This window comes from Myotis daubentonii, chromosome 1 (assembly GCF_963259705.1).
Source record: "Myotis daubentonii chromosome 1, mMyoDau2.1, whole genome shotgun sequence".
NCBI lineage: Eukaryota > Metazoa > Chordata > Mammalia > Chiroptera > Vespertilionidae > Myotis > Myotis daubentonii.
This window is the reverse complement of record NC_081840.1, coordinates 79,392,337-79,514,232: the sequence shown is the minus strand read 5'-3', so window position 1 is coordinate 79,514,232 and position 121,896 is coordinate 79,392,337. Positions and strand designations below refer to the sequence as shown.

Below are 121,896 nucleotides of genomic sequence, written 5' to 3'. Positions count from 1 at the left end.
GTAGCCATGTTGACACATGTAAGTATAGTTCATTCATTATAATGGATGCACAATATTCCAATATTTGAAAATAACACAGTTTATTTATCCATTCTCAAGAAATTTAGGTTATTTCCAATTTTTTATAATAAAAAACAATTGAAGGGGAAAGGAAGATGGTGGCACAGGTAAATGCCTCTACTCGCCACCTCCCACAACCACTTCAAAATTACAACTAAAATATAGAACAACCATCATCCAGAACCACTGGAAAGCTGGCTGAATGGGAGTCCTACAACTAGAGAAGTAAAGATGAGAGCACACTGAGACTAGTAGGAGGTGCGAAGGCATGAAATGGGCTGGTCCAGCACCCATGTGTGCCACTTTTTTAATCAGGAAGGGAGATTGTCTCTGTGGAGGCCTCCTGGAGGAGCAAGGTGTCACAGCCCCACACCAGACACCCAGCCCAGGATCCCAGAGCTGAGAAAAGAAGTCCCTATGGGCAGTAAGAACTATGGGCTGTAAGAACCAGTGTGGATTGGGGCTCAGTGACACAAAGGCTGCTGGAGATCCAGCTGTTCCTCCTAAAAGGCCAGCACCATGAACTGAACTTACAAGGTCCCACTTCCTCTGAGTTCCAGTGCCAGGGTGAGGCTTAGGGAACACTGACACAAAAGAGGAAGAACTAGATTGTCTGGCATTGGAACAGGAACTCAAGGGCAGCTTTCTCCCAGACAGAGGTGCTCTCAGGGATCATTGTTGCTATGCTGTGACCTCCGCAGTTGCAGGGCTGACTGGCAGCCAGCCATTTCTGTTTGCTCCACCCTGGTGATTCCCTAAGACCCCACCTCATCCAATTTACAACCCCACCCAAGCTGAATTTGGCAGCTTTTTCATATGAATGGCCTGTCCTTGATCAGGCTAAAATCTCTCAAACAAGCTGCAGCTGGGTCAGTGAGCCCCATATCTATCTCTAAAAGGTCCAAGACCTGGCACCAGCATCAGCCTGCCTTTTTTCATAGCTGGGCCTCATCTGGGCACTTCCAAGCCCTATACAAAGAGGAGGAATCTGCAGATCTCTCTGTAGCTCCTGCTGGGTGGCCACAGGCAGTGGCTGACTTTTCACATCCCTGGAGACGCAAGAGCCAGTGTACCCAGTGGTCAGTGTCAGACCATGCCAGATTATAACTCTACACATCCATAAGTGACACACTCAAGGGGCAGACTCAGTGAGAACCAAAGCCCCACTGAAGCAAGTCCTGCTCCATAAGGGTGTCTCCTGCACAGCTGCTCTCACACTGTACTCACAGCTGGTCTTCACAGCCAATGGGCCGGGAGGTTAATTCCTCCCAGTGACACCAACAGCAATCAAGTCTCAACTACAACAAGACTATGCTCAAAGCTCACAAAGTTGTGCACCTAGAGTTCCCAACTCAGATGACTTGGGAAGCTGAGCAACTGGGCCCTATAGAACACTACACAAGGCTACTCTACCAACTCAAGGAGACATAGCAGCTCTACCTAATACATAGAGTAAAAGCAAATATAGGGAAGCAGCCAAAATGCAGAGACAATGAAACATGTCACAAATTAAAGAAATGGAAGAAAGCAAACTACTGGATATAGAGTTCAAATCCACAGTTATAAGGTTACTCAAGAATCTTCTAGAAACCTTCAAAAACATGGAAAAGGGCCAGTTAGAAATTATGCATACACTCACTGAAATAAAGAATAATATACAGGAATTCAATAGTAGAGTAGAGAATTCTTATAATCAAATCAATGGATTGAAATATGAGGAAGCAAAAAACACTCAACCAGAAGAGCAAAAAGAAGAAAGAATCCAAAAAGATGAGATAGTGTAAGGAGCCTCTGGGACATCTTCAAGTGTACCAACATTCACATTATGGGGGTGCCAGAAAAAAAAGAGAGCAAGATATTAAAAACCAACTTGAAGAAATAATGACAGAAAACTTCCCTTACCTGATGACAGAAATAGACATAGAAGTCCAGGATGCACAGAGAGCCCCAAACAAGAGGAACCCAAAAAAGACCACACCAGATTACAAGACCACACTAAGACACATCATAATTAAAATGTCAGGGGCTAAAGATAAAGAGAGAATCTTAAAAGCAGCAAGAGAAAAGCAGTTAGTTACCAAAAGGGAATGCCCATATGACTGTCAGCTGATTTCTCAACAGGAACTATGCAAGTCAAAGGGAGTGGAAAGAAATATTCAAAGTGATAACTAGTAAGGACCTACAATCAAGATTACTCTGCCCAGCAAAGCTATCATTTAGAATTGAAGGTCAGATAAAGAGCTTCACAGACAAGAAAAAGCTAAAGGAATTCATCACCACCAAGCCAGTATTATATGAAATGTTGAAGGGTATTCTTTAAGAAGAGGAAGAAGAAGAAAAAGATCAAAAATATGACAACAAACTTACTCACCACCAAAGGCCTGCCTTGCCGCCTGCATGCCCTGCCACTGCCCTGCAGAAATGCTTCGATTACACACAGTCCACCAGATTAGGCCCATGTCCAGGGCACTGGATCCTCATATAACTTGAGCTTATGCCAAAGATGTAAAATTTGGTGCAGAGGCTCGAGCCTTAATGCTTCAAGGTGTAGACCTTTTAGCCGATGCTGTACCCATTACAATGGGGCCAAAGAGAAGAACAGTGATTATTGAACAGAGCTGGGGAAGTCCCAAAGTAAAAAAGATGGTGTGACCATTGCAGTCCATTGACTTAAAAGATAAATATAAAAATATTGGTGCTAAACTTGTTCAAGATGTTGCCAATAATACAAATGAAGAGGGTGGGGATGACACCATCACTGCTACTGTGCTGGCATGCTCCATTGCCAAGGAAGGCTTTGAGAAGATCAGTAAAGGTGCTAATCCAGTGGAAATCAGGAGAGGTGTGATGTTAGCTGTTGATGCTGTAATTTCTGAACTTAAGAAGCAGTCTAAACCTGTGATAACCCCTGAAGAAATAGCTAAGGTTGTTACAATTCCTGCAAATGGAGACAAAGAAATTGGCAACATAATTTCTGACGCAATGAAAAGGGTTGGAAGGAAAGGCTTCATCACTGTAAAGGATGGAAAAACACTGAATGGTGACTTAGAAATGGTTGAAGGCATGAAGTTTGATCGAGGTTATATTTCTCCATACTTTATTAATACAGCAACATGTCAGTAATGTGATTTCCAAGATGCATACATTCTGTTGAGTGAAGAGAACATTTCTAGTGTTCAATCCATCGTACCAGCTCTTGAAATTGCCAATGCTCACCGTAAGCCCCTGGTCATAATTGCTGAAGATGTTGATGGAGAAGCTCTAACTACACTTGTTGTGAATAGGCTAAAAGCTGGCCTTCAGGTTGTAGCAGTCAAAGCTCCAGGTTTTGAGGACAATAGAAGAACCAGCTTAAAGACATGGGTATTGCTACTGGTGGTGCCGTGTTTGGGGAAGAAGGATTGACGCTCAATCTAGAAGATGTTCAGCCCCACGAATTAGGAAAAGTTGGAGAGGTCATTGTGACCAAAGACGATGCCATGCTCTTGAAAGGAAAAGGTGACAAGGTTCAAATTAAAAAAGCATATTCAAGAAATCATCGAGCACTTAGATATCACAGCTAGTGAATATGAAAAGGAAAAACTAAATGAACGCCTGGCCACACTCTCAGATGGGGTAGCTGTGCTGAAGGCTGGTGGGACCAGTGATGTGGAAGGGAATGAAAAGAAAGACAGAGTCACAGATGCCCTCAATGCTACCTGAGCTGCTGTGGAGGAAGGCATTGTTCTGGGAGGGGGCTGTGCCCTGCTTTGGTGCATTCCAGCCTTGGGCTCATTAACTCCAACTAATGAAGATCAAAAAATTGGTATAGAAATTATTAAGAAAGCACTGAAAATTCCTGCAATGACCATTGCTAATAATGCAGGTGTTGAGGGGTCATTGATAGTTGAGGAAATTATGAAAAGTTCCTCAGAAATTGGTTATGACGCCATGCTTGGAGATTTTGTGAGTAAGGTGGAAAAAGGAATCATTGGTCCAAATAAGGTTGTAAGAACTGCTTTACTGGATGCTGCTGACATGGCCTCTGTTAACAACAGCAGAAGTCGTGGTCACAGAAATTCCTAAAGAGGAGGACCCTGGGATGGGTGGGGTGGGTGGGATGGGAGGAGGGATGGGAGGCGGCATGTTCTAGCCCTGCAATCGTGCTTTACCATCATTAGTGAGAACTGAGAGGATGCTCAGGTCATCTCCTCACCTATAACTTCAGAGAAGTCAGTTGAAGGAAATGACTGAAGAAAAGGCTGGCTGATGTTCAAGAAAATCACTCTAATCGCCAGTTACTGGTTTCAGTTGACAACACACAATGGTTTACTGCTGCCATTGTCCATGCCTACAGATAATTTATTTTGTATTTTTGAATAAAAATACATTTGTACATTCCTGATAAGTGCAAGAACCATATACCAATGTACTGCTTTCAACTTAAATGACTGAGGCACTTTTACTACTATTCTGTTAAAATCAGGATTTTAGTGCTTGCCATCACCTGATGAGAAGTGAAGATGCAGCCTTTCTGTGGAGAGTAAGAATAATTGTGTACAAAGTAGAGAAATATCCAATTATGTGACCTTTGTGTAATAAAAATTTGTTTTAAGTTAAAAAAATATGAACAACAAAATGGCAACAAATACATACCTATCAACAATTGAAACTAAAAATCAAAATAAACAAATGAGAAACCTAATGAATGGAATAAACTGGTGAATAAAATAGAATCAGAGGCATGAAAATGGAACAGACTGACAATTCTCAGAGGGAAGGGGGGGCAGGAAGAGATTAAACAAAATTCTTGTACCCATATATGCATTACCTATGAACAAAGACAATAGGGTGGCAAAGGCCTGGGGTGGGGCAGAAACCGGGTGAAGGGGGAAAAAAGAGGGACTTCTGTAATAATCTCAACAATAGAGATTTAAAACACACACAATTGCAGTGAGCATTCTTTATCATGCTTCTATGTGTCCATGTGCAGGAATGTCTGTTGGGTATATCCTTAAAGTGGAATGTCCAGGTTATAGAATATACATGCCTTCAGTTGTCTTTGGTATTGTCTAATTGCTTCACAAAGTTATTGTTCTAATTAATACTTAGTATTGTAAAGCTTAATAATTTTTTGCATTCTACTTGGTTTGAAGTGGTAAATCTTAGTGGTTTCTATTACCACTTCCCTGACTACTGGTGAGGTTCTTTATCTTTTCAGAAATTTATTAGCCATTTGATTTTGCTCTTCTGAGAATGTCGAGCATATCCTTTGTACATTTACATTTGACTTATTTACCTTAAGGGTTTTAAAGACTTCTTTACATATCTTAGAAACCAATTTTTGAACAGGTTATTGGAAATAACATCCCCCAATCCAAGGTTTTTGCATTACTATGATGGTTTGGTTAATAGAAGCTTTAAATTTTCAGACTTTAATTTATTCACTTATGCCTATTGTCTAGGAATTCCTCATATTTTCTGAAAAATAGAAGAAATTATTTTTGGCAAAATTTCTCATTATTTCCCATAATGCTAAGAGGCACTCCAGAACCTCCAGGTGTGTGATTACCTTAAGATAAATACCTGAACATATCAGGGAACATCTCCACCTTCAACTGCATGTTGGCATGACTGGCAGTTGTTACCTCTTCAGCACAATCTTTCCCAACCTCGATAAAAGGTCAGGTTAACCAGTCATAATCTTCACAATTTTTTCTTCCAGAGTACTTGACATCATTCATAATCATATACATGTGTGTTTATTTGGCTACTGTATGTTTCACTCCTCAAGATTAGAAACTAAATCTGTCATTGCTCACCATATTTTTGGTAGAATGCCACACACAAAGAAAGTACTTAATACATCCTTTCTGAATGAAACAATTGCCCAGGCATGGACATTCCATCTCCATCTGTGTTATGTAAAAACCCTTCCCTGGCAGAATCTCTCTAGTGTTCCTATGATTTGGCTCCCTAATGTCAATTCAAACAATGAAGAGTCTCAGAATTTGCAGAAAATAGCATGTCTGACTTTGATCTCAAGTGCACAGTCATCTCTGAATGAGGTTCTCACGTGGCTAAAGTGACTAAGTGACAGTTCTTGAGAAACAGTGAACCGTGGAAAGCTGGTTTGTGGTGACAGCAGTTAATTGAAGTCTGTGGTTATTGATTAATCGAAATGAGTTCTCAACCTTAACTCATCCTCAAGCATTTTGCTTTTTTTTCTATAAGACTATTTTTTTATTCAACTTAAGGCAATGAAAGGTTATACTGTGACTAAGTCAAGTTGGAATGTCTACTTCCCATCAGGAAGCCATGGCACAGGGTTATCACATTGGACCCACCCCTAGTGCTCCCACTGCTCACCGGTCCCAGGTTCCCTGAGTACATCGTGTGTACCCTCCTCCTCTCAGTCTGGCTGCAGTTTGGGTTCGAGGTGAGATGTCAGATGATAATATTGGTGTGCAGCATCAGGTACGTGGTAAAATTCCTAAAGATGAAATTCATTCTTCATACAGACAGGCAATACTGAAAATACTCCGTCGTTGTCCACTTTTAGAATGTCATGTTCCTAGAAAGGAAACTTAATGGGGGGAAGGTAGTGATGTGCAGGAATGGGGGTGCACATAACACCACTTGAAAGTAATGTTAAATAGGCAAAGGATATATCGAAGGCCAGAAATGAAATACAGAGACAGAAAAAGGAAGAGATAAAGCTTTTCTTTGTATTGACAAAAAATGTACTTGGTGACAACTGATCAGTGCTAAAACATTCCTCCAAACCCCATTCCCTGGGGATACCAAGAAGCTCCTGAAAAGCCAGTCTCTTTACTATGCTTGATTCTTTAAAAGTCTCCTATTGAAGCATAGTAATCCCTCCTTTTGAAAAACTGCTGTTTGAAAGAACTACTCTGTTATTTTTAGTCTCTTATTCTATAAAATATAACTTTGTTTTTTGCTTGAATAGAAAAGATAAACTTAATTGTCTGACCTTGCACGCTAGCCATCTAAAGGGGCTGATACATTATATTAATTCACATATTTTTCCAAGTGTTTGTTCATCCAAGGTTACAGGTGTTTAATTAGATATAATGTGCACTCAAAGTTACAAGTTGTCTGTACAGATATTACAGGTGTTTGATTAGATGTGATATGTATTCAAGGTTACAAGCTGTCTTACACAAAGAACTAGAAGGATATAAAAAGGAAATACTCCCTCTGGTGTTTGTTCAGAATTTGACAGAGGTAATCTGTTCTGAACCTGCACACAATAAAGATGACTCTTAACTAATTGGCTCATTAGGTGTCTTGTCCAGCTTGCCGATTTGCGATACAACACTATCTACTAAGGAATTTACGAACTATCAGTTTATGTCTTACTAGGCTTCTCCTTATACCTCCACACTCATCCTTGCCCTAAAGGCCACACTTCTTCTATTTTACACCATGTCTCGTCATCCCCATCAGTCCCTGATGGCATTAAATGAAGCTCTGTGTGTGCATTGTCCCCAAGACTGTCATTGAGCACAGGATAGTGCACATTCAACTCTTCTGTGGCTGTGTCACTGTCTGGTTAGATCACCACACAACTGTAAAACAGGAAGGATGACGTATGTGGGAGAGTGAAGGAAAATACCACCTCTTCTGAGGCCAGCAGTTTTTCCTGGGGACTGTGTAGGGCTGAGCCCCAGCTCTTCCTTTGTTACTAAAGTATCTGCCATGTGCACATCCCTTTTTCCCCCATGAGATGCTTTATGTGGCATTCTCCCATTTTTATTTTGCTAAGTACACATATTTGCATATGAAAAAGTTCTTATTAAAATATACACCAGCCCAAGCCTGTTTGACTCAGTGGATAGAGCATCAGCCTGTGGACTGAAGGGTCCTTGGTTCAATTTCTGGTCAAGGGCATGTACCTTGTTCGCAGGCTTGATCCCAGGCCCTGATGCTGGAGGCAACCGATCAATGTGTCTCTCTTACATCCATGTTTCTTTCTCTGTCTCTCCCCCTCCCTTCCATTCTCTCTAAAAATCAATGAAAAAGTGTCTTTGGGTGAGGATTAGCAATATATATATATATATATACCAAATCATTGGTTGTAACTAGGTGGTGAATATCAGGTGATATTAATTTTTGCCTGTTATCTTGGTTTATTTGTATTTTTTTTCATTATATTCTTTTATATTTTGAAGATGGAGGAAGGGGCCATGAGCCAAGGAATGTAGTTCCTGAAGCTGGAAGAGGTAAGAAACAGATACCACATTAGAACCTCCAGAGGGGAGACGACCGGCTGACACCTTGATTTTAGTCCCATGAAACTGAGGTCAGACTTCTGGCCTCTGGAACTGTGAGAGGACAAATTTCTGTTTCTTTAAGTCATCAAGTTGGTGATTATTTGTTACAGTGGCCACAGGAAACTGACACACCACCTTATCTGGAAGTTATATTGTGTCCCCTGAGGTAGCTGCCTCAGAAAAAACCACATCCTCTGAGAGGACTAAATAGAGATATGCAGCCTCTATCACTAGTGTGGCTACTGATTATTGAACTAAGCTTTGGTGTCAAGAAAACTGGGCCAACCCTCAGGGCTTTGCAGTCCCTAGCCTGGATTCACAGGGAGAGCCAAGTTCAAGCCCACACCTGTGTGAGACCAGGGCCTGCACAAGCCCAGGCAAGCACCTCCACACACAAGCTCTGTGGACAGGGCCTCGGCCACTTGGAGCTGGGAGAACACTCAAGGCCAGGACCCCAGGGCTACCCCTGATCCCCATACAGCCCCCTAAAGGAGGCACCCAGTTGGGGAGTTGGGGAGAGCAGGACCACGAGCAGGCCAGCTCAGGCTTGCCTCTCTCTGCCTACAGGAGGCCCCGAGGCCCCTTGCTTCTACCAACATGGCCCAGGCATGGTCTTCTTTGGATGAAAAGTGGAACAGCTCCTGGTCTTCACCAAGACCTGAGCTTCCTGCCCTGGAGAAAGAGATCAATGAGAGCAGTGACTCCCCCTGTGGCTGGCCATTTTCCTTCAGGGAAGAGTGTAGACCGCCCTATGTGGAGGCTGCCATGGCTGTAATAAATATCCATTTCTATATAGAAACCACTGATTTCTCCCCTTTATTTATTAAACAACACTCACTGGGTACCAGCTGTGGGTCAGGCCTGCCTCTGTTCTCTCTTCTCACATTCCTCCCATTTTTTATTTTCTGCTCACCGCCACCTCCTACCCTCTCCTCACACAACCTTGCTGTGTTATGACCCAGCTTAACCCTTCTCCACACCTCCTGTGACTGAGCCTCTCACATCCAGCCCCACGTCCACCGGGGGCTTGGAGTCTCCTGATAGGCCTTTCACTCCCAGCCATAGCCCGTTTCAGCCAGTCCCTTGGTCATCCATGGCCACCTGGCTTCTAGTCAGAGATCTGTGCTGCCCACCTGGGCTACAGCTACCAACAGAGTTAGGAAAGGAATCTCTGCAGCAGGACTGGATGGCACTACTTTGCAAACAACTAGTTATTGAACACCCACTATGTGCCAGGCACTGGACGCTCAGAAGTGAACATGGCAGGCACCATCCTTGCCCTCATGAAACTCCCATTCTAAAGGCCTTCCATCAGAATTTCCCCAAGTCACTGATGCCGAACTCATTTTCATATGGGCTGGTCCGAATGGCCCAGATCTGGGTGGGAAATCCACGCCATAAAAATCATCCTGTGAGAGGGTACGTTCTTCTGCGTTACGACTTCCGGTTTCCATGTGCATTGTTACATTTACCTTCAGAACAGCGATGTTTGGGATTGAAAATAACTTTCCCGTTCTGTGGTCAGTGGAGCCCCACCTCTGGATGAAGGGGAGACACCGGGAATTAAAACACAACCAGGGCAGCCATTTCTTTATGGTTTACAGACAAGGGAGCCTATGGGGATAAACTTCACTATAAACTCTGACATGGAAGAGATGCCGCATTTCCTCATCATCACGTCAGATCAGGCCGCCTCATGTGCTGCCAGAAAAAAATGAAAAACAGCCTCTAACCGCAGGCTATCGTGGTACTGCTACATCCTTAGATTCCAAGCCCACAGTGATCCTCGAAGTCATCCAGCTCTTAGGTTGAAAGCCTCATGTGTGGCATGAGATTCTTTGTTGACACTGGTCCCCCTGTGCCTGGGTCAGTCTAGCCAGGTTTGCCCAGCAGCCATACCTTCTCGGGTCTTGATGCCAGTCTGGGTGCTGCTTTGGAGTTAAGTTCAGTGACAGTTATAGATGAATACTCCCCAATCAAAAGCACACACACTGATAGCAAACTCATTTTCATACGTGAGAAATGTCTCTTTATGGGTTCCCATCACCCTCAAGGGTGTGTCTTCTCACGTCTTGTTGCCCACAACGACCTCTGTTGCAGAATATCTTAATGATCTTGACCACTTTTGTAATGAGGAGAGAACAGATGGCTTCACACAGCTTCTGTTTGGGTGCTGAAAGTCCTGAAACAAAGATGTGCCAAGATCATGCTCAGAAAAGGAAAATGAAGGGATCAAAGCAAACAAAAATATGCAACTATGCACACTAGCACACATGAATATACATACGTGTGCATGTATTCATATAAAATGGCACATATATAAATATATAAATATGTCTGCCTGTGCCCATGTACATGGCTATAGATATAGGTATAAATATAGATATATGATTTCATAAAGCTACCTTGACCCAACAATAATCCATTCAAGGAAAGGTTTCTACGGTTAGCAATGTTTTGAAAGCCTCTGCATAGCCCAATCTCCTTCTGTTAGATGAGGACAATGAGGCCCAAAAATTAGCAATTGAGCCACGTAACGGAACTGGAGCCCAGGACTCCTAATCCCCAGGTCAGGTCTCTTCTAACAGGCTCAGAACTGCAAGGTGTCTTAAAAGTCATTTTATGCCCACACCCATGAGAAACTTTCAGGCCCCTAAGAGGTTCTCCAGCCTCTGTTGCAACAGGTGTCTGGGGAGAAAGCTCCTGGGCTACCTGAGCAGCCATTCCAAGAAACACACTTTTTGCTGAGCTAAAATCTGCCAGCTATGGCTCCACCACTTCTTAGAGTGGCATAAGGGACTGTTTGCGTTTGGCAGGCATGTGTTCTGTGTGTGTGTGTGCATGTGTGTGTGCGTGCGTGCACAATGTATGTGTGTGCATGCATGTGCATGTGTGTGCACTTTCTGTAACCATGTGACCTTGAGCACATGACAATATCTCTGAGTCTGTTTCATTTAAAAATATGATTAGTAGAGAACCAAGATGGCGGCATAGGTTAACGCCGGAGTTTGCTGCTTTGAACAACTACTTCAAAAGTGAAACCAAAAAACGGAAGGGACATCACCCAGAACCACAGGAACGCTGGCTGAGTGGAAGTCCTACAACTAGGAGGAAAGAGAAACGCATACGGACACTCAGAGGAGGCGCAGTGCTGAAGTCAAATTCTGAGGTGTGGAGTGCGCGGAGCGGGCTGGCGGCGGAGGGCGCGGTTGTTGTTTTCAATCGGGAGGGAGTCGCAGACTCTGAGCACCAGATCCGGGCGAGTCTTTAGGGACCCAGACTCAAACGGGAGAAGCGGGACTGTCTGGCTTCGGTCAGAGCGAGTGCAGCTTTCTCTCCGAGCTTTGCAGCGGGTGCTGGGACCCAGAGAGGCAGAGCCCCTGGGGACAGGACTGAGAGCCGCCATAACTGCTCTCTCCGGCCCACCCTGTTGATCCTGTGCTGCTCTCTCCGGCCCACCCTGTTGATCCTGTGCGACCCGCCCCGCCCAAGCCCTGCACAGAGGCATTTGCCGGATAGCCTCAGGCAAAGGCTAGATTAGCACCTCCCTAGAGGACAGAAGTTCTCTCACTGCTGACACAGCTGATTCTCATAGCCACTTGGCCTGGAGGTCAAACCCTCCCTGGAATTAGCTACAACAATCAAGATTTAACGATAAGACTGCGAACAAAGACCACTAGGGGGTGCACCAAGGAAGCATAACAAAATGCGGAGACAAAGAAACAGGACAAAATTGTCAATGGAAGAAATAGAGTTCAGAACCACACTTTTAAGGTCTCTCAAGAACTGTTTAGAAGCTGCCGATAAACTTAATGAGATCTACACGAAAACTAATAAGACCCTCGATCTTATATTGGGGAACCAACGAGAAATTAAGCACACACGGACTGAAATAACGAATATTATACAGACGCCCGACAGCAGACCAGAGGAGCGCAAGAATCAAGTCAATGATTTGAAATGCGAGGAAGCAAAAAACATCCAATGGGAAAACACCCAATGGGAAAAGCAAAATGAAAAAAGAATCCAAAAATGCGAGGATAGTGTAAGGAGCCTCTGGGACAGCTTCAAGCGTACCAAGATCAGAATTATAGGGGTGCCAGAAGATGAGAGAGACCAAGATATTGAAAACCTATTTGAAGAAATAATGACAGAAAACTTCCCCCACCTGGTGAAAGAAATGGACTTACAGGTCCAAGAAGCGCGGAGAACCCCAAACAAAAGGAATCCAAAGAGGACCACACCAAGACACATCATAATTAAAATGCCAAGAGCAAAAGATAAAGAGAGAATCTTAAAAACAGCAAGAGAAAGAAACTCAGTTACCTACAAGGGAATACCCATACGACTGTCAGCTGATTTCTCAACAGAAACTTTGCAGGCCAGAAGGGAGTGGCAAGAAATATTCAAAGTGATGAATACCAAGAACCTACAACCAAGATTACTTTATCCAGCAAAGCTATCATTCAGAACGGAAGGTCAGATAAAGAGCTTCACAGATAAGGAAAAGCTAAAGGAGTTCATCACCACCAAACCAGTATTATATGAAATGCTGAAAGGTATCCTTTAAGAAGAGGAAGAGGAAGAAAAAGGTAAAGATACAAATTATGAACAACAAATATGCATCTATCAACAAGTGAATCTAAGAATCAAGTGAATAAATAATCTGATGATCAGAATGAACTGTTGATTATAATAGCATAAGGGACATAGAAAGGGAATGGACTGACTATTCCTGGGGGGGAAAGGGGTGTGGGAGATGTGGGAAGAGACTGGACAAAAATCGTGCACCTATGGATGAGGACAGTGGGTGGGGAGTGAGGGCGGAGGGTGGGGCGGGAACTGGGAGGAGGGGAGTTATGGGGGGGGGGGGAAAGGAACAAATGTAATAATCTGAACAATAAAGATTTAATTAAAAAAAAATATGATTAGTGATGATGCCCATGCAGAAGGTGGAGAATTCAATGAGATAACATATAAATTACATATGTTCTGGAACATAGTAAGGTACAGATTCACATTCATGCCCTTCGAGTTCCCTTGTTCCCCCACACTGTACTTGTGTTAATACACACACACACACACACACACACACACACACACACACACACACACATACACATACAAGAACAGCTCCCAAATGATAGACTCAAATTACTTAAATATAGCTAGGTCATCTCCCTACATGAGTCAGCAGGGAGCTAATTTGTCAGTTGAAACCCTCTCCTCTGGGACACTCAGCAGAGCCCAGGGTGGACTCTCTTGAGACAAGACTTTTCTCCCTCTATCTATTATATTCTCTATGCGGTCAAGAAAAAAGCCTGACCTTCTGCTCCTGTGACACTGTGACAAAGATGACATTTCTGGGAGAAAGGGGCCAAGTCATAGACAAAAACCAATGCTAATCTCACTGATTCTGGTCCCCATTAACTCCTCAGGAGTTAAAGTACCACTTATGAGTCAGTACTGATGTGTAGGTATTTAAAATGCTTGTAATTGTACAGCCTAAGTATTAGCATATGATGCCAAAGGGGCCAGAAAACTGACATGTTCCAGTAACAGGTCCAGTCTTCCAGGCTTAGGAACCTGAGACAAGGGAACATAAAAAATGTCTACTTTTGCAATCACATACTAGAGTGTTGAATGTGTTTCCTTCCACATCCCACGTGGAGTAGGGTTCGGTATCTGAAAGAGGAGCCGCACAACAAATGAGAGAAAAAGACACGAGATAATTTTGCAATATTGGAGGACCAGGCGGGCAAGTCCAACTCAAGGAGAGGGACTGCCACCCATGCTCAGGCTGCTCCAATCTTTTATTGATCTGGAGTAGCCCTTAGGGTAAGGAAGTTTCAATGACACACAGATCAGACAATTTCCAGGAATAGACAAAGTATCTGATTAACTCATCAATAGATTTCCAAGTGTAGGCAGAGTATCTGATTAGCTCATCAATAGATTTCCGGGAATATCTGATTAATAATCAACAAGGATCTACATAAGTATCTAAGGAATTAAGGGAACTAAGGTGGGGATGCTTCAACTATTATTACCTAAATTAACTGAGTGGTTCCTAGATTAACTGGGTGGTGCACAGCCCTGACCTTTGCTAGGACTTTCAAGCCCTGACCTTTACTAGGACTTTCAAGGGCTACTAGCTTTTGGGGGGTCTCTGTCTAAACTCAGCTAGTGAAGACAATGAATGGACTCCAGCACTAGAGGTGCTGGCAAAGGATTGAGCATAGAGAATACAGAGAGAATAGTATAGTCATTGGTATCACAGTCAATCCTCTTGCCACAGTTCCACTGGTACACGGCTCTCAGAGACCCAGCAGGTTACTGCAATACCTTAGTTCTGGGCAGACTCTGAAGGGCTGGCTGGGATGCTCCAGATCTTCTGCTTTGTTCATTTAAGGCTCGTGTTACTTCCTAGTATTTGGTCAGAAACAGAGGAACTTAACAGCAGGGGAACATCTACAACTAAGAGATGTCATGCCAAGACTGGGGGACAGATGGGGATGTGACACAAGCATCCTTAGGTGTGAATTAGATTTTCCAAACATGACACTTTGTTACATCTGCCCTGAACTGAGAAATAGAGATAATGACCCACCAGTTTTTCAGTTATATACTAGAGATTCTGGTAAATGATTCAGTAGCATCCCTCTTACCTAGCCCAAACCAAACCATTGGCCACATCCCGTACAGATGTGGTAAGAAAGTACACACCTTGAGTAAGATGGGAAGAGAAAGAACCCATTCAATTTGTAATACCTTAACTAATAAAGAATTAAAAAAAAAATTAAAAGGAAGAAAAGAGAAAGAACCCATTCAATCCAGAAGAGTGTGGTGTGACCTTTCAGCCTTAAAGGAACTACCGTAAATGTTTTGGGGAAAAGAAATGGCCTTGGTGGGCAAAGTTCCTAGGTAGATAAAGGTCTTCATGTGAGGAATGGGGAATAGGGGACAAGATTATCCAAGATCACTTCATAGGCAACATCACAACCCAGAACATGGCTGCATTCCAACTCTCTCTAACCCAGAAGTACAATCAACACCAATTGATTGGATGGGTCTCTATTGTTACACGTACTCCAGTTTGGTGAGGATGAGCACACTGTCTTCACCCAAGCTTACTTATCCTCCCCTTTTCTCTGTAGTCCCTTCTCTACTCATAATCCCAGACATTTGTTCACTCCAGAGTTTTATTGAATTATCCCCAACCCAACATTCCAACCTTGCTCTTTGTTGCTGGCTGGGCCATAGATAAAATTAAAGAGTGTTCTAGTGGATGCCCAAACTCTGGAAATCTCATAGATGTGCGTCTGTCCTGTAGACATGTTTCCCTCACCATCCCTGCCCTCTCTCCCCATCCTTACTACTACAGAGGCCAAATAGAACGTTAACGTAAAAAAACCATTGAAACCTGTAAAGAATTTTTGTGAGTTTATTTGAGCCAAACTGTCGACATATGCCGGGAAGCAGAACCTCAACGAATTGAGATAGTGCTCCAGAGAATGGCAGGGTTACATCCATATTTATACATGAAATTCATTGGTGACAGATTTAAGGAGGCGGGATTAAGCAAAGTGGGGAAACCTCTGTGATAGGATAAAAAGTAAAATGATGGACACATACTTAGGTGGGTGCAGGAACAATTAACATGACAAATGAAAGAATCTGCTGCATCTGTCCTGGGCCCAGCACACCTGGCCCTGCCCCAGGGGCTCCAGATACAGGGAAATCACAAGTGACCCAGACATTTCAAGGGTATGTTATCATAGATGCAAAAAGACAGATAGGCTCAGTTACAGTAACGATTGACCTTATCAGTAAAGATATCAGCTTAGGACGTAACTGCCCACCATAACTGCTTTTAGTTAAGGTTTAATTTCAGACCATCCTTTGTGGTTACTTTAGGTCTCCGAGTCTCCAAAACTGCCATGAAGGCCTCTCCTGAGCTTGTCAGGTCAGCATGTGGCCCCTTTCGTCCACACATCCCCCTTTTGGTCATAAATCAATCCAAAGGATGCATTTGATGACCAACCTTTTGGTTGGATAATGGAGTCCCACATTGCTAGGAAGGCTCATTCCTAGGATGTCTCAGTGTCAGCATGTCTTGCTGAACAGGTGGACCACTGGGGATGGGGCAAGACCATAACCTTGGATGGCATTTAAGCTCGAATTATTATTATTTTTTTAAAAAGGGCAGGTAAATGGGAGGCAGTCAGGTCCTATACGTCCTTGTTAAAAAGTATTCTGGATCATTTCTGATTTTTGAGCCATCATGATCTGAGTCTTTTTGCTGTTTGTCTTAAGTTTTGCTTTTCTGCATCTACTATAACATTTACATATTATGAACACAAAAATCACCAAAGTTTGGATTATATATCAGGGTTTGGAATGAGGAACCTGGTTCGAAAAAAAAACACACAGTTTACAGAAGCAGAATTATAGTTCTGGGTCTCGGGGTCACTGAATTGACAGAAACACCTTTTCCAGAGCCCTCGGGTCTCGAGACCACTGAGTTGCCAGGAATTTATTAAATTTAGAGTAATTGCGCTGCCCTGGCCTTGGGACCACTGAGTCAACTGGAATGCATTATCTGTGGTCACTAAAATGACCTAGGATAATTGCGCTGTCCTGTTTCCCAGGTACAGAAGAATGTGCTTTCCAAAACCAGTAAGATAACAATCAATGGGATGGTCATTCAATTGAATGGGATGATGTATACAATTCAGAAAATCAAAATAACTTTTCCACTGTTAAGCAAAGCAAATAGGTACCATACTTCATTCCCCACTGGTTTTATGTACATGAGTCAAATCATGGACTCATCTTTACTAGTTAGGGGATGGTACTGCCCCCTAACTACAAGTAGTTTGACCGAATTAATTTTTCTAAACTGCCAGTTTGGCACATTTAATTTTCATTTACTCACCCCACTTATTTTAGGGGCATTCTCTATTCTGCTCCTGCTCTCCTGTCCCCTTATGCATCTAGCCCCACTTGTCCCTGGACTTTCTCACTGGCTAGAAAAAAAAAAATGTTCTTACAGTTACCAAGTGCCCTAGTGCCACGGTCCCCATTAGTACTGTCCTCACTGAAGTCCAGTTCTACTCTTGCGGACGTCGAGCCTCCTCCTGGCTCTCACGGGTGAGGCCGCTGGCTGCCGGGATCAAGGCCGTTTCCTGGTGCAGGAGCGGGGAGTGGTGTAGCCAGGTCTGGATGCGTCAGCAGGGCGACAGTGTATAGTCCTTTCCAAGTTGGGGCGAGTCCTTGGGTAGTGAGCTTCTTTACCCACACCGAGTTAGTCCCCAGGCCGGAGAGGATGTACAGAGTTCGAGGTGGCATTCGCAGGGCGTCTCGAACAAGCTTATGGGTGGCTTGTAATTTCCGTAAGAGATCACGTCCAAGAAAGGGGTACAGGCATTCTGGCAAATACAGGAATTCATGAACCACCTGGTGGCCGCCTAACTGACATCAGCGGGGGCGGCAGAACAGTCTGCAGCTGTGTTTCCCTGTAGCTGCAATAATGGTGACTTCCTGTCCTGAGAGGGGAGCTACCTTCTGAGTAACTACCGAGTGCTCTGCTCCTGTATCAACCATAAAGTTCACAGTCTGGCCTCCGATTTTCATTTCGACCATCGGCTCATGGGGGCCCTTTTGGAAAGAGCCCAGTCTGTCCTAGTCAGAGTCAGCTGTTGCCAGTCCGAGGCGGCTCTGGCCAATAGCGGATGGGTGGTTTGGATGGCCTTGCCGGCTTCTTCTGGCCTGCTCCTGCCCTGCCTGCCTCTTCACTCCTGCTGCTAAACCTTACTCTGTCCCTTCTTACACACACAGAACCGGACCCAAGGCAGCAAGTTTTGAGCAATTTTAAAATTCCTTAACATACATTCTAAAAGAACTAATCAAAATAAGGCTTATTTTCTAACTTCATTTGTCCTTGGGTGTGGGCGGCAAATGACACTAATCAGATTGACATAAACGACTTAACCTTTGTTTAGGGAGGTAAATGCAAATTATTTACTCCCAAGTGTCCTTGGTTTAAGGAAGATAGGATTTCTGCTCAGTTTCCCTATTCTACTTGTTCCAGCTTACTGGCCTATCATGCATTCAACTTTCTTTTACCATTTTTCTTTTCCTTCTCATCACATACAAAACCTTCACAAATATCATACTTTCAAATTAGCCTTCAAACCTTCTTTCTATGTCCTTCAAAAATGCATAACCATGCCTCAGACCTTCCATTAAGTATTTCTCTTTACCTTCCTCCATCACACCTAAGCCATACTTTCCAGCTAGTTAGAACTCTTAGCCTTAATTTTTAGGTGACATGTAAATAATTAACATTTCTCAGATTAGCAATACATTCATGTTTTTGTTTTGTTTTTTTTAAGAGACACAGAAATTTTTTGTTTTTTAATTAAATCTTTATTGTTCAGATTATTACATTTGTTCCTCTTTTTTTTCCCCCCCATAACTCCCCTCCTCCCAGTTCCCGCCCCACCCTCCGCCCTCACTCCCCACCCACTGTCCTCATCCATAGGTGCACGATTTTTGTCCAGTCTCTTCCCACATCTCCCACACCCCTTTCCCCCCCAAGAATGGTCAGTCCATTCCCTTTCTATGTCCCTGATTCTATTATAATCAACAGTTCATTCTGTTCATCAGATTATTAATTCACTTGATTCTTACATTCACTTGTTGATAGATGCATATTTGTTGTTCATAATGTGTATCTTTACCTTTTTCTTCCTCTTCCTCTTCTTAAAGGATACTTTTCAGCATTTCATATAATACTGGTTTGGTGGTGATGAACTCCTTTAGCTTTTCCTTATCTGTGAAGCTCTTTATCTGACCTTCCGTTCTGAATGATAGCTTTGCTGGATAAAGTAATCTTGGTTGTAGGTTCTTGGTATTCATCACTTTGAATATTTCTTGCCACTCCCTTCTGGCCTGCAAAGTTTCTGTTGAGAAATCAGCTGACAGTCGTATGGGTATTCCCTTGTAGGTAACTGAGTTTCTTTCTCTTGCTGTTTTTAAGATTCTCTCTTTATCTTTTGCTCTTGGCATTTTAATTATGATGTGTCTTGGTGTGGTCCTCTTTGGATTCCTTTTGTTTGGGGTTCTCCGCGCTTCTTGGACCTGTAAGTCCATTTCTTTCACCAGGTGGGGGAAGTTTTCTGTCATTATTTCTTCAAATAGGTTTTCAATATCTTGGTCTCTCTCATCTTCTGGCACCCCTATAATTCTGATCTTGGTACGCTTGAAGCTGTCCCAGAGGCTCCTTACACTATCCTCGCATTTTTGGATTCTTTTTTCATTTTGCTTTTCCCATTGGGTGTTTTCCCATTGGATGTTTTTTGCTTCCTCGCATTTCAAATCATTGACTTGATTCTTGCGCTCCTCTGGTCTGCTGTCGGGCGTCTGTATAATATTCGTTATTTCAGTCCGTGTATGCTTAATTTCTCGTTGGTTCCCCAATATAAGATCGAGGGTCTTATTAGTTTTCGTGTAGATTTCATTAAGTTTATTGACAGCTTCTAAACAGTTCTTGAGAGACCTTAAAAGTGTGGTTCTGAACTCTATATCTTCCATTGACAATTTTGTCCTGTTTCTTTGTCTCCGCATTTTGTTATGCTTCCTTGGTGTACCCCCTAGTGGTCTTTGTTCGAAGTCTTATAGTTAAATCTTGATTGTTGTAGCTAATTCCAGGGAGGGTTTGACCTCCAGGCCAAGTGGCTATGAGAATCAGCTGAAGAGACACAGAAATTTTACTAGCTAAATAATTTTAAACAAAGACACATACTTAAACAATAAAGACAGATAACATTCCCCATCAAAAACTTTGAATCTCCACAGCTAGTAATATCAGTTTGTGAGTATACAGGCTTTGTTGACATGTCTTGGGATAGCTGTCTGCCTCCGTGGTCAGCGACTTCTCGTCCTCGAAAGGCCTCAGCTGTTTCTCATCCTTGAAAAGTCTCTTATCTCCGTTGCAGATGGAGATGGGTGTCGCAGATGGGAGTAGATGTCCATTCACAGTCAGGTGCCTTTTTCAAATGAGAAATGTGAATCCAGAGCTAACTCCTTTAAGTTTAGCTGCACATGGGTTAGTTAGTAATACCTGGTAAGGTCGTCTCCAACGAGGTTTTTTATTTGATGTCTTTTCCAACACACCAAATCTCCTGGTTGTAAGCCATGATCTTTGAAATCTTCGTCACCCAGGAGTGCACTGTGAAATGAATCTGTTACCAATTTTGTTAGTTCCTACAATGCAGAATGTCTGCTCTTTACTTTTCCTTATATTTGGGAAACAAAAGATTTAAAAGTCAACAATATTTTAAACAGTCATAAGAATAATTATCCTCAATTCATTTAGTCCCATAGTTATTTTTGTTTATCCTGATTATTTGCCAGTAGGTTTTGAATTCAGTTATTCCTTGAAGTTCTATAAATCTTCATCCAGTTAAAAAATATGACTTGCTTACAAGCCTGCAATTTAGATTAAGTCAGAGTCCTTTGGATTTTTTTCCAAACATATAATATACCTACAAATGCATCAGAATAAAGCTGTCCACGAATGGCAAAATTTAAGTGGCATGGTTATAGATTTGATAAAAACTTTGCTTTTAACATTCCAAGACAACAATTTTTTGGTAAGTAATAATCTCTGTAAAATGACATAGAGAGTATAAAATTTGTATACCTTTAGACTCCATTATAATTAATAAATAATATGTAGGATTTTAAAGTGAAGCACATGGCTTATTGCAAGCAGTGTTTTCAGCATTGAAAATAATTCGTAAACTCCCAATCTGTGAAAAGCAAACACCAGAGCATCACTGGCAGATGCCCCCACGGGGATCCTGACTCTTGGCTGTCCAGTCCCTGACGGACAGGTGCTACCCTACCCCATTGAGAGCCTCCTGTCTGAACCTGGCTCTGCGAGTTCTTTCTGATGCAGATGCCTTAACAACCCAGTGACCATCCCTTACTCCTGACTGGAGCTCAGACGCATGGTCTCTCCCGATTGGCTAATTCAAAGGGAGGAGTTGGCCTTTGCTGTTTCAAGATGGTGGCCCCCAGGGGAAGGGCAAACCATGTGGCCATCATGGCTGCTCACGCAGCCCAAAGTGGTGGCTGTCTACACTGTTCTTTGCAATTAAATTTAAACTGGTTTTTGTATTAAAAATTTCAGTTGAGATCACAGAGTTAATCCTTTTTTTAATCAGACCAATAAGCAGCATATTTTGAATTCCTAATTATTTCAGAGAAAGCCAAAGTTATTTTTTTTTTCAAAAATACCACAACTACACAATTTCTCCCAATTTAATCCAAACCTTAAACTTTTAGCTGGCAAGTCAAATATTTAGCATTTCTTAATCAGTAACATTTTTAAGAATAAACTTCAAAAATATAAGACACAATCAACCAACAGATTCAATTCTACCCTCTAGATTTCGTACGAGGCACACTCAGATCAATATTATGTATTATGTCACTTCAAAATACCTAGACATAAGTTTTTATCGTTTGATTCAGTAAACTTTAAGGTCTCAAGTTCCCAGCAGCTCTGGAAAACCATACCTGAGGCTGGCAACAGGCCTGGCCCAGCCCTTGACTTTAAAACGACCATTTTTCTCTGGGGAAAGTCAAGAAGCAAATTTGTAGCTACATAATTTTTTGAGATTCAAATCCAATTATTATTATTAAGGCATTTACTTTGGCAAATATTTGTAACAGAGACAATTTTACTGAATTTTCTTTTGGAGGTCTTAGAGTTAACTTTGGAACAGGCTTCATTAACATTTCAAAAATCACTTTATTATGGAAAAATATCAATCTTGTTGCTAGAACCAGCCTGTATTCCTTCCTTGGGTAAAATTCGCCATTTTTTTAAGGAAATAATCAGTCTTGGGTTTTATTCTGTACATGTGTGAAGAGACTCCAATTTAAAACTCTATCTAAATGTCCAAAAACAGGACAATTGCGCGCATTAGTTTTAAACCAGCTTTTCTCTTTACATGTGAACAGAAGTACCAGACGCATTTTTTTTTTGAATTTTATAAAACTTTCAATTACAAGGAGACTTTAAATTAGAATACCTGGGGAGGAGGCGTCCATATTGGATCGCCATGTGTTCCCTTCTTCCCTTCCCCACATCCTGCTTTGGGGAAGTTTCAGCAAATGACTCAAATGGCGTATTTTTCCCAAAGTCATGATTAATAGAAAGACATTTTAAATTTTTTCCTATTTCACTACAACAAAGACACAAAAACATCAAGGCGCACAGAACACACTAAAAGTTTACAGCAGAGAATGTCCAGCATTAGAAACTACCAAAGCAGTGTCTTTTGTCCCCAGTTCAGGAACTTCCCCTCTCTAGAATTTCAGTATATTCCCAATGGACTATTCAAAAAACAAACAAACAATGGGCTAAAGAAAAACAGGGTGTAGACATTAATTAACTTCAAAATAGTTCTGAGACAGTCTCTAAAATTTTATTAATTTCCATATTATTAGAAAAAAATTTTCCTATGCTTTTCTCTAGAAGCTTCTAATTTCCAAATTAAGATATGCTTCCCATGTACTCATTCAGTTTAATTTCAGAGCCGGCATTTTCTAATTTCTGCATGCAAAATATTAACATAGGTACCACAAACAAACTGCCTTTTAGCCATTTCTCAGTTAATATTTTAAAGTACTTGCAAGTAAAGGCTTCCTATCAGGAGTATTAAATGAGGGCTGGTGTCTCGGGAGCTTCTAGCCTTGGAGGCACAATTTCCCATGTTAATTTTTTTATTATTATTGAATATCTGTAGTCTGAGCAAACTTTCTAGACATGTTATGCTGTGGGTCAAATATGGCCTCAGTTTCTCTCCCGGCTGTCTAAAATCACAGGAAAGGTTTAGGGCCCGGGCAGACCAAGCCTTAAGGTGGCCCCCTAGATAAGCCATTTATACAGCGAAGGTTTTCTTTTTTTTTGCTCAGACTCTCAGAAAGCCGTTTTAATTAAAAAGCCAAAATCAAACCCAGCCTCCCATTTTTTTCCTCTAATCCTGCCTTACCCTGGGTTCCTCTGTGAACCCTTAACCTGGGGTCTTAGCAACCCTGGTTCCACCTCGAGGATTTTAAAACAGCTCAAAAAAAGTCCGACCTTCGACCAAAGGAAGGGAAGGTTCTGGATCCAAGAGAAAACCCACGTTCACCCAATGGGCGGAGAACCGGCGGACTCAATGGGCCCTTTGCTGGATCCTAGCACCGAGTCAAAGTCCAAGGGATGGTCCTAGGTGAGCTTCTTAGGAATCCTGCCACTACTACGCCAATTAATGTTAACGTAAAAAAAACCATTGAAACCTGTAAAGAATTTTTGTGAGTTTATTTGAGCCAAACTGTCGACATATGCCGGGAAGCAGAACCTCAACGAATTGAGATAGTGCTCCAGAGAATGGCAGGGTTACATCCATATTTATACATGAAATTCATTGGTGACAGATTTAAGGAGGTGGGATTAAGCAAAGTGGGGAAACCTCTGTGATAGGATAAAAAGTAAAATGATGGACACATACTTAGGTGGGTGCAGGAACAATTAACATGACAAATGAAAGAATCTGCTGCATCTATCTTGGGCCCAGCACACCCGGCCGTGCCCCAGGGGCTCCAGATACAGGGAAATCACAAGTTACCCAGACATTTCAAGGGTATGTTATCATAGATGCAAAAAGACAGATAGGCTCAGTTACAGTAAAGATTGACCTTATCAGTGAAGATATCAGCTTAGGACGTAACTGCCCACCATAACTGCTTTTAGTTAAGGTTTAATTTCAGACCATCCTTTGTGGTTACTTTAGGTCTCCGAGTCTGCAAAACTGCCATGCAGGCCTCTCCTGAGCTTGTCAGGTCAGCATGTGGCCCCTTTCATCCACAAGAAGCACAATCTTCCCAACACTATCACATAACCCAGGTTCTCCTTCACTGACAGGTCTCTCCCTTAAAACTGTTTTTGATGTCATGTAAACACTCCAGAAACTCTGAATGTCACTCCACCCTCCTAATAGGAATGTAGAGCTAACCCTAACTGAGGGAGGAATCTCTTCTCAACAACACAGTGGAGTCTCAAGGACAGATCAGTTCAGGCAAGTTCTGGCCCATTATACCAGAAGGTTCTAATTGTAGCATAACTTGAGAATGATCAGGCTCAGGGAAATTGGCTTATAGCAGGAGCCTCAAATGCCATGTGTGAGTGTGGGAATGTCATGTCATTGTGCCATTGTCATTGCCTACAAGGAATGGCCCTGACCACTTGCAATAGGAACTAGATGTGATTTGGTGAGAGGCTAAGGCCCAGGGGGATTTATGGCCCATCATGGGTCAGGCATGACATTCTCCTGCATGTTGAGGAAGAACATCAGGGATGCATGCATGTCAAACTTGCGGCCTAAACCAGGCATGCGGCCCACTAGCCACAAGTTTGGCATGCTTGGAAAGGATAAGAGCAAAGAGAACCTCAACGAATTGTGATCTAAATGAACTTTTCCATCACAATATGGTAGCCACTGAGATACCTTCCACTTCTAAGAGAACAAGAGTCCCACACTAGACATATAGACAGAAACTTTTATACTTCACACACTTTATTTCCCCCCAGATTCCTGGAACAATATAAGAAATGATGATGTTTATAAAGTTGTGGATAAGATCTCAGACTATGGAACCACATCACTGCATTCTAATCACTGTTCCCCTCCACTCTTATGAGCTGAGTGATATAGAGCATGCCCCCTACTTTCTAGCGGTCTTAGGTTTCTCATTTGTAAAATGGAAGAAATATCAGTAGCTCACTCAAAGGGTGAAGTGAGGATCCATGGTCAGAGATCAATCAATATTAGCCACCATTAAGTTGTTAGATATTATTTTCATATCTTCTTTTACAGATATATGATTATTATGAAATTATACTTAGACTCGGTTCTTAAGATTAAAAATCACAGATGAATTTTGCCATCTTTTAGTTTGATTCAACTTTAGACACATCTAGAAAGAAATAGTCTCTCCAGTGAGGCTTTTCCCAGGTGGGGTTCTTTCTATTTCACACTCTTTTCCATGTGTCTGCCACCTCAGTAAGCTTTCCCCTCCCCTAACTTGGTATCTTTACTTCTAGATTTGGGAGAACTTTCCTACACAGCCTTTGCCATTTGACTACCCATTGAAATTAAAAGAAAAGTTTCCCTGAACTCCCCACCCTTTCATTTTCGGCCTAATCAGCATAGCATGTCAAGGTGGCTGTGTTCAAGATTCCAGACCAACTCTTGAAAAACCAACCCAAATAGTAAGAGACACAGGAATGAGGATGGTTAGAAAGGTCAACATTTATCCAAAGAACATACTGAAATGACCAGCAAACCCTGGGAAAGATGCCAAACCTCATTAGTTATTAATAATATATAAACCAAAACCACAATACCTTTCCATACCCAGTAAGATGGCTATAATAAAAATAATCTCTATACAGCATCGGCCTGCGGACTGAAAGGTCCCAGGTTCGATTCCGGTCAAGGGCATGTACCTGGGTTGCGGGCACATCCCCAGTGGGAGATGTGCAGGAGGCAGCTGATCGATGATCGATGTTTCTAACTCTCTATCTCTCTCCCTTCCTCTCTGTAAAAAAATCAATAAAATATATTTTAAAAAAAATAATAATAATCTCTATATATAAAAGCCTAAGTGACCATCCAACCATCCAACTGGTAGATATGCTGCATACTGATCACCAGGGGGCAGATGTTCAATGCAAAAGCTGCTGAGCAACAGCAACATTGCAGAGTGCCCTCTCGCACTCCAGGGCCCCTTGGGGGGATGTCGGACTGCCGGTTTTGAGCCGAGGGACCTCCCCTACCAAAGGGACCCCCACACACCCCGCAGATCCCTTTCGAGACCTGGTGATGCCCCGGGTGCGTCTGACTGGGGAGGGATTGAGGGAGGTTGGCTTGAGGGCATGTCTGGCCCATCTTGCCGAGTCCCACCCTGCCAGCCACCTTCTAATTAATTTCCTTTCAATGTGCACCAATCCGTGCACTGGGCCTCTAGTGATAATAATAATAACCAGTGTTGCTGCAATTTGAAAAAATGGAAGTATTTGTATCTTGCTGGTGGGAATGTAAAATGATGCAACCACTGCAATAAACAGTTTAGCAATTCCTTGAAAACTTAAAGCTAGGATTACCATATGACCCAGCAATTCTACTCCTAAGCATATAGCCAAGAAAAATGAAAACATAACATCCACACTGAAGTATTTTTGGTTTCTTTGCAGGAAGGGGAGGGTGTTTATTTTTTAAGTACTCACCTGAGGATATTTTTTCCATTGATTCTCACACAAATAGAAAGGGAAGAAGGAGGGGGAAGAGAAAGATAGAAACATTGATGTGAGAGAGACATATGGATTGGTTGCCTCCAACACACACCTCAACTTGTGCTGGGCATTGAACCACACCTGGGGTACATGCACCTGACTGGGAATCGAACCTGAGACCCCTTGATCCAAGTACCGATGCTCTAACCACTGAGAAAACTGGCCAGGGCCACATGGAAGTTTTACACAAATATTTATAGCAGCATTTGTTATAGTAGCCAAAAGGTGGAAACAACCCAAATGTCTATTAACAGATAAAGGGATAAATTGGGACACACACACACACACAAAAGGAAAATTATTAGCCATAAAAAATACTGATATATGCTATAACTTGGATGAACCTCAAAATCATTATCCTAAGTGATAGAAGCCAAACACAAAAGCTCACATATTTCATGATTCCTTTAATATGAAATATACAGAATATGCAAATTCATAGAGACAGGAATAAGATTAGTGGTTGCCAATGGCCAGGGTGGGGTGTTGCTAGAAGAGGGAGAATGGAAAGTGATTAAGTACCCATTACTTTGTGGATACACACAACTTAATGGTTAACAACTTAATGGGTTTGGATAAAATGTTCTTCTGGCATGAGTAAGTTTGGAAACTAGAGAGAACTGGTGGTTGCACAACATTTTGAATACACTAAATGCCACTGAATTGTACACTTTAAAATAATTAATGTTATGTTATGTGAATTTCACCTCAATATTTAATAAAGGTTATAATATAATCTTAAGTTTAACATAACCCTCAGTTTTTAAAAATGGAGATATACATAAGAGTAAAATATGTTAGTTCATACCTTAATACAGTAAAGATGATTATCAATGAACAATGTAAAATCAGGTCATTTTAGTTGTTCCTCTTAAATTGCTTTTAAAATTTTCCAGTGATTACAGAAATTAGTTGCATGACAAATTTTTAATAACTAGGAAAGAAAGGTTACAGTGGTATTGAATAATAGATTTTTAGGAATATTGGGGAAATTCTTATGCTATAGGGTTAAGTGAAGATAAAAGAATATTGTATTGTATGTATAGCATGATCCCAAGTATTTAAAACGCACTTCTTATGGTAACACTGTCTGTGGGACAGTGCAAATGAATGAATGCGTAAATCAGTGACATTTTTCCTTTCTACTTTCCAAATTTGCTTTCTTTTTTAAATCAAAGTACTGGCATTTCACTACTAAATGAGTCATTTTATACAATATGAACATCAATGTAATTATAATTATAATTATAAAAAGATTTATGACAAGAATGGACTGATTTTCATATTTCCAAATTAGAGTCAACTGTCCATTTACACAGAACTGTCTTTGCATGAAGCCCAAAAGGTCACAGCATCAAAATGAGTGATCCTGTAGCCCCTTTATTTTTGCTGATTAGCAGTTTTGTAGAAAAGCAGTTGTGGTATGTCAATTAAGGTCTGAGACAGTAGAAGCAGAAGATTCAGTCTCAGCAGAAAATGCCAAAATGGGAGCTGGACAAAAGAAGAAACAAGGACATGACCAGAGGCTGCTGCCTAAGCTGCCTTAACAGACACTGTGCTCTCTGCAGGACGCAAGGCCAACTTTCCTCAATGAGCATATTTACCACTGTTATCAGGAAGGTTCTTTATTTTGTAAATGTCTACTACGAGGCAGGCTGACTTAAACAAGGAGAGGTTTCGAGTGTATGTGCTATGACAAGGAAGATGTTTACACTGAAATTATATATTCCTCTTAGAAAAATTGTAAAAAAGAGAAAATGTAAAGGTGGACATTTAAATTACCAGACTCTAACCTCTCAGAGAAACTTAGTCGAACTTTGAACAGAATTGGGCCAAGGCTGTTTAGAAGCAACCGTCCTTCACAGTGTAGTGAGATCATCTGCATAATTTGCTTAGCAAATGTGAGCTTACTGTGTGCCAAGCCTGCTCTAGCAGAAGTGTGGCTCTCTGCACAGAGCACAGAGGACACTGAAAGGACAATTATTGGTCTTTGGTTGACCAGCATGCTTTCTCACTTCACTGGATATTGACAATTTAGTAACCTGAACTTCCTTTGGGGAAACAGCCCTTTCCACTCCTAGTTCATGTGGTTTGGATGGGACTAAACCCAACCATCCCAAAGTAAGGATGACCTAGAGGCTAAGCCAATCAGTGGGTTCAACTGCAAGGGCGATAATGATTCCTTACGCTAGGCTACTACATGTCAAGGACAGTACTTTGGTTAAAAATGTTGACAAGACAGATGGATTCTATCACTGAGCATTTGTAAATAAAAAGAAATGCTCAGTGATAGAAGCTGTGATGATGAATTGGTTGTTATATCGGTTTATGGTGGCCATGCTCTGTTCCTTCCCTGTGCCTCACTCAATCATGGCCCTTCCCACTCAGTACTCTGCTCCCTGATGTTTCTGTCTCCCCTATCAGATGGTCGGCTCTTTCTAAAGCAGCGATTTTCAACCAGTTTCCCACAAGAACTTTTAAAACATTCAATACCAGACTATTTAGACAGGGTCACTAACCTACTTGCCCTTAGGTCAACAAATAAAAGATGACAATAGCCAACACAATAACAGTCATCTGGTGTAAATGTCCTGTCTTAAACTACAAACATAGAGGTCATATAATATAGTTGCATCTTATTGGTCCCCTTGAATAACATGGTTGTGTCTGATTGGTAAATTCTTGGTACCAGCAATTCTTATACAGAAGTGTAGGAACCTGATCATTTTGGAGCAAAAAGGGTAGGCAATTATATATTTTTTTTATCAATCAAAGTTTTACCTCTCTTTTTTGTTAGATAGGCAAAAAGTATATTTTTAGTGTACCACAAAATTTTAGTGATTAGTTTATGTGTGCCATGAGATGAAAAAGGTTAAAATGCTGCTCTAAAGGAACAAGATACATCTCTGCTATGTGTGCAATTGGACAGAGAAGGGCCTAAATACACATGTGCAAAGGAAATTATCCTGATGGGCTTAGTAGCATGGAGATGAGGCATTGGTTGTTCTCTCACTGGGGACTCAAGTTTTCTGGGCTCCAGTACCTCCACTGGTTGATATCACATCACAAAGGCCCCATCTTGCACCCTTGGGTTCCTGCTCAGGGCTGGATGTACTCTAATATCTGCTCTGAGTCATCAGCTGTGGGTACTGATGTGGTCACTGCATACTCACACAACCACACAGAGACCATCATCAGGCAGGAGGTGTGGGGGCAGAGATGCTTCATAGAAAGCCTTCTGGGATGAAGCACTATAAAACCAGAGGGGGACTCAGGCCACAGAGCCCACACACACCTCCTTCCTCTCCTGGGCGTGAAAACAGAGCACAGAGAACCACCAGCAGCTCCGACCTGATCAGCCTTCCTGGGAAAATGCAGCCACCCCTGCTCGTGCTCCTGCTGGCCTTTATTCTGCTCCCCTCGGCAGAGGCAGGTGAGTGACCATCCCCACCCTCACAGGCCCAACCCATCCCACATTAGCACAGACCTCCTGGCCCTCTGCACATCCCTGACCCAGCTCTCCAACAGCAATGCTCTGACCCGCAGCTCCCATCCCATCTCAGACCCACACACATGATGCTGGATGAGCTACAGGCAGAAATGACAGGACAGAAGCCTATTCTCAAGAAAAGCCAAGGGCACAATGCCCTCCCAGGCCCTACCTGTGCCAGGTGGAGAGTGGAACTTCCTAGAAGTGCATGGCAGAGGCTGGGAAACTGCAGAGGGCAAAGCAGTCCAGGCTTCCATATCTGTGATGAGACAGGTGCTGTCCTCAGGGCCTGCTTAGGAGAGAAGCCCAGAGCTCAGCAGACCCCACAGTGGGTGGGGTCACTCTCCCCAGAAGATTTCTGTTTGCTCTGCTCCATCTCAGTCCCTTTCTCCAGCTCTGCTTTTCTTCCCAGGCCTTTAGCAAGTCCTCTCCTTAAAGGATGAGCCAGTGAGGTTGGCAGCCCCAAACTTCTCTGCTTTCCAGAATCCCACAGCACTGGCCTTACCGACACAACTCCAGAGTCCCATTGGGGGCCAACCCTTCCAGGCAGCTAACAAACACTTACCGGGAACTCCTCATGTGTCAGCATCTAGATCCCTTAGCTTAAGTCCTAGACACTGCAAAGTGCACTACCCTGGATGACACAGCACCACGGGGGCCTCAGAAGCTCACCCAACACCAAGCAAAGTCAGGAGAGGAATTTTCAGGAGCCTCCAGGCCTTCCCTGTTCCTGAGACCTGTATTCTCACCTGCAACTATGTGCCAGGCAAAGTCACAGGCCCAGCCCTTTGCTATTCCCTTTCCAGATGAGAAAGTTGAGGGCCCTCCCCACCCCCTGACAACTCCAGGCCAGTCCAGCCTCCCAAATGCCCATGTGCCTGAGTCATCAAGCCAGTGCCTGCCTGGGGGAGTCAGTGGGAACACAGAAGTGCAACACACTTTTCCTTCAGGGGAAATCATCGGGGGACATGAAGCCAAGCCCCACTCCCGCCCCTACATGGCCTTTCTTAACATTACAAATGAGAAGGAGTTCAGATGTGGTGGTGTCCTTGTGCGAAAGAACTATGTTCTGACAGCTGCTCACTGCAAAGGAAGGTAAGGGGCCGCAGCCAGGCTACACCTCCTGAGACCCCTACAGGGACCCTGTCCTCCATCCCAGGAGCTGCAGCCCAGGGCAGCTCCCCAGCCTCCTGGTAACTCAAGCCCATGAGACTTCATCAGAGGAGCCATCAGAGATCATGACGGAGCAATGAGAGGCTGGGAAATAGGACAGGTTATCTCTGGGCTCAGAGGGTCAGAGGTGACAGCAAGTTACACAGGAAGAGGCGGACCACACTCGGCAAATAAAGCAGCGGTGGACCATGAACACATGCATTAGGGTCAAAATGAAAATGAAAGCAATTAATGGCATTTCCTGAGGGCCAGAAAGCTCCCAGCTCCCTAACCTCAGTGTCATTGAGAAGTAGAGTCACTCAGCCCCTTTCCCCTGTTGCCTTGATTTCCCCAGTCTGCAGCCCTGCCCTGCCCCAGCTGTCACCTGCCCTTCATAGCTCCTGGGCTATATATCCTGTGACTCCACCTCCCCACCATTCACCCAATCTGCTCTCTGTGCAGGTTAATCAATGTCACCCTAGGGGCCCACAACATTGAAAAGAAGGAGAAGACCCAGCAGGTCATTCCGGTAAAAAGAGCCATCCCGCACCCAGACTATAATCCAGAGAATTTCTCCAACGACATCATGTTACTACAGGTAAGGAAGCATGCTGCTGCTCTTACTCTCATGAGTCCACATTGTTCCCCTCCAACCAAATGAAGCACTTCCCTTCCGTCCTTCCATCCCGGCCACCTGACCAGTCCCTGAGACTCAGGTGTCCCTCAATGTCCCGGCCCAGAGACCACTGGCTGACCTGGGCTCCCTTGCCTCTTCCCCATCAGCTGGAGAGAAACATCAAGCAAACTAATGCTGTGAAGCCCCTCCCACTGCCCAGGAGCAAGAACAGGTTGAGACCTGGACAGAAGTGCACTGTGGCCGGCTGGGGGAAGGTCACCCGATGGGGCAGATACTCAGACACTCTGCAGGAGGTTCAGCTGACCTTGCAGAAGGATGAGGAGTGTGAAGGCTACTTACGCCGTTATTACAACAGGACCATTCAACTTTGTGGGGGGGACCCATCAGAAGATAAGGCTTCCTTCAAGGTGATACTGAGCATCTGACTACTTTGGCTCTGGGAGAGGGGTATTTGGGTAGGAACTGGGAACCGGGGACCCAGGCAGCAGGAGACTCCTTCACCCTCTAGTCTATGATCTTTCTCACAAGGAAGAAAAGAGGGGAGCCCCCAGAGCTGGGAGAAATGGGGTCTCTGAGAGCCTACAAGGGCCTGTAGTCACTCCAAACACAGTGATCCTCCACAGGGTGAATGTGCAACACTGGCCAAGGCCAGGGCACAGCCCTTAGATAACCATTTCCTGGGTGAGCAGTAGTTGTATCTGAGGGTTCTCAGAGCTGGTTAATGGGCTCCTTCTGCATGCTAGGTGTCAGCCCCACCTGCCTGCTCTCGGGTCCTTACACAGTAGCTGCAGCCACAGTTCTGCAGCACCTTCATAGCCAGTGGATCAGGGACCTGGGGGGCAGAAGGAGTTTCCATCTGGGGTGAAGTGAAGCAGTGACAATGTCCAGGCTGAGGGGCCCATGGGGACTGCCTTCCCGCTTATCTCCCAAGTGAACACCATGCAAGGCAGCCTTCCCCGAGAGGGGGGCATGGGTGGCAAGGAGGGCAGGGCCAGGAGAAGTGGCACAGTCCTTCCCTCTCTCTGTCCACAGGGGGACTCTGGGGGGCCTCTCCTGTGTAAAAATGAGATCCAGGGCATTGTCTCCTATGGACACAAAGATGGGACACCACCACGAGCCTTCACCAAAGTCGCCAGCTACCTTCCCTGGATAAAGAAAACCATGAAAAGCCTCCAACTGCAGGAATCAGACCATCTTCTCTGGAGCTAATCCAGGATCACACTGCGGGGAGGGAGGTGGTGCCAGCAACCAAATAAATGACTCTTAGCTGATGGGAAGAGCTGGGTTTTTGTTTATTCTTTGTCCCTCATGTGCTCAGAAGGCAATGGCACAATTCTGCTGTGTCCTGCTTCCCCATCTTCCCCTTCCCCCATCACCTCCTCAAACCCATGCTAAGCTGTTACCAGCTCCTTCTTGGCCACACCTGCCGCCCTTCTGCCAGGGCAGAGAGGAGCACCATTAGGAGAAAACATGAATCTCTCAGATCCTGGGCTCAGTGTGAAGGTCTTACTTCTTCCTCTGTGTTACGAGCTGAGAGGAAAGGACTAGCACGTGGGTGCTGGGCACCAAGCAGGCACAGCCTGGGCTGCAGCTCAGGAGGCCCCACCGCACAGGGGAGAGGAGGGCCCTCCTGAGCAGGACATTGTTCTCCAGCAACCAGGGGGTGGCAGGGTGGGGGGCTGGGGGCTGATGAGGAGAGACAGGGGTGGAGGAGGGAGGGAAGTCCTGAGAAGCTCCTCATTCCCTCCTGGGCTGAATTTCTCTCCCTGCCCTTTTCTGCCCTCCTCTGAGCTCAGGGCCTAGCTTGGCCTCCAGTCTCCTGTCTGCCCCTATTTCTCATCCCTGCTGACCACTGAGCATCTTCAGAGTCCACCAACCCTGCGCCCCACAGACCACACTGGTCTGAGCTCCCACTTCTGCATATCCCTCCCACCGAGGACACCCAGAGTGCCCAGGTTCCAGCAGGGCCTGGTCACTGAGTTGCCACCCAGCTTATGTCTGGCACAGGGTGACTGGGGGACCAGGACTGTGTTGGCCCCATGCAGGGCCCTGGAGGACAGGGTGTCAGGGTGTCTGCAGAACACCTGGCCCCATCTCTCACTGGGCAGAGCCAGCTCCACCCTCACATCCAGCCCAGTGTCCCCACCATGTGCTCAGAGTCCACTGACTGCTGGTCACTCTGGAGCCTTAGTACCCTGCGGCCTGTTCCTCACTGCTGGCCTCAAGGCTCAGGCTGCATGCTGGCCACCATGGGCTCTACCTGCCTTTTCAGTTAGAAAGGGCTGCTCTCTGCAGTAGGACTGGAAAGCAATTTTTCTATCAATCAATGAACAAATGCTTATTGTACACCTACTAAGTGCCAGGCATTGGGAATGTACAGTGAACATAATACAGGTTCTGACATCTGAACACAAGTGAAACTGACAGTGTTGACTTTTATCTGAATGTAATTTCCTCTTCCTCCTTCACATGAACCCACATTGCCCAAAAACTTGACAACACCGTGGTGTGACGCACTCAGAGAGGGCCGTGGGTGATAAAGGCCAGAGAACCCTGGGCTCAGAAGACCAGGAGGAAGCACCGGCAGCTCTGACCTGGGCAGCTTCCTGAGGAGATGCAGCCATTTCTGCTCCTGCTGGCCTTTCTTCTGGCTCCCAAGGGGCAAGCAGGTGAGTGACTGACCCCCAGCAGAAGCCCAGTGCCATTCGGTACTGGCACAGCCCTGCTCATATGCTACACTCAGACACGTCTGGCCCTGGACCATCCCCAGGTGCTTTTTCAACTCTAGATCCCACCTCCCTCAAAGACCAGCAAGACTAATGCTGAGCGACAGCAGCAGGGATGGCAGGGCACAGGGCTGCTTCTGAGGAGGGCCTATGGGTGCTCTCCCCGTTCCTTGCCATCTAGAAAATGGGCTCTTTTGCAAAGGCATCTGGAAGATGGTTGGATGCTCAAAATGAGAAATAATTCCACAGGAAATCATAGCTTGGCAAAGGGGATAGGCTTCCGTAATCAAAGCAAGGCCCATAACATTCTAACTCAATGTCTTAAAATCTATCCTCAATCTCTACCCTCTTCTCCAAGCTTTGTAAAGGAGCAGGAGATCCAGTTGATCCCAGAGTTGGTGGCTTCCTGGTCCCCTGAGGCTGGATTAGTCTCTAGTTCTCTCAGGTAATTTTTTAGTCCCAATGTTCTGAATAGTACAAACCAGCTGGAGCTCCATGAGTCTGGGAACAAAAAGGGAGAGAGAACCAGGGATCCTGAGGGTAAGAATTTTCCAGGATCTACAGGCACTAAACTGCTTGTTCCAGACACAAAGCCCATTGCCCACATGCATGGCTGCAACAGGAATGAAGGTATCAGAACTGCTGTTCTCTTTGTCAGAGGGAGTATCTCAGTCTCGTGGGTCAAGTCACGTAGCAAGCCAGGAATGTTGCCCAAGGAACCTGCAGGACGTCTCCTTGTTTATGGCTGATGACTGCAGACATCACTATCTGCCACCCAAGTCCTCCCCGCCTGCCCCTGTCCTTCCCAGTCTTCCCCTCTCCAGCCTCTGGCTCCATGGGCACAGCAGGCACAGTAGAATTTTTCTTGCAGGGGAAAATCATCGGGGGTCATGAGGTCAAGCCTCACTCTCGTCCCTACATGGCATTTCTTCAGATCAGTATTCCTGGCAGAAAAAGATGTGGGGGTTTCCTTGTGCGTGAGGACTTTGTGCTGACAGCAGCTCACTGCTGGGGAAGGTGAGGAGCGCAGCCTGGGCCCCACCCTTCTGCAGGCACCTCACAGGGAACCCTCTTCTCAGGGGCTGCAGACCTAGGGGCACAGAGGAGCACTTCAGAGGACAGGTCAGCTTTGGAAAGACAGGGACAGGTCAATGCAAGTGGCCTGTTGAAGACTGGAGAGACTGATCACAGGGGCTTAGGAAGGAGGCCAAGGTTGTGCCACAGAGGCCAGAAATTCACAGTTTTGCTTAGAGAACGGCAAGCTCAGGGTGTGACTGAGCACCCAAGATCTGCTCCAGGAAATGACACCTAGCCTGAGCTGCCACCAGCACAGGGCACAGGCATGCTTAGTGCCCAGCCCCAGCCCCTAGAATTCCTCCCCACTCCAATCCTGCACTGCCCCCAGCTGTCCTCTTTCCTTCCTGGCCCCTGGGATGTATCTGCTGACTCTCCACGTCCCTGGCTGTCTCTGTGCAGATCCATCACAGTCATCCTGGGCGCCCACAACATCATCAAGAACGAGAGGACCCAACAGGTCATCCCGGTGAAAAGAGCCATCCGCCACCCAAACTATCATCCCAAAGTCAATGACATTATGTTGCAGCAGGTAGGACTCATCCTTCCACTGGCTCTTGCACACCTTAAGCCTGGGGTTTCTCATCTCCTGTGACCTCCTTCCTGTCATTCCCCCAGGTGTGACCCCTTTCCTTGTCCAGGGCTATGACTGTCCTGGAGTCCCTGAGCCCTTGCTCGATGAGAACTCCTGTCCTCTGCCTTCAGATGCAGAGGAAGGCCACCCTGACTGCCTCCGTGAGCCTCCTCAGGCTGCCCAGGAGGGGAGAGCAGGTGAAGCCAGGGATGGTGTGCAGAGTGGCCGGCTGGGGGCGACTCGACCTGAGCACCAGCACAGACACTCTGCATGAGGTAGAGCTGGAAATCCAACAGGATGAGCAGTGCATCTCTTGCTACAGACGCGGTTACAACAGAGCCACAGAGATCTGTGTGGGGGACCCAGAAAGGAATCAGTCTACTTTTAAGGTGAGATCTCCAGCATCATCCATGCCCAGCCCTAGGCACACCCAAGCTTGCAGGCAACCTGGCGCAGTGGGAACCAGCCATAGCCCTATGTCCAATCTCTGGTCCTGTCTCTCCGGTGAGCAGAGAGGCTGTCCCACAGCCACTGGTGGGCAAAGGCTTCCGAGAGGGGGAGAAAGACCACCAGAGTCAAATGGAAAACCCCAGGCCTAGGGAGGAGACAAGGCCTGCCCTGACCCTGATCTCCCATGCAGCTCCTAACAGGGACCACACACCCCAGAGCAGCAAGGAGGGCAGGGCAGGGCAAGGCCCAGCTGAATGTCTTCTCTCTCTGCCCACAGGGCGACTCTGGGGGTCCCCTCATGTGTGACAACATGGCTCAGGGCATTGTCTCCTTTGGGAAAAAATATGGGAAAACTCCTCGTATTGAAATGAAGGTTTCCAGCTTTCTGCCTTCGATAGAAAGAACAATGAGACATTTCCAACTGCAAGGACCAGACTGAGGCACCAGGAATTGATCTATTCAGCTCCTCTTGGGTGCAGCCCAAAACTGCTCTGTGCAGAGAGGTTGATGGGAGGCTGCCAGTCTCCAAATAAACTTGCATCTCTAGAGTGGAAGTCACTGATTCCTCCTGTGTTCACCAAAACATGTGTTAGTTACCTGCTGTGTGTGCGGCAACCATCTGTTCATATCTCCTATCTGTTGGAGCTTCCCCTTCATGGACCGCACCTTCCATGTCTAGAATAAAATTCATGCTGCCTTGCTACCCACTCCTTCCCAATACTCCTCCCAGTGCCAACTCCCCTGTGAGGCCTAATGACAGCTCCATCAGGAAAATGGGAGACATCTGCCCCCCAAAAGTGACCCGCTTCTAGGGGACCCTCTTAACTCATCCACATTGCCCTCCTACTTCAAGCCACACTTACACCCTACCCCACGCAGCCCCAATGCCAATATGCAGCATAAAAGAATCCAGAAATTGGATGGAGGGTCCTGTAAGAAGCTCTCAGGTAAGGGGCCACTTCTCCACCCAAAGATAAATTGGTGGGAAGATCATGGAAAGGTATAGCTCACCCCATGCAGCACTCCCCCCACCAATCAGAGCAGATTGAGAAGGTCAGGAAGACTTTGATTACTCCCAGGCCCAGCTCGAGTGCCTGGCACAGCCCTGTCTTGAGCCCAGAGCCCAGTGCAGCCCCTGGTGTCCTGGCAGCCCACCCACCAGCAGCCAACACTGACCTTGATGGTGCTCTTTCATCTCGGTCTCAGCCAGCCTCTCTCCACCTCCCAGCGTGTGTGTGTGTGTGTGTGTGTGTGTGTGTGTGTGTGTGTGTGTGTGTGTGACGGTCTGTCTGTCTCTCTGTATCAAAAGGCAACCCAAATCTTTATTATATGACTAGGTTAAGAACAGGAATCTCATGTTAAAACATACAACTTCAGAAGGGCAGGCTAAAAAGAAGTACTTTACTAAACATCTGCCATTGATAGGTGTGCTTCCACTTTGGGAAAATGTCTTTTGGGTATAAAAAGTAGTACATATTCATCCAGAAAAATAGTTAAATGTGGAACATGTAGATAAGAAAATGAAAATTACCAAGGCCTCCACCACGCACAAATCATCATCACTGATCCTTCGGCATGTTCTCCCACACTTCCTCTATGTGTTCATTAGGTGCTGCTCCTTGCACAGAACTGGGGTTGGGCTGTTGAGAACTCATAATGCCTCCCTTTCCATTGCTCTACCTTCCGTGGTCACACTGGTGAGAGTGTTGGGATAATGTGTTTGCAAATGTATGAAACTGCTAGGCCAGGGACCTCAGAGACAGGGTTCTCTGGACACTGGAGCCAATGAACAAAAGTCTAGGACTTCTCTTCAAAATGGTGGGGTAAGAGAAGCCCCCTGTGTCATATAATATTAACATTTACAAAGGAGATTCTAAATATTCCAAAAATAAGAAATTGGAGTGGTGGTAAAAGAAGAAAGGGAGCTACCATTTGGGGTATTTGGGTGTGTGCAGGCCACCAGGTCCTCAGGCGAGTCCACCCTCTACCTCACACCACCGAGCACACCCTTCCCCATAGCTCTTCCCTTCTCATACCCCAGCCACAGATTCTCACTGCAGCCGATGTCAGCTTCTCAAGGGCAGGAGCCACGTCTCTCATATGCCTGGACCTGGCCTGTTAAATGATCATTCGTGATTTCATCTGAATGGAAAAGAGCCAGGAGCCCAGACAGGGAAACAGGCTTGGTGTAGTCGCTGAGGGACTCCTGAGGTTCTAGCCCCTGCTGGCTGCAGCCAAGGCCCTCATGTTCTTATTCCTTCTTCTTGCACCTTGTGGCTTAGCAGTGGGAGTGCAAATGTGGTGACAGTGCCATTGTCACCAAATCAAGCTTGAGAACTTCCACAAACACCTGGTGTGATGACACCCAGCAAAACTAGAGGGGCACAGTCAAGAGGTGCGGGAAGTCACTGAGCCACACTCACTGCTCCCCTCAGGGGTTTGTGTCTAGACACAAGAAACACCAGCAGCTCCGACCTGGGCAGGCCTTTGAGGAAGATGCAGCCACTCCTGCTCTTGTTGGTCTTTCTTCTGCCTCCCTCCCTCCTCTAGGCTGGGACTGGTAAGTGACCATCCCCATTCCAGAAACCTGAGACACTCCCCCACCCCATCAACCCCCTGTCCTTCTGACCCTTCTGCCCTGCACAGGCAGGGACTTGTCCTCCATTTGCACCCAGGAATTCTGAATGCCTGGTCCCATCCCACCCCAGACTAACAAGTCTGATGCTGGACAGACACTCAACAAGGATGGCCAGGAGGAAGGTGTGCACTAAAAGCTTCAGCAGCTATTAGCCTCTCTCTTATCACCTAGAAAATGAGTTTTGTGGAGAAAAGCGTTTGACAAAAGATGTGAAGCTACAAAAGACATTAATAAAACCCCTCACTCACCCTAACTGGTTTGGCTCTGTGGATAGAGCATCAGCCTGCAGACTATAGGGTCCCGAGTTTCATTCTGGACAAGGGCACATGCCTGGGTAGGGCTCGATCCCCAGTGGGGGCTGTGCAGGAGGCAGCCAATCAATGATTGTCTCTCATCATTGATGTTTATATCTCTCTCTTCCTCTCCCTTCCTCTCTGATAATCAATAAAAATATATTTAAATAAATAAATTAATTAGTTAATTAAATAAATAAATAAAACCCCTCACTCCAACCCAGAAAAGGGCACCTCAGACAAACCAGCTACTGTCATGGAAGCTGGACCCTGCTTAAGAACCAGTTCAATTTCTCAGGAGGTGTAAGTTGGCTGCAGTCTCTCACCTTCCACTGCAGTGAGCAGGTGTCACAACAAAGTTCTCTGGCACAAGAACACACCACACCTGGTCTCCCCCTCATCTTGAAAGTGAATGCAGGCCATGCCCAGGAGAGGAGCCAGGTGTGACTGATCTGAGATGTGGCTGGATGACTGCACAGAAGCTCCCTGGCTGCCTTGGCTCCGCCCCAGCCTGCGCTGCCCATGTTCAGCCCCACCTGCCCTGCTTCCCAGGCCCTCGGCTGCTCCACTCTCTCTGGCTGTGCCCTCTCCCATCCCTGTGGCCTTGAATCCCATCAGACATCAGTCAAAAGCTAATTGGAGTCCATCATTCATGCAGCCAACAAACGTTTACTGAGAACCTAGGATGTATTAGGCACATGGAGTAGATTACTAAAAACAGCACCAACACAGGCTCAGGGTATCAGAAGACACACTGAGATCTGTTCCATCCGTTGGGGCTGCACTATCTGCAAAACAGGCCATGTCTCCTCCATACGTGTGTCTGAGGAGGACTTGGAGAGCAAGCACTGTGCCCCTGTTCTTAGAGGGGGATTCTGAGGCCTGAGGTTCAGAGAAGGTTACTGGGCCACCGCTGGACCTAAGAGACCCACCCTCCATTGTCTTTAGGGCACCTGGACCACCCACCTCAATAGCCTCCTACCTAAGCCTTTCCTCCTGACCACAGACACTGCCAGTCACCCACCTTCAAGCCTTAACCTTCAGAGGGGACATGAAGCCATGCCCCACTCCAGCTCCTACATGGCCTACATTCAAATTCAAGATGAGGAGACCAGTTGTGGTGTATCCTTGTGAGCGTGAACTTGGTCTGGACAGCTGTTCACTTCAGTGGAAGGTGAGAGGCTACAGCCAGGCTACAACTCCTGAGACCCCTACAGGGACCCTGTCTTTCATCCTGGGAGCTGCAGCCCAGGGCAGCTCCCCAGGATCCTGGTATCAAGCCCATGAGGCTTAATCAGAGGAGCCCTCTGAGATCATGACGGAGCAACAAGAGGCTGAGAAATAGGACAGGTAAGCTTTGGGCTCAGAGGGTCAGAGGTGACAGCAAGTGATGTAGTTGAGAAGAGAGGGAGGGACCACACTGGGCAAATAAAGCTGCAGTGGATGATGAACGATGCATTAGAGTCAAAATGTAAGCACAAGCGATTTTGTGATATTTCTTGAGTGTACGAGAGAGCTCCCAGCTCCTTAACCTCAGTGTCATTAAAAAGCAGAGTCACTCAGCCCCCTGGTTCCTGTGGCCTCGATTTCCCCTACCCTGCCCCAGCTGTCACCTGCCCTTTACCACTCCTAGGCTGTATCTCCTGTGACTCTACCCCCACCCCCATCCCCCAGACCCCACTCTGCTCTCAGTGCACGTCAGGCAGTGTCACCTGGGGGCCCACACCATCAAGGAGCAGGGGAAGACCCAGCAGGTCATCCTGGTGAAAAGAGCCATTCACACCCAAACCATAATGCTAAGAGCTTCTCCAAAGACATCATGTTACTGCAGGTGAGGAAACCTCCTGCTGCCCTTGCAGTTCTGGGTCCTCATTCTTCCTCCTCTCACTGTGATGTGTTTCTTTATTTCTTCCTTTCCCGGCTGTCTGACCTGTCCCAGTGGTTCAGGGGTGAAGGAAGACACTGCAGCTTCATCTCAGTGTCCAGGCCCAGAGGCCATGGGCAGACCTGGACTCTCTTGCCTCTTCCCCATCAGCTGGGGAGAAACATCAAATTGTCTAAAGCTGTGAAGCCCCTACAACTGCCCAAAGGACAGGATGGGTGAGGCCAGGACAGGAGGGCCCTGTGGCTGGCTGAGGGCCCATGGAGATGGCACTCTACCAACCACTCTGCAGGAGGTGGCCTTTCAGAAAAATTAGGAATGCAAACTCCACTTCCCCAGATACCACGGCAAGGTCACCAGATTGGGGAAGGACAGGAGAGGAAGACTGGCTTTGGAGTCAACTTTCAGCATTTACCTTCACAGGTCCCAGGAGATAGAACTTGGGAAGCTCTGGGGTATGGGAGTGGTCATCTCTTCATGCCTCGTCCTGAGAGTTTGGACAGTCTGGTCCACAAACCCAGTCTTTGGTGTTTTCCCCTGGGTGGATCAGGGCTGGAGGTGAGGAAGAATCAGTCATCTCACAGCAGTGTTATCCCCAGAGTGCTGTTATAAATATTTCTTTTTCTTTCTTTTTTTTTTTCATTTGATTTACATATTACCATTTTATTATATGGGATAAGCCATTGACATAGGTTTAACAGTGAAGATTATAGTGTTTTTGTTTTGTTCTGTTTTTTTTTTATTTTTTTTTATTGCTTAAAGTATTACAAAGGGTATTACATATGTATCCATTTTATCCCCCCGCCCTAGACAGTCCCCTAGCCTCCCCTATCACCCAGTGTCTTATGTCCATTGGTTATGCTTATATGCATGCATACAAGTCCTTTAGTTGATCTCTTACCCCCCTACCTCCTGCCCCCCAACCCTCCCCGGCCTTCCCGCTGCAGTTTGACAATCTGTTTGAGGCAGCTCTGCCTCTGTATCTATTATTGTTCAAAAGTTTATAATGGTCTCTATTGTCCATGAATGAGTGAGATCATGTGGTATTTTTCCTTTATTGACTGGCTTATTTCACTTAGCATAATGCTCTCCAGTTCCATCCATGATGTTGCAAATGGTAAGAGTTCCTTCCTTTTTACAGCAGCATAGTATTCCATCGTGTAGATGTACCACAGTTTTCTAATCCATTCATCTACTGATGGGCACTTAGGCTGTTTCCAGATCTTAGCTATGGTGAATTGTGCTGCTATGAACATAGGGGTGCATATATCCTTTCTGATTGGTGTTTCTGGTTTCTTGGGATACATTCCTAGAAGTGGGATCACAGGGTCAAATGGGAGTTCCATTTTCAGTTTTTTAAGGAAACTCCATACTGTCTTCCATAGTGGCTGTACCAGTCTGCATTCCCACCAGCAGTGCACAAGCGTTCCTTTTTCTCCACATCCTCTCCAGCACTTGTCGTTTGTTGATTTGTTGATGATAGCCAGTCTGACAGGTGTGAGATGGTACCTCATTGCTGTTTTGATTTGCATCTCTCGGATGATTAGTGACTTTGAGCATGTTTTCATATGTCTCTCGGCTTTCTGAATGTCCTCTTTTGAAAGGTGTCTATTTAGGTCCTTTGCCCATTTTTTGATTGGATTGTTTATCTTCCTTTTGTTAAGTTGTATGAGTTCCCTATAAATTTTGGAGATTAGGCCCTTATCAGATATGTCATTGGCAAATATGTTTTCCCACACAGTGGGTTTTCTCGTTGTTTTGTTGATGGTTTCTTTTGCTGTGCAGAAGCTTTTTATTTTGATGTAGTCCCATTTGTTCATTTTTTCTTTAGTTTCAAGTGCCCTAGGAGTTGTATCAGTGAAGAAATTGCTTCGGCATATGTCTGAGATTTTCTTGCCTTTGGATTCTTCTAGAATTTTTATGGTATCCTGTCGTACATTTAAGTCCTTTATCCATTTTGAGTTTATTTTTGTGTATGGTGTAAGTTGGTGGTCTAGTTTCATTTTCTTGCATATATCTGTCCAATTTTCCCAACACCATTTGTTGAAGAGACTATCTTGGCTCCATTGTATGTTCTTGCCTCCTTTGTCAAATATTAATTGAGCATATTGGTTCAGGCCGATTTCTGGGCTCTCTATTCTATTCCATTGATCTATATGCCTATTCTTGTGCCAGTACCAGGCAGTTTTGAGAACAGTGGCTTTGTAATACAACTTGATATCTGGTATTGAGATCCCACCTACTTTGTTCTTTTTCAGGATTGCTGCAGCTATTCGGGGTCTTCTTTTATTCCAGATGAATTTTTGGAAAGTTCGTTCTAGATCTCTGAAGTATGCCATTGGTATTTTAATGGGAAGTGCGTTGAATTTATAGATTGCTTTGGGTAGTATGGACATTTTAATGATGTTGATTCTACCAATCCATGAACACGGTATGTTCTTCCATCTGTTTATGTCTTCCTCTATGTCTTTTTTCAACGTCCTGTAGTTTTCTGAGTAGAGGTCTTCTACCTCTTTAGTTAAGTTTATTCCTAGGTAGCTTACTTTTTTTGGTGCAATGGTAAACGGGATTGTTTTTATAATCTCTCTTTCTGAAAGTTCACTATTGGTGTATAGAAATGCCTCAGATTTCTTGGGGTTAATTTTGTATCCTGCTACATTGCCAAATTCATGTATTAAGTCTAGTAGCTTTTTGATGGAATCTCTAGGGTTTTGTATGTATAATATCATGTTGTCTGCAAATAAGGACAGTTTTACTTCCTCTTTTCCAATTTGGATGCCTTTTATTTCTTCTTCTTGCCGAATTGCAATGGCTAACACTTCCAGTACTATGTTGAACAGGAGTGGTGAGAGGGGGCATCCCTGTCTTGTTCCTGTTCTTAGGGGAAATGGTGTTAGTTTTTGTCCGTTGAGTATGATGTTGGCTGTGGGCCTGTCATATATGGCTTTTATTATGTTGAGGTATGATCCTTCTACTCCCACATTGCTGAGAGTTTTTATCAAAAATGGGTGTTGAATTTTGTCAAATGCTTTTTCTGCATCAATTGATATGACCATGTGGTTTTCTTCTTTCAATTTGTTTATGTGATGTATCACATTTATTGATTTGCGGATATTGTACCATCCTTGCATCCCTGGGATAAATCCTACTTGGTCATGGTGTATGATCTTTCTGATGTACTGCTGGATCCGATTTGCTAAGATTTTGTTGAGGATTTTGGCATCTATGTTCATGAGGGATACTGGCCTGTAATTCTCTTTCATTGTGTTGTCTTTACCTGGTTTTGGTATTAGGGTGATGCTGGCTTCATAGAATGAGCTTGGAAGTGTTCCTTCCTCTTGAATTTTTTGTAGTAGTCTGAGGAGGATAGGTTTTAGTTCTTCCTTGAATGTTTGGTAAAACTCCCCTGTGAAGCCGTCTGGTCCTGGGCTTTTGTTTGATGGAAGCTTTTTGATGACTGCTTCAATTTCTTCCATAGTTATTGACCTGTTGAGATTTTTAGATTCTTCCTGATTGAGTTTTGGAATGTTGTATTTTTCTAGGAATTTGTCCATTTCCTCCAGGTTGTCTAGTTTGTTGGAGTAAAGCTGTCCATAGTATTTTTTAACAATCATTTGTATTTCTGTGGGGTCTGTTGTTATTTCGCCTCTATCATTTCTGATTTTATTTATTTGGGTCCTCTCTCTCTGCTTCTTGGTGAGTCTGGCTAGAGGTTTATCAATCTTGTTTATCCTTTCAAAGAACCAGCTCTTGGTTTCATTGATTTTCTGTATTGTTTTTTTGGTCTCTATGTCATTTATTTCTGCTCTAATCTTTATTATCTCCTTCCTTCTGCTCACTCTGGGGTTTTCTTGTTGCTCTCTTTCTAATTCTTTGAGTTGTAGAGTTAGATGATTTACTACCATTTTTTCTTGTTTTTTGAGATAGGCCTGTAGAGCTATAAACTTCCCTCTCAGGACTGCTTTCAATGTGTCCCATAGGTTTTGGATTGTTGTGTTTTCATTGTCATTAGTTTCCAGGATGTTTTTAATTTCTTCTTTGATCTCATTGGTAACCCAATCAATATTTAATAGCATGCTATTCAGCTTCCAGGTGTTTGAGTATTTTGGGTTGTTTTTATTGTAGTTTATTTCTAATATTATGCCATCGTGGTCTGCAAAGACGCTTTTTATGATTTCAATCTTCTTGAATTTGGGGATACTTTGCTTGTGACCCAATATATGGTCTATTTTTGAATATGTCTTATGAGCATTTGAGTAGAATGTGTATTCCCTGGCTTTGGGGTGAAGTGTTCTGAAGATGTCTATTAAGTCCATCTGATCTAGTGAGTCATTTAGGATTGCTGTATCTTTGCTGATTGTTTGTTTAGAGGGCTTATCCAGTGCTGTCAATGGTGTATTAAAGTCTCCTACTATGATTGTATTGTTGTCGATCTCTCCTTTGATATCTTCCAGGAGTTTTTTTATGAATTTGGGTGCTCCTACATTGGGTGCATATATGTTTACCAGGGTTATATCTTCTTGTTGTATTGATCCCTTTAGTATTATGAAGTGGCCTTCCTTATCTCTTGTTAAGGCCTTCACTTTGAGGTCTATTTTGTCCGATATAAGTATTGCTACCCCAGCTTTCTTTTCCTTTCCATTTGCCTGAAAGATATTTTTCCATCCTTTCACTTTCAGTCTGTGTGAGTCCCTTCTAATTAGGTGGGTTTCTTGTAGACAGCAGATGTATGGGTCATGTTTTTTTATCCATTCAGCCACTCGATGTCTTTTGGTTGGAGCATTTAGTCCGTTTACATTTAAAGTTATTATTGAAAGGTACTTGTTTGTAGCCATTTCTTTTTTTGTGTGGCTGTTTTCTTTCTGAGCTTTTTATTTCTTATTTTTATACCAGTCCCTTTAGCATTCCTTGCATTGCTGGCTTGGTGGTGACAAACTCCCTTAGCCTTTTTTTGTCTGTGAAGCTTCTTATTTCCCCTTCAAGTTTGAATGATAGCCTTGCTGGATAGAGTATTCTTGGATTCAGTCCTTTGCTTTGCATCACTTTGTAAATTTCAGTCCATTCTTTTCTGGGCTGATGTGTTTCTGTTGAGAAGTCATTTGACAATCTAATGGGAGATCCCTTGTATGTAACTTTCCGTCTCTCTCTTGCAGCCTGTAAGATTCTCTCTTTGTCCTGAACATTTGCCATGGTGATTATGATGTGTCTTGGTGTGGGTCTTTTCGGGTTCACCTTGTTTGGGACTCTCTGGGCTTGTGTGACTTTTTTCTTCCCCACCTCAGGAAAGTTTTCTGATATTATTTCTTCGAGTAGGTTTTCTAATCCTTGTTCATCCTTCTGTTGTTCTGGTACTCCTATTATTCGTATGTTGTTTCGTTTCATGTTGTCCCAAAGCTCCCTTAGGCTCTCCTCCTGTCTTTTAATTTTTTTCTCCAATTGCAGTACATTTTGGGTGTGTTTTGCTTCCTTGTCTTCTAATTCACTAATTCGGTCCTCCGCTTCTCCTAGTCTACTGTTGATACTTTCAATGGAGTTTTTCATTGCAGCTAATATCACTCTTCATTTCTTCTTGGGTCTTACTTAGGTTGTTGATTTTTTCATCTGTTTCTTCTAGCTTCTTCCATATGTTATCGATTTTTTCATCTGTTTCTTCTTGCTTCTTGCAGAGGTTGTCGATTTTTTCCTCCATCCGGTTTATGCACTCTAGGATCCTTATTCTGAATTCTTTATCTGTCATGTTGCATGCCTCTGTATTACTTAGCTGCTTTTCTGGAGAGTCCTCCTTCTCTTTCCTTTGGGGGTTTCTTTGTCTACCCATGTTTGATCTCACTGACATATCTAGACGTTGAGTTGTTCAGTGGTTGCTCCCTTGGTGGCAGTGACTCCTTGGTCTGTGGTTGCTCTTCGGGCGGTTGCGGTGGCAGCTGCTCTTCAGTTGTCAGCAGCTCCTCTGGTGGGTGCTGTTCACAGCTGTGGTGGCTCTTCTGGCTGGTGGGGCGAGGTTTCACGTACAGCTGCTGTTCCTCAGCAGGGGATGTGGTGCTCAGGAGGTTGCTGTTGCTTGGATCTGCTGCGTTGATTTAAAGGCACAAAATACAACACAACAAGGCACCACGTACCAGGCACTATACACAAATATATTCACGATATTAATAACCCCAATTAAAGGTGACCACCTGAATTAAGAGAATTAGGGGATAAGGAAGAAGGAAGAGAAAAAGGAAAAGAAAAGTAGGGACCAAAATGGGAGTGCAAAAATGAAATTGGGAAAAAGGAAGGGGGAAAATAAAAGCGAGAAGAGAAAAGAAGAAAAAAAAAAGAGCGAAAAGAGAGAATGAAGTGGAAGAGGGGAAGAGACTTTTTATATGAGGAGAATACTCCTATAGAACAGCCATTAATCCCAACAAATTCCAGCAACAGCTCCCTGGATATGAATGCAAACTAGAAACAACCAATAATATAACGATGAAAATAGAATGGTGAACACTGATCCCAAAATAAAATAAAGAGAAAATAAAATGGCACTTTAAAAAATGGTAAAATGGTAGCAGTAATAATACTGGTTAAAAATAAGAAGGTAGTAATTAAAAGGGTAAAATCAGGTGATGGAAAAAGAAGAAAAGAAAGAAAAAAAAAAGAACAGAAAAAAAGAATGAAAAAAAAATTTGGTTTCTTAGTTAAAAAGTGAAAAAAGAAAAAAAAATTGCAGTAGTGAAGGTCCTTCGTTTCTTCTATTCTTCAGTGTGGCTCGCCTTAGACCTTCTAGGTATTCAGGAGAGTGTTGAGTTTCCCTGCGATATACTGTTCCTCTGTGTTGTAAACCACAGTCCTTATTTTAAAGCATGCCGCATTTATTTCCCAGACTGCCTTATTTTGTGTTTAGCAAAGAGTCAGTTTGTGGGTCAGCCTCTGGGTGGCAGTGTTCTGGGGTTGGCCTCTGAGGCTATAGGGCCTCTCTGTCCAGTGGAAGTTCACTGCCCAGAGCTGACTGCGTAATAGTTAGTTACCGGCGCTATGTTCCAGTTTCAGGTTTTCAACTAAGGTCTGAGACAGTAGAAGCAGAAGAGTCAGTCTCAGCAGAAAAATGCCAAAATTGGAGCTGGACAAAAGAAGAAACAAGGACATGACCAGAGGCTGATGCCTAAGCTGCCTTAACAGACACCTGTGCTCTCTGCAGGATGCAAGGCCAACTTTTCTTAATGAGCATATTTACCACTGTCATCAGAAAGGTTCTTTATTTTGTAAATGCCTACTACAAGGCAGGCTGACTTAAACAAGGAGAGGTTTGGAGTGTAGGTGGTATGACAAGGAAGACGTTTACACTGAAATTATATATTTTGATACATAATATTCCTCATAGAAAAATTGTAAAAAACAGAAAACGTAAAGGTGGACGTTTAAATTACCAGACACTAACCACTCAGAGGTCAGCTTAGTTGACCTATGAACAGAATTGGGCCAAGGCTGTTTAGAAGCAACAGTCCTTCACTGTGTAGTGAGCTCATCAGCATAATTTGCTTAGCAAGTGTGAGCCTATTGTGTGCCAAGCCTGCTCTAGCAGAAGTGTGGCTCTGAACAGAGCACAGAGGATACTGAAAGGACAATTATTGCTCTTTGGTTGACAAGCACGCTTTCTCACTTCATTTGATATGGACAATTTAGTAACCTGAACTTCCCTCGGGGAAACAGCCCTTTCCACTCCTAGTTCATGTGGTTTGGGTGGGACTGAACCCAGCCAATGCAAAGTAAGGTTGACCTAGGCTAAGCCAATCAGTGGTTCAATTACAATGGCGACAATGATTCCCTAGGCCAATACATGTCAAGGACAGTACTTTTGTTTAAAATGTTGACAAGACAGATGGAGCATTTGTAAATAAAACCCCTCAGGAGGAAACTGTGATGATGAATGGATTGCTATGTCAGTGTAGTAGATGGTGGTGATACTCTATTCCTCCCCTTGCATCACTCTACCATGGCCTTTCCCACTCAGTACTCTGCTCTCTTATGTTTCTGTCTCCCCCATCAGATGCTCAGCTCTTTCTAAAGCAGCGATTTTCAACCAGTATCCCACAAGAACTTTTAAAACATGCAATACCAGGCTACTTAGTCAGGGTCACTAACCTATATTCTCTTAAGTCATCAAATAAAAAGATGTCAACAGACTAGATGGCATGGCTCAGTGGTTGAGTGTTGACCTATGAACCAGGTCATGGCTCAATTCCTGGTAAGGGTACATGCCCAGTTTGCAAGCTCAATCCCTAGGGTGGGGCCTGCAAGAGGCAGCTGATCAATGATTCTCTCTCATCATTGATGATTCATTTCTCTCTTCCTTTTTCTTCCTCTCTGAAATCAATAAAAAATATATATTTTAAAAAATGACAACAGTCAACACAATAGTTATCTGGTGTGAATGCCCTGTCTTGCCCTATAAACATATGGGCCATATAATAAAGTTTCATTTTATTGGTCACATTGCTAATATGGTTGTGTGTGATTAGTTAATTTTTGGTACCAGAAATTCTTATATACAAGGATAGGCACCTGATATATTTTTTTTAAGTCACGTTGGAGCAAAAAGGATATTTAATTACTTTTTTTAAATCAATCAAAAGTAAAACTATTTTTTTGTGAACTCTGCAAAAAATATATATTTGGTGTGCCACAGAATGTTAGTAATTAGTTCATGTGCCATGAGATGAAAAAAGTTGAAAATCGCTGCTATAAAGGAAGGAGACACATCTCCACTATGTTTGGCCATTGGACAGAGAAGGGCCTAAACACATGTGCGAAAGAAATTACCCTTATGGACTTAGTAGCATGGAGATGAGGCACTGGGAATTCTATGAATAGGGACTCAGGTTTCTGGGCTCCAGTACCTCCACTGATCAATACCACATGCCACAGGCCCCACCTTGAACCCTTGGGTTCCTGTTTGGGGCTGGAGTCTGCTTAGGGTCTGCTCTGAGTCATCAGCTGTGGGTACTGATGTGGTCACTGCATACTTCTCACACAACCACACAGAGACCATCATCAGGCAGGAGGTGTGAGGGCGGGGATGCTTCATAGAAAACCTTCTCAGATGAAGCACTATAAAACCAGAGGGGGACTCAGGTAACAGAGCCCACCGACACTTCCTTCCTCTTCTGGGCGTGCAAACAGAGCACAGAGAACCACCAGCAGCTCCGACCTGAGCAGTCTTCCTGGGAAGATGCAGCCACCCCTGCTCGTGCTCCTGCTGGCCTTTTTCCTACACCCCTCGGCAGAGGCAGGTGAGTGACCATCCCCACCCTCACAGGCCCAACCCATCCCACATTAGCACAGACCTCCTGGCCCTCTGCACATCCCTGACCCAGCTCTCCACCAGGAATGCTCTGAAGCCCAGCTCCCATCCCATCTCAGACCCACACACATGATGCTGGATGAGCTACAGGCAGACATTACAAGACAGAAGCCTATTCTCAAGAAAAGCTGGGGGGCACAATGCCCTCCCCAGACCTTACCTGTGCCAGGTGGAGAGTGGAACTTCCTAGAAGTGCATGGCAGAGGCTGGGAAACTGCAGAGGACAGAGCATCCTGGCTTCCATGTCTGTGATGAGACAGGTGCTGTCCTCAGGGCCTGCTTAGGAGAGAAGCCCAGAGCTCAGCAGACCCCACAGTTGGTGGGGTCACTGTCCCCAGAAGACTGCTGTTTCCTCTGCTCCATCTCAGTCCCTTTCTCCAGCTCTGTTTTTATCCCCAGGCCTTTAGCAGGTCCTCTCCTTAAAGGATGAGCCAGTGAGGTTGGCAGCCCCAAACTTCTCTGCTTTCCAGAATCCCACAGCACTGGCCTTACCAACCCAACTCCAGAGGCCCATTGGGGGCCAACCCTGCCAGGCAGCTAACAAACACTTACCGGGAACTCCTCATGTGTCAGCATCTAGATCCCTTAGCTTAAGTCCTAGACACTGCAAAGCACACTGCCCTGGACATCACAGCACCACAGGGGCCTCAGAAGCTCACCCAACACCAAGCGAAGTCAGGAGAGGAATTTTCAGGAGCCTCCAGGCCTTCCCTGTTCCTGAGTCCTGTATTCTCACCTGCAACTATGTGCCAGGCAAAGTCACAGACCCAGCCTGCTGCTGTTCCCTTTTCCAGATGAGAAAGTGGAGGCCCCTCACTACCTACTCACTACCTACTCCCAACTCTATGCCACCCTAGGCTCCCAAGTGGCCAGCCATATAAGTCATCAAGCCAATGCCTGCCTGGTGCACTGGGGGGGGGGGGGGGGGAGTAGGGGGTACCACAAAAGTACAACAGAATTTTCCTTCAGGGGAGATCATCGGGGGACATGAAGCCAAGCCCCACTCCAGACCCTACATGGCCTTCCTTCACATTCGAGATAAGGGGGAAAAGTCCAGGTGTGGCGGTGTCCTTGTGGGAGACAACTTTGTTCTGACAGCTGCTCACTGCAATGGACGGTAAGGGACTGCAGCCAGGCTACACCTCCTGAGACCCCTAGAGGGACCCTGTCCTTCATCCCAGGAGCTGCAGCCCAGGGCAGCTCCCCAGGCTCCTGGTAACTCAAGCCCATGAGACCTCATCAGAGGAGCCGTCAGAGAACATGACCGGGCAATGAGAGCCTGAGAAATAGGACAGGTAATCTTTGGGCTCACAGGGTCAGAGGTGACAGCAAGGAACACAATTGAGAATAGAACAACCACACTGGCCAAATAAAGCAGCGGTGGACTATGAACACATGCATTAGGGTCAAAATGCAAATGCAAGCAATTTCATGACATTTCCTGAGGGCAACAGAGAGCTCCCAGCTCCCTGACCTCAGTGTCATTGAGAAGCAGAACCACCAAGTCCCTGGCCCTATGCCCTGCACCATAATCCCTGGGATCGATCTCTCTCCAAACTCACCCACTCTGTTCTCTGTGCAGCTCAATCACAGTCACCCTGGGTGCCCACAACATCAAAAAGCGGGAGAAGAACAAGCAGAAGATCCCAGTGAAAACAGCCATCCCACACCCAGACTATGATAAGCGTAAAATCACCAATGACATCATGTTACTGCAGGTGAGGAAACCTGCTGCATTTGCAGTTCTGAGATCTCATTGTTTCTCTTCTGACTGTGACCTGTCCCTTCCTCTCCTTCCACTGCAGTCACCTGACTAGTTACAGTAACTCAGGGGTCCCATCATGGTTTCCAGGCCCAGAGGCACTGGCTGACCTGGGCTCCCTTGCCTCTTCCCCACCAGCTAAAGAGAAACATCAAGCAAACTGATGCTGTGAAGCCCCACCAACTGCCCAGGGGCAAGGACCTGCCGAGGCCAGGACAGAGGTGCACTGTGGCCGGCTGGGGGCGGGTCACACTAAGCGGCCCTGGCTCAAACACTCTGCAGGAGGTAGAGCTGACCCTGCAGAAGGATGAGGAGTGTGAACACTCAAGGCGTAATTACAACAGGACCATTCAACTCTGTGTGGGGGACCCAAAAGAAAAGAAGTCTTCCTTTAAGGTGATACTGAACAGCTGCTCAGCTTGGCTATGGGAAGAGGGATGTCTGGATACAGACTGGGACCTGAGGAAGGGGCGGAATCCTTCACCCTCTAGGCTATGATCTTTCTCCCCAAGAGGAAAAGAGGAGAGCCACCAGAGCTGAGAGGAATAGGCCCTATGAGAGGCTACAAGGGCCTCTGGTCACTCTAAACATGGTGCTCCTCCAGATGGTGAATCTGTAATACTGGCCCACGCCGGGACACAGCAGTTAGATAACTATTCCCAGGGTGTGCAGTAGTTATACTTGGTGGCTTCCAAGGTAAGGGGCTCCTTCTTGGTTAATGGGCTCCTTCTCCATGCCAAGTGTCAGCCCTACCTACCTGCTCTCGGGTCCTTACACAGTAGGCTGCAGCCACAGTCCTGCAGCACCTTCATAGTCAGAGGATCAAGGACATGGGGGAGCAGAGGGAACTGCCATCTCAGGTGAAGTGAAGCAGTAACAATATCCAGGCTCAGGGGATCACAGGGACCTGACTGTCTGCTTATCTCCAAGGTGGAAACCATGCAAGGCAGCCTTCTCTGAGAGGGGCTTGGGATGAGGGGTCGAGGGCAGGACCAGGAGAAGTTACTCAGTTCTTCCCTCTCTCTGTCCACAGGGGGACTCCGGGGGGCCTCTCCTGTGTAGAAATGAGATCCAGGGCATTGTCTCCCATGGACCCAAAGATGGGACACCACCGGGAGTCTACACCAAAGTCGCCAGTTTCCTTCCCTGGATAAAGGAAACCATGGAAAGCCTCCAACTGCAGAACACAGACCATCTTCTCTGGAGCTAATCCAGGATCACACTGCGGGGAGGGAGGTGGTGCCAGCAACCAAATAAATGTCTCTCAGATGATTTGTTTATTCTTTGACCCTCATTCAGAGGCTCAGAAGGCCAATAGCACAATTCTTCTCTGTTCTATTTCCTCCTCTTCCCCTTCCCCCACCACCCCCCAAACCTCATGCAAAGCTGTTCCCAGCTCCTTCTGGGCCACACCTGCACCCACAGGGCCGGCCCTTCTGCCAGGGCAGAGAGGAGCACCATTAGGAGAAAACATGAATCTCTCAGGTCCTGGGCTCAGTGTGAAGGTCTTACTTCTTCCTCTGTGTTACGAGCTGAGAGGAAAGGACTAGCACGTGGGTGCTGGGCACCAAGCAGGCACAGCCTGGGCTGCAGCTCAGGAGGCCCCACCGCACAGGGGAGAGGAGGGCCCTCCTGAGCGGGTCATTGTTCTCCAGCAACCAGGGGGTGGCAGGGTGGGGGGCTGGGGGCTGGTGAGGAGAGACAGGGGTGGAGGAGGGAGGGAAGTCCTGAGAAGCTCCTCATTCCCTCCTGGGCTGAATTTCTCTCCCTGCCCTTTTCTGCCCTCCTTTGAGCTCAGGGCCGAGCTTCGCTTCAGGTCTCCTGGCTGCCCCTTCTTCACATCCCTGCTGACCACTGAGCATCCTCAGAGTCCACCAACCCTGCGCCCCACAGACCACACTGGTCTGAGCTCCCACTTCTGCATATCCCTCCCACCGAGGACACCCAGAGTGCCCAGGTTCCAGCAGGGCCTGGTCACTGAGTTGCCACCCAGCTTATGTCTGGCACAGGGTGACTGGGGGACCAGGACTGTGTTGGCCCCATGCAGGGCCCTGGAGGACAGGGCGGCAGGGTGTCTGCAGAACACCTGGCCCCATCTCTCACTGGGCAGAGCCAGCTCCACCCTCACATCCAGCCCAGTGTCCCCACCATGTGCTCAGAGTCCACTGACTGCTGGTCACTCAGGAGCCTTTGTCCCCTCAGCCTGTTCCTCACTGCTGGCCTCAAGGCTCAGACTGCATGCTGACCACCATGGGCTCTGCCTGCCTTTTCAGTTAGAAAGGGCTGCTCTCTGCAGTAGGACTGGAAAGCACAGTTTTTCCATCAATCAGTGAACAAATGCTGATTGTGCACGTACTAAGTGCCAGGTATTGGGAATAATACAGGTTCTGGCACCTGAACACAAGTGAAACTGACAGTGTTGACTTTTATCTGAATGGAATATCCACACCCTCCTTCACATGAACCCACAAAGCCCAGATTTCAGATTTTGCCAAAGTATTTGTGTTTTATTTCTACTGCTGGTTACACTCTGTTTGAATTGTATCACTTGGGTCTCTAGAACAGCATTGTGTGGAATTTGGAAATGACTTTAGTTCTTTTGTTTCTAGAAGTGCAGCCCCCAAACTCTTCACTGGCTCATGCTCTTCTCCTCGGGGAGAGGGCAGCAGGTGGGGTGCAGACAGGGAGGCAGCCTCATTTCCATGAGCCATAAAAGTAGCAGATATAATTGGTGACAGCATGGATGGACCCACAGGGTATTATGCTCAGGGAAATAAGTCAGACTGAGGAAGACCAATACCATATGATTTCACCTGTTTGTAGTATCTAAAGAACAAGTTAATGAGCAAACAAAATTGAAACGGACTCAAATAAGAAGACTTATAGTTGCCAAAGTGGAAGGGGTTTGTGGGACTGGGTAAAAAAAGGCGAAAATACAAATTGGTAGTTAGAAAATAGTGACTAAGATGCAAAGTACAGCATAGGGAACACAGTCAATAATATTGTCATAACTATGCATGGTGCCAGGAGGGTACTGGAAATATTGGGGGCAACAATTTGTAAAGTGTATGATTTTCTAATCACTATGCTATACACCTGACAGTAATACAAACTAATATTGAAAGTGGACAGTAATAGGAAAATACAATTTAAAACACAGTAAACGTAGCAGGCATGAATGTCACTGTGATACTGTTATAATTACCCCAGTGGTTAATTAATTGACAGGAATGGAGCAAAGGGAAGGCCTGATAATATAGGCATGACATTTATGCCAGACTGGAGTTCCACACACTCCAGGTCTGTTCCCCACAGATCCTGGGGGAAGGGAATGGACAAAGAAAGAATAGAAGCATGCCCAGTAAGTCTGAATGCCATAGGAGAGGTGGGTACTTGTCAGTCACACCTGAGAGCAGGTCATTGGCCAGAATAGACGTGGCCCTGAAATGGCACCAAATCTGAGCTACATAAGCTCCCGGAAAAAGAGTTCCCTCTCTCGCCCTCTAGCGCTCCTGGCTCTCTTGGGTAGAGGGCCTGCTCCCCTGCATTGGCCCACATGGCCCACACTCAGGGAACTAATGGATTACAACCAGCCTGATGCTCTGCAGGACTTACTCCACCGTGGAATGGAAACTCCGGGCACTGGCTTTGCTTCTGGCTCTGCTGAATCCCCAGCTGCACCTTTTCCAGGTCCAGTTTAAAGGACATGGGACTTTTGTACCTGAGGGACATAACTCCATGCAAATAAAATTCAATCATTCTCCTGTACAAGTCTTAGAAAATTCATTTTCTAAAGCTATCATAAGAACCCTACCCCCAGGGCCGTGTGGAAAAGGTATTCCCCACTTCCACTAGTGGACACCCCACTTCCACTAATAACAATTGCACAGAATCAAATGGTAGGAAAACCTATAAAATGTATCTGGTAGCAGGGGTCCTCAAACTATGGCCCGTGGGCCACATGCGGCCCACCGAAAACATTTATCTGGCCCGCCGGGTGTTTTTGCCGCCACCGCCTGTCCTGCTTAGCAGCAGACTCTTCCCGGGCCCGCAGTGAGCATGTGTGGAATGTCTGAGGGACAGTGAACTGGCCCCCTGTTTAAAAAGTTTGAGGACCTCTGTGCTAGAGGGTAAAGTCTGACCTTCGGACAGGTCACAGCATGGTCCCTCTCATTATCAAAAGCTCCTGCCTGTGCACAATCAAACTCAAATCAGGGAGGGTCATGTGGTCAGGAAAGTCCAGAAACACCTCTTCTCTTTAGGCCATCATGGGTGCTGTTCCATTCATAGTTTCTAATATGACCTAGACTTTTCAACAGTAGGAAATCCTTGCCACACATAGAGAATGTGATGTTTTTGCTAAGATCTCCCTGTGGTGGGTTCACCTCACCAGACACTCCCAGCAGCAATCCCTCCACATCTTGCCACTAATATGGGTACTTATCTGGGAGCAGAGCATAAGCTCCAGGTCTGGCCTAACACCCTCCTGACACTAATATACACAACACTCTCTTCTGACATGGGACAAATGCTCTGGGCTCACGTAACCTTCAATGGCCTGGTTTTGCCATCAAGTTGCACACTATTCATGCAGCAACACAATGTCTCAATGATTTTGAGCACATTTACCTGGAAAGAGCAGTCTTGTCACACAGCTACTGATTTGCAACTGAAAAAAAAGACAAAAATCTCAGCATAAGAAAAAGATGGCAACCAATAAGAAGGTAGGAGGAAGAGAGTGTGAGAGAGTGAGGGAGCAATAAAGGAGTGTGTGGATGAATGTGGTATGTGTGTGAGAGAGAGAGAGTTCCAGCAGCTGGTCCATCCTTGCTGCTTGACACAGTCACTGCAGGAAAGAAACATCTGCACAGCATATGTTTCAAGGGACCTGGCATATATAGCATACTGTTCTTAATATGTTTGCTCCCCTTAGCACTGTGTTTTAACCAAGGTCACCTCTCCGAGAAAGGTTGTCTCCCCAGGTAGGGATTTTTCCCTGAAGTTAGGGAGGGGATAAAACCCCTTAACTAAGTGCCAGGCAGGTAGTTAATCACTTTAACTATAAACAATCATGCTTAAGCTACATAATCTTTACTCCCTGGAATGGAGATAAGAAACCCCCTAACCTTTGCAATAGAAATTGACAGGATTAAAATCAACTGGTATAAATACAGATGTAACAAGACAATATGGGAGCATGAGTTTGTGTGTGGGGGGGGGGGAGGTTGGGGGTTAATGGGGGGGATGAGGACACATTTGTAATACCTTAACTAATAATAAAAACAAAACAAAACAAACAAAAAAAACAACAAGACAATAAACACCAGAACTTGGCTAGAGATCCTGGCTAGGCTGCTGATCAGCTGAAGGCTGTCTCCATGTCATTCCTTCTTCGCCGACTCTGTCCACCCCTTTGGGAACCCCTGGACCTGCTGGGGTTGGACCCCAGCATTTGGCACCCGAACAGGCAGCAATAATACAGGTAATAAAAGAAATATGTACTGCTACTCTTGTGGCTTATCTTGGCACTTTCGCAGAGAATGCCCAAATAAAAATAATAATACTCAAGCCAGATGGCAAGCTCGTCGACAGCCTGGAAATACATCAGGGACCCATACTAATCCTCCAAAAACTGTTTGTCCCCGACATCGGAAAGGATTCCATTGGGCAAAGGAATGTAGATCAAAAGAATCCAGTTCAAGGCCAAAACATGAAGAAATAATGGAGAGTATTTTATTTAAGTGTTCAGACTTCGTTGTGGTACAGTTTAAAGATATGGACTCCAGTTATGCAAGAAGAGATGCTTTTACTGACTCAGCTATCAGTGCTAAAGTGAACGGTGAACACAAAGAGAAAGACCTGGAGCCCTGGGATGCAGGGGAACTCACTACCAGTGAGGAGCTAGAGGCTTTGGAAAATGACGTCTCTAATGGATGGGATCCCAATGATATGTTTCGATATAATGAAGAACATCATGGTGTAGTGTCTACATATGATAGCAGTTTATCTTCATATACGGTGCCCTTGGAAAGGGATAATTCAGAAGAATTTTTAAAACGAGAAGCAAGAGCAAACCAATTAGCAGAAGAAATTGAATCAAGTGCCCAGTACAAAGCCCGGGTAGCCCTGGAAAATGATGATAGGAGTGAAGAAGAAAAATACACAGCAGTTCAGAGAAATTCCAGTAAATGTGAGACTCACAGCATAAACACTAGGGAAAAATAAATATATTCCTCCTGGACAAAGAAATAGAGAAGTCATGTCCTGGGGAAGTGGGCGACAGAATTCACTGCATATGGGCCAGCCTGGATTGGGCTCCATGACATCAAGATCCACTTCTCACACATCTAATTTCAACCCAAATTCTGGTTCAGACTAAAGAGTAGTTAATGGAGGTGTTCCCTGGCCATCGCCTTGCCCATCACCTTCCTCTCGCCCACCTTCTCGCTACCAGTCAGGTCCCAACTCTCTTCCACCTCAGGCAGCCACCCCTACACGGCCGCCCTCCAGGCCCCTCCTCGTAGCCATCCAGACCCCCGTCTCACCCCTCTGCTCATGGTTCTCCATTTCTTTTATTACCTGTATTATAAACCTAAAGCCCTCGTCAAATGGAGAGACTTGCTTATAGGAGCCTGGAAGGGACCTGATGCACTTTTAACCTGGGGGAGAGAATATGCTTGTATATTTCCACAGGACGCAGACTCACCTGTGTGGATTCCAGACCATCTAGTCCGACCTTATGTCTCACCGCCCTCCATCTCTGCCTCACCCTAGCACACATGACCAGTGCCCAACTGGAGCAGATGTGCAGCCCTGAGTTGGAACAACCTGTCCATTGGGAGGATCACATGTGCCTCTTTTTTGTCTGTCTATATGAGACCCTGATTCTCCACATGAGAGGCAGAACTGAGCACCACTGACTTAACTCTGTTTCTTTCTGTTTTTCATTTTTATTATTATTTTTTTAATTTAATTGTTTAAAGTATTACAGATAGTGGTACATATGTCTCCTTTTTTTGCCCCCATTGACTTTCCCCCGACCTCCCCTTCTCCCCAGCACATGCCCTCACCCCACCCCCGACCCCCGCTCCCAGTGTCTTGTGTCCATTGGTTATGCTTATATGCATGCACACAAGTCCTCAGTTAATCTCTTACCTCCCATCCCTGCTTGACTCTGTTTCTTATCACGCGTGTCTGAGATCCCTGATTCCCAGTGCATGCATACTAAGAGCCAGTGACTCCAAATCTCGGTGCATGCATACACAGGGACCCTGATTCTTGGCGTGAGGCCTCACCAAGCAACAGAGACTCTGATACTCAATTCTCAGCATGGGCACAGGGGTCTCTAACTCCTGGCATGCACTGGGAGACACACCAACAGGGTCTCTTTTTCAGCATGGCGCAGGCAAGGTCCCTGATTCTAGGTGCGTGCACGAGGCCATATGAGTGCCAGTGACTCTGATCCTGGGCGAGCGTGGTTCCCACCAACCCACAGTAGCCACATGTCTTGGTGTTGGATCTCTTCAGTGACACACGGGTGACACAAAATTCCCACTGCACATGGCCCAGGCCCCTGCAACTCAGTGTTTGAACTTTCTGGTGATAGTTAGAATGGGGAGACAACAAAACAGTCCCCAGGGTAAAGAAAAATAGGAATCGCCAAGAAAGAAAATAAGTGAAACAGAGGCATGCAGCATGACAGAAAAAAAATTCACAGTAATGGTTGTGCTGTTCATACAATGGATGGATGAAAAAGTCAACAACCTATGCAAAAATCAGGAAGAAATCAAAAGTGATATAGCTACAATCAAAAACACCATGGAAGGTTTCAACAGTAGACTAGAAGAACCAGAGGACCAAATTAGTGAGTTAGAAGATAAGGTGAAGAAACAAGCCCAATCTGAACAGCAACCGGAGAAAACAACTAAAAAGCAGGAGTAGAGCCTAAGGGAGATTTGGCACAACACAACATATACGATTTGTAGGGCTGCCAGAAGGATAAAAAGAGCAGCAAGGATTAGAAAATCTATTTGAAGAAATAATGACAGAAAAATTCCCTAATATGGAGAAGAAAAAAGTTACACAAGTACAGAGAGTCCTAAGCAAGATGAATCCCAAAAGACCCACACCAAGACACGTCATAATTACAATGGCAAATCTTCACGACAAAGAGAACCTTAAAGGCTGCAAGAGAAAGACAGAGAGTTACCTACAAAGGATCCCCCATCAGATTATCAAATGATTTCTCAACAGAAACACATCAAGCTAGAAGATAATGGGAGGAAGTAATGCAAAGTGATGCAAAGCAAAGAACTGAATCCAAGAATACTCTATCCAGCAAGACTATCAATCAAAATTGAAGGCGAAATCAGGAGAATTTCTGACAAAAAAAAAACGGCTAAGGGAGTTTATCACTACCAAGCCAGTGATGCAAGAAATGCTAAAGGGAATGCTGTAAAAAGAAGAAATAGAAAGGGAGGAAAGAACACAGGCATAAAGTACATAAATGGCTACAAACAAGTACCTATCAATGATAACATTAAATGTAAATGGATTACATGCTCACAACAAAAGAAATTGAGTGACTGAATGGATAAGAAAACATGACCTATATATGCTGTCTATAGGAGACCCACCTCAGAACAAGGGACTCACACAGACTGAAAGTGACAGGACGGAAAAGTATCAATCAGGCAAACGGAAATGGAAAAAAAGCTGGGGTAGCAATACTTATATCTGACAAAATAGACCTCAAAGTGAGGACCATAAAAGTCATGAGAAAGGCAACTTCATAATTCTAAAGGTATTGATACAAAAGGATGTAACTCTGGTAAACATTTATGCACCTAATACAGGAGCACCCAAATGCATTAAAAAAAACTTCTGGAAGGTATCAGGGGAGAGATTGACAGCAACACAATCATAGTAGGAGACTTTAATACCCCATCAACATCACTGGATAAATCATCTAGACAAAAAAAATTAGCAAAGAAACATCAATCCTAAACAACTCACTAGATCAGATGGACTTAATCAACATCTTTAGAACATTCCACCCCAAAACTACAGAATATGCATTCTTCTCAAGTGCATATGGGACATTTTCAAAGAGACACAGGAAAAGTCTCTCCAAATTCAAGAGGATTGAAATCATACCAAGCATCTTCTCAGATCACAATGGCATAAAATTAGAAATCAAGTACAGTAACAACAATCAAAAAAATTCAAACACTTGGAGGCTGAATAGCATACTATTATACAATGAGTGGTTTCCCAAAGACAACAAATAATAAATAAAAAAAAATCCTGTAAATAAATGACAATGAAAACACAACAATCCAAAATCTTTGGGTCAGAGTGTATACAATCCTGAGAGGGAATTTCATAGCATTACAGGCCTAACTCAAAAAAAAAATGATAATAAACCATCTAACTCTGCAACTTGAAGAATTAGAAAGAGAGCAACAAGAAAATCCCAGTATGAGCAGAAGGAAAGAAATAATAAAGATCAGAGCAGAAATAAACGAAACAGAAAAAAAAAAAAACAATAAAAAAGATCTCAAAAACCAAGAACTGGTTCTTTGAAAACATAAAAAAGATTGAAGAACCTCTATCCAGGCTCACCAAGAAGCAAAGAGAGAGGACCCAAATAAACAAAATCAAAAATGAAAGAGGTGAAGTAAAAACCCATCCAACAGAAATACAAAGGATTATGAAAAAAATACTATGAACAACTCTATTCCAACAAAACAGACAACTAAGACAAAATAGACATATTTTTAGAAAAATACAAGCTCCCAAAACTCAGTCAGGAAGAATCAAAAAACCTGAATAAGTCAATAACCACCGAAGAAATTGAAGCAGTGATCAAAAATCTTCCAGCAAACAAAGGCCCTGGTCTAGACAGCTTTTCAGGGCAGTTATACCAAGCATTCAAATAATAACTAAAACCTATCCTCCTTAGACTATTCTAAAAAATTCAAGAGGAAGGCACACTTCCAAGCTCTCTCTGTGAAGCCAGAATTACCCTAATCCCAAAACCAGATAAAGACACCACAAAAAAAGAGAACTACAGGCCAATATCCTCGATAAATGTAGATGCTAAAATCCTCAACAAAATCCTAGCAGATTGGATCTAGCATTACATTATAAAGATCATACACCATGACTAAATGGGATTTATTCTGGTGAGACAAGGATTGTACAATATCTGCAAATCAATAAATTTGATACATCACATAAACAAATTGAGAGACAAAAATCACATAATCATATCAATGGATGGAGAAAAAACATTTTACAAAATCTAACACCCTTTCTTAATAAAAACTCTCAGCAAAATTGGAATAAAGGGATCATACCTCAACATAATAAAAGCCTTACTTGACACACCTACAGCAAACAAAATACTCAATGGGCAAAAAATAAACTCATTTCCCCGAAAACAGGAAAAAGACAGAGATGCGCACTTTCACCACTTCTGTTCAACATAGTACTGGAAGTGCTAGCCATAGCGATTAGACAAGAAGAAGAAATAAAAGGCATCCAAACAGAAAAGAAGAAGTAAAACTGTCCTTATTCACAGATGACATGATACTGTACATAGAAAACCCCAAATACTCCATCAAAAAATGACTAGATCTAATAAATTAATTCAGCAATGTAGCAGGATACAAAATTAACACCCAGAAATCTATGTCCTTTTTATACACCAATAATGAATTCACGGAAAGAGAAATGAAAAGAAAAAAAAACAGTCCCATTTACCATTGCACCAAAAAAAATTAAGATACCTAGGAATAAGCTTAACTAAGGAGATAAAAGACCTGTACTCAGAAAACTACAGGACATTGAAAAAAGTGATAGAGGAAGACATAAAAAAATGGAAGAACATACCATGTTCATGGATTGGTAGAATCAACATCATTAAAATGTCCATACTACCCAAAGCAATTCGTAGATTCAATACAATCCCCATTAAAATACCAACGGCATATTTCAAATATCTAAAACAACCTCCCCAAAATTTCATCTGGAATTTAAAAAGACCCCAAATAGCCACAGCAATCCTGAGAAAGAAGAACAACATTGGAGGGATCACAATACCAGATATCGAGCTATATTACCAAGCCACAGTTCCCAAAACTTCCTGGTACTGGCACAAGAACAGTCATATAGACCAATGGAACAGAACACAGAATACAGAAATCGACCTAAGCATTATGCTCAATTATTACTTGACAAAGGAGGCAAGAGCATACAATGGAGTCAAGACAATCTCTTTAATAAATGGTGTTGCAAAATTTGGACAGATACATGCAAAAAACAATGAAACTAGATCACCAACTTAAACCATACAGAAAAACAAACTCAAAATGGATAAAAAAAAAACTTAAATGTAAGCTGGGAAACAATAAAAATCCTACAAGACTCCATATGCAGCAAAATATCAGACATATGTCATAGCAATACCTTTACTGACAGAGCTCCTAGGGCAATGGAGACTAAGGAGAAAATAAACAAATGGGAATACATCAAAATAAAAAGCTTCTGCACAGCAAAAGAAATCATCAACAAAACAACAAAAATGCCCACTGCATGGGAGAACATATTTGCCAATGCTATTTCAGATAAGGGTTTAATCTCCAAAATTTACAGAGAACTCATACAACTTAATAAAAGGAAAGATTGGGGGAGAAACCAAGATGGCGGCATAGGTAAATGCCAGAGATTGCTGCCTCGAACAACCAATCAAAAATACATCTAAAAGACGGAATGGACATCATCCAGAACCACAAGAAGGCTGGCTGAGTGGAAATTCTACAACTAGGATGAAAGAGAATATCATACCCAGAGTCAGAGGAGGTGCAGTGCTGAAGTGAAATACTCAGGTGCGGAGTACACGCAGAGCAGGCTGGCGGCGCAGGGCACGGTTGTTGTTTTCAATCGGGAGGGAGTTTCAGACTCTGAGCTCCAGATCCGGGCGAGTCTCTAGGGACCCAGACTCAAACGGGAGAAGAGGGACTGTCTGGTTTCGGTCGGAACTCGAAGGCAGCTTTCTCTCCGAGGTTTGCAGCGGTTGCTGGGACTCTGAGAGGCAGAGCCCCTAGGGACGGAACTGAGAGCAGCCATAACTGCTCGCTCTGGCCCGCCCTGTAGATCCCCAGGGACCCGCCCTGCCCAAGCCCTGCGCAGAGCCATTTGCCGGATAGCCTCAGGCAAACGCTAGATTAGCACCACCCTAGAGATCCAGGACAGAAGCTCTCCCACTGCAGACACAGCTGACTCTCATAGCCAGTTAGCCTGGAGGTCAAATCACCCCCAGTAGTAACTACAACAATCAAGGCTTAACTACAACAAGACTGCACACAAAGACCACTAGGGGGTGCACCAAGAAAAGATAAAAAAATGTGGAGACAAAGAAACAGGACGCAAATGTCAGAAATGGAAGATATAGAGCTCAAAACCACACTTTTAAGGTCTCTCAAGAACTGTCTAGAAGCTGCCGATAAACTTAGTAAGGCCCTCGAAAAGACTGGTGAGACTGCCGATAAATGTAGTGAGATCCTCAAGAAATCTAATGAGACCCTCGATGTTGTGATAAAGAACCAACTAGAAATTAAGAATACACTGACTGAAATAAAGAATATTATACAGACACCCAACAACAGACCAGAGGAGCGCAAGAATCAAGTCAAAGATTCCAAATGCGAAGAAGCAAAAAACACCCAACTGGAAAAGCAAAATGAAAAAAGAATCCGAAAATACGAAGATAGTGTAAGGAGCCTCTGGGACAGCTTCAAGCGTACCAACATCAGAATTATAGGGGTGCCAGAAGAAGAGAGAGAGAGCAAGATATTAAAAACCTATTTGAAGAAATAATGACAGAAAACTTCCCCCACCTGGTGAAAGAAATAGACTTACAGGTCCAGGAAGCACATAGAACCCCAAACAAAAGGAATCCAAAGAGGACCACACCAAGACACATCATAATTTAAATGCCAAGAGCAAAAGACAAAGAGAGAATCTTAAAAGCAGCAAGAGAAAGAAACTCAGTTACCTACAAGGGAATACCCATAAGACTGTCAGCTGATTTCTCAACAGAAACTTTGCAGGCCAGAAGGGAATGGCAAGAAATATTTAAAGTGATGAATACCAAGAACCTACAACCAAGATTACTTTATCTGGCAAAGCTATCATTCAGATCTGAAGGTCAGATAAAGAGCTTCACAGATAAGGAAAAGCTAAAGGAGTTCATCACCACCAAACCAGTATTATATGAAATGCTGAAAGGTATCCTTTAAGAAGAGGAAGAAGAAGAAAAAGGTAAAGATACAAATTATGAACAACAAACATGCATCTATCAACAAGTGAATCTAAGAATCAAGTGAACAAATAATCTGGTGATCATAAAAGAATAAGGGACATAGAAAGGGAATGGACTGACTATTCTTGGGGGGCGGGAAAGGGGTGTGGGTGATGCGGGAAGAGACTGGACAAAAATCGTGCACCTATGGATGAGGACAGTGGGTGGGGAGTGAGGGCGGAGGGTGGGGCGGGAACTGGGAGGAGGGGAGTTATGGGGGGGAAAAAGAGGAACAAATGTAATAATCTGAACAATAAAGATTTAATTAATAAAAAAATAAATTAAAAAATAAAAGGAAAGATAAACGATCCAATCAAAAAATGGGCAAAGGACCTAAGTAGACACTTTTCAAAAGAGGACATACAGAAAGCTGAGAGACATATGAAAACATTTTCAAAGTCATTAATTATCCAAGAGATACAAATCAAAACAACAATGAGGTACCATCTCACACCTGTCAGAATGGCTATCATCAACAAATCAACAAACAAGTGCTGGAGAGGATGAGGAGAAAAAGGAACCCTCCTGCACTGCTGGTGGGAATGCAGACTGGTGCAGCCATTGTGGAAGACAGTATGGCATTTCCTCGAAAAGTTAAAAATGTAACTCAAATTTGATGCAGTAATCCCACTTGTAGGACTATATTACAAGAAACCAGAAACACCAATCAGAAAGGATATATGCACCCCTATGTTCATAACAGCACAATTTACAATAACTAAGATTTGGAAACAACCTAAGTGCCCATCAGCAGATGACTTGATTAAAAAACTATGGTACATCTACACAATGGAATACTACGCTGCTATAAAAAAGAAGGAACTCTTACCATTTGCAACAGCATGGATGGTACTGGAAAGCACTATGCTAATCAAAATAAGATAAATATCACATGATCTCACTCATATGTGGGATATAATGATCAACATAATTTGATAACCAAAAATGGAACCAGAGACAAATGACAGGGGAGGGGTGAAAGGGGGGATTAGAGAGCAACCAAAGGACTTGTATGCATCCACATTAGCATAATCAATGGACACAGACAGTGAAGCAGTAGGGGCTTTCCTGGGGTGGGACTGGTTGCAGGGGTGATGCTCAATTGGGGGGAAAAGAGACATATGTAAAAATCCTATATAATAAAAGGGTAATATGCAAATTGACCCTAACAGCAGAACAACTGGGAATGACTGGTCACTACGACACACACTGACCACCAGGGGACAGATGCTCAATGCAAGAGCTGACCCTAGTGGTCAGTGAGCTTCAACAGGTGGAGCTCTGCTCAGCCACAAGCCAGGCTGACAGTTGCGAGCACAGCAGTGGTGGTGAGAGCCTCTCCTGCCTCTTCAGCAGCACTAAGGATGTCCGAATGCAGCTTAGGCCTGCTCCCCGCTGGCAAGTGGACATCCTCCGAGGGCTCTTGGGCTGCCAGAGGGATGTCTGACTGCCAGCTTAGGCCCGATCCCCCAGGGAGTGGGCCTAAGCCAGCAGGAGGACATCCCCTGAGGGGTCCCAGACTGCGAGAGGGCACAGGTTGGGCTGAGGGACCCCCCACATGCACAAATTATTGTGCACCGGGCCTCTAGTTATACAATAAAAAGTATAAGATGTGACTAAATAGAAATGATCGTGAGAGGATACATAGAAATGCATGATTACACTGTTCCTATATGAAGTGGTATAACATGAATTCATAGTAGATGGTGGTATGTGAAGGAGGCATATTGTAATCCTAGAGTAACCACAAAAGTAATACACAGAGATATAATTAGAAGCCAATAAAAAAGACAAAATGAGATAAAACCAAAGAAGTCATGATGAGAAGGACAAAGAAACAAAGAATAAATCACACTAATAGATATCAAATAGCAATGTGATATTCTTCAACCCAATCCTAGCAGTGATTACATTAAGTGTAAGCAGATTAAACACTCCAATAAACAGGTAGATATTGTTGGTCTGTATTAAAAAAATGTAAGACCCAATTTGGGAAGGAGGAAAGTAAAACTATTTAAAGAAAAGGATGTCCTGCAACACCCATAAAATCTGTTTTAAAAAGCAGCCAGCCCTGACCGGTTTGGCTCAGTGGATAGAGCGTCGGCCTGCGGACTGGGTGGTCCCAGGTTCAATTCCAGTCAAGGGCATGTACCTTGGTTGTGGGCACATCCCTGGTGGGAGGTGTGTAGGAGGCAGCTGATCGATGTTTCTCTCTCATCGATGTTTCTAGCTCTCTATCTCTCTCACTTCCTCTCTGTGGAAAATCAATAAAATATATTTTTTAAAAAACACACACACAAAAAAAAAAACACGCAGCCATGCCCATGGAGTGTGCTGTTTAACTTTTGATTTTTTGGTCACCTATGAGATGAGATAACATGCCTCAGTAAAATTTCTATTTACTTTTTTCTTTTCATTAATGTGAGTGAAGTGGAGGAACTTCATTATTTTTAAAATACATTTTACTGAGATTTGTGCAGGTCTTTTTCCAGTCTTCTATCAGTTTTTGGTCTTTTTCTTCTGCATTTTCAGAGTTCTTTACATAGTAGATAGATTCATTTCTCCACTGAATTTATTTCCAAGTTTAATGTCTGTATTTTGAATTTGCTTGTGTTGATTTCTGACATAAAGACTTATAAAAATTATTTTTACATATCAAAATTTATTTATCAATATTTTAATGGGTTTTTTTTACTTAGAGCCATTGCTAGGAGGGCTTTACCCCTTCTAAATTAATAAAGAAATTCATCCATGTTTATACCTAGTGCATGTATGGTTTTATTTTATATGTTTAAAATTTTAAATATATTTTATATATTTAATTGCTGTTCATTCTGGTGGTTTATATGAAATATTACTCCAACTTAATACCTTTTAAAAATCATTTTGTCTACCTTAGTAAACCAAGCAAAGAAAAAAATTATTCTTTAGTTGTCCCCACATTATTTATTAGAAAGTCTATCTTTTTTCCCAATAATTTGAAATGCTACCTTATTATAAATTACACATCCTTATGTACTTGGGAACATTTCTGGATTTTCTATTCTGATTTCATGTGTTTATCTATTCATGAATCAGCATCACACTATTCTCAGGAAAGACGTTTTCTAGAATGTTTTCAACATCTGATAAAGCTTATTCTCTCCCTTACTGTTCTATTGTCAAAATTCTCAGAGCTATTCTTGCATGCTTACTTTCCATATATATTTTCAAAATTGTCTAGATATTGTGTAGCACTTGGAGAAAAAAAATGCTATTTTTATTGCAATCAAATTAAATGCATATATTAGCTTGGTACAAAGATTTCCAAAATACAGTTCTCTGGACAGTGCTGTAAGAATATATTTGGTTTCCTGGCACTCATTACCACTTCACAAGAGAGTAACTGTCCAAAGGCAGTGACCGTGGCTTGCAGGGATCCGTGGTTTCAACTCCTCTGACCAACTCTACATGCACCTAAGTTAGGGCGGCAGAGTGTGCGCTGCTTTGACTGCCACCATGTATCACCCATCCCACACCACAGTCTCCATTACATGATTGCAATGCTCTTTCCTTTTTAAATCTGGATCAGGACTTTTGATTGCCTAGGAAGTGGAATAAGGTGGGATGGATACCATATGACTTCGAAGCTGAAGAAAAAAAAAGAATGTGTCTGCCAGGGTCGTTTTGGAAGAGAGGCTTACTCTGCAGAAGCCACCATCATGCTGCAAAGAAGACTGAACAATCCCATGCAGAGACTATACGACAGACCCTCACAGAGGGGAATGGACATGCCCACAGACATCTGGCACCAACCACTGGGCAGGTGGGATTCAGCCACAAGCTGATCCCAGACTCCAGGCTTCAAACCACCCCTGCCATCAAGGGGAGGGGAGAGAAAATATCCACACTAAACCCAGTCCAAATGCAGATTCCTGAGAAAAATAAATGTTTTTGTTAGTTTTGCTAAGCCATCAGGTCTTCTGTCACTAGAACAAGCCTTCTTTGGCATCACTGCCACACCCTTCTGTCCATTCGTCCACCTACACTGCTCACATTTTTAAAAAATGTTCTTTATATTTCAAAGTATTACAGATGCCCCCTAATTTTCCTCCATTGACTCCCTCCACCCTGCTCTGGCCCCCACTGCAGGCCTTCAACTCACCATTGTGTGTGTCCATGGGTGATGCATATATGCATATACTAGTGGAGTAGTGCATGAAGTTCGTGCATGGGGGAGGGGGAAGGTTATCCCTCAGCCTGGCCTGTGCCTTCTCCAATCTGGGACCCCTTGGGGGACATCCCTGTCACAATCTGGAGCCACTGGCTTCTAACCGCTCACCTGCCTGCTTGCCTGATAGCCCCTAAACAATCTGCCTGTCGGCCTACTGGCCCCCAACTGCCCCCCCTGCTGGCCTGATCACCCCCAACTGACCTTCCCTCTGGCCTGATTGCCCCTAACCAACTCTGCCTTGGCCCCACTACCATGGCTTTGTCCAGAAGGATGTCCAGAAGGTCTACCAGAAGGTCTCCCAGTCTAATTAGCATATTACCCTTTTATTAGTATAGATAGTCTTGGTGAATCTCTTTCGGCCCCCTTCCCTACTTCTCTCGGAAATATGTTATTCTGTTGCATACTTCAATGTCTCTGGGTCTATTTTGTTTGTCAGTTTGTTTTGTTCATTAGATTCCACATATAAGTGAGATCATAAGGAGGAAATATACAAACGGGACTTCATGAAAATAAAAAGCTTCTGAACAGCAAAAGAAACCATCATCAAAATAACAAGAGAGTCCACTGCATCGGAAAACATATTTACATCTGATAAAGAGTTAACCTCCAAAATATATAGGGAACTCATACAACTTAACAAAAGGAAGACAGTCCAATTTAAAAATAGGCAAATAGACACATTTCCAATGTGGACATGCAAAAGGCCAAGAAATATATGAAAAAATTATCAGTCACTAATCATCTTAGAGATGCAAAACAAAACCACAGTGAGATATCACCTCATACCTGTCAGAATGGCTATCATTAACAAATCAATCAATGACAAGTGTTGGTGAGGTTCTGGAGAAATGGGAACCCTAGCACACTGCTGGTGGTGATGCAGACTGGTGCAGCCACTATGCAAAACAGTATGGAGTTTCCTCAAAAATTTTAAAAGGAACTCCCATTTGACCCAGTGACCCCACTTCTAGGAATATATTCGAAGAAACCTGAAACACTCATCAGAAAGAATATGTGCACCCCTATGTTCATAGCAGCACAATTTACAATAGCTAAGACTTGGAAACAGCCTAAGTGCTCATCAGCAGTTGAGTGGATAAAATAGCTATGGTACATTTGCACAATGGAATACTACATGGCACTAAAATGACAGAACTCTTAACATGTTTAACAGCATGGATGGAACTGGAGAGTATTATGCTGAGCAAAATAAGCCAGTCAGAGAAAGACAAGTATCACATGATCTCACTCATATATGGAATCTATGAACCAAATAAACTGATGATAAAAAATAGCCCCAAAGTCATAGAAGCATGAACAGACTTTTGAAACTCAGAGGGCAGCCAGGGGAAGGTGGGTGGGAAGAGAGCAACCAATGAACTTTTGTATGCATATATGCATAATCCGTGGACACAGATAACGGGGTGGTGAGGACCTAGATGGGGGAGAGGACAGGAGCAGGCTGGAAGAGGTTAATGGGGAGAAAGGAGAATCTATGTAATACTTTCAACAATAAAGATTTTATAAATTGCAAAAATAAAGCCATCAATTTCTGGGTGTTAATTTTGTATACTGCTACAATGCCAAACTTATTTATTAAATCAAAGGTTTTTTGATGAGTTATTAAGGTTTTCTATGTGCAAAATCATGACATCTGAAAATAATGAGAGTTTTACTTCCTCCTTTCCAATTTGGATGCCTTTATTTTTTTCCTCTTGTCTAATCACTGTTGCTAAGACTTCCAGAACTATTTGAATAAGAGTGGTGAAAGGCGCCATCCCTATCCTGTTCCTATTCTTACGGGGAAAGATTTTAGGTTTTGTCCATTGGGTATGATATTGACTGTAGATTTGTCATATATGGCCTTTTATGTTGAGTTATGATCCCTCTATTCCCACTTTTCTAAGAGTTCTTATGAAAAATGGATGTTGGATTTTGTCTAATGCTTTTTCTGCATCTATTAATATGATCATGTGATTTTTGTCATTCAGTTTGCTTCTGTGATGTATCATATTTATTGATTTGCAAGTATTGGAACAGCCTTGCATCCATGAAATTAATCCTACTTGGTCATAGTGCATGATCTTTTTAATATATTGCTGGATGCATTTGTGAATATTTTGTTGAGGATTTTAGCATCTATGTCCATCAAGTGTATTGACCTATAATTCACTTTCTTTGTAATGTCTTTATCTGGTTTTGGGTTTAGGATAATAGAGCCCTCACAATTTTTATCTGATCACTGACTATTTTGTCAAGAGAGTTCTGAGGACATGAGGGGTCCTTGCATGTGTTAAGACACTCAAGTTTCTGGGGCTCAGCACCTCCTACTGGCTGATGCACCATCATGAACCACCATATCAATAACCTGTGGTTCCTGTTTTCAGTTGGCATAATCACCACTGAGTCAAGAGCTGCCTGTGCTGACATGATTAAGCCCTTAGTGCACTGAGACCTAAGTTCTTGATCACACAGCTGTGTGACACACTCAGAGAGAGCCCTATATGATAACGGCCACATCATCAGAGAACCCTGGGCTCAGAAGACCAGGAGGAAGCACCAACAGCTCTGAGATGCAGCTACTTCAGCCCCCGATGGCCTTTCTTCTGGTTCCCAAGGCACAGGCAGGTGTGTGACTGACCCCCACCAGAAGCCCAATGCCATGCAACACTGGCAGCGCCCTGCTCACATGCTACATATGCTCAGACACATTCTGGCTCTGGTCAATCCCCAAGCGCTTTCTCAACTCTACATCCCACCTCCCTCAAAGACCAGCAAGTCTGAAACTGAGTGAAAGCAGCAGGATAGCAGGGCAGAGGGCTGCTCCTGAGGAGGGCCCGTGGGTGCTCTCCCCATCCCTTGCCATCTAGAAAGTGGGCTCTTTTGCAAAAGCACCTGGGAGAAGGTTGAACACTGGAAATGAGAAATAATTCCACAGGAAATGGCAGCTTGGCAAAGGGGACAGGCTTCCAAAATCAAAGCAAGGCCCACTAACGTTCTAACTCAATGTCTTAAAATCTATCCTCAATCTCCACCCTCTTCTCAAGCTTTGTAAAGAAGCTGAGGATCCAGTTGATCTCAGAGTTGGTGGCATCCTTGTCCCCGCAGGCTGGTTTGATCTCAAGTTCTCTCTGGTAATTTTTCAGTCCCAATGTTCTGAATAGTACAAACCAGCAATCGCTTCAGTGTGGTCAAAAGAAGGGAGAGGACCAAGGAGCATGGGGGAGGAAGGATTTTCCATGTTCTACAGGCACTAAACTGCTTGTTCCAGACACAAATCCCATTGCCCACATGCATGGCTGCAACATGAATGGAGGGATTAGGACTGCTCTTCTCTTTGTCAGACTGAGTATCTCAGTCTCAAGGGTCAGGAATGTTGGATAGTAAGCCAGGAATGTTGCCCAAGGAACCTGCAGGACGTCTTCTTGGTTATGGCTGATGACTGCAGACATCACTATCTGCCACCCAAGTCCTCCCCGCCTGCCCCTGTCCTTCCCAGTCTTCCCCTCTCCAGCCTCTGGCTCCATGGGCACAGCAGGCACAGTAGAATTTTTCTTGCAGTGAAAATCATCGGGGGTCATGAGGTCAAGCCTCACTCTCGTCCCTACATGGCATTTCTTCAGATCAGTATTCCTGGCAGAAAAAGATGTGGGGGTTTCCTTGTGCGTGAGGACTTTGTGCTGACAGCAGCTCACTGCTGGGGAAGGTGAGGAGTGCAGCCTGGGCCCCACCCTTCTGAAGGCACCTCACAGGGGACCCTCTTCTCAGGGGCTTCAGACCTAGGGGCACAGAGGAGCACTTCAGAGGACAGGTCAGCTTTGGAAAGACGGGGACAGGTCGATGTAAGTGGCCTGTTGAAGACTGGAGGGACTGATCAAAGGGGCTTAGGAAGGAGGTCAAAGTTGTGCCTTGGAGACCAGGGTACAAATATGAGATATTTATGGTTTTGCTTAGACACAGGCAAGCTCAGGGTGTGACTGAGCACCCAAGATCTGCTCCAGGAAATGACACCTAGCCTGAGCTGCCAACAGCACAGGGCACAGGCATGCTCCATTACCAGCCCCATCCCCTACAATTCCTCTCCACTACAATCCTGCACTGCCCACAGTTTTCCCTTTCCTTTCAAGCCCCTGGGCTGTATCTGCTGAGCCTCCACGTCCCTGGCTGTCTCTGTGCAGGTCCATCACAGTCATCCTGGGCGCCCACAACATCAAGAAGCGTGAACGGAGGTCATCCCTGTGAAAACAGCCATCCGCCACTCAAACTATCATCCCAAAGTCAATGACATCATGTTGCTGCAGGTAGGGCTCATTGCTCCACTGGCTCTTGCACACCTTAAGCCTGGGGTTTCTCATCTCCTGAGTCCTTCCTTCCCCGTGTGACCCCTTTCCTTGTCCCAGGGCTATGACTGTCCTGGAGTCCCTGGGCCCTTGCTCAATGAGAGCTCCTGCCCTCTGCCTTCAGCTGCAGAGGAAGGCCACCCTGACTGCGTCTGTGAGCCTCCTCAGGCTGCCCAGGAGGGGAGAGCAGGTGAAGCCAGGGATGGTGTGCAGAGTGGCCGGCTGGGGGCGACTCGACCTGAACACCAGCACAGCCACACTGCATGAGGTAGAGCTGGAAATCCAACAGGATGAGCAGTGCATCTCTTGCTACAGACGCGGTTACAACAGAGCCACAGAGATCTGTGTGGGGGACCCAGAAAGGAATCAGTCTACTTTTAAGGTGAGATCACCAGCATCATCCATGCCCAGCCCTAGGCACACCCAAGCTTGCAGGCAACCTGGCGCAGTGGAAACCAGCCATAGCCCTATGTCCAATCTCTGGTCCTGTCTCTCCGGTGAGCAGAGAGGCTGTCCCACAGCCACTGGTGGGCAAAGGCTTCCGAGAGGGGGAGAAAGACCATCAGAGTCAAATGGAAAACCCCAGACCTAGGGAGGAGACAAGGCCTGCCCTGACCCTGATCTCCCATGCAGCTCCTAACAGGGACCAAACACCCCAGGGCAGCAAGGAGGGCAGGCCAGGGGAAGGCCCAGCTCAATGTCTTCTCTCTCTGCCCACAGGGCGAATCTGGGGGCCCCCTCATGTGTGACCACATGGCCCAGGGCATTGTCTCTTTTGGGGGAAAAAATGGGAAAACTCCTCGTATTGAAATGAAGATTTCCAGCTTTCTGCCCTGGATAGAAAGAACAATGAGACGTTTTCAACTGCAGAGACCAGACTGAGGCACCCGGAACTGATCTATTCGTCTCCTCTGGGGCGCAGCCCAGAACTGCTCTGTGCAGAGGGGTTGACGGGAGGCTGCCAGTCTCCTAATAAACTTGCATCTCTAGAGTGGAAGTCACTGATTCCTCCTGTGTTCACCAAAACATGTGTTAGTTACCTGCTGTGTGTGCGGCAACCATCTGTTCATATCTCCTATCTGTTGGAGCTTCCCCTTCATGGACCGCACCTTCCATGTCTAGAATAAAATTCATGCTGCCTTGCTACCCACTCCTTCCCAATACTCCACCCAGGGCCAACTCCCCTGTGAGGCCTAATGACAGCTCCATCAGGAAAAGGGGAGACATCTGCCCCGCAAAGTGACCCTCTTCTAGGGGACCCTCTTAACTCATCCACATTGCCCTCCTACTTCAAGCCACACTTACACCCTACCCCACGCAGCCGCAATGCCAGTATGCAGCATAAAAGAATCTGGAAATTGGATGGAGGGTCCTATAAGAAGCTCTCGGGTAAGGGGAGACTTCTCCACCCAAAGATTAATTGGTGGGAAGATCATGGAAAGGTATAGCTCACCCCATGCAGCCCTCCACCCACCAATCAGAGCAGATTCAGAAGGTAATAAAAGGAAGCCTTTTATTACTCCCAGGTCCAGCTTGAGTGCCTGGCACAGCCCTGTCTTGAGCCCAGAGCCCAGTGCAGCCCATGGTGTCCTGACAGCCCACCCACCAGCAGCCAACATTGACCTTGAGGGTGCTCTTTCATCTCAGTCTCAACCAGCCTCTCTCCACCTGCCTGTGTGTGTGTGTGTGTGTGTGTGTGTGTGTGTGTGTGTGTGTGTGACTGTCTGTCTGTCTCTCTGTATCAAAAGGCAACCCAAATCTTTATTATATGACTAGGTTAAGAACAGGAATCTCATGTTAAAACATACAACTTCAGAAGGGCAGGCTAAAAAGAAGTACTTTACTAAACATCTGCCATTGATAGGTGTACTTCCACTTTGGGAAAATGTCTTTTGGGTATAAAAAGTAGTACATATTCATCACAGAAAAATAGTTAAATGTGGAACATGTAGATAAGAAAATGAAAATTACCAAGGCCTCCACCACGCACAAATCATCATCACTGATCCTTCGGCATGTTCTCCCACACTTCCTCTATGTTTCATTAGGTGCTGCTCCTTGCACAGAATTGGGGTTCGGCTGTTGAGAACTCATAATGCCTCCCTTTCCATTGATCTTCCTTTCGTGGTCACACTGGTGAGAGTGTTGGGATAATGTGTTTGCAAATGGATGTAACTGCTAGGCCAGGGACCTCAGAGACAGGGTTCTCTGGACACTGGAGCCAATGAACAAAAGTCTAGGACTTCTCTTCAAAATGGTGGGGTAAGAGAAGCCCCCTGTGTCATACAATATTAACATTTACAAAGGAGATTCTAAATATTCCAAAAATAAGAAATTGGAGTGGTGGTAAAAGAGGAAAGGGAGCTACCATTTGGGATATTTGGGTGTGTGCAGGCCACCAGGTCCTCAGGCGAGTCCACCCTCTACCTCACACCACCGAGCACACCCTTCCCCATAGCTCTTCCCTTCTCATACCCCAGCCACAGATTCTCACTGCAGCCGATGTCAGCTTCTCAAGGGCAGAAGCCACATCTCTCATATGGCTGGACCTGGCCTATTAAATGATCATTCATGATTTCATCTGAATGGAAAAGAGCCAGGAGCCCAGACAGGGAAACAGGCTTGGTGTAGTCGCTGAGGGACTCCTGAGGTTCCAGCCCCTGCTGGCTGCAGCCCAGGCCCTCATGTTCTTATTCCTTCTTCTTGCACCTTGTGGCTTAGCAGTGGGAGTGCAAATGTGGTGACAGTGCCATTTTCACCAAACCAAGCTTGAGAACTTCCACAAACACCTGGTGTGATGACACCCAGCAAAACTAGAGGGGCACAGTCAAGGAGGTGCGGGAAGTCACTGAGCCACACTCACTGCTCCCCTCAGGGGTTTGTGTCTAGACACAAGAAACACCAGCAGCTCCGACCTGGGCAGGCCTTTGAGGAAGATGCAGCCACTCCTGCTCTTGTTGGTCTTTCTTCTGCCTCCCTCCCTCCTCTAGGCTGGGACTGGTAAGTGACCATCCCCATTCCAGAAACCTGAGACACTCCCCCACCCCATCAACCCCCTGTCCTTCTGACCCTTCTGCCCTGCACAGGCAGGGACTTGTCCTCCATTTGCGCCCAGGAATTCTGAATGCCTGGTCCCATCCCACCCCAGGCTAACAAGTCTGATGCTGGACAGACACTCAACAAGGATGGCCAGGAGGAAGGTGTGCACTAAAAGCTTCAGCAGCTATTAGCCTCTCTCTTATCACCTAGAAAATGGGTTTTGTGGAGAAAAGCGTTTGACAAAAGATGTGAAGCTAGAAAAGACATTAATAAAACCCCTCACTCACCCTAACTGGTTTGGCTCTGTGGATAGAGCATCAGCCTGCAGACTGTAGGGTCCCGAGTTTCATTCTGGACAAGGGCACATGCCTGGGTAGGGCTCGATCCCCAGTGGGGGCTGTGCAGGAGGCAGCCAATCAATGATTGTCTCTCATCATTGATGTTTATATCTCTCTCTTCCTCTCCCTTCCTCTCTGATAATCAATAAAAATATATTTAAATAAATTAATTAATTAGTTAATTAAATAAATAAATAAAACCCCTCACTCCAACCCAGAAAAGGGCACCTCAGACAAACCAGCTACTGTCATGGAAGCTGGACCCTGCTTAAGAACCAGTTCAATTTCTCAGGAGGTGTAAGTTGGCTGCAGTCTCTCACCTTCCACTACAGTGAGCAGGTGTCACAAAAAAGTTCTCTGGCACAAGAACACACCACACCTGGTCTCCCCCTCATCTTGAAAGTGAATGCAGGCCATGCCCAGGAGAGGAGCCAGGTGTGACTGATCTGAGATGTGGCTGGATGACTGCACAGAAGCTCCCTGGCTGCCTTGGCTCCGCCCCAGCCTGTGCTGCCCATGTTCAGCCCCACCTGCCCTGCTTCCCAGGCCCTCGGCTGCTCCACTCTCTCTGGCTGTGCCCTCTCCCATGCCTGTGGCCTTGAATCCTATCAGACATCAGTCAAAAGCTAATTGGAGTCCATCATTCATGCAGCCAACAAACGTTTACTGAGAACCTAGGATGTATTAGGCACATGGAGTAGATTACTAAAAACAGCACCAACACAGGCTCAGGGTATCAGAAGACACACTGAGATCTGTTCCATCCGTTGGGGCTGCACTATCTGCAAAACAGGCCATGTCTCCTCCATACGTGTGTCTGAGGAGGACTTGGAGAGCAAGCACTGTGCCCCTGTTCTTAGAGGGGGATTCTGAGGCCTGAGGTTCAGAGAAGGTTACTGGGCCACCGCTGGACCTAAGAGACCCACCCTCCATTGTCTTTAGGGCACCTTGACCACCCACCTCAATAGCCTCCTACCTAAGCCTTTCCTCCTGACCACAGACACTGCCAGTCACCCACCTTCAAGCCTTAACCTTCAGAGGGGACATGAAGCCATGCTCCACTCCAGCTCCTACATGGCCTACATTCAAATTCAAGATGAGGAGACCAGTTGTGGTGTATCCTTGTGAGCGTGAACTTGGTCTGGACAGCTGTTCACTTCAGTGGAAGGTGAGAGGCTACAGCCAGGCTACAACTCCTGAGACCCCTACAGGGACCCTGTCTTTCATCCTGGGAGCTGCAGCCCAGGGCAGCTCCCCAGGATCCTGGTATCAAGCCCATGAGGCTTAATCAGAGGAGCCCTCTGAGATCATGACAGAGCAACAAGAGGCTGAGAAATAGGACAGGTAAGCTTTGGGCTCAGAGGGTCAGAGGTGACAGCAAGTGATGTAGTTGAGACGAGAGGGAGGGACCACACTGGGCAAATAAAGCTGCAGTGGATGATGAATGATGCATTAGAGTCAAAATGTAAGCACAAGCGATTTTGTGATATTTCTTGAGTGTACGAAGAGATCTCCCAGCTCCTTAACCTCAGTGTCATTAAAAAGCAGAGTCACTCAGCCCCCTGGTTCCTGTGGCCTCGATTTCCCCTACCCTGCCCCAGCTGTCACCTGCCCTTTACCACTCCTAGGCTGTATCTCCTGTGACTCTACCCCCACCCCCATCCCCCAGACCCCACTCTGCTCTCAGTGCACGTCAGGCAGTGTCACCTGGGGGCCCACACCATCAAGGAGCAGGGGAAGACCCAGCAGGTCATCCTGGTGAAAAGAGCCATTCACACCCAAACCATAATGCTAAGAGCTTCTCCAAAGACATCATGTTACTGCAGGTGAGGAAACCTCCTCTGCTCTTGCAGTTCTGGGTCCTCATTCTTCCTCCTCTCACTGTGATGTGTTTCTTTATTTCTTCCTTTCCCGGCTGTCTGACCTGTCCCAGTGGTTCAGGGGTGAAGGAAGACACTGCAGCTTCATCTCAGTGTCCAGGCCCAGAGGCCATGGACAGACCTTGACTCTCTTGCTTCTTCCCCATCAGCTGGGGAGAAACATCAAATTGTCTAAAGCTGTGAAGCCCCTACAACTGCCCAAAGGCCAGGATGGGTGAGGCCAGGACAGGAGGGCCCTGTGGCTGGCTGAGGGCCCATGGAGATGGCACTCTACCAACCACTCTGCAGGAGGTGGCCTTTCAGAAAAATTAGGAATGCAAACTCCACTTCCCCAGATACCACGGCAAGGTCACCAGATTGGGGAAGGACAGGAGAGGAAGACTGGCTTTGGAGTCAACTTTCAGCATTTACCTTCACAGGTCCCAGGAGATAGAACTTGGGAAGCTCTGGGGTATGGGAGTGGTCATCTCTTCATGCTTCGTCCTGAGAGTTTGGACAGTCTGGTCCACAAACCCAGTCTTTGGTGTTTTCCCCTGGGTGGATCAGGGCTGGAGGTGAGGAAGAATCAGTCATCTCACAGCAGTGTTATCCCCAGAGTGTCCCTGGGTATTGGAGAGAAAGGCTTAGCATGAGTCAAGCTGGAAGGGACAGTCAAAGCCAGGCTGGAGCTGGGGACCAAGGGAGGCAACAAGACCAGCCCTGACCCTGATCCTCCCACAGCCCCCAACACAGACCACCTGCCCCTGGGAAGCCGGGAGGCTAGGACCCCGAGGAGTCCAGCTCAGTCTTTCCTCTTTCGGCTCACAGGGAGATTCTGGGGCCCCCTCTTATGTAACAACAGGCCCAGGGAATTTTCTCCTGTGGAGAAAAGAAACCTCCAGGAGTCTTCATGAACGTCTCATACTTCCTCCCCTGGATACAGAGAACAATGAAGAGCCTCTAACAGCAGGCGTGAGGCTGACTTTCCTCTTGGCTTGTCCATTCGTCTGGAGGCAGAGGCAAGAATCCCATGGGGCGGGCAGTGTGGAGTACAGGGCCATAATAAACATATCTCTAGCCAATGCCACAGAAGTATTATTCAGTGAACCCCTTTCAATAGGTAACAACCTTGCTCCATGCGTCCTCTGCTGGCAATTCTCGGCTTGCTTCCTTCTTTCTCCCTGCAGCCTCCATCCTCCCTAAACCCCATACAGTATAGTTTCTCATCCATTTCGCAAGCACACCTCTTTGGTGCTTAACCCTCTGGGAGGTCTAATTTTAAGCTCCATTATTTAAAAAAAAAAAAAAAAAAACTCTCTCCTCAGAAATGGTCCTCTTTGGGCCTCAGAAACTTCTTATCTAAGCTAAATTCTATCACCAACGCCGCCCTCCCCCTCCCCCCAAAACAATTTTGCTGAAGGATGAGCAGGTCAGTGGAAGGGGAATAACTCTGGGGCCCTAGAGGCCAGAGGGCCATGCCATGGGCACTGTTTCCTGTTTCCAGGGCCACTCTCTCCAGTGTGGGCAGGATTCTCCCACAGTGTGGACTGTGCTCAGGAGACTCAGATGCTCCTATGATGACCCTCAGCCTACTCAGGTCCCATTTCCCTGCCCAGCCCTGGGACAGCACTGAGCTCATCCAGCTTCCTTCCTGCCTGGATGACCTTCCCACACCAGCCCCTGTTTTCTATCTGAGTGCCTGGACACCAGATTCTCCCCCCACCTCCACCCCCAAACCAGACCACCTTATTTTGAGCCAGCCTCTCTCTCATCTATCTAACACAGTTCCCAATATCTTGCATGAATTCTCCTCTACTGTTTCCTCACCAGACCTGAATTGCCAGAGCACCTGATGCCTATCAGAAGAGCCAGAATCTACTTCCCACCTGGGCAAGACCAGCTCAGTGCCTTCCAGCCCAGCATCCCCCAAGAACTCAGCCACTCAGCTACCTCAGCCCCTTTCAGCCTGGCCTGGCCGCAGGTCCTGCCTCCCCCTGCTGGCAACCTGGGTTATGGCACCTTTGTGAGCCTCACGGCTATCAAGTACCACTTTGCCATCCAACAATAGATCAAATGTCCTTCTATCTTTGTGGCAGGAACAAACAGGCTCTGTCCCTGCCATTGGGACACTTGCCATGATGAGGAATTTCCTCTAAATTGTCCTGGTTCCTCTCCTCCACCAGGCAGATGGGTTTAGCACAGATAGGTCTGTACTTGGAATCCACAAGAAATTTTGTGTTGAAAATAATTAAACTCTCAGTGTTTTCTCTTTATTGTACATACAATTTCACATGCCTGATCGTGTTTGATTCTAGAATGAGAGTGTGAAATGAACACCTAAGTGACCTGAGTTTTCCAATCCACTCAGTGGAGTCCATGTCGGGAGGTGAGGGAGGAGGCAGCCAGGGCAGCCTTATCTTTACTTACAGCACAGGTAGGGGCATTAGCCTCAGCCCGCAAACCCACAAAATGCCACATTTCAAGTGCAAGGCAGCTCACTGTGACCCAGATGACCCTGTATCAGAGTCCTGTATCCTCCAAACAGTACCACTCATGGCTGGTGGGACAGAACACAACAAATTCACAACAGCTGCACAAACAAGGAGTCAAGTGGGACCCACATCGAAAGGAAAAACAGCTTCCTTAAAAAGAATAGCAGAGAAAACAAGATGGCGGCATAAGTAAACACTGGAGATTGCTGCCTCACACAACCACTTCAAAAATACAACTAAAAGATGGAATGGACATCACCCAGAACCACAGGAAGTCTGGCTGAGGGGAAATTCTACAACTAGGAGGAAAGAGAAAAGCATACCGAGACTCAGAGGAGGCGCAGTGCGGAAGTCAAATACTAAGGTGCGGAGGTGCGCGCAGAGTGGGCTGGCGGCTGAGGGCGCGGTTGTCGGTTTCAAGTGGGAGGGAGTCTCAGGCTCTGAGCTCCAGTTCCGGGCGAGTCTCTGGGGACCCAGACTCAAACAGGAGAAGCGGGATTGTCTGGCATCAGTTGGAACTCGAGGACAGCTTTCTCTCCAAGGTTTGCAGCGGTTGCTGGGACTCTGAGAAGCAGAGACCCTAGGAACGGGACTGAGAGCAACCATAACTGCTTGCTCCACCCACCCTGTTGATCACCTTGGACCCGCCCCGTACAAGGCCTGCACAGAGCCATTTGCCGGATAGCCTCAGGCAAAGGCTAGATTAGCACCTCCCCAGAGGACAGAAGTGTTCCCACTGCAGACACAGCTGACTCTCACAGCCAGTTGGCCTGGAGGTCAAATCCCCCCCAGTATTACCTACAACAATCAAGGCTTAACTACAACAAGACTGCGCACAAAGACCACAAGGGGGTGCACCAAGAAAGCATAAAAAATACAGAGACAAGAGGGAAAATGGCGGAGGTATAAACGGACGTGTCCGGTGCCTTGTTCTGGAGCAGATAAGGGTGAGCAGCTGAAACGGGTAACATGCAGCCCGAATAGGCAGAGGATTTTCAGCTGAGAGACTGTCTGCAGCTAGGAAAGACCGAGAACCCCTAGGAAAAAAAGGACGGTTGGAGACTGCAGCTGAAGCCTCTCCGGGTGCGCCAGCTAAGCAGCGGAGACTGCGCCATCTTGGGCGGTTGTTGCTGGCATCCAGAGACCAGCTACTAACCTGGAAACAAGGGATCTCAAGCAGCGTGACTGCGTGATCTCAGACGAGCACTGCTTCTTCTCACGGAAAGGTTAGACTTCCCCTAAAGGTGTAGTTTGCAGTTCGGGTTGGAGGGAGGACCGAGCTCGCGCGCGCGGGGCGAAATCTGCGCCCCACAGAGTCCGCAGCCATTGGGACCAGTGTGACCCGCGAGTGGGGAAGCGGCCCCACAGGGCTGCTGGCAGAAGGGAACGCGAAAAATGAGCCCATAGCTGGACTGGATGTAAAGGAGCAGCCTTGGACTTTGCCAATCTGCTGGCTGCTTGGTGCCAGGGGTGAGTGGGCGCGCGGAGACTGTGCTCGGAGACTGTGCGCAGACCTGGAAGGTGGAGGCTTGCAAATTCGCACAACTATCAGGCTCTTGTTACAGTTCCCCTTAGATCCGTGCATTTGATTATTAAACCCAGTGCATGGGATTCCCCAGTTGGGGTCATTCGCAGAGCCTGTAGGCGAAAGTTCTTTTTGGGGAGCCTGGGAAACAGCGGGCAGTGGCAAGGAACCAGCTCTGGGCAGTGGTCTTTCCCAAACCAGTTCCAAATACCATAGAGGAAAAAAAAAAAAAAAACCCTACCGATAGAGGGGACTTATAACCTCAGAGGTCAATCCAGACACACTGCCACCCAGAGGCAGAGCCACGAACTGTCTCTTCTGTGATCACAAATAAAGGCAGTCTGGTAAACAAATACAACCGCCTTAAAATCAGGTCTGTGGTTTACTGCACGAGGGACAGTGTATCGCAGGGAAGTTCAACACTCCCCTGAATGCCTGGCAGGACTAAGGCATGCCAAAAAGAAGAGTGGAAGATCTGAAACACCTTCACTTCCGAATATTTTTATATATTTTTTTTAATTCTTTTTTTCACCATTTCATTAAGAACTTATTTTATTATTTTTTTATTTTTTATTTTTTTCATCACTTGATTTTGCCTTTTTAATTACTACATTTTTTAACCAGTATTATTGCTATCCTTTTACCATTTTTTCAAGTGTCATTTTATTTTTTATTTTTTATTTTTTTTTATTTTTCTTTATTTTATTTTGGGATTAGTGTTCTACACTCTATTTTCATCGTTCCTTTAGCATCATTTCTCTCTATCTCATATTTACCCTTAAGCCAAAACTCTCTTCCTCACTTTTCCCCTTTTGTTGTCCTGTTTCTCTTACCCTATTCCTGCTTTGGATTTTCCCTATTCCTTCTTTCTACCCACTGTCTAAATTTCACCCTACTTATATATCTAATTTCCAATCCCTCGCTCTAAATCCATATACACCTCTCTTATATCTTTCTTCACTATCTAATTTTTTTCTCTCTCTCTCTGTCGTTTTGCTAGTGTTTGCTTGATTTTGAGTATATTGGGGGTTTTTTATGCTTGTGTGGGAAATTGTTTTGTTTTTCATTTTCATTTTTCTGTTTTGCTTACTTTTTCTTTATCTGGTTATTTTTGTGCTTCTGTTTTCCCTTGCCTCGCGTGATATTGGTGGTTGTTTGTAGTTTGCATTAGTCTCCAGGGATCTGCTGCTGGAGTTCATTGAGATTGGTTGCGGTTCTCTTGGAGTTTTCTCCCCATACAAATAGCCTCTTCCCCACCTCTATTTCATTCTCTTACTTTTTTGTTTGTTTGTTTGTTTGTTTGTTTGTTTGTTGTCTTTTTGTTTTTTTCTTCTCTCAATTTTCTCAATCTCACTTCGGCACTCCTTTTTGTTTTTTATTTTTCTCTTTAATCTTTTTCTCTTTTTTCTTCTTTATCCCCTAATTCTCTTCACTCGGGGGGTCACCTTTATTTAGGGTTATTAATATCGTGAATGCATTTAGTTTGGTGCCTTGTATGTTGTGCCTTGTTGTGTTGTATTTTGTGCCTTTGAATCAGCACAGCAGAGAGAGAACTACATAACCAAACACCTTGAGAAGAGAAATCATGGTGAAACAAAGAACCAACCCAAATATGAAAGAAAAACAGGCATCATCAGAAAAGGAAGTAAACGAAATGGAGGCAATGGAGGCAAGCAACCTGTCAGAGAAAGAACTCAGAGTAATGGCCATAAGGTGAATGAAAAGAATGGAAGACCAATTCAACAATATGTGTAGGAACCAAGAGGAAATGAAGAAGAACCAAAAGGAAATGAAGAGAAACCAAGAAGAAATGAAAAATGACATCACTGGCATAAAGAACTCAATAGAAAGCATCAACAGTAGACTAGAAGAAGCAGAGGACCGCATCAACGAGCTAGAAGACAAGGTAGAAAAAAATACCCAAACAGAGCAGCTTCTAGAAAAAAAAATTAAAAAGCAGGAGGAGAGCCTAAGAGAACTCTGAGACAATGCTAAACGAAACAACATCCGAATAATAGGGGTGACAGAAGGAGAGGAAACTGAGCAAAGAATAGAAAACCTGTTTGAAAAAATAGTAACAGAAAATTTCCCTGATATAGGGAGGAAAAAACTCACACAAATCCAAGAAGCTCACAGAGTCCCAAACAAAATGAACCCTAAAAGACCGACACCTAGGCACATAATAATTAAATTGGCAAACACCAACGACAAAGCAAGAATCTTAAAAGCAGCCAGAGAGAGACAGAAAGTTACCTACAAAGGATCCCCCATCAGAATAGCGACTGATTTCTCAACAGAAACACATCAGGCAAGAAGGGAATGGAATGAAATATACAAAGTCATTAATACATGAATTTGGCAATGTAGCAGGATACAAAATTAACCCCAAGAAATCTGAGGCATTTCTATACACCAATAGTGAACTTTCAGACAGAGAGATTATAAAAACAATCCCGTTTACCATAGCACCAAAAAAATTAAGCTACCTAGGAATAAACTTAACTAAAGAGGTAAAAGACCTCTACTCAGAAAACTACAGGACGTTGAAAAAAGATATAGAGGAAGACATAAACAGATGGAAGAACATACCGTGTTCATGGATTGGTAGAATCAACATCATTAAAATGTCCATACTACCCAAAGCAATCTATAAATTCAACGCACTTCCCATTAAAATACCAACGGCATACTTCAGAGATCTAGAACGAACTTTCCAAAAATTCATCTGGAATAAAAAAAGACCCCAAATAGCTGCAGCAATCCTGAAAAAGAACAAAGTAGGTGGGATCTCAATACCAGATATCAAGTTGTATTACAAAGCCACTGTTCTCAAAACTGCCTGGTACTGGCACAAGAATAGGCATATAGATCAATGGAATAGAATAGAGAGCCCAGAAATCGGCCCGAACCAATATGCTCAATTAATATTTGACAAAGGAGGCAAGAACATACAATGGAGCCAAGATAGTCTCTTCAATAAATGGTGTTGGGAAAATTGGACAGATATATGCAAGAAAATGAAACTAGACCACCAACTTACACCATACATAAAAATAAACTCAAAATGGATAAAGGACTTAAATGTACGACAGGAAACCATAAAAATTCTAGAAGAATCCAAAGGCAACAAAATCTCAGACATATGCCGAAGCAATTTCTTCACTGATACAGCTCCTAGGGCACTTGAAACTAAAGAAAAAATGAACAAATGGGACTACATCAAAATAAAAAGCTTCTGCACAGCAAAAGAAACCATCAACAAAACAACGAGAAAACCCACTGTGTGGGAAAACATATTTGCCAATGACATATCTGATAAGGGCCTAATCTCCAAAATTTATAGGGAACTCATACAACTTAACAAAAGGAAGATAAACAATCCAATCAAAAGATGGGCAAAGGACCTAAATAGACACCTTTCAAAAGAGGACATTCAGAAAGCCAAGAGACATATGAAAACATGCTCAAAGTCACTAATCATCCGAGAGATGCAAATCAAAACAGCAATGAGGTACCATCTCACACCTGTCAGACTGGCTATCATCAACAAATCAACAAATGACAAGTGCTGGAGAGGATGTGGAGAAAAAGGAACACTTGTGCACTGCTGGTGGGAATGCAGACTGGTGCAGCCACTATGGAAGACAGTATGGAGTTTCCTTAAAAAACTGAAAATGGAACTCCCATTTGACCCTGTGATCCCACTTCTAGGAATATATCCCAAGAAACCAGAAACACCAATCAGAAAGGATATATGCACCCCTATGTTCATAGCAGCACAGTTCACCATAGCTAAGATCTGGAAACAGCCTAAGTGCCCATCAGTAGATGAATGGATTAGAAAACTGTGGTACGTCTACACGATGGAATACTATGCTGCTGTAAAAAGGAAGGAACTCTTACCATTTGCAATGTCATGGATGGAACTGGAGAGCATTATGCTAAGTGAAATAAGCCAGTCAATAAAGGAAAAATACCACATGATCTCACTCATTCATGGACAATAGAGACCATTATAAACTTTTGAACAATAATAGATACAGAGGCAGAGCTGCCTCAAACAGATTGTCAAACTGCAGCGGGAAGGCAGGGGAGGGTTGGGGGGCAGGAGGTAGGGGGGTAAGAGATCAACTAAAGGACTTGTATGCATGCATATAGGCACAACCAATGGACGTGGGACACTGGGGGATAGGGGAGGCTAGGGGACTGTCTAGGGCGGGGGGATAAAATGGATACATATGTAATACCCTTTGTAATACTTTAAGCAATAAAAAAATAAAAATAAAAATAAAAAAAAGAAATATACAAAGTCATGCAAAGGAAGGGTCTGAATCCAAGAATACTATACCCAGCGAGGCTATCAATCAAAATTGAGGGTCAAATCAGGAGCTTCACAGACAAAAACGGTCTACATGAGTTTATTACAACCAAACCAGCACTGCAAGAAATGCTAAAGGGTCTGCTGTAAATAGAAAAAACAGGAAACAAAGAAGGAATGCAGCAGTAAAGAATGAAGATGGCGACTAACAAGTTTCTATCAATAATAACTTTAAATGTAAATGGATTAAATTCCCCAGTCAAAAGGCATAGGGTAAATGAGTGGATAAGAAAACATGACCCATATATCTGCTGTCTACAGGAAACCCACCTCAGAAAAAAAGACACACACAGACTGATGGTGAAGGGATGGAAAAAGGTTTTTCAGGCCAATGGAAGTGAAAAAAAAGCCGGGGTAGCAATACTTATATCTGACAAATTAGATCTCAAAGTGAAGGACATAAAAAGAGATCAAGAAGGCCACTTCATAATACTAAAGGGAGCAGTCCAACAAGAAGAAATAACTCTGGTAAATATATATGCACCCAATATAGGAGCACCCAAATACATAAGAAATCTTCTGGAGGAGATCAAGGGAGAGATTGACAGCAATACAATCATAGTAGGGGACCTTAACACCCCATTATCTCCACTGGACAAATCCTCTAAACAGAAACTCAGCAAAGAAACATCAATCCTAAATGACTCACTAGATCAGATGGAATTAATTGACAACTTCAGAACATTTCACCCCAAAGCCACAGAATATACATTCTCCTCAGGTGCACATTTGTCATCTTCAAAGATAGACCATATATTGGGTCACAGACAAAGTCTCCTCAAATTCAAGAAAATTGAAATCATATCAAGCATCTTCTCAGACCACAAAGGCATAAAACTGGAAATCAACTACAACAAAAACAATCTAAAAAAATCAAAACCATGGAGACTAAATAGCATGCTATTAAACAACGACTGGGTTACCAATGAGATCAAAGAAGAAATAAAAAACATCATGGCAACAAATGACAATGAAAACACAACAATCCAAAACCTATGGGACACAGCAAAAGCAGTCTTGAGAGGGAAGTTCATAGCTCTACAAGCCTACTGCAAGAAACAAGAAACAATGAGAATAAATGACCTAACTCTACAACTCAAAGAGTTAGAAAGAGAGCAACAAAAAAAGGCCCACTGTAAGCAGAAGGAAGGAAATAACAAAGATCAGAGCGGAGATAAACGACATAGAGACCAAAAAAACAATACAAAAGATCAACAAAACCAAGAACTGGTTCTTTGAAAGGATAAACAAGATTGATACACCTCTAGCCAGGCTCACCAAGAAACAAAGAGAGAGGACCCAAATAAACAAAATCAGAAATGAAAGAGGAGAAATAACAACAGACCCCATAGAAATACAAAGGATTGTTAGAAAATACTATGAACAACTCTACTCCAACACACTAGACAACCTGGAGGAAATGGACATATTCCTAGATAAATACAACCTTCCAAAACTTAACCAGGAAGAATCTAAAAATCTCAATAGGCCAATAACTATGGAGGAAATCGAAGCAGTAATCAAAAAGCTTCCAGCAAACAAAAGCCTGGGGCCAGATGGCTTCACAGGGGAGTTTTACCAAACATTCAAGGAAGACCTAAAACCTATCCTCCTCAGATTATGTCAAAAGATCCAAGAGGAAGGAACACTTCCCAGCTCATTCTATGAAGCCAGCATCACCCTAATCACAAAACCAGATAAAGAAAATACAATGAAAGAGAATTATAGGCCAATATCCCTCATGAACATAGATGCCAAAATCCTCAACAAAATCCTAGCAAATCGGATTCAGCAGTACATCAAAAAGATCATACACCATGACCAAGTAGGATTTATCCCAGGGATGCAAGGATGGTACAATATCCACAAATCAATAAACGTGATACATCACATAAACAAATTGAGAGAAAAAAAACCACATAGTCATATCAATTGATGCGGAAAAAGCATTTGACAAAATCCAACACCCTTTCTTGATAAAAACTCTCAGCAAGATAGGAATTGAGGGATCATACCTCAACATAATAAAAGCCATATATGACAAACCCACAGCCAACATCATAATCAATGGGCAAAAACTAAAACCATTCCCCCTAAAAACAGGAACAAGACAGGGATGCCCCCTCTCACCACTCCTGTTCAACATAGTACTGGAAGTACTAGCCGTTGCGATCAGACACGAAGAAGAAATAAAAGGCATCCAGATTGGAAACGAAGAAGTAAAACTGTCCTTATTTGCAGATGACATGATACTGTACATAGAGAACCCTAAAGACTCCATCAAAAAATTATTAGACTTAATAAATGAATTCGGCAATGTAGCAGGATACAAAATTAATGCTAAGAAATCCATGGCATTTCTTTACACCAATAGTGAACTTACAGAAAGTGAAACTACAGAAGCAATCCCATTTACCATTGCACCAAAAAAATTAAAATACCTAGGAATAAACTTAACTAAGGAGGTAAAAGACTTATATGCTGAAAACTAGAGGACACTGAAAAAAGAGATAGAGGAAGACATAAACAGATGGAAGAATATACCGTGTTCATGGATTGGTAGAATCAACATCATCAAAATGTCCATACTACCCAAAGCAATTTATAGATTCAATGCAATCCCCATTAAATCACCAACAGCATTTTTCACAAATCTAGAACGAACGTTCCAAAAATTCATCTGGAATAAAAAAAGACCCCAAATAGCTGCAGCAATCCTGAGAAAGAACAAAGTAGGTGGGATCTCAATACCAGATATCAAACTGTATTACAAAGCCACTGTTCTTAAAACAGCTTGGTACTGGCACAAGAACAGACATATAGATCAATGGAATAGAGTAGAGAGCCCAGAAATCGACCCAAACCACTACGCCCAATTAATATTCAACAAAGGAGGCAAGAGCATACAATGGAGTCAAGACAGTCTTTTCAATAAATGGTGTTGGTAAAATTGACAGATACATGCAAAAGGATGAAACTAGATCACCAACTCACACCATACACAACAATAAACTCAAAATGGATAAAAGACTTAAATGTAAGACGGGAAACCATAAAAATACTAGAGGAATCCACAGGCAGCGAAATCGCAAACATATGCCGAAGAAATTTCTTCTCTGATAATGCTCCTAGGGCAATGGAAACTAAAGAGAAAATAAACAAATGGGACTACATCAAAATAAAAAGCTTTTGCACGGCAAAGGAAACCATCAACAAAACAACAAGAAGACCCACTACATGGGAGAACATATTTGCCAATGATACCACCGATAAGGGTTTAATTTCCAACATTTACAGGGATCTCATGAAACTTAACAAAAGGAAGATAAACAATCCAATAAAAAAAAATGGCCAACGGACCTAGATAGACACTTTTCGAAAGAGGACATACAGAAGGCCGAAAGACATATAAAAACCTGCTCAAAGTCACTAATTATACGAGAGATGCAAATCAAAACGACAATGCGCTATCATCTCACACCTGTCAGAATGGCTATCATCAACAAATCAACAAACAACAAGTGTTGGAGAGGATGTGGAGAAAAAGGAACCCTTCTGCACTGCTGGTGGGAATGCAGACTGGTGCAGCCACTGTGGAGAACAGTATGGAGCTACCTCAGAAGACTAAAAATGGAACTCCCATTTGACCCAGTGATCCCACTACTAGGAATATATCCCATGAAACCAGAAACGCCAATCAGAAAGGATATATGCACCCCTATGTTCATAGCAGCACAATTCACCATAGCTAAGATTTGGAAACAGCCTAGGTGCCCATCAGCAGATGAGTGGATTAGAAAACTGTGGTACATATACACAATGGAATACTATGCTGTGGTAAAAAAGGAACTCTTGCCTTTTGCAACAGCATGGATGGAACTGGAGAGCATTATGCTAAGTGAAATAAGCCAGTCAGAGAAAGATAAATACCACATGATCTCACTCATTTGTGGATTATAGAGAACAACATAGACTGATGAAAAGGGACAGACCCAAAGACTGAGAAACAGTGATCAGGCTATCAATCCCCAGAAGGAAAGTAGGGGAGGGCGGGGGTAAGGGGAAGAGATCAACCAAAGGACTTTTATACATGTATATAAGCCAAACCAATGGATATGGACAACAGGGAGATGGGAGCATGAGTTTGTGTGTGGGGGGGATGTTGGGGGCTAATGGGGGGGTGAGGACACATTTGTTATACCTTAACTAATAATAAAAAAAATGCGGAGACAAAGAAACAGAACAGAAATGACAGAAATGGAGGAAAGCAGAATGCTGGATATAGAGTTCAAAACCACACTTTTAAGGTCTCTCAAGAACTGTCTAGAAGCTGCCGATCAATTTAGTAAGGCCCTTGAAAGCACTGGTGAGACCACCGATAAATATAGTGAGATCTTCAAGAAATCTAGTGAGACCCTCAATGTTGCGATAAAGAACCAACTAGAAATTAAGCATACACGGACTGAAATAAATAATATTATGCAGACTCCCAACAGCAGACCAGAGGAGTGCAAGAATCAAGTCAAAGATTTGAAATGCGAAGAAGCAAAAAACACCCAACCAGAAAAGCAAAATGAAAAAAGAATCTGAAAATACGAAGATAGTGTAAGGAGCCTCTGGGACAGCTTCAAGCGTACCAACATCCGAATTATAGGGGTGCCAGAAGAAGAGAGAGAGAGCAAGATATTGAAAACCTATTTGAAGAAATAAGTTCCTCATAATAAATATTTGCACCTTCTCTCTTTTTTCTTGATTATAGTCTCCAGACGTTTGTCAATTTTATTAGCCTTTTCAAATAATTTATCTTTGCCTTATTAAACCTCTGTTGTGTGATTTCTTGTTTCATTAACTTCTGCTGCCTCTTATTATTTCTTCCTCCTTCTTCATTGCTAGCATAGTAAATCCTCCTGCCATAGTTCCACTGGTACACAGCCCTCAGAAGCCCAGCAGTATCTGAGTTCTGGGCAGACCCTGAAGGTCTGGCTGGAATGCTCCAGATCTTCTGCTTCGTTCACTTATGGCTCCAGTGTTGCTTCCTGGTATTAGATCAGAAACAGAGGAACTTAACAGCAGGGGAATATCTACAACTAGGATGTCATGCCAAGACTGGGGGACAGATGGGGATGTGACACGTGCATCCTTCGGTGTGAATTAGATTTTTCCAAACACAATAATTCGTTACATCTGTCCTGAACTGAGAAATAGACAGAAAGAAACATCCACCAGTTTAGCAGTCATATACCAGAGATTCTGGTAAATGTTTTAGCAGCATCCCTCTTACCTACCACAAACCAAATATTGGCCACATCCGGTACAGACATGGTAAGGCAGTGCACACCCAGAGTGAGATGGGAAGAGAAAGAACCTATTCACACCAGAAGGGTGAGGTGTGACCTTCAGGCCTTGTGGGAACTAAATGTTTTGAGGGGGAAAATGACCTTGGTGGGCAAAGTTCAGGGGGAGATAAAGATCTTTAGGTGGGGAGTGGGGGGATGTTGATTCAAGGTCACCTCAGAGGCAACATCACAACTCAAAACATGGCTCCATTTCAACTGTCACCTACCAAGAAGCACAGTCAACACCAATTGATTTGCGAGTCTCTGTTGTTATACTAATACCAGTTTGGTGAGGATGAGCACACTGTCTTCACCGAAGCTCACTTCTCCTTCCCCTTTCATTATAGTCCTCTCTCCACTCATCACCCCAGATATGTACCCACTCCAGAGTGTTACTGAAGTATCCCCAACCTTGCTCTTTGTTGCTGGCTGGGCCATAGAAAAAATTAAAGTGTTCTAGTGGATGCCAAAACTCTAGAAATCTCATAGATGTGCGTCTGTCCTGTAGACCTTTTTCTCTCCTCATCCCTGCCCTCTTTCTCCATCCTCACTACTACAGGGGCCAAATGGAAGCACAATCTTCCCCACTCCAACACATAACCCAGGTTCTCCTTCACTGACATGTCTCTCCCTTAAAACTGTTTTTGATGTCATGTAAACACTCCAGAAATTCTGAATGTCACTCCACCCTCCTAATAGGAATGTAGAGCTAACCCTAACTGAGGGAAGAACCTCTTCTCAACAACACAGCAGAGTCTCATGGACAGATCAGATCAGCCAAGTTCTGGCCCATTATACCTGTCAGTTCTAATTGTAGCATAACTTGAGAATGATCAGGCTCAGGGAAATGGGTTTATAGCAGGAGCCTCAAATGCCATGTGTGAGTGTGGGAAGGTCATTTCATTGTGCCATTGTCATTGCCTACAAGGAATGGCCCCGCCCACTTGCAATAAGCACTAGATGTGATTTGGTGGAAGGCTAAGGCCCAAGGGGATTGATTGCCCATCATGGGCCAGGCATGGCATTCTGCTGCATGTTGGGGAAGAACATCAGGGAAAGGATAAGAGCAAAGGGAATACATGATCCAAATGAACTTTTCCATCACAATATAGTATCCACTGAGATACCTTCCTCTTCTAAGAGAACAAGAGTCCCACATTAGATATAGAGACAGAAACATTTATTTTTTAACATCCCTTTAATTTTCCTGCAGATTCCTGGAACAATATAATAAATGATGATGTTTGTAGAGCTGTGGTTAAGATCACAGGCTATGGAACCACATCCCTGCATTCTAAACACTGTTTCCCCTCCACTCTTATGAGCTGATATAGAGCAAGCCCCCTACCTTCGCGGGGTCTTAGATTTCTCGTTTGTGACATGAAAGAAATATTAATAACTAACTCATAGGGTTAAGAGAGAATCTACAGTCAGAGATCAATAAATATTAGCCAGCATTAAGATGTTAGATATTATTTTCTCATTTGTTCATTTGTACTAATCATATCTTATTTTATCTGATTACTCATATCTTATTTTCCAGATATAAGTTTATTATTAATTTATGCTGAGACACAGATTCTTAAAATTACAAGTCCAGACTAATTTTACCATCTCTTAGTTTGATTCAACTTTGATCACATCTAGAAAGAAACTTAGTCTCTGCAGTGAGGCTTTTCCCCAGCTGGGGTTCTTTCTTAGGAAGGTACCTGTTTCACACTCTTTTCCACGTGTCTGCCACCTCAGTAAGCTTTCCTCTGTTAGTTACTATTTCTAATTCTGGATTTTGGAGAACTTTCTGACATGGCCTTGGCCATTTGACTAGCCATTGAAGTTAGAAGAAAGGTTTCCCTGAACTCTCCGCCCTTTCAGTTTCAGCCTAATGGGCATAGCATGTCATAGTGGCTATGTTCAAGATTGAACTCTTGAAAACCCAATGAAAATATTGAGGGACACAGGAATGAGGATGGTGAGAAAGGTCAACATTTCTCCAAAGAAGATACACAAATGCCCAGCAAACACAGGGAATGATGCTAAACCTCATTAGTTATTAATAATATGTAAACCAAAACCAAAATGAGATACTATTCCATACCCACTAAGATGGCTATAATAAATAATAATAATAATAATAATAATAATAATAATAATATTGGCGAGATGTAAAAAAATGGAAGTATTTGTATGTTGCTGGTGGGAATGTAATATAGTACAACAAACAGTGTAGTGATTCCTCAAAAACTGAAACTTGGGATTACCATAAGACCCAATAATTCCATTTCTAGGTATATAGCCAAGAGAAATGAAAACATATCCTCAACAATGAAGTTTTTACAGAAATATTTATAACAGCATCAGTCACTATAGCCAAAAGGTGGAAATAAGCCAAATGTCTATTTAAGATAAAGAAATAAATTAAGACAGGCACACCACACACACACACACACACACACACACACACACACACACACACAATAGTATTTTGCTGCAAAAAATATTGATATGTGCTACAGTTTGGATGAACTTCAAAATCATTATGCTGAGCAAAAGAAGCCAAACACAACAGTTCACATATTCCATGATTTCTTTCATATGAAATATACAGAACTAGAGGCCCAGTGCACAAAATTCATGCACAGGGGTGGGGGCCCTCAGTCCAGCCTGCACTCTCTCCAACCTGGGACCACTCGGGGGATGTCCGATTGGGCCTAAACCGGCAGTTGGACATCCCTCTCACAATCCGGGACCGCTGGCTCCCAACTGCTCACCTGCCTGCCTGCCTGCCTGCCTGATTGCCCCTACTGGCCCCCTGACAGCCTGATCACCCCTAACCACCTCTGCCTGCCAGTCTGGTTGCCCCCAACTGCACCCCCACCAACCTGGGTGCCCCCAACTGCCCCCCTCTGCTGGCCTGGTCATCTCTAACTGCACCCCCCTGCTGACCTGGTCACCTCCAACTGCCCCCCCCACCAGCTTGGTCACCCGTCGCTGCCCACCTCTACTGGACTGGTCGCCCCTCTGACCCCTCTGCCAGCCTGGTCATCCCCAACTTCCCCTCCCCCCCTCCCCCCCCCCCCGCTGCTGGGCTCATCGCCCCCTACTGCCCCCACTGCAGGCCTGGTAACCCCCAACTGCCCCCCCCCCTGCTGGCCTGTTTGCCCCTCACTGTCTCCCCCCCACCACCCCCCCGGCAGCCTGGTTGCTGCCAACTGCACCCCCTGCCGGCCTGGTCGCCCCACTCAGTCTGCTGTTCAATTGTTTGGTTGTCCCTCACTAACTTGACGTCCTGGTCGCCCCACGCAGCCTGTTCGGTCATCCATTCGGTTGGCCCCTGGCTCTTTATATATATCGATATGCAAATCCATCAGAAACAGGAATGAGACTAGTAGTTGCCAAAAGCCAGGGTTGGGTATTGGTGGGAGAGGGAGAATGGAAAGTGATTAAGTACCAATTAAGTTGTGGGTAAACACAAGTTAATGGGTGTGATGAAATGTTCTTCTGGGGTCATGAGAAAGCTTTGAAATTAGAGAGAGGAGGTGATTGCACAACATTTTGAATACACTAAATGCCACTGAAAAGTACACTTTAAAATAATTAATGTTATGTTATGTGAATTTCACCTCAATATTTAATATATGTTATAACATAATCTTGTATTTAATATAATCCTTTTTTAAAAAAATTGCCGATATACATGAGAGCAAAATATGTTAGTTCATACCTCAATACAGTAAAGATGATTATCAGTGAACAATCTGAAATTAGATCATTTTAATCGTTTTCTCTATGATTAAATTGTTTTTAAATTTTTCATTAATTTCAAAACTTAACGGCATGTTAAAAGTTTTAATAACTAGGAACAGAGACTACAGTCTCATTGAATAAGATTTTTAAGAACACAGGAAAATTCTTACATCATAGTGTTAAGTGAAGATAAAAAAGGTAATATTGTATATAAAATATATATAACATTGGATATATAGCATGACCCCAAGTACTTAAAATGCACTTCTTTTTTTTTTAATTAAATCTTTATTGTTCAGATTATTACATTTGTTCCTCTTTTTTTTCCCCCCCATAACTGCCCTCCTCCCAGTTCCCGCCCCACCCTCCGCCCTCACTCCCCACCCACTGTCCTCATCCATAGGTGCACGATTTTTGTCCAGTCTCTTCCCACATCTCCCACACCCCTTTCCCCCCCAGGAATAGTCAGTCCATTCCCTTTCTATGCCCCTGGTTCTATTATAATCAACAGTTCATTCTGTTCATCAGATTATTTATTCACTTGATTCTTAGATTCACTTGTTGATAGATGCATATTTGTTGTTCATAATTTGTATCTTTACCTTTTTATTCTTCTTCCTCTTCTTAAAGGATACCTTTCAGCATTTCATATAATCCTGGTTTGGTGGTGATGAACTCCTTTAGCTTTTCTTTATCTGTGAAGCTCTTTATCTGACCTTCAATTCTGAATGATAGCTTTGCTGGATAAAGTAATCTTGGTTGTAGGTTGTTGGTATTCATCACTTCGAATATTTCTTGCCACTCCCTTCTGGCCTGCAAAGTTTCTGTTGAGAAATCAGCTGACAGTCGTATGGGTATTCCCTTGTAGGTAACTGAGTTTCTTTCTCTTGCTGTTTTTAAGATTCTCTCTTTATCTTTTGCTCTTGGCATTTTAATTATGATGTGTCTTGGTGTGGTCCTCTTTGGATTCCTTTTGTTTGGGGTTCTCCGCGCTTCTTGGACCTGTAAGTCCATTTCTTTCACCAGGTGGGGGAAGTTTTCTGTCATTATTTCTTCAAATAGGTTTTCAATATCTTGGTCTCTCTCATCTTCTGGCACCCCTATAATTCTGATCTTGGTACGCTTGAAGCTGTCCCAGAGGCTCCTTACACTATCCTCGCATTTTTGGATTCTTTTTTCATTTTGCTTTTCCGGTTGGATGTTTTTTGCTTCCTCGCATTTCAAATCATTGACTTGATTCTTGCGCTCCTCTGGTCTGCTGTCGGGCGTCTGTATAATATTCGTTATTTCAGTCCGTGTATGCTTAATTTCTAGTTGGTTCCCCAATATAAGATCGAGGGTCTTATTAGTTTTCGTGTAGATCTCATTAAGTTTATCGGCAGCTTCTAAACAGTTCTTGAGAGACCTTAAAAGTGTGGTTCTGAACTCTATATCTTCCATTGACAATTTTGTCCTGTTTCTTTGTCTCCGCATTTTGTTATGCTTCCTTGGTGCACCCCCTAGTGGTCTTTGTTCGAAGTCTTATAGTTAAATCTTGATTGTTGTAGCTAATTCCAGGGAGGGTTTGACCTCCAGGCCAAGTGGCTATGAGAATCAGCTGTGTCAGCAGTGAGAGAACTTCTGTCCTCTAGGGAGGTGCTAATCCAGCCTTTGCCTGAGGCTATCCGGCAAATGCCTCTGTGCAGGGCTTGGGCAGGGCGGGTCGCACAGGATCAACAGGGTGGGCCAGAGAGAGCAGTTATGGCGGCTCTCAGTCCTGTCCCCAGGGGCTCTGCCTCTCTGAGTCCCAGCACCCGCTGCAAAGCTCGGAGAGAAAGCTGCACTCGCTCTGACCGAAGCCAGACAGTCCCGTTTCTCCCGTTTGAGTCTGGGTCCCTAAAGACTCGCCCGGATCTGGAGCTCAGAGTCTGCGACTCCCTCCCGATTGAAAACAACAACCGCGCCCTCCGCCGCCAGCCCACTCCGCGCACTCCGCACCTCAGAATTTGACTTCACCACTGCGCCTCCTCTGAGTGTCCGTGTGCGTTTCTCTTTCCTCCTAGTTGTAGGACTTCCACTCAGCCAGCGTTCCTGTGGTTCTGGGTGATGTCCCTTCCGTTTTTTGGTTTCACTTTTGAAGTAGTTGTTCAAAGCAGCAAACTCCGGCGTTAACCTATGCCGCCATCTTGGTTCTCCACTGTACTTTTAAAATGCACTTCTTATGGTAACACTAGTGACCCAGCACACGAAATCACGTGGCCTGCACATCTGTGTGTCCCGCCCAGCCGCCCGCTGCCCCGCCTTGACACCCTAATCGCTCCACCCAGAGCTTGAGTGCACCTGGCCCCATCCCCGACACTTCCAACCTTCTCTGGCTGCTTCAAGCCCCACCCTTGGTCCCATGAGTCCTCCGGCTGGTCCCGCCTCCTCAGGGCGCCTCCGCATTTCCACCCCATCTCCACCGCAATGCTGCGGCTCCAGCCCATCATGGCTCTGGAGGAGAGCGTGGAAGCCTCCCACCTGCTGTGGAGTTTCAAGCGCCACTTCCTGGCAGTACGCACTGCACTCCTTCCCCTGGCAGGTGGGTGGCGGGCATGCTGAGTGCAAGCGGTGGGTGGTGAAGGACTGGTGACTGGGGGCTATGGGCTCTCACCCCGCCCTCCCCACCACAGGATGGTCCTGAATCCTCCAGGAACCTCCCCGCTTCCGCCCCATCCCTGAGGCAACACGGCGGCTCTGCCCCGCAGAGCCGCAGCCCACAGGCACGCAGCATCCTGCTGATCAGTTGTTAAGGCATGAGGGTGTCATGACCATTAGCATATTAGCTCTTTATTATATAGGATTGTGTTGGGGGTTTGGGCATGAAGACAAAAAAGTCACAGCATCAAAATGAGGGATCCTGTAGCCCTTTTATTTTTGCTGATTAACAGTTCTGTAGAAAGGCAGTTGCAGGTGTATCAACTAAGGTCTGAGAAGGTAGAAGCAGAAGATTCAGTCTTAGGAGAAAAATGCCAAAATGGGAGCTGGACAAAAGAAGAAACAAGGACATGACCAGAGGCTGCTGCCTAAGCTGCCTTAACAGACACCTGCGCTCTCTGCAGGACACAAGGCCAACTTTTCTTAATGAGCATATTTACCACTGTCATCAGGGAGGTTCTTTATTTTGTCGATGTCTACTACGAGGCAGGCTGACTTAAACAAGGAGAGGTTTGGAGTGTAGGTGGTATGACAAGGAAGACGTTTACACTGAAATTATGTATTTTGATACATAATATTCCTCATAGAAAAATTGTAAAAAACAGAAAACATAAGGTGGACATTTAAATTACCAGACTCTAACCTCTCAGAGAAGCTTAGTCAACCTTTGAACAGAACTGGGCCAAGGCTGTTTAGAAGCAACAGTCCTTCACTGTGTAGTGAGCTCATCAGCATAATTTGCTTAGCAAGTGTGAGCCTATTGTGTGCCAAGCCTGCTCTAGCAGAAGTGTGGCTCTGCACAGAGCACAGAGGACACTGAAAGGACAATTATTGGTCTTTGGTTGACCAGCATGCTTTCTCACTTCACTGGATATTGACAATTTAGTAACCTGAACTTCCTTTGGGGAAACAGCCCTTTCCACGCCTAGTTCATGTGGTTTGGGTGGGACTGAACCCAGCCAATTCAAAGTAGGGTTGACATAGGCTAAGCCAATCAGTGGTTCAACTGCAAGGGCAACAATGATTCCTTACTCTAGGCCACTACATGTCAAGGACATTACTTTTGTTAAAAATGATGACAAGACGGATGGTGCATTTGTAAATAAAACCCCTCAGGAGGAAACTGTGATGATGAATGGGTTGCTATGTCAGTGTAGTAGATGGTGGTGATATTCTATTCCTCCCCTTGCATCACGCTACCATGGCCCTTCCCACTCAGTACTCTGCTCCCTGATGTTTCTGTCTCCCCCATCAGATGCTCAGCTCTTTCTAAAGCAGCGATTTTCAACCAGTGTCCCACAAGAACTTTTAAAACATGCAATACCAGGCTATTTAGCCAGGGTCACTAACCTATTTTCCCTTAAGTCATCAAATAAAAAGATGTCAACAGCCTAGCTGGCATGGCTCAGTGGTTGAGTGTTGACCTATGAACCAGGAAGTCATGGCTCAATTCCTGGTCAGGGCACATGCCCAGGTTGCAAGCTCAATCCCTAGGGTGGGGCCTGCAAGAGGCAGCTGATCAATGATTCTCTCTCATCATTGATGTTTCATTTCTCTCTTCCTTTTTCTTCCTCTCTGAAATCAATAAAAAATATATATTTTAAAAAATGACAACAGCCAACACAATAGTTATCTGGTGTGAATGCCCTGTCTTGCCCTATAAACATATGGGTCATATAATAAAGTTTCATTTTATTGGTCACATTGCCAATATGGTTGTGTGTGATTAGTTAATTTTTGGTAACAGAAATTCTTATATACAAGGATAGGCACCTGATATTTTTGTTAAAGTCATTTTGGAGCACAAAGGGTATTTAATTACTTCTCTTAAATCAATCCAAAGTATAACTATTTTTTGTGAGCTCTACAAAAAATATAGCATGACACAGAATGTTAGTAATTAGTTCATGTGTCATGAGATGAAAAAAGTTGAAAATCGCTGCTATAAAGGAAGGAGACACATCTCCACTATGTTTGGCCACTGGACAGAGAAGGGCCTAAACACATGTGCGAAAGAAATTACCCTTATGGACTTAGTAGCATGGAGATGAGGCACTGGGAATTCTATCACTAGGGACTTAGGTTTCTGGGCTCCAGTACCTCCACTGATCAATACCACATGCCACAGGCCCCACCTTGTACCCTTGGGTTCCTGTTTGGGGCTGGAGTCTGCTTAGGGTCTGCTCTGAGTCATCAGCTGTGAAAACTGATGTGGTCACTGCATACTTCTCACACAACCACCCAGAGACCATCATCAGGCAGGAGGCTTGGGGGTGCAGATGCTTCATAGAAAGCCTTCTGGGATGAAGCTCTACAAAACCAGAGGGGGACTCAGGTCTCAGAGCCCACACACACTTCCTTCCTCTTCTGGGCGTGCAAACAGAGCACAGAGAAACACCAGCAGCTCCGACCTGAGCAGCCTTCCTGGGAAGATGCAGTCACCCCTGCTCGTGCTCCTGTTGGCCTTTTTCCCACTCCCCTCGGCTGAGGCAGGTGAGTGACCATCCCCACCCTCACAGGCCCAACCCATCCCACAGTGGGCACAGACCTCCTGGCCCTTCTGCACATCCCTTATCCAGCTCTCCAACAGCAATGCTCTGACCCCCAGCTCCCATCCCATCTCAGGCCACCAAATATGATGCTGGATGAGCTACAGGCAGAAATGACAGGACAGAAGCCTATTCTCAAGAAAAGCTGGGGGGCACAATGCCCTCCCCAGGCCCTACCTGTGCCAGGTGGAGAGTGGAACTTCCTAGAAGTGCATGGCAGAGGTTGGGAAACTGCAGAGGGCAGAGCAGTCCTGGCTTCCATGTCTGTGATGAGACAGGTGCTGTCCTCAGGGTCTGCGTAGGAGAGAAGCCCAGAGCTCAGCAGACCCCACAGTTGGTGGGGTCACTGTCCCCAGAAGACTGCTGTTTCCTCTGCTCCATCTCAAGGCCCCTCAGTCCCTTTCTCCAGCTCTGTTTTTATCCCCAGGCCTTTAGCAGGTCCTCTCCTTAAAGGATGAGCCAGTGAGGTTGGCAGCCCCAAACTTCTCTGCTTTCTAGAATCGCACAGCACTGGCCTTACCAACCCAACTCCAGAGGCCCATTGGAAGCCATCCCTCCAAGCAGCCACCAACACTTACCGGGAACTCCTCATGTGTCAGCATCTAGATCCCTTAGCTTAAGTCCTAGACACTGCAAAGCACACTGCCCTGGACGTCACAGCACCACAGGGGCCTCAGAAGCTCACCCAACACCAAGCAAAGTCAGGAGAGGAATTTTCAGGAGCCTCCAGGCCTTCCCTGTTCCTGAAACCTGTATTCTCACCAGCTATGTGGCAGGCAAAGTCACAGACCCAGCCTGCTGCTGTTCTCTTTTCCAGATGAGAAAGTGGAGGCCCCTCACTACCTACTCACTACCTACTCCCAGCTCTATGCCACCCTAGGCTCCCAAGTGGCCAGCCATATAAGTCATCAAGCCAATGCCTGCCTGGTGCACTGGGGGGGGAGGGGAGGCGCGGGGGGCACCACAAAAGTACAACAGAATTTTCCTTCAGGGGAGATCATTGGGGGACATGAAGCCAAGCCCCACTCCAGACCCTACATGGCCTTCCTTCACATTCAAGATGAGGAGGAAAAGTCCAGGTGTGGCGGTGTCCTTGTGGGAGACAACTTTGTTCTGACAGCTGCTCACTGCAATGGACGGTAAGGGAACGCAGCCAGGCTACACCTCCTGAGACCCCTAAAGGGACCCTGCCCTTCATGCCAGGAGCTGCAGCCCAGGGCAGCTCCCCAGCCTCCTGGTAACTCAAGCCCATGAGACCTCATCAGAGGAGCCGTCAGAGAACATGACCGGGCAATGAGAGCCTGAGAAATAGGACAGGTAAGCTTTGGGCTCAGAGGGTCAGAGGTGACAGCAAGGAACACAATTGAGAAGAGAACAACCACACTGGCCAAATAAAGCAGTGGTGGACTATGAACACATGCATTAGGGTCAAAATGCAAATGCAAGCAATTTCATGACATTGCCTGAGGGCAACAGAGAGCTCCCAGCTCCCTGACCTCAGTGTCATTGAGAAGCAGAGCCACCAAGTCCCTGGCCCTATGCCCTGCACCAGCTATCACCTGCCATTCATAATCCCTGGGATAGATCTCTCTCCCTCACCGCCAAACTCACCCACTCTGTTCTCTGAGCAGCTCAATCACAGTCACCCTGGGTGCCCACAACATCAAAAAGCAGGAGAAGACCCAGCAGAAGATCCCAGTGAAAACAGCCATCCCACACCCAGACTATGATAAGCGTAAAACCACCAATGACATCATGTTACTGCAGGTGAGGAAACCTCCTGCTGCATTTGCAGTTCTGAGATCTCATTGTTTCTCTTCTGACTGTGACCTGCCCCTTCCTTTCCTCCCACTCCAGTCACCTGACTAGTCCCAGTAACTCAGGGGTCCCATCATGGTTTCCAGGCCCAGAGGCACTGGCTGACCTGGGCTCCCTTGCCTCTTCCCCACCAGCTGAAGAGAAACATCAAGCAAACTGATGCTGTGAAGCCCCTCCCACTGCCCAGGGGCAAGGACCTGCCGAGGCCAGGAGATAACTGCACTGTGGCCGGCTGGGGGCGGGTCACAAGGGATGGCCCTTCCTCAGACACTCTGCAGGAGGTAGAGCTGACCCTGCAAAAGGACAAGAAGTGTAAAGATGTCTTTAACAATTACAACAAGAACATTCAACTCTGTGTGGGGGACCCAAAAGAAAAGAAGTCTTCCTTTAAGGTGATACTGAACAGCTGCTCAGCTTGGCTATGGGAAGAGGGATGTTTGGATATAGACTGGGACCTGAGGAAGGGGCGGAATCCTTCACCCTCTAGGCTATGATCTTTCTCCCCAAGAGGAAAAGAGGAGAGCCACCAGAGCTGAGAGGAATAGGCCCTATAAGAGGCTACAAGGGCCTCTGGTCACTCTAAACATGGTGCTCCTCCAGATGGTGAATCTGTAATACTGGCCCATGCCGGGACACAGCAGTTAGATAACTATTCCCAGGGTGTGCAGTAGTTATACTTGGTGGCTTCCAAGGTAAGGGGCTCCTTCTTGGTTAATGGGCTCCTTCTCCATGCCAAGTGTCAGCCCTACCTACCTGCTCTCGGGTCCTTACACAGTAGGCTGCAGCCACAGTCCTGCAGCACCTTCATAGTCAGAGGATCAAGGACATGGGGGGGGGGGGGGGGGCAGAGGGAACTGCCATCTCAGGTGAAGTGAAGCAGTGACAATATCCAGGCTCAGGGGATCACAGGGACCTGACTGTCTGCTTATCTCCAAGGTGGAAACCATCCAAGGCAGCCTTCTCTGAGAGCGGCTTGGGATGAGGGGTCGAGGGCAGGACCAGGAGAAGTTACTCAGTTCTTCCCTCTTTCTGTCCACAGGGGGACTCCGGGGGGCCTCTCCTGTGTGAAAATAAGATCCAAGGAATTGTCTCCTATGGACCCAAAGATGGGACACCACCGGGAGTCTACACCAAAGTCGCCAGTTTCCTTCCCTGGATAAAGGAAACCATGAAAAACCTCCAACTGCAGGAATCAGACCATCTTCTCTGGAGCTAATCCAGGATCACACTGTGGGGAGGGAGGTGATGCCAGCAACCAAATAAATGACTCCCAGATGATTTGTTTATTCATTGACCCTCATTCACAGGCATTAGCTCTGTGCTCAGAAGGCCAATAGCACAATTCTTCTCTGTTCTACTTCCTCCGCTTCCCCTTCCCCCACCATCCCCCAAACCTCATGCCAAGCTATTCCCAGCTCCTTCTGTGCCACATCTGCACCTGCAGGGCTGGCCTTTCTGCCAGGGCAGAGAGGAGCACCATTAGGAGAAAACATGAATCTCTCAGATCCTGGGCTCAGTGTGAAGGTCTTACTTCTTCCTCTGTGTTACGAGCTGAGAGGAAAGGACTAGCACGTGGGTACTGGGCACCAAGCAGGCACAGCCTGGGCTGCAGCTCAGGAGGCCCCACCGCACAGGGGAGAGGAGGGCCCTCCTGAGCAGGTCATTGTTCTCCAGCAACCAGGGAGTGGCAGGTTTGGGGGGCTGGGGGCTGGTGAGGAGAGACAGGGGTGGAGGAGGGAGGGAAGTCTTCAGAAGGTCCTCATTCCCACCTGGGCTGAACTTCTCTCCCTGCCCTTTTTGGCCCTCTTCTGAGCTCAGGGCTTAGCTTGGCTTCCGGTCTCCTGGCTGCCCCTTCTTCTCATCCCTGCTGACCACTGAGCATCCTCAGAGTCCACCAACCCTGTGCCCCACAGACCACACCGGTCTGAGCCCCCACTTATCAATCAGGCAAATGGAAATGGAAAATAAGCTGGGGTAGCAATACTTATATCTGACAAAATAGACCTCAAAGTGAAGACCATAACAAGAGACAAGAAAGGCCACTTCATAATTCTAAAGGGATTGATACAACAAGAAGATATAACTCTGGTAAACATTTATGCCCCTAATGCAGGAGCACCCAAATACATTAAAAAAAAAAACTTGTGGAAGATATCAGGGGAGAGATTGACAGCAACACAATCATAGTAAGACACTTTAATACCTCATTAACATCACTGGATAAATCCTCTAGACAAAAAATTAGCAAAGAAACATCAATCCTAAATGACTCATTAGATCAGATGGACTTAATCGACACCTTTAGAACATTCCACCCCAAAACTACAGAATATACATGCTTCTCAAGTGCACCTGGGACATTTTCAAAGATAGACCACACACTGGGACATAGGCAAAGTCTCTTCAAATTCAAGAGGATTTAAATCATATCAAGCATCTTCTCAGATTACAGTGGCATAAAATTAGAAATCAACTACAGTAAAAAACTCAAACACTTGGAGGCTGAATAGCATACTATTAAACAGTGATTGGTTTACCAGAGACATCAAATAAGAAATAAAAAAAAATCCTGGAAACAAATGACAATGAAAACACAACAATCCAAAATCTTTGGGACACACTGAAAGCAATCCTGGGCGGGAAGTTCATAGCATTACAGGCTTAACCAAAAAAAAAAAAAAGGTAATAAAACATCTAACTCTGCAACTTGAAGAATTAGAAAGAGAGAAACAAGAAAATCCCAATGTGAGCAGAAGGAAAGAAATAATAAACATCAGAGCAGAAATAAATTAAATAGAAAAAAACAACAACAAAAAAACACAGTAGAAAAGATGAACAAAACCAAGAGCTGGTTCTTTGAAAGGATAAACAAGATTGATGAACCTCTATCCAGAAGCAAAGAGAGAGGACCCAAATAAACAAAATAAAAAATGAAAAATGTGAAGTAACAACTGATCCCACAGAAATACAAAGGATTATGAAAAAAATACTATGAACAACTCTATTCCAAATAAATGGACAACCTAGAAAAAATAGACATATTGTTAGAAAAACACAAGCTCCCAAAACTCAATCAGAAAGAATCAAAAAACCTGAATAGACCTATAACCACTGAAGAAATTGAAGGAGTGATCAAAAATCTTCCAGCAAACAAAAGCCCTGGTCTGGACAGCTCTACAGGGGAGTTCTACCAAGCAGTCAAAGAAGAACTAAAACCTATCCTCCTCAGACTATTCAAAAAAATTCAAGAGGAAGGCACACTTCCAAGCTCTTTCTACGAAGCCAGCATTACCCTAATCCCAAAACCAGATCCCAAAGACACCACAAAAAAAGGGAACTACAGGCCAATATCCTTGATGAACATAGATGCTAAAATCCTCAACAAAATTCTAGCAAATTGGATCCAGCAGTACATCAAAAAGATCATACACCATGACCAAATGGGATTTATTCCCGGGAGGCAAGGATGGTACAATATCTGCAAATCAATAAATGTGATATATCACATAAACAAATTGAGAGACAAAAATCACATAGTCATATCAATGGATGCAGAAAAACCATTTGATAAAATCTAACGCCCTTTCTTGATAAAAACTCTCAGCAAAATGGGAATACAGGGATCATACCTCAATATAATAAAAGCCTTATATGACAAACCTGCAGCCAACATCATACTCAATGGGCAAAAACTAAACCCATTTCCCCTAAGAATGGGGGAAAAAACAGGGATGCCCACTTTCACCACTCCTGTTCGATATAGTACTGGAAGGGCTAGCCATAGTGATCAGACAAGAAGAAGAAATATAAGGCATCCAAATTGGAAAAGAAGAAGTAAAACTGTCCTTATTCGCACAGGACATGATACTGTACATAGAAAAACCATAAGACTCCATCAAAAAACTACTAGATCTAATAAATGAATTTGGCAATGTAGCAGGATACAAAATTAACACCCATAAATCTATGGCCTTTTTATACACCAATAATGAACTCACAGAAAGAGAAATGAAAAAAAAATCCCATTTACCATTGCACCAAAAAAATTAAGATACCTAGGAATAAACAACTAAGGAGGTAAAAGACCTGTACTCTGAAAAAAGTGATAGAGGAAGCCATAAACAAATGGAAGAACATACCATGTTCATGGATTGGTAGAATCAACATTATTTAAATGTTCATACTACCCAAAGCATACCATAGATTCAGTGCAATCCCCATTAAAATACCAACAGCAGCCTGACAGGTTTGGCTCAGTGGATGGAGCATCGGCCTGAGGACTCAAGGGTCCCGGGTTTGATTCCAGTCAAGGGCATGTACCTTGGTTGTGGGCACATACCCAGAGGGGAGTGTGCAGGAGGCAGCTGATCAATGTTTCTCTCTCATCAATGTTTCTAACTCCCTTCCCCTCTCCCTTCCTCTCTGTAAAAAATCAATAAAATATATTTTAAAAAAAATACCAACAGCATATTTCAAAGATCTAGAAAAAACTCTCCAAAACTTCATCTGGAATAAAAAGAAGATCCCAAATAGCCACAGCAATCCTGAGAAAGAAGAACAGAGTTGGAGGGATCACAGTACCAGATATCAAGCTATATTACCAAGCCACAGTTCCCAAAACTGCCTGGTACTGGCACAAGCACAGATATATAGACCAATGTAACAGAACAGAGAACCCAGAAATCAACTGAAGCATTATGCTCAATTAATATTTGACAAAGGAGGCAAGAGCATACAATGAAGTCAAGACAGTCTCTTTAATAAATGGTATTGTGAAATTTGGTCAAATACATGCAAAAATAATGAAACTAGATCACTGACTTACACCATACATAAAAACAAACTCAAAATGGCTAAAGGACTTAAATGTAGGATGGGAAACCATAAAAATCCTACAAGACTTCATAGGCAGCAAAATATCGACATATGCTGTAGCAATATCTTTACTGACTCAGCCCCTAGGGCAATTGAGACTAAGGAAAAAATAAACAAATGGGAATACATCAAAATAAAAAGCTTCTGCACAGCAAAAGAAATCATCAACAAAACAACAAGAAAGCCCACTACATGGGAGAACATATTTGCCAATGCTATTTCAGATAAGGGTTTAATCTCCAAAATTTATAGAGAACTCATACAACTTAACAAAAGGAAGATAAATGATCCAATTAAAAAAATGGGCAAAGGACCTAAGTAGACACGTTTTGAAAGAGGACATACAGAAAGCTGAGAGACATATGGAAACATGCTCAAAGTCACTAATCATCCAAGACATGCAAATCAAAACAATGAGGTACCATCTAACACCTGTCAGAATGGCTATAATCAACAAATGACAAGTGCTGGAGAGAATGAGGAGAAAAAGGAACCCTCCTGCACTGCTGGTGGGAATGCAGACTGGTGCAGCCATTGTGGAAGACGGTATGGCGTTTCCTTGAAAAGTTAAAAATGGAACTCCCATTTGACACAGTAATCCCACTTGTAGGACTATATTACAAGAAACCAGAAACACCAATCAGAAAGGATATATGCACTCTTATGTTCATAGTAGCAAAACTTAAATAGCTAAGATTTGGAAACAATCTAAGTGCCCATCAGCACATGAGATGATTAAAGAACTGTGGTACATCTACACAATGGAATACTACGCTGCTATAAAAAAAGAAGGAACTTTTACCATTTGCAACAGCATGGATGGAACTGGAGAGCATTATGCTAAGCAAAATAAGCCAGTTGGAGAAAGATAAATATCACATGATCTCACTCATATGTGGGATATAATGATCAACATAATTTGATAAACAAAAATAGATCCAGAGACAAATAACGGGGGGGGGGGGGGGGGTTAGAGAGCAACCAAAGGATTTGTATGCATGCACATTAGCATAATCATTGGACACAGACACTGGGGCAGTGGGGGCTTGCCCGGAGTAGGAATGGTTGTGGGGGAGGAGGGTCAATTGGGGAAAAAGGTAACATATGTAAAAATTTAAACAATAAAAATAGTATAAGATGTGACTAAATAGAAATGATGCGGAGAGGATACATAGAAATGCATGATTACACTGTTCCTATATGAAATGGTATAACACGAATTCATAGTAGGTGGTGGTATGTGGAGGCATATTGTAAACCTAGAGTAACCACAAAAGTAATACACAGAGATATAACTAAAAGCCAATAAAAAAGACAAAATGAGATACAACCAAAGAAGTCATGAAGAGAAGGACAAAGAAACAAAGAATAAATCACACTAATAGATATCAAATAGCATGTGATATTCTTCAACCCAATCCTAGCAGTAATTACATTAAGTGTAAACAGATTAAACACTCCAATTAATAGGCAGATATTGTCAGTCTGAATTTAAAACATGTAAGACCCAATTTGGGTAGGATGAAAGTAAAACTATTTAAAGAAAAGGATGTCCTGAAACACCCATAAATTAAAAAAAAAAAAAAAAAGCAGCCATGCTGTTTAACTTTTGAATTTTGGGTCACCTATGAGATGAGATAACATGCCTCAGTAAAATTACTATTTACTTTTTTATCTTCATTAATGTGAGTGAAGTGGAGACTCTTCATTATTTTTAAAATACATTTTACTGAGATTTGTGCAGGTCTTTTTACAGTCTTTTATCAGTTTTTGGTCTTTTCCTTCTGCATTTTCAGAGTTCTTTACATAGTAGATAGATTCACTCCTCCACTGAATTTATTTCCAAGTTTGATGTCTGTATTTTGAATTTGCTTGTGTTGCTTTGTGACATAAAGACTTATAAAAATTATTTTTACATATCAAAATTTATTTATCAATCATTTTTAATGTTTTTTTTATTTAGAGCCATTGCTAGAAAGGCTTGACCCCTTCTAAATTAATAAAGAAATTCTTCCATGTTTATACCTAGTGCATGTATGGTTTTATTTTATACATTTAAAATTTTAAATATACTTTATATATTTAATTGCTGTTCATTCTGGTGGTTTATATGAAATATTACTCCAACTTAATACCTTTTAAAAATGACTTTGTCTACCTTAGTAAACCGAAGAAAAATTATTCTTTAGTTGTCCCCATATTATTTATTAGAAAGTCTATCTTTTTTCCAATAATTTGAAATGCTACCTTATTATAAATTACACATCCTTATATACTTGGGAATGTTTCTGGATTTTCTATTCTGATTTCATGTGTTTCTCTATCTATTAATGAATCAGCATCACACTATTCTCAGGAAAGATGTTTTCTAAGATGTTTTCAACATCTGATAAAGCTTATTCTCTCCCTTCCTGTTCTTTTGTCAAAATTCTCAGAACTATTCTTGCATGCTTACTTTCCACATATATTTTCAAAATTGTCTAGAAATTGTGTAACACTGGGAGAAAAATGCTATTTTTATTGGAATAAAATTAAATGCATATATTGGCTTGGTACAAAGATTTCCAAAATATAGTTCTCTGGACAGTGCTGTAAGAATATATTTGGTTTCCTGGCACTCATTACCACTTCACAAGAGAGTAACTGTCCAAAGGCAGTGACCGTGGCTTGCAGGGATCCGTGGTTTCAACTCCTCTGACCAACTCTACATGCACCTAAGTTAGGGTGGCAGAGTGTGCGCTGCTTTGACTGCCACCATGTATCACCCATCCCACACCACAGTCTCCATTACATGATTGCAATGTGCTTTCCTTTTAAAATCTGGGTGAGGGCTTTTGATTGCCTAGGAAGTGGAATAAGGCGGAATGGATATCATATGACTTAGAAGCTGAAGGAAAAAAAAGAATATGTCTGCCAGGGTTGATTTGGAAGAGAGGCACACTCTGTGGAAGCCACCATCATGCTGCAAAGAAGACTGAACAATCCTATGCACAGACTACATGACAGACCCTCACAGAGGGGAACGGACATGCCCACAGACATCGGGCACCAGCCACTGGCCAGGTGGGAGTCAGCCATAAGCTGATCCCAGACTCCAGGCTTCAAGCTTCCCCTGCCATCAAGGGGAGCTGAGGGGAGATATCCACACTAAACCCAGTTCAAATGCAGATTCCTGAGCAAAATAAATGTTTTTGTTAGTTTTTTTTAAACCACTCAGCTCTTTAGTCACCAGAACAAGCCTTCAGCATCACTGCCACACCATTCTGTCCATCCCTCCAACTACACCACTCATATTTAAAAAAAAAAATTCTTTATATTTTTAAGTATTACAGATGCCCTCTAATTTTGCTCCCTTGACTCCCTCCACCCTGCTCTGGCCTCCACCCCAGGCCTTCACCTACCATTGTATGTGTCCATGGGTTACGCATATATGTATATATAGTCTTGGTTAATCTCTTTCTGCCCCCTTCCCCACTTCTCTAAGAAATATGTTATTCTGTTGCATACTTCAATGTCTCTGGGTCTATTTGCCAGCTTATTTTGTTCATTAGATTCCACATATAAGTGAGATCATAAGGAAGAAATAAACAAATAAGACTTCATGAAAATAAAAAGCTTCTGTACAGCAAAAGAAACCATCATCAAAGTAACAAGAGAGTCCACTGCATCGGAGAACATATTTGCCAATGATACATCTGATAAAGAGATAACCTCCAAAATATATAGGGAACTCATACAACTTAACAAAAGTAAGACAATCCAATTTAAAAATGGGCAAAGAACCTAAATAGACACTTTTCCAAAGTGGACATGCAGAAGGCCAAGAGATATATGAAAAAATTATCAGTCACTAATCATCTGAGAGATGCAAATCAAAACCACAGTGAGATATCACCTCATACCTGTCAGAATGACTATCATTAACAAATCAATCAATGACAAGTGTTGGTGAGGTTCTGGAGAAAAGGGAACCCTAGCACACTGCTGGTAGTGATGCAGACTGGTGCAGCCACTATGGAAAACAGTATGGAGTTTCCTCAAAAATTTTAAAATGGAACTCCCATTTGACCCAGTGACCCCACTTCTAGGAATATATTCTGAGAAACCTGAAACACTCATCAGAAAGAATATATGCACCCCTATGTTCAGAGCAGCACAATTTACAATAGCTAAGACTTGGAAACAGCCTAAGTGCTCATCAGCAGTTGAGTGGATAAAATAGCTATGGTACATTTACACAATGGAATACTACGTGGCAATAAAAAAGACAGAACTCTTAACATTTTCAACAGCATGGATGGAACTGGAGAGTATTATGCTGAGCAAAATAAGCCAGTCAGAGAAAGACAAGTATCACATGACCTCACTCAAATGTGGAATCTATGAACCAAATAAACTGATGATAAAAAATAGCCCCAGAGTCATAGAAGCATGAACAGACTTTTGAAACTCAGAGGGCAGGCAGGGGAAGGTGGGTGGGAAGAGAGCAACCAATGAACTTGTATGCATATATGCATAACCCGTGGACACAGATAACGGGGTGGTGAGGACCTAGATGGGGGAGAGGACGGGAGCAGGCTGGAAGAGGTTAATGGGGAGAAAGGAGAACCTATGTAATACTTTCAACAATAAAGATTTTATAAATTGCAAAAATAATGCCATCAATTTCTGGGTGTTAATTTTGTATACTGCTACAATGCCAAACTTATTTATTAAATCAAAGTTTTTTTGGTGAGTTATTAAGGTTTTCTATGTGCAAAATCATGACATCTGAAAATAATGAGAGTTTCACTTCCTCCTTTCCAATTTGGATGCCTTTATTTTTTTCCTCTTGTCTAATCACTGTTGCTAAGACTTCCAGAACTATTTGAATAAGAGTGGTGAAAGCAGACATCCCTATCTTGTTCCCATTCTTAGGAAGAAAAATTTTAGGTTTTGTCCATTGGGTATGATATTGACTGTAGATTTGTCATATATGGCCTTTTTATGTTGAGTTATGATCCCTCTATTCCCACTTTTCTAAGAGTTCTTATGAAAAATGGATGTTGGATTTTGTCTAATGCTTTTTCTGCATCTATTAATATGATCATGTGATTTTTGTCATTCAGTTTGCTTCTGTGATGTATCATATTTATTGATTTGCAAGTATTGGAACAGACTTGCATCCATGAAATAAATCCTACTTGGTCATGGTGTATGATCTTTTTAATATACTGCTGGATGCATTTGTGAATATTTTGTTGAGGATTTTAGCATCTATGTCCATCAAGTGTATTGACCTATAATTCTCTTTCTTTGTCATGTCTTTATCTGGTTTGGGGTTTAGGATAATAGAGTCCTCACAATTTTTATCTGATCACTGATTGTTTTGTCAAGAGAGTTCCAAGGACATGAGGGGTCCTTGCATGTGTTAAGACACTCAAGTTTCTGGGGCTCAGCACCTCCTACTGGCTGATGCACCATCATGAACCACCATATCAATAACCTGTGGTTCCTGTTTTCAGTTGGCATCATCACCACTGAGTCAAGAGCTGCCTGTGCTGACATGATTAAGCCCTTAGTGCACTGAGGCCTAAGAACTTGATCACACAGCTGTGTGACACACTCAGAGAGAGCCCTATATGATAACGGCCACATCATCAGAGAGCCCTGGGCTCAGAAGACCAGGAGGAAGCACCAACAGCTCTGAGATGCAGCTACTTCAGCCCCCGATGGCCTTTCTTCTGGTTCCCAAGGCACAGGCAGGTGTGTGACTGACCCCCACCAGAAGCCCAATGCCATGCAACACTGGCAGCGCCCTGCTCACATGCTACATATGCTCAGACACATTCTGGCTCTGGTCGATCCCCAGGCGATTTCTCAACTCTACATACCACCTCCCTCAAAGTCTGAAACTGAGTGAAAGCAGCAGGATGGCAGGGCAGAGGGCTGCTCCTGAGGAGGGCCCGTGGGTGCTCTCCCCATCCCTTGCCATCTGGAAAGTGGGCTCTTTTGCAAAAGCACCCGGAAGAAGGTTGAACACTGGAAATGAGAAATAATTCCACAGGAAATGGCAGCTTGGCAAAGGGGACAGGCTTCCAAAATCAAAGCAAGGCCCACTAACGTTCTAACTCAATGTCTTAAAATCTATCCTCAATCTCCACCCCCTTCTCCAAGCTTTGTAAAGAAGCTGAGGATCCAGTTGATCTCAAAGTTGGTGGCATCCTTGTCCCCGCAGGCTGGTTTGATCTCAAGTTCTCTCTGGTAATTTTTCAGTCCCAATGTTCTGAATAGTACAAACCAGCAATCGCTTCAGTGTGGTCAAAAGAAGGGAGAGGACCAAGGAGCATGGGAGGAAGGATTTTCCATGCTCTACAGGCACTAAACTGCTTGTTCCAGACACAAATCCCATTGCCCACATGCATGGCTGCAACAGGAATGAAGGGATTAGGACTGCTCTTCTCTTTGTCAGACTGAGTATCTCAGTCTCAAGGGTCAGGAATGTTGGGTAGTAAGCCAGGAATGTTGCCCAAGGAACCTGCAGGACGTCTTCTTGGTTATGGCTGATGACTGCAGACATCACTATCTGCCACCCAAGTCCTCCCCGCCTGCCCCTGTCCTTCCCAGTGTCCCTCTCTCCAGCCTCTGGCTCCATGGGCACAGCAGGCACAGTAGAATTTTCCTTGCAGGGAAAATCATCGGGGGTCATGAGGTCAAGCCTCACTCTCATCCCTACATGGCATTTCTTCGGATCAGGATTTCAGACAGAAAAAGATGTGGGGGTTTCCTTGTGCGTGAGGACTTTGTGCTGACAGCAGCTCACTGCTGGGGAAGGTGAGGAGCGCAGCCTGGGCCCCACCCTTCTGAAGGCACTGCACAGGGAACCCTCTTCTCAGGGGCTGCAGACCTAGGGGCACAGAGGAGCACTTCAGAGGACAGGTCAGCTTTGGAAAGACAGGGACAGGTCGATGCAAGTGGCCTGTTGAAGACTGGAGAGACTGATCACAGGGGCTTAGGAAGGAGGCCAAGGTTGTGCCCTGGAGGCCAGGGTACAAATGTGAGATATTTATGGTTTTGCTTAGACACAGGCAAGCTCAGGGTATGACTGAGCACCCAAGATCTGCTCCAGGAAATGACACCTAGCCTGAGCTGCCACCAGCACAGGGCACAGGCATGCTCCATTACCAGCCCCATCCCCTACAATTCCTCTCCACTCCAATCCTGCACTGCCCACAGTTGTCCTCTTTCCTTTCAAGCCCCTGGGCTGTATCTGTTGAGCCTCCACGTCCCTGGCTGTCTCTATGCAGGTCCATCACAGTCCTCCTGGGCGCCCACAACATCAGAAAGCGTGAACGGAGGTCATCACAGTGAAAACAGCCATCCGCCAGTCAAACTATCATCCCAAAATCAATGACATCATGTTGCTGCAGGTAGGGCTCATCACTCCCCTGGCTCTTGCACACCTTAAGCCTGGGGTTTCTCATCTCCTGAGTTCTTCCTTCCCAGTGTGACCCCTTTCCTGGAGTCCCTGGGCCCTTGCTCAATGAGAACTCCTGTCCTCTGCCTTCAGCTGCAGAGGAAGGCCACCCTGACTGCCACCATGAGTCTCCTCAGGCTGCCCAGGAGGGGAGAGCAGGTGAAGCCAGGGATGGTGGCCGGCTGGGGGCGACTCGACCTGAACAACACCACAGCCACACTGCATGAGGTAGAGCTGGAAATCCAACGGGATGAGCAGTGCATCTCTTGCTACAGACGCTGTTACAACAGAGACACAGAGATCTGTGTGGGGGACCCAGAAAAGTATCAATCTGCTTTTAAATTGAGATCAACAACATTGTCCATGCCCAGCCCTGGGCACAACCAAGCTTGCAGGTGACCTGAAGTAGTGGGAACTAGCCATATCCTGTGTCCTCAGCTTTTCCACTGCCCAGTCTCTGGAGAGGAGAGGCTGTCCCACAGCTGTTGGTGGGTAAAGGCTTCCTGAAGGAGGAAAAAAAAGACCATCAGATTCAAGTTGAAAACCCCAGTCCTAGGAAGGTGACAAGGCCTGCCCTGTCCCTGATTTACCACGCTGCTCCTAACAGAGACCACTCACCCTTAGGGTTTTGAGGAGGGCCGGGCCAGGAGACAGCTCAGCTCAGTCTTTTCTCTCTCTGCCTGCAGTGCTAGTTACCCACTGTGTGTCTGGCAACCATCCGTTCACATTTCTCATGTTTGAGCTTCCCCCTTCAGTGAACCTCACTTTCCACATCAAGAATGAAATTCATGCTGCCTTGCTACCCAGCTCTTTCCCAATACTCCTCCCATTGCCAGCTCCCCTGCCAGGCAGAATGCAAGCTCCATCAGGAAAAGGGAGACACATGTCCTCCCAAAAGTGACCCTCTTCTAGAGGACCCTCTTATCTCATCCACATTATCCTCCTACGTCAAGCCACACTTACACCCTCCCCCACGCAGCCCCAATGCCAATATGCAACAGCAACAAAAAAAAAATCCAGAAATTGGATGTAGGATCCAAAACCAAGCTCTAGGGCAGTGTTTCTCAACCTTCTAGCCCTTTAAATATATTTCCTCATGTTGTGACCCAACCACAAAATTATTTTCGTTGCTACTTCATAACTGTAATGTTGCTACTGTTATGAATCATAAAGTAAATATCTGATATGCAAGATGGTCTTAGGCGACCCCTGTGAAAGGATAGTTCGACTGCCAAAGGGGTCGCGACCCACAGGTTGAGAACCGCTGCTCTAGGGTAAGGGGCCACGTCTCCAGAAATCAGTGGAAAGATTGTGGAAAGGTGTAGCTCACCCCATGCAGCACTGCCCCCTACAAATCAAATAGAATAAAAGCCTGGGAAGGTCAGGAGGCCTTTCATTACTCCCAGGCCTAGTTCAACTGCCTGTCAGCCCTGTTTTGAGTGCAGAGCCCAATGCAGTCCTCGTTGTCCTGGCAGCCCTTCCACCTGCAGCCAACACTGACCTTGAAGGTGCCCTTTCATCTCCGTCTCAGCCAGCCTCTCCCCAGCTCTCATTGTTCATCTGTCTGTCTGTCTGTTTGTCTCCCCACCCCAAAAACAAAAACAAAACAAAAAAATCTTTTTTATATTACTCGATTCAGAAAAGGAGTCACATTTTAAAATATACAACTTCTAGAAGGGCAGAGTACAAGTAAGTAGTGCCTTGTTAATATCTGCCATAGATGAGTGTGCTTTGACTATGGGAAAGTGTATTTGGGGAATAAACATAAACATATTCATCTTAGAAAAATAGTTAACTGTGGAACATGTAACTAAGAAAATGAAAAATACTGTAATGTCCACCCCACAGAAATCATCATTGATCCTTCAGCATGTTTCTCTATGTATTAATAAGGTGCTGCTCCTTGCACAGAACTGGGGTTGGGCTGTTGAGAACGTCTAGTGTCTCCCTTTCCATTGCTCTTCTTTCTGCTGTCACACTGGTGAGTGTTGGGATAATGTGTTTGCAAATGTATGTAACTGCTAGGCCAGGGACATCAGAGACAGGGTTCTCTGGACACTAGAGCCAATGAACAAAAGTCCAGGACTTCTGTTCAAAATTGTGCGGTAATAAAAGCCCCCTGTGTCATACAATATTTACATTTTAAAAGGGGATTCCAAATATTCCAAAAATAAGAGTTTGGAGTGGTGGTAAAAGAGGAAAGGGAGCTACCATTTGGGGTATTTGGGTGTGTGCAGGCCACCTGGTCCTCAGGCGAGTCCACCCTCTACCTCACACCACCAAGCACACCCCTCCCCATAGCCCTTCCCTTCTCATACCCCAGCCACAGATTCTCACTGCAGCCGATGTCAGCTTCTCAAGGGCAGGAGCCACGTCTCTCATATGCCTGGACCTGGCCTGTTAAATGATCATTCATGATTTCATCAGAATGGAAAAGAGCCAGGAGCCCAGACAGGGAAACAGGCTTGGTGTAGTCGCTGAGGGACTCCTGAGGTTCCAGCCCCCGCTGGCTGCAGCCAAGGCCCTCATGTTCTTATTCCTTCTTCTTGCAGCTTGTGGCTTAGCAGTGGGAGTGCAAATGTGGTGACAGTGCCTTTGTCACCAAACCAAGCTTGAGAACTTCCCCAAACACCTGGTGTGATGACACCCAGCAAAACTAGAGGCGCACAGTCAAGAGGTGCGGGAAGTCACTGAGCCACACTCACTGCTCCCCTCAGGGGTTTGACACAAGAAACACCAGCAGCTCTGACATGGGCTGGCCTTTGGGGAAAATGTAGCCACTCCTTGTTTGTCTTTCTTCTGTCATCTCCCTTCCTCCTCCTAGGCTAGGAGAGATAAGTGACCATTCACATCCAGAGGCCTTAGCCCCCCACCCTCCCCATCAAACCCCTTTACTTCTGCCCCTTCTGCCCAGCAAAGGCAGGGACTTTTCCTTCTTTTGAGCCCAGGAACTCTCTGAATGCCTGGTCCCATCCCACCCCAGACTAACAAGTCAGATGCTGAATAAACACTCAACAACGATCCCCATAAAGAAGATGTGCACTAAAAGGTTTAACAGCTGTTAGCCTCTCTCTTATCTCCTAGAAAATGAGTTTTTCAGAGAAAGGTATTTGGCAAAATATGCGAAAGTACAAAAGACAAGTAATTACAATCCCTCACTCCAAACCAGGAAAGGGCACCTCAGACACACCAGCTATAGTCGTGGAAGTTTTCTCTGGTCCCAGCTTAAGAACCTGTTAAATTTCTCCGGAGGTCTGGCGGGTTTTGGCCTCGCCTTCCATTGCAGTGAACAGGTGTCACAACAAAGTTCTCTCACACAAGAATACAAAGCACCTGGTCTCCCCGTCATGTTGAAAGTGAATGCAGGCCATGCCCAGGAGAGGGGCCAGGTGTGACTGATCTGAGATGTGGCTGGATGACTGCACAGAAGCTCCCTGGCTGTCTTGGCTCCACCACAGCCTGAGCCACCAATGCCCAACCTCACCTCCCCTGCCTCCCAGGCCCTCAACTGCTCCACTCTCTCTGGCTGTGCCCTCTCCCCATCCCTGTGGCCTTGAATCCTATCAGACATCAGGCAAAAGCTAATTGAAGTCCATCATTCATGCAGCCAACAAATGTTTACTAAGAACCTAGAATGTATTAGGCCCTAGGACAAGAGGACTTTAGAAAATCTGACTCCATGAGCTCATGGGTAGGTTATTAGAAACAGTACCAATGGGTGTCAACACAGGCTCAGAGCATCAGGGAGACTTGCTGAGTTTGTTACATCCCTTGGGGCTCCACATCTGCAAGGTAAGCTTTGTCTCCTCCATATGTGTCTGAGGAGGACTTGTTGAATAAGCATTGTACCCCTGTTTTTAGAGTGGGATTCTGAGGTTTGAGATTCAGAGAGTTTTCTGGGCTAGAGGAAGACCTAGGAGTCGCCCCATTGTCTTTAGAGCACCTAATCATCACCTTCCTAAGCCTTCCCTCCTGAGCACAGACACTGGCAGTCACCCACCTTCAAGCTTTTCCTTCAGAGGAGATCATCAGGGGACATGAAGCCAAGCCCCACTCCCACTCCCACTCCTACATGGCCTACATTCACAGTCAAAATGCAAAGGAGACTAGGTGTGGCAGTTTTCTAGTGTGAGTGAACTTGGTCCTGACAGCTGGTCACTCCTGAGACCACCGCAAGGACCCTTTCTTTCCCACAGGCTGTAGGCTAGGTCAGCTCCCCAGGCTCCTGGTAACTCAAGCCAATAAGAGTCATCAGAGGAGCCACGTGAAATCATGACTGGGGCAATGAGAAGATTAAAAGTAGTACAAGTAAGATCTGGGCTCAGAGGGTCAGAGGTAACAACAAGTGACACAGTTGAGAAGAGAGGGAGGTGGTTCCACGATGGCAACAGATTAAGTAGAAGCTACAAGGAAACTCTCCCAGGACCAAACTGGAATTACCACTGAAATACTGAAGGACCATCCTGAATAATCAACTGAAGACTAGCTGGAGAAAACCCTGATAGCCAAGGATGGAAAGTGGAGACCGCAAAGAGACTGGTAGGAAGTGCAGCAGCACAAAAGGGTTGGCTGAACTACCACAGACAGGAGCTGACGTTCTGGACAGATATCTCAGCTGTGGTGTGTGGGGGGTTCCCACTGAGAACTCTGTGGTCTAAACCCCAAGATGGGCCCCCAGTCCAGAGCACCATAACTGAGAAAGGTTCCCGCATAACATCTGGCTGTGAAAAGCGGCAGAGTTGCTGCCTGCTAGCAAGAGAAAGCTGAAAATGCAGGCCAATGCTCAAAGTTTTGTGTGCAACCACTCACCTTGGGCTCTGCCAGAAGGAGGACACAGTGGACTAGGGCTGTATGAGCAGAATTAACATTTGGGGCCACTGGAGTTGGAGCTCAGAAGGCAGCAACCCCAGATTCCTATGCTGAGACATTTCCTCATACTGACATCTTTCTTGGGCAGGCATTTACCATCCAGACAACTATTGTCAGGGGTGGGGGGAGCCATTGCTCCACCCTGTTGGACAATGTATTGCCCTATCCTGTGCTCAATAGCCTGAATCTAATCAAGACTTAAAAACAATCAGACTACAGGCAGAGGTGGAACTCTGGAGGCTTTGAGTGTTGGC

General features: G+C 44.6%; 3 protein-coding genes and 4 pseudogenes across 6 annotated transcripts; all 7 read left to right on the top strand.

Moving 5' to 3' along the window:
• Positions 1-2,481: 2,481 nt before the first annotated feature.
• On the top strand, positions 2,482-4,608 carry LOC132241209 (60 kDa heat shock protein, mitochondrial-like; annotated as a pseudogene).
• Positions 4,609-6,388: 1,780 nt separating this feature from the next.
• On the top strand, positions 6,389-105,720 carry LOC132241153 (granzyme B(G,H)-like). Of its 3 annotated transcripts, XM_059709350.1 has the most exons (6): positions 6,389-6,516; positions 102,459-102,568; positions 103,616-103,763; positions 104,256-104,391; positions 104,529-104,834; positions 105,482-105,720. In XM_059709350.1, exons 1-6 carry the CDS (start codon positions 6,491-6,493, stop codon positions 105,656-105,658), a joined length of 903 nt encoding a protein of 300 aa, XP_059565333.1. In that variant the 5' UTR covers positions 6,389-6,490; the 3' UTR covers positions 105,659-105,720. The 3 variants fall into 3 exon arrangements, with proteins under 3 accessions (XP_059565333.1, XP_059565314.1, XP_059565324.1); XM_059709331.1 differs by lacking the exon at positions 6,389-6,516 and having other exon boundaries at positions 102,321-102,568; XM_059709341.1 differs by lacking the exon at positions 6,389-6,516 and having other exon boundaries at positions 102,334-102,568; positions 104,577-104,834; positions 105,482-105,716.
• On the top strand, positions 6,401-33,307 carry LOC132241164 (granzyme B(G,H)-like). 2 transcript variants are annotated; one of them, XM_059709370.1, is made up of 6 exons: positions 6,401-6,516; positions 30,075-30,184; positions 31,192-31,336; positions 31,856-31,991; positions 32,177-32,437; positions 33,063-33,307. In XM_059709370.1, the coding sequence occupies exons 1-6, from the start codon at positions 6,491-6,493 to the stop codon at positions 33,237-33,239; spliced, it is 855 nt and encodes a 284-aa protein (XP_059565353.1). In that variant the 5' UTR covers positions 6,401-6,490; the 3' UTR covers positions 33,240-33,307. The 2 variants fall into 2 exon arrangements, with proteins under 2 accessions (XP_059565353.1, XP_059565347.1); XM_059709364.1 differs by lacking the exon at positions 6,401-6,516 and having other exon boundaries at positions 29,949-30,184.
• LOC132228099 (granzyme H-like) lies at positions 34,070-37,356 on the top strand. The gene is made up of 6 exons (XM_059683987.1): positions 34,070-34,203; positions 34,573-34,699; positions 35,691-35,773; positions 36,233-36,362; positions 36,536-36,793; positions 37,132-37,356. Exons 1-6 carry the CDS (start codon positions 34,070-34,072, stop codon positions 37,291-37,293), a joined length of 894 nt encoding a protein of 297 aa, XP_059539970.1. The 3' UTR covers positions 37,294-37,356.
• Positions 50,708-54,041, top strand: LOC132241179 (granzyme B(G,H)-like; annotated as a pseudogene).
• LOC132225796 (granzyme H-like) lies at positions 72,922-75,754 on the top strand (annotated as a pseudogene).
• Positions 105,721-115,007: 9,287 nt separating the features above from the next.
• LOC132229410 (granzyme B-like) lies at positions 115,008-117,172 on the top strand (annotated as a pseudogene).
• Positions 117,173-121,896: the final 4,724 nt, after the last annotated feature.

What these genes read in the sequence shown, in the direction of transcription:
- LOC132241164 (XM_059709364.1), top strand. Translation starts at nt 29,971, where the DNA reads ATGCTTCATAGAAAGCCTTCTGGGATGAAGCACTATAAAACCAGAGGG. An exon ending in GCTGCTCACTGCAAAGGAAG is followed by an intron (nt 31,337 to 31,855) that starts GTAAGGGGCCGC and finishes CTCTCTGTGCAG; the next exon opens with GTTAATCAATGTCACCCTAG. An exon ending in AAGATAAGGCTTCCTTCAAG is followed by an intron (nt 32,438 to 33,062) that starts GTGATACTGAGC and finishes CTCTGTCCACAG; the next exon opens with GGGGACTCTGGGGGGCCTCT.
- LOC132228099 (XM_059683987.1), top strand. Translation starts at nt 34,070, where the DNA reads ATGCAGGGCCCTGGAGGACAGGGTGTCAGGGTGTCTGCAGAACACCTG. An exon ending in GGCTCCCAAGGGGCAAGCAG is followed by an intron (nt 34,700 to 35,690) that starts GTGAGTGACTGA and finishes GCATTTCTTCAG; the next exon opens with ATCAGTATTCCTGGCAGAAA. An exon ending in ATGACATTATGTTGCAGCAG is followed by an intron (nt 36,363 to 36,535) that starts GTAGGACTCATC and finishes CTCTGCCTTCAG; the next exon opens with ATGCAGAGGAAGGCCACCCT.
- LOC132241153 (XM_059709331.1), top strand. Translation starts at nt 102,355, where the DNA reads ATGCTTCATAGAAAGCCTTCTGGGATGAAGCTCTACAAAACCAGAGGG. An exon ending in ACTCCCCTCGGCTGAGGCAG is followed by an intron (nt 102,569 to 103,615) that starts GTGAGTGACCAT and finishes ATTTTCCTTCAG; the next exon opens with GGGAGATCATTGGGGGACAT. An exon ending in ATGACATCATGTTACTGCAG is followed by an intron (nt 104,392 to 104,528) that starts GTGAGGAAACCT and finishes CATGGTTTCCAG; the next exon opens with GCCCAGAGGCACTGGCTGAC.